This window comes from Corvus moneduloides, chromosome 4, assembly GCF_009650955.1.
Source record: "Corvus moneduloides isolate bCorMon1 chromosome 4, bCorMon1.pri, whole genome shotgun sequence".
In the NCBI taxonomy this organism is placed as follows: Eukaryota; Metazoa; Chordata; class Aves; order Passeriformes; family Corvidae; genus Corvus; species Corvus moneduloides.
Genome location: NC_045479.1, coordinates 39,256,052 through 39,400,230, shown reverse-complemented (window position 1 = coordinate 39,400,230; position 144,179 = coordinate 39,256,052). Strand labels below are relative to the sequence as shown.

Below are 144,179 nucleotides of genomic sequence, written 5' to 3'. Positions count from 1 at the left end.
ATGTTATGACTAATGTTGTAGCCTATATTCAATTATGGGTATTCTATGGCAGGTTTTACTAGACTGTATATTCAAGTTAGTCTCTGTAGCTTGATTGAATGGCACCAGTGAGAAACCTGACTGATGCAACACAAGCTAACCACTTGCTCCCCTGTAAATACTCGAGAACTGGCTTTTTCATGAGTGCTTGCAGGAGCCAATCCAAATAAATTCTTCTGGCAGAGGTTGCTGAAGGACATGGAAAATTTTCCTCTGCAGTAACTGCATTTGACTGCAGAAATACTGAAGTAACAAGTGATTGTTTGGGAAAATGTGTCAATTCTTTTCCTTCTTTTTTTCTTTTCTCATCGTTTTCTGTTGCTTGCTCTTTTCCCCATCAGTCTCTTTAAAGAGGGAGCTGTCCCAGCTACATCAAAATAATTTTCTTTTAAGGGTGCGTGTTTTTCTTTTGTTGATCAAAAGCAATTAGAGCGAGAAGAGCTGACAGTTTCACTGAACTGTCAATGAAAATACCATAATGAACAGTTCATTTTGAAATAACCAATTCTCCCATTAAATTATCTATAGCCCTGGAGGGAAAAGAACTGTGTGAGGACAAGAAGCATTGTTTGTTGCAGCATTGTGTTGATCTTTTGATATTTTCTAGGAACACAGTGGTATCAGTATTTTGAAAAGAACACTGGGAAGAGAGAAAGAGGCTGCAGTGTACCAGGATCTGACCTCACGCTGGTGACCACAAGAAGTTTCCTTCTCATCTCAGGAACATTTGGGTGTTTTCCCTGTGTCAGAGCTTTGCTAGAAACACAGAGCTCTGTGAACCTCTATTGAAAATGGGAGAAGGATGCCAAGCCTAGCTTACTGGTCTTAACTAATGTTATCTCTTAATTGCTTCATAATCCCAACTATATGAGTGATTAATTAACCTTTTTTTTAATATGAGCATAAATGGTTTGAAGTGCTGTCCTCTTACCCTGGGAAGGGTTTTGTAGGACACATCTCCTCGACGTGGGCTGTTGGGTATGGATTATACATATCTTTACCTCATTTCATAAGCAATTGCATCCAAATAGCATCAGCAGCTGTTAATGCAGCACATCTCTGCACCAGGCATGGCCCACCTGGAAGACCCCAATGGCTCTAGGTGGTCACAGTCTCATGTGAGCTTTGCCTGCCCTGCCCAGAAGAGAAATGGACAGACCAAGGAGCTGCTCATGAGGAGACGTAGGCACAAAACCAGATGCTAGAAAGGTATTACATCCTTGGTGGAGTATCAGAGGAGATTGCTCACCTCATGCAATGTGCTCAACATGTTTTAGATATACCTTGCTTAACCTGAAATCCCTTAAAGAAGATGTACCTGTTGGTAATAGACTGTACTAGCAATAAAACTTGTTTTGTTCTCTTAAATGCTCCTTCTCCCTGAACTTCCCCAGGACCACTCACGCCCAGACTTTTCCTACTTTCTCCTGTCCTTTTCATGACTTTCTATATTTTATACATCTATGGCTTTCCCCCTATTCCTAGAAAGGTTCATCTCTGGTCCTCTCAGCCCCATTCCCTTTCTCCTGTTATTCTTTCCCCAGACAGCCTCTCCCCAGGTTGAGCCTGATGCTTGGGTTTTTGAAAGCATGAGGGAGGAGAGTCTCCTCTGCTCTTTGCTGTCTGATGCTTTGTTGTGCTTGACCTATTTCCAGGCCAGGAGCCACACAGCTGAGCGGCTGCTACCCCTGTCTGCAGCTCACAGACATAACCTGTACTGCACTGCTTTACAACCACAGCAAAAGGAGACAGACCAACCACTTGCCTCTGGATCTGCTGATGTCTTGTCTACCTCCCTAACAAAGCAGGGAGAGGATCTTATGCCTGGCATTGCCGGTCCTCTCTAGAAAGGGAACTTTCTCAAAACACATCTGAAGCTAGCCTGTCTCAGAAATGGTAGAGCTCATAGTTTTCCATAAGTGTTCTCTCCTTAGCCTGGAATTTGAAGGACTTCTCCACTTTGCTCCTAGGCCAGGGACAGGGATGTGCTTATCATGACCTTCTAGCAGTGGATCAAATGTCGAATGGCTTCTCCCTGATATAGACTACTGAAGCACTCAGTCTCTGTGGCACACTCAGGATGGCACCACTTATTCAGGACACATTTTCTTCCACAGGGTCACACAAAAGGTATCACACTGCTCAGCTTTACATACCTGGTGTGACCACCCACTCTCCCTTCTTTGTGTCTCTGAAGCCAAGGTAGGTGTGCTGAAACCCCAGAGGAACATGTGATCTGCAGCTGGTATGTGCAGAGCTTGGGCAGCTGGCATGAGTGAAAAGCTTGGCAGTCTGAAGCTTTTCCCTGGAAGGTCTCATTTCCATGTCTGTTTGTTACTCATTAGACCAAATTTATGTCTTGTGGCACAAATACCAGAACTGGCCTGTACACTGAAACGACTGACTGGCATCCATCACACAGAAGTCAGGCCAAACAGTTGGTAATCCCATTATGACCCTCTTTCCTGATCCTTGCTGGCCTCTTGGCACTGCTTTTATAAATATATGTCACGGCTGCAGCTCAGTCACTGATGATCTAATTCAGTTAGGCATCTGCTTGAACTACCAGTAGTTCCGAAAGTATGGAAGAAAAACTGCCTTCCTCAAGTATCTTGTGGTCTAGTGTATGATAGCCAGTGCTTAAACACCTGGCTGTATTTTACAATGGGCTTTTTTAAAGGTATAATAACACAGCCAATGTCATGAGCAGGAGTTCAGAAATAGCATTGAATGCAATAAAAAAATGAATGATCAAATTGCTGTCTTGTCTCCCAATGATCTGGAAAAGGGAACTTTTTCTTTCCTACCAGACTAGCCAAATTCCCCAGATATCACGGCAGCCTTCAGACTACTGCTTCACATTCCCATTCCATAGTGTTCAGCTGAGAATTCAGAACTCATTACATATTTTTCTGGTTATGCCTATTTTCTTAGAACAATTTCTTTTGTGTACCCTTCAGGATGTGGATTTTATATTAATTCCTATGGTAACAAGAATCTGTGAAAAGTCTTTTCAGGAGGGCAAATTGGATCTGAAATTATTATCTCTGCTTAGTTATTTCTTCTTTTCCCAATTATGGTTTCCAAGTAAAACTTGTCAGTTCATGCCTTCGGACCCAGATGTAATTATAGCTTGGCTGTCCAATAAGAGATGGTTTAGTGCCAGCAACTGGGAAGCCTCCTCTGTAGAGACATAAGGAGACTGTTACTTGCAGCTTCTCTTACAGGGTTTGGGTCCTATTTAAATAATGAGAAAACAGCTGTCTGTCTCCAGGAGAACACTACGAATGGCTGCCTAACATGGTTTTGGGTGGAATAGACTTAATTTTCCTTCTAGTAACTGGTAGAGTGCTGTGTTTAGGATATAAGAATAATGTTGATAACACACGGATGTTTCTAGTTGTTGCCAAGCAGTGCTTATATGACACCAAGGACTTTTCAGCTTCTCATGCCCTGCCTGTGAGAAGGCTGGAGAGGCACAAAGAAAGTAGGAGGAGACACAGCTAGGACAGCTGACCCAGACTGGCCAAAGGGATATTCCAGACCATGAGACATCATGCTTAGTATATAAACTGCAGGTAAAGTGGGCTGGGGGCCACTGCGTGGGGACTGGCTGGGCATCAGTTGGCATGGGATGAGCAATTGTTTCATATACCCTAATAATTTTTTTATTATTATTACAATTATTTATTTTCTTCCTTTTCTGTCCTGTTAAACTCTCTTATCTCAGCCAATGAGTTTTCTTACTTTTACTCTTCGCTCTGCCATTCCACTGGAGGGGATTGAGTGAGGGCTGGGTGATGCTTGGTTGGCAACTGACAAACCATGGCACACCCTTTGAGTGAAATGTTTGGTGCTGGTTTTATGCTTTTTTTGCAGCACCATGCTGCAAAAGTACAGTCTGATACAACCTCTGATGTATCCAAGCTGGAGATGAGAAACATCAAACATAACAATTTTATTGGGCTGTTTGTTAGGATTTTCTGTGGAGTTTTCCAGTGCTCAGCAAGGTCCCAACTCTGAGATGCAGGAGTGACTTCCCGCCACTCTCTCTGAGGCTGGAGCTTCTCACCTGCTAGAAGTCATGCCAGACAAAGTTTCCAGGTGTCTGCTGATGCTAGAGCCGTGCCAAGCCTTATTTCTCCATGTTGAGCACTATCGGAAAGATGGTGCAGGGTAGAGTAGAAAAATATCACCTGAAGAGCCATGGGTTGTGTGCAAGCTTGCAAAAAGTGAAAGGGCTGTCACTCCATCAATTCCACTACCTGCTGTATGGGATGGTCTCCCTGACTGGCTTTGCTTGGTGGCACAAAGCTTGTTGGTGTTATCTCTGCCTCTGGGTTGCAGCAGCAATCCTGAGTTTAGTGTGTATGACATACCTGTGCCTTCCACTTCCCAGACAGTGGTAGTAACATTAACACTTACTAGTAATCTTTATTAGTAGTCTCTGTGGTTAAAGCAAACAATGCTCAAAAATCGTAATTTTCCATGCAGCTTTTATACCACTTCAGGGGCTGGGCTCTCCACTGCCCTCTCCATGTGAAGGTAAGGTATTGGCAGTCATGGAAGCAGTGCTGAGTTTGGCACATTGGGCACTCTGTGTAACACGTTCTGGAGTGATCAGCACTATATACATAAGAAATAGCCTTGGGCTACCAGTATTGATGCAACCTGTCAAAAAGAAGTACCTCCCAAAGCAATACAGTGCTGGGCAAGCACACAGGTTGGACACTCTCACTCAAAGGCTGCGGCATCCCACCCACCTTTCCCAGGGATCCCTTCTTCTCCAGGACACATCCTGTCCACCCTGGCTATCTCCTTGCCCCGGCCCAGCTGCACATCAGTGTGCATGTCCTCCTGCTGTTGAGCAAACCAGATGCACTGCCTGCATGGCCTCTGTGTGCTGGGGCCACAATGCACCCTGGAACCACCACAGCCTCTGTGCTGATCCCCTGCCCTGGGCAGAGCAAGCTGCCAGGTCTCTACTCTGACTGCTTTGGGCTTACAGGGAAGGCTGTGATGAATGGATGCTGGGGCATGAGAGATGCATCTGGAAAGAATGCATCTGGAAAGAATGCATCCAGGAAAGAATGCATCCAGGAATGACCTCATGCTGCAGCCACCTGGTCAAGTAGCTTTGCTAAGCTGGGCCTGTGTTCCCGGCTGTGCTGCAAAGCTCACAGCAGTGCACTGGCAGGCAGTGTTGTACAAAATATCACAGCCTACAACAGTTCAGCACAATCAAGTAATTAGCAGCTCATAAAGGACTGTGTAAACCCATAAAACTGTTGGACTAATAGCAGAGACACTTGTGGCCTAGAGGAACCAAGTGATGGTAAATGAGGTACCAAGGTATTATGCTCCAGTCTATTGTTACCCCAGTTTGTAAACTTGCAGGCATCAAGCCTGATACTGATGGAAATGGAGTTGCCCGTATTTGAGAGGCTGGGCTTTAATTTTCAGCAGAGGTACAAAACCCACAAATGCAGCAAAACCAATCAGCAATTAGGAACATTTTTCTGAACATTTAGATTTACTCACAGCAGTACAAAATTAAGTGCCCATCATTGTGATTTTGGCACTCAGCACTGGATCAGTGCCTGATGCTAAGGAGCAAAGATATTTTATAGCACCACAGTTCCATCTTCTACAACAGGTTAGTGAAATTACCCCAAGCTATAAAAGGTGCCTTTGCAAAGCAGAAGGTTGAGAGAAGGAGGTTGAGAGCACTGCAGGAGCTCCTGCTTGCAAAGTCATAGAATGTGTGTGAACTGAAGATCATGCCTCTTCCATATATAACCTTAATATGCGAATAATAGAATAAAGAAAGTATTAACCCTCAGGTTATGGTTTTCTTGATAAATTAATCTTGCTAAAACTGCCCATTTGCTGGGTAGTGGCTGCTGATGAATATTCACATGCCAGAGATTCAGTTGCCGCTAATATAATTGTTTTGTGTCACTGGAGTTTTGTTTCACAGCAGGTATATCTGCCTTGATGTCACAGGGACCTGATTATGTGGACACAGGAGAGTGGCTTCTAGTGCTGAATTTTTTGTCAATACATTTGATGTCATTAGTTGTCATTCATGTAAATTTGCTTTCTTTTTTCTGCTGTGATGAAAACTACAACCCCCCAGATCTTGCCCTGGGCATCTGAGTGATGCTGGGTGGGAGGTGCTCAGCACACAGTCCTAGACCACTGCCTCACCTGCTTTTTTGTCTTCCCTGATTACTGGGATATCTCTGCATGAGCCATCCTTTGCAGCCACCACCCTGACCTCCAGCTTGGATTGCATTAAGAGGATCACCTCTAGATGACTTTTCTTAGTCTGCTCCTAGGTTGTCCCCTGTGTTAGGTATCTTCTTGTGTTTTTAGTCTTGATGTCTGGAGAAACTCCTTGCAGATGGGATTCTGATGACCTGCTAAGAAAGGTGCTATTAATCCCTGCCACTCTTCTGCCATTTCTCCTGGACTATCCCATCTATTCTCCATTCAGACTTACCATTTCTGTCACAAATATGAATAAATTGCAATTAAGCCATCTCTGCAAAGATGTCTGGAGATATTTAAGAACTGGCAGAAGTGATTTAAGAAGCATGGAATCCAGACATCAGAGCAAAGGGTCAGCTACATGATCCTCAATATCTCTTTCAGCCCTAGCTCTATGGTCCACATTTATATTACTCTATCCAGGTTTCTTCCTGATAGCACAAAAAGCCCTAAAAACCTGAGCTGAGATTAACCAAAACCTTCAAAGTAGAATGTAACCAATTAATTTTGTCAATAATGAAATCAATTCTAACAGAGCGTCCTGATATTTTTATGCCTAGCATGATTTTCTGAATTCTTAAAATTAGCAGTTTTAAGTATAGGTATGATATATAGGGTTCCACAACAAATAAATACAGGCTGGCATTTGCATCTAGAATCCCCTTTATGTCCATTCCACATCTGCACCCCTGAGGGCATGAAGGCAGCTCCTGTTTGTTCCATTTTTTTCTTAACATTTAACAGCAACCAAAGCTAATGCAGCTCAATATTACAGTGGGATCTGAAGCCATAACTGAGGTTTTGTGTTAGACCCTTTTGTGAGGAATCCTTTGGCAGATGGTCATTGGTCTCAACAAACCTAGCAAGAGTCTTCCTGCAGTGATGCTCTCCTCCCTGAAGAAATCAGGGTGAAAAGCTTAAGTCAGTGGTATTTTTGCCTGAATGCAGCAGTCAGATCCACACAACCAGCTTCACACTGCAGACGTGGTAGATGAGTAGATTCCATGCAAATCCAAGCACAACTTGTCCACACTGGTAACCTCTGCTGAAGTCACACCTTTGCTCACCACTTCACCAAATAGCCTGTATATTGCAGAGGAAACCCAAGTAATCTGTCTTAACTTAGCACTATGAGCTCCTTTACTGTAAGTGAAGAGAAAGGGGCCCAAGGAAATGCAAGGAGAGGTGTTATGTCTTACAGCCATTCAGTCTTCTTCCTCCTTGGGCCAACAATTACTGGCCTGTAATGCCAATTGCTTCCAAGATCTGTTCCCCAGTGGGTATTTTAAGGCTTAACCTTTTATAGCAAAAGGTGTTTTTTAATGCAGAAGGTCCAGGAAGTTTCCTGAAGTTACTCTGGGAATTAATCCAAAGAACAGGACAAATCCTGGCAAAAGGCCAGCCCTCCCTTTGAGCCACCTGGTTTGGGGCTGTTCTCAGGCAAGCGCTCTTAGCAAAGGTTTTCTCCTCAAATGGTGCTTTGCCTGCATGTAGCTATTTCAGGGTATGGTCAAAGCTAAGTTGGAAAGTTATGCTCTGAGAAACTTGGCTCCACTCTAATTACATATTTAGTTACACTGTTATTGGAATATTAGAAATATGTTTAAAAGTGGAACAACAGCCTGCACTTTATGTGCAGTTTGGTAGCTCCTCCCTTGGCCAATGTTTACCTCTGTGAGCACATGAAATACTTCTGAAGCCCAGAGGAAGATTCTCCCAGAGAAACGCAGCAAGAAGTGAAGTCCTTTACCCTAATTCTTGCTGAAGAAGTGCAGCAACTTGGCTGCCAGTGGGCATAAGAATTTGGGTCACTGCAACACAGGTGACTGAGCAACCCATTTATGGTGACCTTTCCCGTGAATATGCCAGAAGGCTTGAAAATGGGTAGAAAAATATCCCTGTGAACTGGAGGATGGCTTCACGAGTTTCTCTATGTATAACAGTAAACCTACCTGAGCTTTTGCACAGTTTTTTTCCTGATGACTGCAGCTGGATGGAAATAGAAAACAAAAGAAGCTTCAGTCTTTTTGTCCTGAGAGTGGATTTTTTTTTAGTAGAGTCTATTCCAGCTACCATGATGATATGGTTACTGGTTTTCTGTAAAATAGATGTAGACTGTCAGTTACAGGCTAATGGGAAGCAGATGTCCAAAATTCCAGGTTGCCAGTGTGCAACACTGCGCTTCCTGCTGCTGTGCCAGGACTGCCACATCTGCATGGAGCAGGGCACCCTCAGTCACAGGGCAGGAAAGAAAGGGTTCTATGTTATCTTATCTTTTACTGATTTGAGAATTTTTGAGACCAGGCACTTACACACCTTGATCAAAGATGTTTTACTTCATGTACATGAGAGCATTTTCAGAGCAGACAGCAGGGTCACAGCTAGAAACATCACATACTGGCTCAGATTCTGACCTTGAACTGCAGGTCTCCAGGGCCCTCCATTCCCTTCATCAACCTCCACAGCTGAGTGGGTTCAGCTGGGAAACTAAAAAGCTTTACTTGCATTAAATACATCGCGACTTTGTGCGCAACAAACATTTTTCTCAAAAACAAAAATGAATAGATTGTGGCACAATCTTTGGCTACAGGTCCCTGATGGATGGAAGCTACTGTGACCAGTGTAAGGAAACGTGGGGATTTTTTCTCTCTAGCAAACTACAGTCAGGCTCTTGCAGTGCACCAGGTGCCCCTGTCTCCTCATGAGGACAGGGTGGAGGCTACACCCAACACTCAAAGCAAACGGTTTTTATTAGCAAAATATGATATGTTTCTTTTCTATGCACCTACTGATTTGCTGATGGTAGATTAAAAATGCCTCAGTGTATTTAGGTGTATTATCCCTTGCTGAGACATCCTGCCCAGCGTGTGCTGCTGGTCTGTGCTCTGTACTGATAGTGCATGCTGTTTTGAAGCACCCTCTGACAGCTGACACACAGGAACCCTGAAAAAGGTGGGAGGTTCACTTTATGAGACAACCTCTGGTGCAGAATAAAACCATAGCAATGTATTTCTTTTCTTACTTTTGTAATAAGTAGCGGGATGTCTGCACAGCAGAACCTTGCTTTATTTCTGTAACTCAATGGGGTCTCCATAGATTGGCAGGGAAATTGTTTAGCCACTGTAATCTTGCATCATAATGGCATCACCAGGAGGTCCTTCTGTGCATATGCAAGGTCCATTACCCAAACACCCACCTCCTTCTGCTACGGCAGTTCTACCTAATAATGACTTTTTAATGAGTTTTTCCAGAGCTAAGGGTTTTTCTTTTAAATACAACTTTTAAATGACCTTTTTTTACGGCATAATCAAAGGGTCTCCTCTGACTGTTCGACTGTTTGTAGTATTACAGTGCCTAATTGTGAATCTCAGTAGCAGACAATAAGTGCTTTACCTCTTTAGGTACCTGGCTGTAGCACTTAGAAACCCCATGAAAGGCAAAGGCAGGGGTGTGCAAGGGAGAGCTCAAAAAATAAGGCAATACCCTGCCCAGTGAAGAGGACTTCACCTCTGTAGCAGACAGAATCCCTGCAAATGAGGGTAGGCAGGCAACAAAGATCTCTGCACAGTCATCTAGCCTGTGGCTCTGAGTGCAGCATCAAGGCCAGGGTGCCCAGGCAGACATCTCCATTACACAGGAAAATTTTGAGCGGATGAACTGACAGACTGTCCTAAGCTGTCACCAGCTGCCACTATCTTGTTTTATAACTTACTTAATTTCCCTTTATTCCCCCCTCAAAATTGCTTTCCCTCCCTTTTAGAGTGAGGATTAGCAAGTTGTCCCTTTTCCCATTTATGAATGTGATTTTAATCACAACCCTTTTTATATGAATGACAAATGCTTCTGCAGATAGGGAGAACTGGTTTTAAATCCTTGTTTCTTACAACATTCTGTGCAAAATGAATATTTGCCAGTTTTTCTTCAACTCATCTGTCCCACCACATCTACCCAAATCCCTCTGTACAGAGGGAGACCTCAGGTCCCATTTTTGGTACTGTTTGCAGACATTGCAGGCTACTGGTGCCTTGCTGTGGTAGCCCAGATTTGCAGGGGAATGCTTTGAGAGGCTGAGCTGCCAGACTGACGCTCTGGATGTTGGTGGGACAGACAAATGCTTAGAAACAACATCTTCCTGTGGGCCCCCCTCTCTCAGCCCTATGCTGGCAGTCTGGCCCTGGGCAGCCCTGTCTGTGCTGCTGGGTGCAGGGCACCTGCTGACAGCACTCCTGTTCACCTCCGCCTCTTATGCCCATCGAGAAGACCTCGATGTTGCAGGTGAACGTGCAACAAATCTTTCAGTTCCAGCCCCTGGCTCTTCTTTATGTATCACTAGCATTGCCTTTCTGGGTTTAATTTTCCTCTTTCCTAAGTCTGATTTGTTTCTTTAACACAAGGCTTTGTGGCTGGCTCAGCACAGAAAACATTCAGGGTTTTGCTGTGAATTTGCTGGTCCAGTTATTTTATCTGCTGTTGGATCTCCATCTGCTGCTTCCTTTGCTCAGTAGCCCACCCCTTGGCTGCTCTCTGCCCAGGTTAAACAGGAGCTCTGCCACCTCCAGCCCTGTGCAACAGCATTTGAAACCCTCTCTGAGCAGAGATTAACATTCATTTGTTTGATGTGATGGTTCATAGCTCTGACAGGCTCTTCGCACAGCCACAGCACTCTGGCCTGGGGCACGTATGACACAACCTTTACAGGTCTCAGAGACTTTCTCCCCCAGAGAGCCATGCAGAGGATGTGCAGCACAGCACACACTCATACATCCCTGCTCCCTGGCTGGGGCTGTTGCAGGCTCAGCACTGAGTATTTGCAGCTAAGGGTGGCTCTGTGGTGGTGCCTTTGCAGTGGCTGCTCCCTCCCGACAGGATGGCTCCTCTTTACACATGGGGATGCCTGTGCCCCTTCCTTTCTGGTATTTATTTTCTCTCATGCCGCAGTGCTCTGGTCATGCTCCCAAAAGGGACTGAATCTGTGTCTCTCTACCAGTTTCCTCCAGGCACTGTGTGCACCAGGCTGTGGCAGGGACAGGGATATCTGCTGGGGACACTGGAGGGCTGAGCTGGGGAAGGCTTTTTTTTCCAGACAGTGCCTTTTTTGTCCATGGGCTGTGCCATTGGGCGTAAGCACCCCAAATTTTTTTCACGGGGGGAAAAAAGCTTCAGTGGGGTAAATGGTGAGAGCAGGAGAGCTTTCTGGTAGCAGACAAGGTGCTGTGGACTTCAGCTGAGAAGATCAGGGTTTGGGGTTAAGGTGCCACATTCCCCTTCAGGCACCAGGATCTCCTTTAGTATCTGTCCCAACATTCCGGAATGGGTTTGGCCCTTCACATTTGTGACTTCTTCGAAACTGAAGTGCAGCTTTCCCTGGTGTTTCAGTGCTGGTCTTATTTTCTTTACTAAGGCCAAATTGAACCACTCTTTATAAACTCAATTCCCATTCTTGATAAATACACAAAGATAAGATATTTGCTTTGGGTCACTGTGTCTGAAAGCTCTCACAGTTCACCTTAGCAAAACGAGGATTGTTTGGGTTAGAACTGCCCAAAATGTGCTTTTCCAGCTCTATTGAAGAGAATGCTTTTAATAAAGCCTTTCTTTTGTCTTGACATCTGCTCAACTCCCAGCCTTAACCATAAGTGAGGAGTCCTCATGAAAGAAAAGTACAAAAAAAAAGCAGACCTTCATTTTTAAACCGATCTTCAGACAGGTTTTGGCATTGCAGCCAGCTGGTCCCTTTGGAAGGGAGGACAGTTTTAGTGCAGTGAGGCCATCAAGTGATGGTGGCTTTTCAGGCTGAGTCGAGTGAACCGTGTGTCATCTGTGGGTTGTCCTCACCACAGGAACAGGATCACAGGCTATATACAGCAGTTAATCCCTGTCTTTTCACATCCCTCATCCTGCTCATCTCTTTTCTCCTTCCAGTTGTGTACAAAAGGGTGTTTTCTGTGCTCTGACCCCCTGTCCAAAACCCCTTTTCTCCCATTTGCCCCCTTGTCCTTCAGTCACTGGCTGCCAGTGCCTTCACCCCCTTGTTTCCTCCCCACAGTACTTCCCACACCCCACTGCCCCTCCTGGCTCCCCCTGCAGCCCCTGTGCTCCCTGGAGAATGCAGCTGAGTATGTCATGGTTTTGAGGAGAATCATTTCAGCACAGGAATCCGCAGCAACGACAGCACCTTTTGTTTCTCCCATGTGCGCATTAACTTTATCAGCCGTTAGACCTTGAAATTGCATTCTACCCTTAAATATACTGTTGGGAAATGAATTCAGCTGAGTAAACTGCAGCTCTCTTCAAATGTATACAGGCTTGGGCCAGCTGGTATTTAAATTTCTTCTTAGCGTACACTTTCTTATGGGCCACAGAGCGTGTGTGTGCAGATCAGAATGAAAAAATAAGAAGGACTCTGCTGCAAGGAGATAATTTGCAAATATTGAGTGAGTGCATATGAATTTTGCAGTGTAATTAGTATGATGAAGCTGGTGTTTACACAGGGAAGTTCATTTGGCAAACGTGTGTTTGAGAGATGTGTCTGTAGGAATTGTATTGAAAGACCTGGGTTACGTCTGTCTTCTGAAATGAATCCTCTGCTTCATCCCTCCTGATGGACAACCCTGAGGTGCAGAACTCCTTACAGTACAAAGTAATTAATTTTTTAATATTAACTTCCTGGGTGCATATATTCAAACCCTATAACCCGTGACACAAGTGTGTAGTAAAATCCACCAAGACCGTGCTCTTCAAAGAAGATAAATCTGAAAGACTTGGCATAAACGTCAGACACAGAAAGCACAAAAGAAATAAGGGGACACAGCTTAAACATCAGAAAGAGAGGACAGCATCTTTTCCCTGAAAGTGCAACGTTTTCCTTCTCACACATGTCCTCCCATTTAAAACACTGATGTAAATCAGCATTAGAGAATTAGAAATACAGTTGCACGTAGACCTGCATGTCCATGCAGATAATAACTTAGGGTCCCACGCTGAGCAGACCTTAGATTCACACCCTCCTGCTGTGCCTGTTACATGAACTGAGGAACTTGGATTCTAAATAATTTGATTAGTAAAAATCAGGGCAAATTTTAAGAAACTCATTAAAAGAATTTAAACAGATTTTTATATTAGGTAATATATATGTAACCGAAGTCAGGTTTGTAGCTGATTAAATATAGCAGGTGGGAATATAAGGAAAAAAGTGGTATATTCATATGTTGGTTTCTGGGCTGGGTCTGTGGAAAACACTGTAAGCATTTTTGGATATCAATGAAGTGTACAGCAGAAGCGAACATCATTAATTACATTAATGCTGATTAAATGCTTGTAAAAGCTCATTAAACAGCAATAGAAACTACTGCACTGAGTATACAAACAGAATATACGTGTGTATATTTATAAAGTCTTTGGAATGCTTTCTTCAATACTGTTTCTGATATCAAGAACAAACCTAACTTAGAAAAGATTCAACAAAGAATAACAAAATTAGAGATTTGGTGAGACTTATATTTTAAAAAAAGGATAAAAAACCAGGGAATGGTTATCCTGAGGAGAAAGACAATGTAGTGAGAACTTGATTGATTATGATGGGTATAGCACAGATCAATCAGTCCTCTTAATTGTATTTTTTAATTATGGAATAGAATGATGCATACATGAAAGGACAGTAAAATTGTAAGCAATAAAGAGACTCCCACAGGAAGTTTATGGTGGACAGTGCTGGAAGGGGTCATCAGAGCAGGCATCAGGGAAGGATTTGAACAAATGTGCAACACATAGAAGGAACAGGTGATGTCTTCTCAGACAGCACTATGGGGACACTCACTCTCCCAGAAGGTGCAGAAATAAGGAAAGAGGAGCAAAACCCAACCCTGGAATGGCCTTTGAGGGCTGTCATGCCCATGGCATCATAAATTGAAAAAAAGTGTAAACATATGCCAGAATGAGAGGCCAGAGGAAACACTGTGGTCACAGAACCAGATTTGTTGAAAGTGAATTCCTCCACTCTACATCCACACAGGATTTAGCTGCGTGATGCCTTTCATTTGAAACCATTGAAGTCAATAGCAATTCTAGCTATATCATATACACAACAGTTTAAGATTACTGAAAATACATGAGGTGCCCACTGAATGTTATGTCGGTGTGTATTCATAGCCTGCTTGTAATTATGCCCTCCTTTCTTATCACTTAAATTCTCTGCTCACGTGAAGTTGCTATGTCTGTATGTAGTTGCTGGTTTACACTGACACTAACTTAACAGAATACTTGCGACATAATTACTCTAATTAATGACCTTAATAAACAGTCAAAGCTCTTCCACAGTTATTTTTAGAATGTTGGTTTTGGGTAGATGTGTTGTTGTTATTATTGTAGCAAATTTCTTAATTATCAGGCAACATGCTAATTTAAACAAGGCTCTGCTTGTCTCTGGGAATAAGGTTCTTAATATATAATTAACTAAAACAACATTTTATTTAGCTGTGGTTTTCAGGCCCATATTGTATTTTTAAATATGCTTTCAGCAGGATGGTGTTATCTTTTCATTTTTCCTGGCAGTGTCAGCTCCATTCATTCCCTGTCTCCAGTGGCTGCCAGTGCCCCCTTTTTTACTGCTTGATCTGAGGGCACAAGTAAACCTCATTTCCAGCTATGGTCCTAGGTTTGTCCCCACCCAGCCGCTGGAAGATACGGTCACTGCAGCTCTTTCTGGCAAAACCTGAAGCTGTGTTTCTTCCTATTTTACCCTGGTTCCTGCTTCTGCCCTTGACTTGCTCCAGCACCTGGTCCAGCGTGAGTATCTTGTCTTCTCAACCATGTATCAATGCCTGACCATACTCTTGACCTGTCTTCTGGTCTGGTGTGCTCGCTGTTTCTCTTGTCCAGTGCCCAGCCTGGACTTCCTGCCCATACCTGGATTCGCTGCAGCTTTTGCAGTGATTTTGGTTGTGCCACTGGAGCACAGTGTCCCAGATCTCAGGCATGAGCCCAGCCTTGCTATAAGGACTGAGACACGGCAGAAAACTAAACATCCACAGCAGGCTGGGGATCTCAGCCTAGTATGTGTTTTCCCAGCCCCAGACTGTGATCCCTCCCAGCTCTCAGCTCCCTCTCCCCTGGAGATGATGATGCAGTGGTTTTATGCAGTGGTCCTTGCTCTCTCCATCCCCTGGTACCTGTCTTCAATGAGGACTTCTGCAGTCCCCAGGGAGACAGTGCCTGCTCCTGCTTCCATCTCTCAAATGTCCTCCAAAGATGAACACTGGATTAGCTGACAGCATCTTGGGCTAGCTACTGAGGAGTGGCAGCCTCATTAAAGAGGGGTCATTTATACCCATGCAGCAGATGTGCAGCCATTTGCAGCAGTTTTAACATGCCAGTACTATTCTGTCAGTGAGGAAAGAGAAGAAGTACCCATCGTTACAGCTGCACCTGTGGAAGGTACCAATATTGCATCTGCAGTTCCATCTTTAGGCTGATTAATTCTGTACAAAAAAGCTTGTGGAAAGCAGAGAATCATATCAGATCAATGCACAAAAATCAAGATATTTAGCAATCCCTCTATCCTCAACTAATCCGTAGCTTATACCAGGTCTAGGAGCCCTTTGACAGCTGTAATGGTGTTCTCTGAAGGTAAGGAAGACAACTGTGTGGGCTGAATGCTCCATAAAGTTTCTCTGTCAGGAGGCAATTAGTTAAGCTATTTAGATGTCTAGCTCTTAGATATCTAATTCCTATTGGGACAGATGCAAACTGAGTGCTTAAGTAGCTTATTATGTCAATTGTTTTCAACAGGTTTCGGGAAAAGTAATAAAAAAATATACCCCCCCCCCCCTTTTTCTTTTCTGAAACCTACCCAAATCCATACTTGTTAATGAAACCATTTAATTTTCAAGTGATAAAAACCAGAAAAATTTCCAAAAGAGAAAATTATCTGCAAAAATGTGTTTGTGTGAGAAAATCTTTTTTTCTAAGATAGTTCTAATGCCCTTTTCCCCCTGAAAGTATGATCCTTTCTGTGCTAATTTCTGAAATAAAATAAATCCTAAATTGAGAATCCAATGCATGGTGATTTGACAAAGGGAAAAGGGATATGCTAATGCAAAATAAATAGATGTAGTTAAATTTATGCAAGTCTTTGCAGTGCTAAGGAAAGAAAGCAGAAAGTTCTTGTATTGGAACAATGCTAGAAAGAGTTTTGTAAAATGTTGGCTCTCTAGTTTTTATCCCTTTGGAGCAATAAAACTCAAAAGAAAGTCCAGAATTTGAAAAAGTGAAACAAACCCCCAAGGACACAAGCAGGCAATCTGATAAATCCAATGAGATTGTTTCTGCAGGACCTTCCTTTGCCTCCTACAAATGCTGTTCGTGGAGTTGTCCTCTCTCTGCATGCTGCACTTTCTCTAGCATCATGTGCTCAAGTTTCTAAATCATCTCTGCTCTCTCCACATTACGTCTCCAGTTGTATCCAAACTCTGAGCCAAGCAGGGCAGGAGACCCAGGGATGCCCTCCAGCCTCAAGGCAAGCGCTCAGCACTGGACGCAGCTCAGGGACCGCAGGTATGTCCCTGGCCCTGGACAGCAGCTCCAGCGAGTCCCTTGCCTCCCACGCTCCAGCTGCCTGCCTGGAAATCATACCTAAGTGGAAAGGAGACTGAGAAGGACAAAGCATTGGGCTGAGGTCCAGGATACCCATTTGTGGAGCTGTTGCCACATTAACCTCTCTCTGAAGCCAGGAGTTTACTTCCTTTTGTTTTACCCAAAATAATTCATGAGGCTCTTAAAATGTATCCTGCATGTACTAAACAGGGAAGCCCATAGAGCACACCTGAAAGATGGCATGAGGAACTAGGCTATCTGAGGAGGTGCTAACAGTTTTATTGGGTCGTAATGACAGGGGGAAAATTTTAAAGCTGCTGGAAGACAGAGATTTCTTTTTCCCTAAATGTAACAACATGCTCCTCCCAGGCACAGCATGGAGGTGCGCAGCCCTTGGCTGGTCTGCATGCAAAAATGATGCTGAAAACCCTCCAGCAGGGCCATGCAGATGAAGCTCAGGCAGCAGTTTGGTGTGCTCCTACTGTCCCATGTGCAGCAGCCCGTGTGACACCATCCACGCCCACTTGGCTGTGCACGGCCTCAGTACAAGTGAAGCACCCCAGCAGAGGTACTGCAGGCTCCTCCTAATTGCCTGCAGACTGGCTGCCTTCTGGGAATTCTTGTTTCACAAGTTTAAAAAAGACCAAACCCTCCACCAAACCAGCTCTCTGGAGAGTCTGGCATGCTGTCAATCCTGAAATGTCTGCAGGCTTTTAGTCCTGTCTGAGAGCACGTGTGTGTGTGTGTGTGTAGATGATTATTCTGTATTTCAGGTCTACAAGCATGCACATGCCTCTCCCTTGACACGTAAGTTACTCACATCAGTTCTCCTCCCATGTAGAAGCACAAATACTCAGAGCCAACACCTCTATCTGCAAAACCCAGGTTTTATAATATTACACATGATATACAGGCACACGTAGGCATACACACACAAAGTGGACCATCTATTGCTTTTCATCATTCCTAACTAACTCATATTTTTCCAGAGAGACATCTGACCTGCACATGACATAACCATCAATGCGTCCTTAGTACAGCAAGCCCAACAGATATAGTTACCCTGAAGCCCAATAATGAAAGGCTTGAAATACAACAAAAATGCCATTGCCTCAGCAAGTAAAACATGCTCTATATAGCATATGCCAGCTTGTGCCATGGCCCTTGGTCAGGCACAGACACAGCTGTCACTGATTCTGCACCTTGTGCATTAACAAACTGAACACCGACCTTCCAGCTGCTAAGGAGAATGAAATGTTACACTGTGAAGGAAACCCAGAGGCTTCTCAGGGCAGGACATATGAAGGCAAATAGTTCCAAGGACAGTACAAAGAACTTCTTTTTTTCCCCCCTTCTGGTTACAGTAGCCCCTGTAAACGTGCTTGTTAAAAAGGTTATTTCTTCTAATATGCAGTTAATGGTCCTCTGCTTGGCATGCTCTTGCACGGTCTTGTGATTTATGAACCATTTCCATTTTAGGCAATGAAATTCTGACATGTGACATGGGATGTATGGAGCTACTCTCAGCTGCCCTTGGGGCTAATTTTAAGCAAATCAGTATGGAGTCTGGCTGTTGCCAAAAGCTTCAAATGCTTCCTTGGCAATCCCTTTCATGCTACGTGATCTCTTTATGGGCATTAGCTGCTTGGGATGCATAAACTTCTGTTTATTATTTTCAGTAGCAACTGATATTTTCAAAGATGCTAAGAACTAGATCATTAGTTCTGAAGTAGTGGTATGAGTGACTGACGTGCAAATCAGCCCTTAACATGGTTCAGCTGCCTCTCTGAAGATATCTCCAGCATCAGGAAGCCCCCAGTGGACATGCAGCTACTGCATCTGCCCCCACAGCCTGGGGACTGGCATTTTGGCAATCACTCCAAGGTGGCAGCCCTCAGCACTGCTGGAACTGCCCCCAGGGTTGGCAACGTAATTTATGGCAACCATCAAGTTTCTTCATTTGCAGCTAAGATATGGCCAGCACTGCTCTGCAGCAGCAGGGAGTGGCACAGGCAGCCATGAACCACTTCACCTCCTGTCACTCACCATCTGTGCCCCTGGGGTCTGTTGTGGTGCCCACAGGATCAGGAGAGGGTGTAGCCAGTGTAAAACTTCAGAAATAGCCTAGTATGCTCTGACAAATGAGAAAATGGTACAGCTTCACCTCATCCGCCAAGCCACCTCCGTCCTTCAGAAACGCAGCTTATTTTGCTACTGCCTTTTGAAGCCTGGTGGGCTTCTTGAGCCTGACTGGTGACCCTGGATGGGCTGATCATGAAGGATTTACACAGCTGGCCTGATTTTCCAAATTAGTGAAAATTAACATTAGCATCTGCAGCAGTGGCAGCTTATGGATGTGAGATCACTTGTTTACCCACAGAGATATAGAAACCATCTTCTGGTTTCTGGATGTTTCTCTGAGCACCTGGAACTTATTTATTACCTGATAAATGATTTGCAAACTGTTTGTTAAATTCAGTCAGTGCCAGCAGAGAAGTCTCCCTCAAACACATTTTTTGGCTCTCTCAATGTACAATCCAGGTTTGGGGCCATGTGTGTCACTTAATAGTGTGAAATAGTCTGAACTGCTGATGAACTTAATAAATGTAAGATTTTCTCATTGCATTTCTTAAAGCAAATATTTCATGGTTGGTGTTGTCATTACAGAATATTCCAACAGTTCCACTTTTCAGTAGGGATCACATTAAAAACAAGGAACTCAAATGAGAAATCATATTGTCCTGGGCTCCTGTACTTGAAGACCTTCAGAAGTCACGCAGAAGGAAGATGCCTTAGAAAGTGTGCAGGTAAAGATTTTGCATGGGAATACCAGCATAGAACAGATGATGGGTGAAAATTTCTTTCTGATGGTAAGGCTCCTTGTTCACAGGGTTTTCTTGAGATAATTAGAGGCTTGTTTTTGTTTTAACTTCAAAGAACTTTACAAGCTGAAGGAAGGGCTCAGGAGATCTGGAAACTTTCACATACATTCATTTCATGACATATAATCATATGTATCTGCTCCATGTGAGAAGCTAGCAGTTCTGTGAGTAAAACAAAATGAGTTTTGAACAACTCAGCTCTTCAAGAGTGGCTGGCGTGACACTTTGTAAAGTATTTCAAAGCATAACTCAGATGTGCAGGCAGTTCTCCATTTTAGTGAGTTTTCCTAATTTTGGTACTATATAAAACCTACTCTCTGCCCCGGGACCATCTGAGAAAGGGCAGAGGAAGAGAGTCAGTGGGTGAAGCTGCAGAACTGCTGGACATAAGCTCTGGTGGGACTCATTGGACCCCATGCATCAGAGGCAGGACACTTTCAGAGGGGCTTTTGTAAACAAGAAGCCTCAAAGAGGACTTGTCTTACAATGGCAGCATTTCCACAGCGTCTGTTTGGAGAGCTTGGGGTGTCATTTAAAAAACCTTTCCATGCTCATTTGCTTGTTGTTTGAGGTCTGTTGCTGAGGGAACACAGCAAGGAAAATGAGGTGAATAAACTAAGCTTCATTAAAAACAGATGATCCCCATTATCTGTAGAAAATAATAAGACCAAGTTGTTTAGCTGATGCAGTAGGTGCTGTTTAAATCACTCCTATAAGCAGTAAGGTTTAGAAAAGTGCAAGTAGTGCAAGTTATTCCACATTTTAATAGTGTATCTTTTTGTGTAATTGGAAACTGGAAGACAAAGAGCACAGCAGAAACCCAATTTTTGTAGGGTGAGCAGTAATGAAACAAAACCAATTTCTTCTGTGTTCACGATATAAAAACTACCAAAATGAGATTTCCCAGTCTACCAGAAATAGTAAGAAATGAAGAAGTGGGGGAGGGAAATTATCTAACTTTAAAAGGAAAGGAAAGGAAACAAATGGAGAAATAGCCTCATGCTGTGGTAGAACCTGGTTTTGCACTGAGAAAGAGGCTTATTTCCTTTTGACTTTTGCAGGAGCCAAACCTCAGTTCTTGTCAGAGCTGCCTATGCTGAGCCCGTGAAAATGTATCTTCTTAACCACATAGCTCATGCTCGGATTAATATCCTGCTTGAGAGCAGCCAGATTTGGGATTTCTTTTAACAGAGGGAGAGAGAGAGGGAGAGACAGCATACGTAGCCTAACCCATGTCCCATCATCACATGAGAAGGCTTGAAGTTCCAACGAAGCAGTAAAACTTCATCTTGCACCTTCACAAAGCCCCAGACGTCAGCCACCATCCCTCCTGTGTTAAAAGTATAGATGGCAGCCTTGGCAATCTAGACTTCCAAACCACATTAAATTTATGTTTCACAGGCAGTAAATCCATAATTATATCATGAGCACATGGTGCTAGGGAAAGCTGAGAAAGATGCAGCTCAGTCTGAGAGGACTGGTCTGTATGACAAGGGTGATGTGTGTCAATGACTCAGCTGTTGGTGCTGGGGAATGAACCTGCCCTCTGGATAAGGACTGACAGAGAAGTTGTAGATTTTTCCCCCATACATTATTTATGAAGATGGATACACGGAAAATGCCGCAATATTGGAAAGCAAGGGTAAGATAACATGAGAAGAGAATGGTTGAAAGTGCAATGTCTGGAGGGGAAAGGACTTGGGAAGAGTAAAGAAGGGGAAAATAAAGGCCAAAATCAATGCAGTAAAGTTGTTATAGTGAAGGGGTTTTAGTTTTCTGAAATATTAATAGTGACCATTTTCATAATAGTTTTTTATGTTTATCAAATAGATGAATGAAAGGAGTGACCAACAAGCAGGCCAACAAAGTAAATGGTTAAGGAGAACATTTACAAATATATTTTTCCATATACTTACTTAAGTAACTAGAGATACAGCAGCCAAACTTAGTGACAAGGCACAGAGATTGCATGATGTGATTATGTTCTCTCTCTGCAATTAGACAAACACTACCATCCTAAGCCCAGCTTGGTTTCCTGACAACTGCATTGTTATTTTCACTACATGATGTGATACCTGGCTGTTACCAAAGTGTCTTTTTCCTCTGGAAGGACAATACTGATGAGATACAATTCTTTTGCCTTTTTACAATCAACAGGTTTGTATTTTTACAGGGTGTGTTTTCTAAATCCCTGATTCTACAAATTGACTTAGACTAATGTAACCAAATAATAATCCAATAGCTATGAATACAGAAACATTGTGTATTTCTTACCTTTTCTTAACTAATGTCTTTTTTTCGTTGCTTATGACTAATTGTTGTTGTGTCAAAAGCAGTAGACAGGAAAATTGGTGTTTCTTCCAAACATATCATTACAGTCACTAAAGTAATGAGAAATACATCAGATATTTTTAGGTCATAATTTTTTTGTCAGGGAAAATAGCGACCTTTTTGAATAAACTGAAAATCATTATTGCTTCCACTGGGATTCACAGTGAATACACTAATTATGGTGAATTTATTTGGTACAAAGTTATAACAAAGTAATTTCCTCCATGATATATTGCAGGGGCCCAAGTTGTCCCTGGGCCAGAAACTTCTCTTTTGTCTCTGCCAAGCAGTCTGTCCACTGATGGGGTGCCAGAGGGAGAACAAACTGGGTGGAGAGGGTGCAAATCCCAGTTCCCAGCAATCCTCTGGGATTGCCCTCCTAACTCCTGCACCCATGGGGCCAACGCAGGAGAAGAATGGACACCCTGGGGCTGGGGGAGAGGCTGGAGCAGCCCTTGCCCTGCAGCAGGGCTTTGGGGCATCTTTGGGAGCAGTATGCACACACGAGTGCTCAGGGGTTCCCTTTGCAGAGTAACTTCATGTATAGATAACATCCTCAGGAAATTAATCCGCATTAACTAGAGGTAAGTGTGTAAAACACCTCATTAAACCACAGCAGGCTGCAGTGCACAGATGTTCACTAGATTTCCAATGAACCAGAGTAAAGCTATCTTGCTTTCAGCCAGGAGAGTCTCAGTGCAGTCTGAGAAATGTGGATATCAAGCACAGTGTTTGATTCTTCCTTCACATTCCTCAGCCACACTGTCAGCTTCAGGCTCTCCTTCCCCAACACGTCCTGGTGACAAGCTGCCACTGCTGTTTGTGGGGCTGAGCAATGAGTCCTACCAGGGCACTGCTCTAGGTGGAAAACAAAGCCTTCCCTCTTTTCATGCAGGCTTGCTTTTATTGTGAATCAATTATGTGATACCATTTTATATGGGGCTCTAAAAACAGCTGGGGAGGCATAGCTGAGAAAGTGATGGGGAGCAGGAGTGGGAGGCTGAAGTCTGATGGAAATGTTTGAGCCAGTATTAGCATGGGAATAAAACTGTGGTACATGAATTTCACTTGCCTGTTAGCATCTTTTCCCTTAGAGTACCCTTGTGATCCTCTGGGCTTGAAGATGCCAAAATGCTCAGGTAGTGTCCTAGTACAGACACCAGACCTAACTTGAGAAGTGAAAAACATCCACAGAAGCAACAGCTTGGATTCCTTCTCATAACTGTGGCTTACAGAGCCACCAGAAAATACTTCCTTCTGTTTTTTAAATCTTGAAATTCAAGGGAAGGGGAGGGCAGGTCCCTTCCTAACAGCACCTCCACTTTCCTTGGTTGTTGAGAGGATCATCTGCACAAACACAGCTGATTTGCCAGGAATAGCGATACCACCGCCATCACTTCCCTACTTGAGCCCCCCTCATCACTATTTTTTGATTTGTGCTGAAATCTGTTTGTTTTGTACAGTTTTCCATAAAGGCAGTTCTGCTCCTCACAACACTCCAAAGTGACTACTGTGTGAAACATCCCAGGTGGGACTGAGCAATGTTGCCAGTCACAAGCAGCTTAATGTTCAGAACTAGGAATATTTAATTTTATATATAATTTCCAAAGATAGTCAGAGAGAATGAACATTTTCTGTTATTCTTCATTAATTAAGCTATTTTTTAAGCTTTTTACTGATTAGTTTTACATTCTAAACTAGAAACTACTTGTCTGAACTAGAGCAATAGGGTGGTGTGGCTTTTTGTCTGTTTGTTTAGTTTTTTTAAGAAGAAAGCATGAAAAATATAAATCAATTTGGCTCATTATTTATTCAGAATAAATATCTTGGCATTGACTGCAAACAATCTCTCAAATGGTTTTTTTAATTCATATCACAACCTTACATTTTATTACTTTCAAAGCCTTATGGGCTGAAGTGAGGTTAACAAGTATTGCTAAACTTTGTCCATTAACTAATCGGCAATTCTGTAACAAAAAAAAAGCTGGAAGACATGTTAAAAAATCCTGCAAGGTCTCTGCTAAAAGAAAAAAGAAATAAAGAAAAAGAAGAGACAAAAAAGAACAAATTGAGCTGTAATAAAGAGGAAAATGTCTCCAGAGTCACCTAAAAATCTACATGCCTAAGTCATTCTATAGGTGCAAACCACTAGCATGAATATATATATCATCCTGTTTCTCAAATGTATCACAGATCAAAACTCAGTGTTATTTTTCTGAAGGCATTGGGTTTCTAAATGAGATGGTCATAACCAAAGTATTTATGTTTACTTACTTTTTTTTGATCAAAGATACGCCTCACAGAGTGGCTAAGGGTAGGGGAGTGATCAGAAAATGAGGATGGATTTCACTACAGTAGGCAGAATTAAACAGAGATACTGATTCAGCTTAACTTAGCAGAAAGGTAATTAATGTTTTAAATAATGAAATGTATTGCAAATTGATTAATGATCACTTCTATGAAGCCCTCTTTCTTTTATCTCTGTTCAGTATTTGGAAGCTCAGGACTCAATTTTTCTTTCTCTTCCATCAAAGGTCCATATTAAAAATTTCCTTTTGTGGTCACTTTTGTGTCTTGCAAACTCATCTCCTCTGCTGCATTAGACACAACACCTCCATGACCATTGGGGACCAGCGGAGCTTTCTCATCACCTGATCCAGCATAAAACCTCTACATTCTTCAGTCAGCATTGAGCTTTGGGAGCCCTGTTGACTTGTTTCTGTGGGCACACTGGGATGCACAGGGGATTCTGCAGATACAGGATCTGGATATGGCAGAACACTTTGAAAGGCAACCTCGCAAATTTTTTTTTTGGTTTGGTTTTATACAAAACCGTCTGTGTTTTTATATATATAGGTCAGAAAAGCAAGCCTATCCTCACCAGCCAGCACTCAGATTCCAGAAGCATTGCTAAAGGATCAGTATCAGCCTATGAGAGGCATATATCAGCTCAGGCACCTTTAAATACATGAATAGTCTCAACTTCAACATTCCTTTGATGCACTAAACTCTGGCAGCTAATTGGGAAAAACCTCTGTCCAATGTTTGGAGGTGTTTCAAGACTTCCAGGAGTGAAACCTAAGGAGACTTAGAGTCTTAAAATGACATTGTGACTTCTGAAAGTGTCACAGTCATACTGGGAAATAACAGTACAAATTTAGTGGAAAAGATAGCTCCACATCACTTTCTGTGGTGTACAAAAACTGCCCTCAGAACCTTGTACCTGCACACCACCAATTCTTGCCATTTGCTGAACCTGTCATTCAGATATGGGTCTGTGCTGCTCCAGTGGGGATCAGGTTTTTGGTCTTCTGTCCACAGGTACATACAGCTTGAAAGACAACCATGGAATGCAAATCTACTGCCAACAGGCTGAAAAACACTGTGCAAGGATTAGCATCTCAGCTGGAGGTCATCAGCATGTACTTTGCTACCTATAATCAAGTGCCTTCATAGCTTCACAAAGGCATTGTATTGGAGAAAATCTGGATGAAACCTTGGCTCTGCTAAAGTCAACGAGAGCTTTAACTGTGATTTTCTAGGTCTTTATCCGCAGTACTGCTTCATTTTTTGAAGGTCATCTGAAAGGGCTGGGTAGTTTTATGCTTACATGGTAACATGAAAAGAATGTCAAGGCTGAAAAGCTTAATGATGGTTTATTTAGAGGCACTATTAAAGCTGAATAAAAGTCGGTATTTAGAGATATAAGAGGATGAATTAATTTCTTGAAAATGATAGCATTACTGTAGTATCAGAAAAAGTGTATTTTGTAATAGTTTTTTCAGAAAATGTCTGTTCTGGGACAGAAAGAAAATTTATTTGTTCTTAAGCTTTCACATATTTTATATTATAAAACTGCTCTCCATATTAATTTTCTTGCAATTACATTTAGCAGCTCCTCTTTTTTTTGAATCATTCACAATAAACCCTGTCAATATTCTTCATATTTTCACTGAACATAAGGACACAGTTAAAGCCTTTTTGCTGTCTGTGGCTGAGTAAATCGTATTTTTAATGCCCCTTTCTTGGTGACTGTTGTCCTATTATACAAAAGGATTGTGAGCTAAGATTTATCATCCCAGGCATTGTCTTTGCAGAGCAAATGGAAATTACTGAGTTTCCTGACATTCAGGAGGGACTGCAGAGATATGTATGCATGTATGACCTACTTCTGTATGTACAACCCGCATTTAAGGAGAGGAGACATACAAGTTGCCAGATCTGGTGAAGCTGTGGAAAGGGTACAGCCAGAGTCAGACTGGAAGTCCTGAGTCCTCAGACTTTTTGTAACAGCTAGAATATAACCTGTCCCATTGCCATGGGACTGTATGTCTCTGGATAGATGTAACAATTTAAAATAATTACATAAAGTGTCTAAAGACCGTGTTCACCTCAAGTTAAGCACAGACAATTGGAGACTCCCTTTGGTGGGAGAACTCTGCGTCTGTGCCATTGGAGGGTACTGCCCCCACGGCATTGCACATTTTGCTGAAATACAGCTCCTGAGTTGATTTAGCTGAGTGTTGTATATAAAAAGACACGTGATTTTGGCTTAGCTTGCTAGCTGCAAGAACAGTGTCACCAACCATAACAAATGAACAGTCTCACCCAGCTTAAAGATGCCATTGTATTTTCTCTCCGTTGCTGTTGAGGACAGAAGGAAAATAGGAAGGCCTGAAGTCCGGAAGGGCACAGAGGCTGCATGAAGAATAAGTCTCTAGAGGTAAATGAGCAGTGTAAATTACACCTTTTCAGTTTATTAAGTACTAATTAAGGGTTGCAAGCCTGGCATTCTTTTACCAGACGTATGGTGCCAGGAAAGCAGCCACCCGTGTGTTCAGAGGTCGACTGCTATCCTGTGATTATAGAGAATCCAAGCGTGGCTTTTTCTTTTTTGGGTACTGCTGCCATTTGACTAATATATCCCCAGCATGCCTGGCTGCAGCGATCCATTATTCACAGGCAGTTATTGTCCAAGAGGGCTGTGTGACTGCTTCAGGGAGCTCATGTGATGCCCAGGCAGCCTGCCCATGCACTGGGAGCCTCCTGAAGGTCTGACTGACCTCAGGAGATGGATAAAGGTTCCCTGACCATCCCCCAGAAGCAGTGAGAATAAGCTGATGCCTGGTATATTTAGGCAGGATATTCCTAACTCTGAATGGAGCCATCACTACTGAATGTACTATAAATATTCATGTAGCTCCAGGTAAAAAATACATGTTCCCCGAAACCCTCCTCTGTGAGGAATGTTTCATTTGCAGCAGGTTTGTTCTGGTTTTCTTTTACAGAGAGGCAACAAACTACAGAACTTTTGCAACATGGCTAACATCAAGCCTGCTATTGCTATCAAAGCCAGGCAGAGGGTGAAGGAAGGGACCATAAAAGGATGACAAGGTAGCTCTGGAGGTGGTTACAGGGAGCATCCTGCAAGCAGGAAAATGCACATGAAGGACCTGGTTTGAAAATTAGTGACAAAGGTTAAGATGAAACAGAATCCCCTTCCGATACATAAGGAGAAAAGAAAGTTTGTCAAGGGATGGGAACAGTAGAGATAGGGAAGTGGAATAAACACTGGGGAGCTGCACCAGTGAGGACAAGCATCCTGTGCTGCAGAAGAGGGAGGAAAGGGAGGTGCTGTTGAGGAGGCCAGCAAGAAGAGCAAACCCTGCAGCCCTGCTCTGCCAAGGCCAAACAGAAGCATGCTATGAAACCTTCGTTTTGAGATAATGAGAACCCAAACAGGACTTTTGTCTAAGAGTCCAGCTTAGCTGTCTGGAGCTAATTTAATCATGCACTAAAGTGTTTTTTCTCCCACATTCCAGCCAGAAGCAAACAACAGTAACTTAGCCAAAGACTGAGTGGCAGTGAAGCCAATGTGAAATCAAGGGTGGCTAGTTGGGTCATGCACCATATGATCTGCAATCTTCAAAGAAGAAGCTGACTTACTCTTGGCTGTTCTCACCATGCCTTTCTTTGTGCAGTCACTTTGTGTTGCTCTACAAAGGCAGCTTGTCTAAGCTGTATTTTACCCATACTCTGTGAATGTTTACAATGAGCATCTCCCAGACAGGAAAAGAAGCATGAGGGATGTTCCTGCTAAATCTCATACCAGCTAAACCCCAGATATCTGAACATCTTCAGCATAATTCCAAATAATCCACTTGACTGAACTACAGATAAATAGAAGAAAGGTTAGGCAAGATTACCGGTTATCTTTCAATGTTTTAAATGTTTTGCTTTCCCTCCTTCAAGTTACATTAACAAATGCTAAAATTATTCCTTCTTTCACGACTTAAGGCAGCTGTGGTATGACAGGTTTTTCAGTTTACTGACAAAACCGTTCAAATGAGTACAGGCACCCCCCCCCCCCCCCCCCCCCCCCCGTTCATTTTAAAGATGTTTCAAACTGTTTTTCCTTTCTTACAAAGCTGAAAGCATTGGGGAAAAAAGTTTGAGGACAGATGAAATTGGGTTTTAGTTTTATGCTTGTGTAGTAATAAGAGAAGAATGGTTAGGCTAAAAAGCTTAACAACAAATAATTATTTAGGATAATTATTTAGCCAAAATATAAGATAGTGTTTAGAGATAAAAGAAGATAGAAGTTTTCAGAAAACGTATGTTCTGGGAAAGTAAGACTGGGAAATGCAAAACCTCAGTGTGTACTTCCCTCAACAGTTGAACAGCAAAAATACATCTCAGGACATTGCAGACCCCAAGGTAGCACATGCATACCCCTATTTGGCTTCATAATTAACCAGGTGTTAGTGGTAGATACCAGCATAAAGCTGTTCTTTGGGTTGACTACATGTAAGCTGTTGTGTGTAAACAGTATTGTGTGGCACAAACAGGAGAAAGTGTAATTTCAGAGCAATCCCTCCCCAGGTGGCATTCCTTGATATTGCAACCACTTTGCTTAATTATGCAAATGCTACTGAGAGTATTAAAGGAAAAAGCTGGAATCTCTAATTGTGTGCATAGACATCCTTGTCTATATCCTGGATATATGGAACTGTTAAACTGTAATGCTTTTAAGACTATTTGTTGTAGCAATTATTTTGTGCTAACTGTATTCTGCACAAAGGAGTTATTGAGTCTTTCTATTTTGGAAGAGACTCCTCCATTTTTGGCAAACGCAGTTTGAACTATAAAATAATTAGTCAATAGATATGTGTTTTACTCTAATCAGGCAACGATTTCTGCTAAAATGTGTAGAAACAAGATTTCTGCTAAAATGTGTAGAAACAAGATTTCAAATTTTGACTTAAAAATAGTAGAAATTAAATAAAGATGTGGACCAAATACATTATTTTTTTCATAGATTCCCACCTCACTTTACAAAAAAGCAACCAAATAAATAATGCCAAGGTAACAAATTCCTAATCCTACATTATTGCTAGGATAGCAATAAAAAAGTATAAAGAACCCTAAATATTGTAAAAATTGTCTTTGCATCTCACCTGTGGGGTAGATGGCTTACCTGGAATACAACAACACATAAGCAACATCAGTTTAAGTCTGAATTATTTTAAGGTGTTCAGGAGAAGGGTTTGATCCAAACCCACCTTCTGTCATTATACGTGACTGAATGTAAGAAAGATTTACTCATCTGAATGAAAACAGGGAGAAAGTCACATACTTTGATCTCTCACTCCATAAGTCTTTAAAGGCTTCTCTAGTAATGTGTCTGCATTGTTCGTATTTTTGTCTAATGTATCAACATACCAGGGGATACAGAAACAAATGACATCATCTCTAATGGATTTTTTCAACTGGATGATTATAGATTTACCTTGTTCAATAGATTTACCTCTGGGATAGCATTTGAATCTCTACTGCCACTTTTGAACCTTGCATCAGGAGGAGAGAAAGAAGAGTGTGATCAGGAGAAAGCCCCAGCAAAGCTGCTGAGGGCAGCAAAAGTGGCTGGAGAAACTTGAGTTAAATTCCAGTGAATCAGTCCCTCAGCAAGAAAGGGGATTAATTACTGTGCACATGTATGCAGTCAGTAATGGCAGATAGTTTGGAATGAAGATTAATTGTTTCCCTAATAAGTTATGTTTCTGGCCAGACTCTGCTTGCCCACTCCCACAGCCTTGTGGGAGCCCTGCCAAACAGTCTCTTAAGACCATGTGAAAAAAATGAGGGATTATCCCTTCACGTGCCCTTTATAGTGACTTCCAAATATTTCAGTTTAGACTGTGCTCATGTCACTGCATCAAGCGAAGATTGCCCCTGAGGCTGACTCATGCTATGAAGCTCTCCATTTCCCCAGGCAGAAAGCTTTCGGATTGGAGTAGCCTGGGAAAATGGAAAAGCTGGCAAAGAAATAAGAAATACAATGTCTAGAGAAGACCAGTATTCATTCTGTAAGGATCAATTTTCTTTAAGGAGACTGGCATTTAGTGAAGCTGCCATTCTGAAACACCTGTCTTCAGTTCAGCAGGGTCCTGACCTGAGCCTGCTGGATGATGTGTGGCATCAGGGAGGCAACTTCCAGGCTCACATTTGTCACAATTAACACTAAAAATTACTCATCTGCAGTGCTTTGGTTTCTGTGCTTACTTGCATAAGTCCTGCACTCACAGCTTTCTTCTAATTCCAGAGAAGCTACTTACCGTCTATATGGTGATCCTAGAGGAAAAGAGAACGAGGTCATCTGTCTATCCTATAAAAACATCGTCATCCTGGAGCCAGTGGCACCTGTTATGGCAGAAATTGTCATTACTGTACTAGAAGCTGACTTTTAAACAATGAAGATTCTTCTCAAAGGTGTATCAGAGCCTGGAGCATTGATGAGACACATCACTGATGATAGTTTGTACTAAAAGTACAGCAGCAAGGAAGTTGAAATTCCACAAGCTTAAGCACTTGGATGCTATTCATTATTATATGAACAGAGTTCCTCACAGTCTGGATGTCTTGGGGATCTCAGATATTTACAGACTCATTCATCTCTCTGCAGGCAATTGACCGAAATTCACCCAGGTCTTTATTAATTGATGCTTGCAAGTGACTCTTGTCCTGGCAGCATAACTCCCCAGGAACATTTGGATGCATCACAGAAATTACCAAGAACTGCATCCTTGCCTGTAATCCCAATTATAGGACTAAGTAGTAAGTGGATGTGTAGCCTGGATTATCCCTTTCCTTTTGGAGGTGGTTCTTGGAGTTAAGGAACAGCTTGGAGGAAGAGGACTTGAACTCTGTTGAATCTACATTTGTTCCTGCCACTTATTTGCTTGCAATAAGCACTGCATTATTTTTCACAGCACAAGAGTTGAAATCCTACTCTTGCACTGAAAATGTAAATACCAAAGAAAAATAAAAAGCAGCAGTGGAGATGGTCTTAAAAGGATGGATCTTCATAAACACTAGTATTGCTTTATATGCCCTTGGTAAGCCAGTTGCTTGTTTCACTGGACTACAGAAATGTATGAAGAATTACTAAATTATGCACAACATCCATGAAAATAGGAATTTTTATGAATGTCATGTATTAATCCCTCTGATCTAGTAGCGCTGTTGCAGCATATAATTAGCAGCTCTATCAGCAGGAGTCAACATTTATCGAATTACCATTACATTAAAACTGGCTTTACGTGCGCATCTTGTGTCATCACAGAAGCCAAGTTCTTGCATATTGTCAAACAACAAATCCAGCCTTCCTGTAGAGTGATCCAACTGACTTCTTTATGTGCTCCAAGAGCTAAGGGTGACATAGAGAACCTGGTTAAGGTTATATAAGCATCTGGCCCCAAGCACTCTGCAGTGCTCTCAGTTGCCTAGATAAGGTGGAAGAGAGTGAAAGCACATGGATGTGATACTGATGTAAAGCCCTTAGCCCAAATTATTATGGGTCTCCTCACAAGAGCTATGAGAGAAAAATATAAGGGTAAGGAGACTAGAATGAGAAAATAGGCATGTGTCAGTGGAGAGGTAAGTCATCTGTAGTTCTTAGAGTTTATTCAGGTACATAAAATATTTTAATTTCAAGCAAGGACTAGACAGATTGTTGATAAGGACTGGTTGTAATTACGACTTCCTGCGAATTAGGACTTTTAAATTGGAGCTTCTAACTGTGCTACTTGCAGAGCTGTTTGGTCTGTATCCAAACGTACTGCTGCTGCAGCAAGACATGGCCTTTCACTGCAGTGAGTGGTCTGATAGCTTCCCTAAGTTTAATGTTGCAACAAAAATTCACTGCTTTTTAGTCTCATTTGTTACTCGTGATTATTAATGAAACCTATATTAGTAAGGCTGTCTATACTTAGCAGTCCTCATAGAACGACATTATAAACCTTTCCCTTGTAGAGATATGTGACTTCGACATTATTTTAATTAGCATTTTAAGTACTCTGATGTTTCCTGCTGAATGAATTTGGACGCTTTTCATACGGTTTGATACCATACCCGTGCAGTGCCAAATTCTGCTCTCGTGCGTCTAACTGCAAGCTCACTGGTGCAAACTGCATCTTGTTGAAATGAGACATTTAATGAAGTGAAGCATGTATTCACCTTGATTTCCTTACCAGCCGATGGAGAAATTTCAGTGGACTAATAAGACAACGGGAAGATGCCTATGTCCCTTATTGATGATTGAGCATGTCCAGACACTGAAACAGGTGAGATGAATCTGAGCCACTGAACTAAGATATGCTTAATATTTTGAACTGTTCACTTGCAGAATATGCATATACTCAACAAATTAGTTCACAGAATTGTCAAAAAGCCAGTATTTTTCTTGAGAAAAAAGGCCCACAACAATCAGTCAAAGTTAGGATTTATTCTTTCTCATGTTGCTCTCCACACTGGTGGTGTTGAAGTATACAGATACATCTTTCTTCTTTTTACTTACTTCTTATAAATTTAAATTAAAAGTTAAAATAATTTGTGGAGTTTTTAAAGCTCATTTGGGGAGAATGCACACTATTTTATCTCAGAAAGCAATGTCAGGAACTAGATCTTAATATAAAAAATTTGAGTGTGGTCCTTCAAGGCCACACCACATCAAAGGTCACTTAATAGTGCATCTAAAAGTAATATTTTAGATAGAAGCCTGATGGAAAGGAAAATCAATAAACTTAGCTTGTGTTGGAATCTTTCATCAAAAGCAAGCACCATGTAAAGGATGATATTGCAGGCAAAAAAACTTAATCTTTAACTGATTGGCAAACAGGACTTACACACTGTATGGATGTAGTACTCTGTTGCTCTCTGCTTCTTGTCCTATCTTGTGATTGACAGGATGTCAATTAATATATCATGAGGTTGGTGTGTTCCGTGGTGGAGGCTTGGCAAAGAGCTAGAGTGAAGTTGCCAGCAGAAACTTCCAGTCACCATTTTTCAAGTGTCTTCTTCCATTTTGTCTCTGAGGGGATGCTATGTTTGGTAGTCCAAGAGTGAACAGAATTACACTAGCCTAAAATCTCTAAATAAACTAGTCTGAGGTTTTGAGTGAAGTTGATTCGTATGGCTGAGCCCGTGTTAAGAATTTCCTAACTTGCAGTGTTTCATTGCAAAGCCCTCAAAAGCTTCTGAGTATTGTGTGCAATATTTCTTTCACTTACTCCTTAAAGTGTAAGTGAAATTTAAAAAATTTAACAGTGTCATTTGCAGAGGTCACCTCCCTCTTCCCCTCCCCACAAAAGAAATATCATATACATGAAAATCTCCAAATACGAAAATCAGTGAAAATAGCACCAACAAAACTTGTATCCCAAAACCTCTTGGTAAATTCAAAGAAGAAAAGCAGACTTTACTATAAGCTATATTTTAAAAGCCACTATTTGATTTTCAAAATTACACTAAAGAAAGAAGTGCATTTCTGTGGGTATACAGAAAATGCATTCACTAAACATTTCTTATTTTCAAGAAGTCTCCTAACAGCATTGAGTAACATGTGAGAAAAATCTTTATCTTTGTTTTTAATTTCATATTGCTGTTGGTATATACTTTTTTATCCCCATCCCAAATAATTTCGAAGGTGTTTTACAAACAGATAACAAAAATAAAGTGTTGGGAAAATGTTTCAAGAGTTGGAAGAAATATATATGTACAGATCAAAAGCTAATATTTTTTCTTTCCATGGTCTTTGGCTATCCAGCTACAATGAAAATATTGTCATGTGTATCCACTTTTACTAGAGAATGAAGAGAATGAAAAATTTAAGTTACTGGAGATGGCAGAAGGAAATAGAAGTTTCCTGGTTAAAATACCAATTTGGACCTGGACCATTCTCATGTTTTTGTCTTTAATCAAAAGTATTCTCTTTCCTTCTGACCATAATAATGGTACGCGTGGATCTGTTACATTTACAAAAAAAACCCGAAACCATCTATATTTTTGCCTGGATGCATACACATTTTCATGAATATTAATACAACAGTCTGCTATATGGAAATATACTGATTGCTGTCAATGTGAGCTACATTTATAGATCCCACAAAATGTAACATCTTCACCTTCAGATATCTGAAAGCAAGGCTCACTTCCTTTACCAAAATTGAGAGACCGGAGCATTGTCTCGGACAAATGAATCAGAACCCCACAATGGACTGACTTATAAATGGATAAGAAAATAAAAAAAATTTGTCTTAGAAGAAAGACACATAAACACAGCTGATGCAGAAGGACAGAGCAATACTTCTCCTAATATGGATTTCCAGCATCTGGCAATATCTGCATTATTCTTGGAGCTGCTCCACACGATGACGTATCGGGTTACTTGCAGCAGCTGGAACCAACTAGTATAGGATGGCATGTTAACCAGCATACAAAATGCCATATATGTTGGCCAGTGTTATGAAAGAAGTTTTACAGCAGGAACTACTGCATTCTTTTCCTGTTGTATTAAATTTCTATTTCAGTCGCCGGCAGCATGAAGGCGATCAGACAGCGTCTTTGTATAGGCTGGACTTTGATCCTGGGAACTCCCTGCAACAACATAGCATTCCAAGGAGATAAATTGGTGTACATGAATCAGAACATAGAAACTATTCTATTTATTAATGGTGCCAGGAAATTTTCAATTATAATAATAAACCTCTAGAGATAAACTTGAAAAATAATTCTGTATGGGAATTTCCTCTCCTTTTTCAAAGGGAGACTTGTGAGGAAAAATTCCCAGGAGATGAGGTAGTTTCTTCCAATAGGAAAAATCAACATAGAGCATTTCAGAGATTAAAACTCTGAAATGCAAAGCTTATATTTGTTTTTGATTGACCATATTGATGCAAAGAAGTAGAACTGTTGGACATATGTGATCTGTACATTGCCTGGGCTGGTCTAGGATAGGCTTTATCTTATCCATTTTAAAGTTTGCAACAAGATGCTGGAAACCATAACTTTCTTTAACCTCCAGCTGTTCCTGTAGCTCTGCTCCCTGATCTTCCCCCTGCACCCCCTGCATCCAGCTTCCTACCAGTGCATTCGCCCTGCTCTGGGCAGGTCTCACAATCCTTGTGCCACAATGTCTCCATTGCAGGCTCACCATGAAGTGCATGGAAACTTCCACACCTCCTCCTTAAGGCAAATGGCAGTATAAATGGGCTTTGGGCAGACTGCCAGGGCAGCAGCTCTGCCCTCCTCACACAGGGTTTATTGATGGGCAAAGCTGGTTGTCAGTACCTCAAACTACTCACAAGAACAAAATGTCATTTGGAAAAGTATGTGTGTTTAACCAATTGCTTACAGAGACAACCTCTCAGAGTTGAAGACAACTCTTTCACTAGTGCTTAGTCCTTTAGGCTGGCCTGCAGAAGTGATCCTGGCATCTTTTATTCATTAATAGTAAATTAATGCTGAAGCCTGGAGAAGCACAACTTCAGTCTTGCCCAGGCTTGTCTGCAGGCTGGAGGTAAGTTAACCCATCCACATGACAGAAAGTTCGTGTTTCCAGCCCAGCTGTGGGAACAGAGGCATTACCTAATCTGATAGAAACTAAAAGTAGCAAAGAGAGACAATACACCCTCAGATATAAGCACTGTTGATGCAAAGTCTAATCATTAATACTTTTGGAGCAAAGTTGAATTATGAGTGTGTAACACGGGATACATACTGTTGCCCAGTGTGGTTTTGATCCAGCTCCAGGAACCTGACCAATACCCTTACTGCATGGTCCAGCCAGGGCCTGAGGTTTGCTTGCAAAGGTTGCACATCCCACTTCCCAAAGACCTGTCAGGCAGCTCAGAAGGGGAGAGCAGCCAAAGTTGAGGAACACTGAATAATCTCAGAAATGGTCACACTTCAAATCTGCTTTATGTTCCTGCTGTCAGTTATACAAATGTAGCAGAATTAGTGTTGTGGGACAGGCTATTTTAAGACAGACCAAGAGAGTCAGATTTCAACATTTATTTAGATTCTTAGTTTTGCCATTGCATATGTCAGTTCTTCTTCTCTCTTTTTTTTTTCTTCTTATTTTTTTTTTCTTTTTTTTTCTTTTTTGCCAAAATGGCTCAATTAGACCTAATGTCTAGCACATATTCCCTGGGGAGGGCTGCCAGGCTGAACTGTGACATACACATATTATTTGAGGCTTTTCCACTGTTATTTGGGGTGATTTTGGTTACACCAGTGCTGCTCATGCTCTTCCAAATCAAATTAATCAGATGGAGTCTGTGGTCCTCCACAATTTTTAAGAGCCATGCTGCAGAGATGTGAAACTGGGTAAAGGAAACTGCGATCACCTGTTGAAAGACTTTTCAGCTGTTCAGTGTATTTAAGATCCCTCTCTGGTAAAAGTGGGGAACCTAGGAGAAAACTTTTGGTAAAGCAAGTTCAAGTCCATGGACAAATGTACCAGAGAACAATGTCTAGGTGTTGTAAGACTTAGCTCTCAATGAAGAATTTTCTTCCTTCCTGGTGAGATTGCTGTGCCATCCCACCTAGATGGGCATCATTATTTTTCTCTCCAGTACTTTCTTGCATTTGACATGATTTTACTATTTTTGAGAGTAGAAAAGACTTCACAGTGACCGCTTTACAAGGATATTAATAATTTAAACTCCCTGAGAATGAAACTCCTTTTGTCACTTAGCCTCACATAGAGGACTTTCTTAGGATATGCAATTTGATCTCCCATTAGTCTCTTCTTGTGGCCTGAATTTCCTCTTTCATGTCCTCTCTTGCATTTTAACACTGTGGAGATTGTTTGAAGCCAGCAGCAAGCTACAGAAGTTTTTCACTGCTAGCATTTCTTTTTCAAAGAAGCCTTGCTATGGCCACTCCAGCCTCTATTAGCAGAGAAGGGCTTTGAAATGCACAAGGCTCCACAGCATGGTCATAGTAATGATGAGCATAGACACACAGACACACAGACACACACACAAAAAAAAACAACCCAAAAAAACCAAAACCAAACCAAACCAAAAACACACACACAGAGAAGGAGTTGTTTGTTTAAACTGTTGGTAGCCACCATATAATTAAAATGATGAGAAGGTCTGGAGTCTGTTTGTCTTTTAGAGGAAGGTTACTCACGCAGTGGTTTCTGCTTTACTACAGGTTGGGTCAACTATAGCCCTGCGACTCATGCTGTGACTGCCTTGTTATTTATTGTTTCTCAGATGGATTTGGCTCTTGCATCTTGTCGCAGCCTCAGTGTTTCCCTGCTAACAGTGACTATCTGCTGCACAGTAAATGTGAGGTTACCCATGCAGTGCAATACCTCCCAGAGCAACCGCAGGACGTCTGGGCTGGGAGGCTGCCCACTGACCTTAGGGTCCAACAGAGACAGGACAGACTCAGAGGTGGTTTGGCCCTGCCCCAAGGGGGTTTCCATCATTCAGCAAAGCAGGTACAAGCTAAAAATACCTCCCTGGGTGCTCAGAAGCCATGTGATGGGCCCAGAGTGGGGAGGGGAAGGGCCCCAATGTCTGGGCAAGGTCCTGGAGAAGTGCTTCACTTCTTGGCCCGGTGTCCTTCCAGTGGCCACCCCACTCTGTGCAGGAGCAGGCAGGTGCTGGCAGCAAGGGACTGTGGCTGGAGATGTAGTTAGAACATATTTTGTTTGTTTTGATGAGCCTTCAGCTACTGGACCCGACCAACAAACCCCTCCAAGTGGTGAGACCTCACTGCAGCCTCAAGCCAACAGTGAGGACTGTAGGGGTAAATCCAGGGAGAAATAATTTCCAACAAAGTAATGCAAAGAGAGCAAAGAAAAGAGTCAATCTGTTTCATCCTATCTGTAAGCACACAAAAGTACTCAGTTACTCTGTCAGGCAATCCTGGCCTGGATAGAATTAAGTTTGTTAGTCCCTTTAGTAAAGCAGCATTAGCTAAAATGAGAGTGCATTATATTCAATCTATCAAGCTAATCTGCTGTGCTAATGAGATAATCTTGGAAAGACACTTTGTGGGAGATCTCTAGAAAGCTGGGGGTTACTTTTGTTTTTCTTTTTGCCATTTTTGTGAGAGTTCTAGGCTAAATATATGAAACATCCAGCTACTGAGAAGGTATTGGAATTAAAAAGGATTAGTAGAAAATAATATAGTTCCATCCATGGAATGACAAATAACTTCATCATTGCAAAATAAGCGTCTTGTTACCATTGTGGCAATGCTTTCTTATAGTCCATTTCAGAATGTAGCCATGAAAGATTAGACAAAAAGGAGAGCAAAATACGAGATTTTACATGAGTGTAGAAGAAAAAAAGCAATGTGGATTAAACACCCTCTTGCTTGCTCACACAGATTAGCCTCTCCACAGCATCTTCTCTGCCCTGCCATACCTGTGAACCTCAACAATAAAGATGGCAAAGCTCGCATTTGGAGGTGTCAAGCTTTTTGACCTCATGGAGTTTGGATCAGGCCTGGAGGATCACAGGGCACAAAATGATCTTAACAGAACACTAAGGCATTCTCGAGTTTAGTGATATCACTTCCATGACAAAATGAACCATGACGATTGTGGGTGCCTCACTGATCAGTCTTTGTCACAGACAGGTAAATACTGTGATTTTCTTGGCAAACTCAAGGTCTTATCAATTTCCTCTCATGACCAGGTGACCTGTAGCCAACACCCACAACAGTGTCACCCATGTTAGCCTGCCCCTTAATTCTTACCCATAAACTCTTGACTCATTCTTCATCCACCCCTAGGCAGTGCTCCATTCCACACATTCCAATTGCTCTCTCACATAAGGAGTAGCTCCACTATTTTGTCTTGCTGTCCTGTCTTACCTAAAAAGTCCGTAGACATCTGTGACAGCGCTCCCATCCCATGAACTATGCCACCATGTCCCTGTAATTGCAATGAGGTCATGGCGCTGTGACCGCACACAGATCTCTAATTATTCCTGTTTATTCCCTGTGCTGCATGTGTTGGAGTACAGGCATTGCAGAGAGGTAATCAAACATCCAGACTTCCCAGGAGGGATGCAAGAGGATCCACCACAACTATATACACCCTTGAGGTGGTTTACCTTCTGGTTCTCATCTAGGAAGGTAGCTAAGGAATATTTGTTGCTGCTCTGGTTGGCCTGGTTTACTCCCCAAAAAGCCACTTTGGATTATTCCCCAAAAATTCCTCAAAGCCATTTTGGTAATGTTGTGCTTCTGTCAGACCACTCAAGCTAATGTATCCCTATTCAAAGGGATGTCTCCAATATAATGTGCTGGGCATTGTATGTAAGGGGCTGGAAAACCTGTCTGTGCTGTCACCTTCAATTCAATGATACTATAGCTGCAAGTGCTCTATACATGTAGCCTATAGCTTTCATGAATCCGACTAGATGGATATGTGAAAATACTTGTACTTTATTTACCAGTGGTATCTGGAACTTGTTGAAATTTTTATTTTCATTAAACATGCAAGAACACTATGTACTGCGGTGTGATTTGAATGTATAATTTAGAGGGAAAATTATTTCTTCATATTTTATGAGGGTTGTTTGCTGCCATTTCTGCCTAGAATTTATTAAATCAGATTTTTTTTTGTAAAACCAGTTACATATAAGGTAATGGAGGATGTGGCACTGCATTTACAGATTCTTTTGTCAAAAGCAATACTAACCATCTACTTACAAAACTTTAAAAAATATTTTTGTCAGTCTTTATGAACCAGCTGAAATCTATGTTTTTTAACAAAAAGAATCTACGGAGCATGAAATGTTGACAAGTAATTCCCTGTATAATGCATTCATCAGGTCAGTGTAATTATATAAATACAGATTGTCTGCCCAGACTTCTGCAGAGGAAATCTCTGAGTCACTTCTATCTTTTCAACTGCAAAGGTTATTTGGTTGGATCACACACTTTTAGTCTCCCCATTTATCTGAACTTCATAATAGTTCCATTGCTTTCTTCTACAATGAAATCCAGCAGAAAATCTCCTAGGCCTAGGTATTGGTTTTGATATGATCCCATCAGGTGCACTCAATCACATACTGCTCCAGACACTCTAAAAAGCCTATTCTCCTGTACATGAATTTTGTCAGGCCACTTATTAGTAAAGTTTACTTTAAGATGAACATGTTCACCATGGAGAGAACAGATTATGAATATTAATATCACGTTATATAATTGCAGTGTTTAGTGTGAAACTCAAAATGCAGATACAGATACGCACCATAAAGCTCTTGCTTCCATAAAGTCCACTGAAGGAGAAAATCATTTTGAGGCTAAGCAAGGCATGATCAAATAAAATCCCTTGACTGATACTCCAGATTTTTAAACTTGCTTAAGTTTTATGTGCCTTAGTCAAGTAATTTTCTACAGTTTACAAAATACTAACAACAACACAGATGAAAAATGAGATCTGGTATTTTAAAAGTCTTTCAAATTTTCAGGAAAATATATCACTATGTCATACCTGTTACAATGCATTAACATTGGTGACTATTTTGTTTTGCTTGTGGGATGAACTACTTTAAACTACATTACAGCAGCAGAATTGCTACTCTCCTCATGAAGAATTTCAAAAACATTACAGTGTTGGTTAAATTTTGATCACAAAAATTTTCACTAGAAAAGAAAAGGACTTAAATTGGAGAGGAGGGGAAAAATACCCCTCTATTTTCTTTCAAATTCCACTTTAAAAAGATAGAAAAAGACAGAATAAAGTGAAAATATTGGGAAGGCAAATAGCTTAGCTATATATATATATATTTGCTGCAAATGCTGTGTGTATTACCATGAAGTACTTGTAGTGTTCACTTTTACAAACCTTAACAGGGAAAAAAGTTTCTCTGGTTGGTGTGCAGATCTAGAGAGGCAATGTAGAGTTTGACTTCATCTGTGCCATGCAAGTGCCTAACCGTGGATGTTTTTTTCTCTTTGAGGACCAGAGAGGATATCCTGGGCCAGATGGGGATAGACAATTGTGGGATATGCCCAGCCCCTGCCCTGGAGGGATCTCTGCTGAGATAAGAGAGTTTGCAATCACCCAGCAGGACTCCCTGGAAAGGCAACCACTTCGTGGTCACGGCGAGGAAAGACAGACCTACAATCCTTTAGGAGACACTATGCAGATCCTTCGTGACCCATTGGTCTGTTCCCATCCCAGATCCTCTGTAACCCATTGGTCCTTACCGATCCCCTGTATCCCTATAAAAGCAAGCCCAATGGGCCCCTGTGGGGGAGAGGGTTCTCGTCCCTGGCTCTCCCCTTCACCGGAGGGGACCCACAATAAAGCTACCTCTGTGCGGAACCAGCCACACGGGCCTCTCGTCTCTCTCTCTGGTCTGGCTTGGCCTGGAGGCTGCCCTGCAGAGCTGAGCTGGAATCATGAGCTGATAATCACTAAAGAGCTGACAGTCTCTGCAGGGGCCCTCCTGCCAGCAGCTGAGGGAAGACACCAGGCCTCGGGAAGGCGATTCCTTTCGGGACCATCTCCCCGGACTGGTCACCTCTTCCTGGGTCAGAGCCGCTGACCCCATCCCCAGCTGTAATAGACAATTTGTCTCAGGACTAAGCATGGCATGGTGCCTTCCGCTCAGCACAAGCACCTGGATCTAGTGGCATCAGGCAGCAGGAAGCAGGGAAGGCAGTGTCCACGAATTCTCACTGGTGTCCTCCCAGGATGTCACACTACTGCTCAGTCAGCCACACTCCAAGTTCTCATTTGGCAAATAGACTCTTAATCTGACATGACAGATGACATTTTCCATTTTCATACTTTTAAGCTCTGCTTTGTCTTTGCTGAACCTTCACTGATGTCCTGAACGTGGGTTCGTTAAAGGTTTTCTGTGATATCACCAAGGTGTTGCCACCAAGTTCTGGTGCCTATCTATTGTGCCAGGAACAGCCAAATTTAGCTATGTTTTTCAAGTGATGCATGATGAGGTGTGTGTATCTGTCATTCCCATGCTTTAACATGTGCTGTCACAGCATTAGCAGAACGAGGATTTATTTTGTAGTGGTAACTTTCATGAGGAAAGAAGAAGAGATCCGTGTGATGGGATGCAAAGTGCTGTTAAGAGCTGGCAGGATGCCTGAAATTATCTCACTAATACTTCCACTATAACGTGGTAATCACAGAGGACCAGAATTATTTATAGACTACTGGGTAGGGAGTCTCAGAAATTATTTTACACACATGGGGAAAAGTATTCAGGCTATTTCTGGTTTCAAGATGGCCAAGAAACATGAAAAAGAGCTAATCATTTGGCCAGAAATGATTAAAGACAGACAAATGTGTCGTTTTGAGGCAGTTGACATGATTCAGCAGCTAGAGGCAGTGGCCATGTGATCTCAAACTTAGAGCTAAGCTGGAAAGCCCAAGAGCCACCCCTGGTTTTCTCTTGTACTTCCAGCCTCATCTCCTGCTATCACCAATGTGTGTCCCTCCTACCTTCCTCCTGGGAGGGAAAGCAGTGTGAAAGGAGACAGTGAAGCCCCCTGAATGCCTGCTCAGCATGGATGTCCACCATAATTTGAAGAAGAACATGCCCTTAGCTACTGAAAGGCCTGGAAACCCACAGAGGGCAGCGGCAGCTGCAATGGGACACAGCAGCATCCCTCTCTGTGCACTGTCAGGCTGTTAGGAGGGATGTTAAGAGAAGCATGAGGAGCACCTTGCTCCCTGTACTTGTACCATGTAACAAGAAGGAAGCAGATTTGGTTTCCCTGGCCCAGTTTACTGCGAGAAGCCCATCTCAGCACAGGGGTGGCCTCTCTGGTGGCCAGTGAAATACCGAGAGGGCCACTAGAGGGCTCAGACACTGCTACTGCGGGGACGCTCAAATCAGTACAATTGCCATGCACTGCAACTCAGTCATCGCTGCAGCACATACCTGTGTGATTTACTGTGGTGTTTACTTCAGTGACCACTACCAGGAATAAATGGCATCTGCAAAACATCTTCTTGTGGGTTTGGCACATCAGTCGATTTACTCAGTGATGCATCTCAGCATCATCGAGTCCTATTTGCAAGTGCAGGGCATTAATTGTTACTGAAACTGAGTCTCCAGAAGTTGAAAGCAATTACTTAAGGAGTGAATGAATTCCAAATTGCCACCTACAGGGGATTTCCCATTTTGGAAAATTTTTTACTTTCATCTTACTGAAAAAAAGGAGGTAATAGTATACTGAATACTTCAAAGGTAATACAGTAGGGAATCATGTCACAGTTTCAGGTTATATTGTGTGCAGCTTATCTGTGTTTCTCAAATACTGAATAAAAAGGCAAGCTGTTGCTTATGTTGAAATAACTGATTTCTGCAATATTTTTTTACACAGCCTGTGAAAGCTGTTCAAAAGCATTTTGGCTGAACTGTGTTCTGTCATTAAAATATAAATATTTTGTAGGAGTGTTCCAATTAAAACATATAAGAGATGAAATAAAAGTCTGACATAAGATTTCATCATGTCAAATTTTAATTTTTTTTAATGTTGATTACTAGCTCAGTGACTGTAGCAGAACATCTCCACTGAATAGCTAAAACTCTCTGCTTTTTTCTGTGATTCTTCCTGGGCCCTAATCCTCTGAGTCCAGATACATAATAATGTAAAAAGCAAAAAAACCCTTCCACATAAGGAAACTGCACAACCTGAAGTACTCCTATTTATTTTCACTATTTAAGTTGTAAGTTTAAAGTACAGAGCTCATAGTTCATGTTCTCATTATCACCTATCTACCTACAAAACAAAGCATTGTCTAAGCATCATCAAATTCCTGCTTGATTCTGCAGATAGGGTGCTCGTGTTTATTTTCATTTTAAATATAGTACAGGGAATTTTATCATGAAGACATCATGACATAGTTAAGAATACCAAGAAATCCAAGTTTACCAGTGTAAGTAATGTGATCTTATTTTATTGCCCTTAAAATAAAGTAAACAATGAGATGTGTGATGGCTTCCATTTCACTTCTTACTATGAAGTGTGTAGGTAGGCATAACACATTAATTAAATTAGCTGACACAGCTGAATTAAATGAACATACTGTCAGAAAAACACTTCTTATCTCAGTCTAACAACATTACATCAGAAGAACATATTTCTAGCCTTGGGCTTTTGACCCTTTTTTGCCTGATGGAGATACTGTGTGGTCAAAAGTTTCTTCTAGTTTTTGCAGATGGTTTAACAAAAATATCCCCTCTTTCTACGAGCACTTGCTTGTAGTGGATTTTGGAACATCATGCTTAAAACACTACTATGACAGGTATTTACTAAAAAACTGATTCTTTGTTACCTGACAAAATTTGCTTTTAATATCAGTTTAAGATAAATTTTTTTGTGCATCATTGATTATTTTTGCTTCACTACCAGTAAATATCCATTTCAGTGCTTATATCATCAAAGAAGTGTACTGCGGAATTTTATTTTCTTAGACCTGGGAAGATTCTTCTTGTGTATAGAGGTCTGAGTTACAGCCCCTTTTTGTTCGTACCAGTGAATTACACTGTCCTTCCCATTATTAAATATTTCACTGAAGTAGCTCTGTCTAAAAATCTATGACATAATATAACTAAATGTCAGAGGTTCAATACTGAAAAAACTCAGAGCAAAATTCAGCAGATGCCAGGATTTAATCCTGGTAGAAGGTGCCTACTGCATAACCCCAAGTTACTGCACAATGGGTGTTGCCTACAAGACTCTGCTGTGAACTGCCAACACCAGGGACCTACAGGGACCTAAGCATGGTGCAGAGAATAAAGACAGTCTGTTCTGAGAGGGGTGCTCCTGTTAGAGAAAAATTTTGCAATTCCCCTCTGTTTTCTCTCCTGGCCAGCCAGTGAGTGCTGAAGAACCTCACTGTCAACAAGTTACTTTTTGTTGGTTTCAGGAGACAGAGACAGCCCCTGTTGATGCCTCTCAGCATCCTGACAGGGCATTGATTCTACAGTGACTCAAAAGGAAATGTGTCACACAATGAGTCACCAGCATCGCTACTCCCAACCCCTCTGCTCTAGCAATTTAGGCATCCTATATAAGCTGACAGTGACCTCGTCTTACCTGTGGTTCCTAGGGACAGTGAAAGCAAGAGATATCATCACTATGAGGCAAAAATATCATGGAGACTGCTCAGCTGTTACTCTGGAGTTTGACATCTGAAGTACTTTGTACTCTTCTTCCTTTTTTTTTTTTTTTGTTTTTTGTTTTTTGTTTTTTTAATAAGGATGAGCACCTGCTCAGGTTTTCAAGAAATGAAAAGCCAGGACAGAATTTTCAGTACACTGTGGCCACTATCAGGATAAGGATCAATCATACTCACGTACACTTTATACTATGGATATCTAACTATGGTCCACAGCTGGACAAATATTGGAAAATGTGTCCTTTTCTTTTTGCTTTTTTTTTTTTTTTTTTTTTTGGTTTGGGGTTTGTTTTTTTTTAAATTTTAATCTATTAAAAACATTATTACAAGGAAGAATCAGTTCCCTTACAAAGTAAACATGCCCCAAAGAAACTACTCCTAAATAATATCAACTCTTTCTGGGGAGGACGTAATGCAGCAAACAATCCCTCAGTTTCCATTTAGATACAGGTTTTGAGTTTTACTTTTTAATTTTTTGTTTATTTTACTTTTACATTTAGTATTTAATTTAATTTTTTAAAAAATTAAATAATTTTTAATTTAAGTGGGTGTTTTGTTTCCTGTGCTGAAGTTTTTAACAATTGCCCCTCCCTCTCTAGTCTGGCTACTCAGAAAACACCAGAAGATACAGTAGCACACTGTTAAGGGAAAGATGCTTCTCTAAAAGCTGGTATTTCTAGTAGTAAAATACCATAAAATGTTTTTGCTTCTGAATCTCTTACCAGAAGTGGATCACATTCCCCTGAAGATCTTAAATCTTTTTGTTTGAAAAGGCACCAAACCCATTAAGGGCACCTGAAAAATGAGAGCCTGCCATAAGGTGCCACATGACCTTTGCTTTGTCACTCCAAACCCCATCCTGGGTGCCACGGAGCAATGACCACTGATGTCTAAAAGATGGCTGGAGTCAAAGAGCATGAGAGAAGTGCTGCTGTGCTGGCATCAGGCATCCTTGCAGAATTTATTCTCATGATTAAAAACACCTTGCATAAACAATGAGTTGCACTGTATGAGACAGAATTTCTGAAACATCAGCAGTTTAGCGATGCACTTTTATGAGACCTGTCATCAACCAATATGCATATAAAGGCTTTTGATTTTCTAATCAAAAGGATGAATTCATCTTGATTTCCCATATGCTAAGTGAGATTGGTTAGTGAAAGACATAAGGTATTAAAACTTTAGCTGATTAAGACTAAATTATTCATAAATTATCTGACAAGTTGGCCATTATCCTGTCTCTGAACCAATCAAAAACCAATCTAACATTCTCAATCTGTATTTTGCAAGTTATTTCTAAGTATTGACAACACAGGACAAAAACATTTCAGAAGACAAACATGGGCACTTACCTTGATTGCCCATCAATGTAAGATGGGTAAGTCTGGATAAATTGGACTGCTCTTAAAAGTTTTACTGAATGCCTGAAAAAATATACAGATAAATGTTATGCATCTTCCAGTACAACACTCTTACATATGAATGTTCTGTATCTTGCTAGAAGATATTTAGTTGTTAAGGAACTTGTTTTCTGTTAGAGGAGGGGCACGCTGAGGCATTTGCTACTATATTTTTATGTTTCTGAAGAGGTGGGCCTGAACAACTGCAGGATGCAAAATGGTAGGCAAGACCTTATGGCCTTTTTCAGGTTTTTCATGTAGTGCAAGGCTACAATAACCCCTTTCTCTTATATAAAACCAACTTTACACACAGTAATAGTGTTTTTTCTACCTATACCATCTCAAAGATTCCTGCTGCTTTCAAAGGATCAATCCAGCAAATGCTTTCTGTATTTCACACTGACAGGTTCCTAAGGAAGCAGCATAACACACCAGCTTGCCAGGTTGCCCTGTGGTGGCAACGGGCCCTGGCATACCAGTGGGATATGGCCCTGACTCCACTGCCCACCACCTGCAGAGCTGGCACCAGTGCCCTCCCAACAGCTGTCCAGCTGCCCCCAGCTTCCTTCAAGGCTCAGTAGCCACTAGCTAGGTAACACTGCAGGAAGAAATCCAGGGGAGTGAGCAAAGGCTTTTGTAACCCCAAAAGCTGCTATTTGTTGTGGGGTACCTGGTAACCTGCAATGCCTGTGTGCTCAAACAGCCCCATGACCCGGCTGCCTGGATGCAGCAGTGCCTGCGATGGAGCTATCTATGCCCACATCACGGCACTGGCTGGTGGCTAAGTCTGGCACAAGCCCTTGCCAGTGGGCTGGATGCCACATGAGCAGATGAAAAGCAACACAGCCATGCCAGGGATCTGGCTGACTTCATCCCAGGAGCAGCAGCACCAGGGTCAGCAGCATCACACCTGTGAGCTCTTGGTGCCAATGTGCTTGGCTAAAGATTTTAGACTGAGGTTATTAACGGGTGGGCTACATGGACAGAGGAGCATGTTTGTGTCACTCCAGGCCAGAAGTAGACTATCCTGAAAATTTTAAGCAAGAGTTTAATGGCTGCATGTGAGAAACTGTTGGATTGAGTTTTTAAATGAACAAAGAGGAAACGATTATTTGCAAGGAAGGTTTGGGCAGGGGTTTTATCTGTTGGAGGGTTTTCAGGCTGTCAGATTTTTTGCATTTCAGAGTCATCAGATTAGAAATCCTGTTTGAATTCTTCACACTAGAAGATGACTAGCATGATTGGCATCTGAATTTTGATCAGGTTTTTGAACATTTTTCTTCTTTCAAACCAAAATATCTACGTAAATGCATCTTTCAAGGAAAAATGTCACCCAGTTTGTTCATAATTAGAAGGATGTTTCAGGAAAGCAAAAGCTTTTATCTACCTTTTAAACATGAATGCTGTATTTCCATCTGACTAGGAGGGTCACTAGGGTTTAAAGCTGAGGTGCATAAAGTGCATTTCCAGGAAAAAAATGCTATGTTATTGAGCAAGGCTGCAGTTATTTAGACTCAATCCTCCTGTCACAGTTCTTTCAGACAGAAAGAAGATGTAAGCAGCAAAATGTAAAGGAGCTAACTACTGTGGATTCTGTCTTTATTATTCTTTTCCCAGTCTCCTTTTGCAAGAGGAGTGGCTAAAGAGGGGCATAATTTACAGAGAATTGTGCTCCTTTAAGTACTGCACATCCTGGGTTGCCAGACTCACATGTGTGTGGCTACTAATAGCAATGCCAGACTTTTTTTCTAATCCAAGCACTTCTTTAGCTGCAATCCTTCTCACATCTATGATGCAACTCCATATGTGACACCAAAGCATGACTGTAAGCAAGGCCAAGGCTGGGGAGAGCCAGAGCATATGACAGGCAGCATCCTGGTGGGCCTGAAGCTGCACTCCAGCCATCCACAGTGAGAGATTTCATGATGAGTAGTCATGGTCGCTACATCCTTGGCTTTAAAGGTGATCCTCCATGATGTGTTGTTGTTGGAAAGAAGCAGTTGCTTTCAAGGTGGGGTTCCCAGATGCAAAAGTTTGTCTTGGCATGGTGGGGGACCAGTACAATCCCTGATGTATCAGTGTGCTCTGATGGCACTGAAGAAATCTGTGTACAATACCTTGCCTCTGAGAGCAGCATCATAGCTAAAGGCTTATAAGAATCCTGTCATGCAAAAGAGTAAAGAGGAGCTAAAAAGGTCATTAAGACTTCTCACTGAAAAGAGGGGGGATGCTAAAGAAAGTGCTGGATGGAGGCAAGTGTAGAGTGCAGAACTATACCAAGCAGAGAACACAAAACAAAGGTCCAAGCAAGTATCCAGGCTAGCAAAGTGCTTGCCAAAATTTGAGACACTGAGAACAGTCTAAAAGACAGAGGTTTATGGGCAAGAATGCCCTTTTCCAGTGATGAGCCAAATGGAGCTGAAGAAATTGTCAAAGGCCAGAGGGAGAGAGAAAGAAAGAGTCCCTGATGAGATGAAGAGAAACCTAGAAGTGAATCCCGGAAGAAAGGGGAGGAGGTATGATGAATGGTGTCATGAACAATAAAAATTTACTGACCTAAATCCCAAAGAACACTAAAATGCAGTAGGGAAATCAAGCAGAGATTTATATGCTATATTTCTTATGCTGCTTAAAGTGAAATTCACTTGAACATATTTAATTCAGAATTAGAGTTTCCACAGGATTTGGATTCTGGGACAACACAAACTAAACTAATGGGGTGTGTTCAGTGGTCGTCACCAAGTGATGTTCACCACAGTTCTATGGTAGCATCCCACATATAGTTGGTAGATCATGACATAGAGATCTATATATGACAGACCTTTGTTATCTACACTAACACAGGGATCCAGAGAGTGGCCTGAAGGGACCAATGGCAGAGGCAATGCTGTGGGTTACCCAGCCCAGGAGAGGCTGGCAACTACACAGGTCAGTGCAGGCACACAGCACTTAGACATGCAGTGGATGGCCAGCATGGAATTTTGTCTTAGCTTATGACACTCTCCAGGCATTTTATGCAAGATCAGAATTTCATTGTGAAAGGTGGACTTAAAATAATTCAATGTTGAATATACGATTTAGAGAGTACAAATGGTTGAAAAATGTTTCTCTTATAAGATGTGAAAAGAAAATCACTGCAGGTCACTCCTTTGAGAAGGTAAACAGGAAAATATTTTTATAGGTAAGGTATAAACAAAACAGCAGTCTATCTACAGCAGAACTGATGTAGGCAGGTGAGTATCTCAGACATTTTTGTTGTGTTATGGCATTTTGGTTCCTTCTGTATGTGAAGTGAATTTCATTTCTCTGGCAATTTTGATTTGATGTAGAAGTAGTGTTTCAATACTTCCACCACTGACATACAATAATCAGGGTATATCCCCTCTGGAAAGTTCACAGTCTAAAATAAACAAGAACTTGGATTTGAGAAGTATGTCTGTTGGCCAATGAGTGCAAATGCCAGCTACATCTTGCAGACAAGAGAAATCAGAATGCATTTTTAAAACTTTTTTATTTAAGTAATTTTTCCAGTTAATTGTTATACCAGAATTTCAGGGAGGGAATGTTTGTGTGAAAATTATAACCAATCATCTCTTTTTTCAAGAAACCCAAAAGGAAAAGAAAGTCATGCGATATGCAGCAGCAGTGAGCTTTTATTTCCATCCCAGGAGATGGGTTTAGAAAGTAGAATCCACAAATTCTCTGTTTTTCTCCAGAGAACTGTAACAGTACAGTATTGACACACATGACACACATGCATGTGACACAGCCCTTAAAACACAATTCTTAGTTATTTTCCTTGCTGTGGGTGGGTAAAGCCTCAATGCTCTTATAAAGAAGTGAAAGACTGTTTGTCCAGTTTGGAGAATACAGATGAGGAATTATTCTAAACTAATTCAATGGCTTTTCTTTTCCCCAAACTGCCATAAAATGTAAAATATTTGATAACATTGTAAACAAAAACATCATTGTTTGCACTTTTCCAGATTAATTTGTACAAATTATTCCTATATTATATCACAGGGATTTTAATTATGTGTTACAAATGATAAATTCTTTAATGCATTAGATGTGATTAAATGTATGAAAATGCTCAGTGGTGGTAAAAAACATACAAAGATACATTTTTATGACTAGAGTTAATTCCTTCCTCCAACTTAATTTTTATCTGTAGCATCAGGAACATCTTCTACAGAAACTATTGTGAGGCCAAGACACAGAAGTCACTTGACACTAGACTTAAGATATTTATTTCCTGATAACTACTGAAAATTTCATAGAATCATGCATTTCTCTATTTACAACAGCAACAGATAATGGATGGAAAAGTTGAGGATGAACACTTGCAACAGAGCAACAATCTGGAGAAACACAGAGAAGACAGGCTGCTTCTGGGGGCAGGGCTCAAGTGATCTGCCCCAGGCTCTGCTGAAAACTGATAACCCTGGCTCCACAGCAGCTGGTTACTGTTCAGGGAACCTTTCAGGGCAGGTCCTGACCTAGCAGACTGCAACCTGGGCTCAGTGAAACACAAATCTTCAACAGGTAATTAGCAACTACAACAATGATAATACCAATAATAATACCAATAATAATGTTGAATCTTGTCTCCCCCAATCCTGCTTATAAAGGCCTATTGGAATTGCAAGGGTGTCTATAAAACTCCATAGGTAAATGTGAATTCACTCATGAAAAGAGAAGCCAGCAGAGGCTAATGCCTAGCAGTCGGTGTTTCAGTTTCAGCTCAGACCCAGAAGATTTTGGCAATGAGTGTCCTACACTGCACTCCCCTTCATTGCTTTGTTGGTTCAACAACTAGAAGGGATGGCTACGGACACTGCTTCAATGGTTGGTGGGACAGTGAAACCCCCATCTGCACCAGAGGAAAGAGCAATGCCATCTCAAGTACCCCAAAGGCTGTGATCGTGGCTGACTCACGCACTTCACGCAAGAAAAGGGGGAAGAAGCACAAAGGCCAAACTTCCTAGTGCTTCCCTACACAGCAGAGCAACGCACAGGCAGTGCTCTCAGGGTAGGTCCAGTTGATGTTTTGCAGACAGATGTGAGGCCTCTCCCACAGCTCATCCTCCCTGAAAACAACACAACTCTGTTAGCTGAGCACAGAGATCTAATTATTAGAGTTCCTGGGCTAAGCAGCTTTTTGTCAGTTTGCAATATAACAAGCTGCAGAAAAAAAGCCCAACCCAAGATATGGCTCTCTACACTCAGGCTGTGATGTCATGATGGCTCATACTGGATCTCCACACTGCTGGATCACTGCACTCTCTGGTCCTCCCCAGAATGGGCTTGCTGACCCACACAGAGCTAGTTCAAAGCTTTTCCTGGTTTTATGTTTACTGCTGAAGGATGGACAGTACATGGTCTGGCATGAAGCTGGGCTCTTGATTTGGCACAAAGTCTGCTGCCACAAAATTATTCCATTTACATTTTTCTAAGCAAATATGAACCAATAGAAGAAAGGCCACAGTCTTTGGGAAACAATATTGGGACTTACAGAGTCAGATTTATTTTCTGACCAAACCTCAATTGGTTTCAGGGCTCAGAGCACCAACCATCTTTTTACTGGTTGAGCATGAGAAATACCTGCAAATGTCCTCAATAAAGCAACACTGGAGGCTGAGTGGGGAAGTTGGCACAGGGCTAGAGTATATTCGGTCCACTGAAGGTATCTCAATTATCTCATATTTGTACACTTTAAAAAAACCACAAACATACTCATCAGCCGTTGGCTACTAGTTTACTTGGGTGCTAGTACAGATTGCTAGCAAGGAACTATTAATCACAAAATCTTTTGCCATTCTAAAAATACTAAAAATAATAAAATTCTTGCTCATGATATTCCATGTTAGAATATAACTATGATTTGTCATACTGTTTTTCTCCCAAGGGAACACTTGAACTGGAAAGGCCAAGCTAACTGTAGGGTAATCTAGTCCATCTGAAGTCCCAGTCAGCAGTTTTACGCCCTCACTGGAGCTTGGCAGAGCATCCTGTTACATGACTTTTACCAAGCCACTTCAGTTCTTTTTCATCATCCTCTCCATTTCTGTCTTGTCTGTTTTGACAGTAAGCACTCAGGAAAGATTTGTCCAGCTATGTATTTATAACACTAGAATCTTGATCTCTGGAGCTTGTAATTTAAAATAAATATGCCTTCATACTAAAAAACCAGACATAACTTAATCAATATGAAAACAGAGGATGTTAGAGTTGATGCCTACATTTTAAGAAGTTAATACCAATTTCATGTTAAGAAAATGTTTTTCTGCAGTTGATTTTTCCAGCCCTAAAAAAGATAGGGTCCTTTGGAAAATTTTTTAGGAATATACATTAGGATTACACTATTTTATATCTAGGATCTTTCTACTAAATTAAATCTTGCAATCAAGAGAATATTTCTGATTTTCTTATGACAACATAATATTTCACCATATATTTTACCATACAGTGTACAAAAAAGAGATGTTTGTGCGTACTTTCCAAACACAGGCCCTGAGCAGCAGATCTTTGTATTTCTGCACAAACTTATTTTTTAGGAAACCCCTCCTGAATATGCAGAACAAATAATATTTAGCTTTTCATTTGAGAAAACAGACTGTACAATTTCTCCCAGCTAGCACCAGCCACCCAAGTGCCACACATCCCACCTATGCCAGACCCTAGCAGGGACACCCACCCTCAGGAGGCAGCAGAACGAATAAAAATTTCCCTATCTCCCCACTGACTTGCAGGAAGACTGGATTAATCGCTTGGATCAGGCACCTCCTTCTCAGACAGCTAAAGGTGGTGAGATGAATCATATCCCTAGCTTTCAAATTCATCTGACTTGACATCAAAAGAAAATATAAAAAATAAAACATATTTGTGTATATGAGATACATGACTCCTGCCAATACAGTGATACCATAGCCTTTCAGTTACCAGTGGGAACCAGTGTTACTCCATTGCTTAGATGGGAAAGCACGTGTACCTGTCCCTGTGCCCAGGCATGCACCACCTGCCACAGCTTCTGCCTGAGGAAATACTCCATAAATGAGGCTTTAATGTTTCCATTTCTAGCTATCACAATCCATAATGAAATAGGAAACATCCTGGATGCAGATATCATAATCGGAAGTTTTGCACAATAGGAGCTGTGTGTTTCAGGCCTGTACCGAAATCTGTAAGGGTCCTCAACAGGTAGAGCAGTTTATTTGCACAGGAGCCACAGCTGGAGTGAGGTTAGTCTCTTGTACTAGAAGGATTTGTTGCTTACTGCAAGAATATTTATATCACTGCACGTGTGATCTCACAAAAGACAGCAAGATGAGAGGAAGAGATAAGTTGAGAGACAGAGAGAGAAAGAGAAGGAGAGGAGGAGAGACAGAGCAGGAAAGAGGAAAAAAATATTATCTTAATTTTCTTCTCTGAAGATGCTGCCACTTTCTTCAGTGCCAATCCAAGCAAGAAGCAGAGCTAGGCAAGGAGCATAGCTGCGATAGGAACCCTGGGCTCTGCTGGAGATGATGCGAGCATGGCAAGCCACTGAATCTAAAATTCTGCTTATTTCTGCTGAGATACGTCTGACTGAGGAAGGAGCAAACTGCCTTGGTCAGTTGATCTCCATGTGCAGAGCAACTCTGTTGCTCTCAGATGTGAGCAGTTCTTCCACTAAGAGTACTGAAAATGAAGAGCAGGATTGGAGTGGGAAGAAGAGACAGGTTCAAATATTTGTGAAAGCAATATTTACAGCTGAATTTCTGCATCATGAGACTTCACAAATAGCTTGCTTCGTGGTAAACAAAAGTCTGAACTCATGGTCCTGTATGGGACAGGAATAGGGAACCATGATGGTAACCAAGGTGTCTGGGACAGTTTTGTAATAAACCAGCACCCGATCAGCTGCAGCAAAACTCAGACCAAGGAAACTTTTGGAGGGTTCTGAGATGGGATGTGCATATATTTACATATCTTCTTGGGCAGTGTAACGAAGGTGAATGAGTGTTCAAAAGTAGCTGTTGTTGCTCCATTAGAAAACACTATAATCCAAGATACAGTGGTGTTGCTCAGCTGGAAAGGCTCAGTCGCAGCCCTGCGATGGTAACGGCTACTGGAGTTTCCCAGAAATGCCAGGGTTTGGGTTTATATAAGCCAGAATAGAAAGTAATACAATTCAGCGTGCTGGCTGCAGACAGAGATCAGCTTTGATGCAGGAAGTTCCCTCTCTCATTGGCCTAGCAACATGTTGCTGCTTGAACTGGCTAAGGAAGTAAGCAACAGCTCTGGACTTACGACCTGGGTTTCAGCCTTCACTGAGATGAACACAGATACCACACTCTGCTGATGTTCAGAGTCATCCAATGTGATGATCAGCATCCCAGCAAAGCTTTCAAAGTAGCTTAACAGCTGACTCTCCTTTTCAAGGAAGCGCAAAGCCCAGACAAATACTTCTGCAGAGAAGTACCCTGGGTCTGTCTGCATGTGAAACTATCTGCAGGCTGCGGAGCCAGAATGAGACACGGGTAGTTAAGAGCACCACTGGGGAGCTCAGGAACTCTTCCCCAAGTACGACCAATCTTCTAATAAAGAAATGGGTTGGCTAACCTGGGCTGCCCAGGCAGCAGTCTTGGGGTCTTCTGTAGCTTCATGCTGACAATGTGCTTGAACAGGGTAGGGGCCATGGTCTCATCATGCTACGCAGTGGGACACTGATACTGGTGTCCTCTGGCTTCTGGTGGGATGGCAGACTATCGTCAGCTGGCGTAGCTAGAGTTCATTTGTTGTGCTCATTAACACTTACTTAGGGGAGAGCACATTTTTGGAAATAGGCCTGACTGTCAATCTTGAAAAAATGTCAAAAAGCAAGAACTAGAATTCAGCACTTTCCAGCCCCCCAGGCTGTTCCCTTCCCCAGATGAGACCTGTCATAAGGGAAACGAATCACCCTCTTGCCTTAGGTACTGTGATGGATTTCCTCAGGCTGTTGGTTTTATATTTGCCCATCATTTTTGAAAAAACTGTTGCAATAACTCTTTATTCCCAGCTTAACTTATAATTATGACCATCTTAAACACTTAAGTTTATATTTTTATCAATAGACATTGCAGCTTAATGGAGAGAATGTCCTATGTGGTTCATAGTCATTGTATCTACATCAGTTAGACACATGGAAAAGTCATGCCAAGGAGACCCCAACACCTGAAATAAAACATTGTCTGTCTTTCAACCTAATCACAAGTGACGTTCCCTAGGGCTCAGTATCGGGGCCAGTTCTGTTTAACATCTTTATTAATGGTCTGAAGGTGGGAACTGAATGCACTTTCAGTAAGTTTAGAGATGACACTAAGTTGGGTGGAAGTGTTGATCTGCATGAGGGTAGAAAGGCACTGCAGAGAGATCTGGACAGGCTGGATCAGTGGGCCAAGGCCAATTTTATGAGGTTCAACAAGGCAAAGTGCCGGGTCCCACACCTGGGTCACAAAAACCCCATGCAATGCTACAGCCTGGGGGCAGAGTGGCTGGAAAGCTGGTCATCAGAAAAGGTCCTGGATCAACAGCTGGCTGAACATGAGCCAGTGTGTGCCCAGGTGGCCAAGAAGGTCAATGGCATCCTGCCTGTATCAGCAATAGCATGGCCAGCAGGACCAGGGCAGTGACTGTCTCCTTTTACTTGGCACTAGTGAAGACACACCTTGAATCCTGTGTTCAGTTCTAGGCCCCTCACTACAAGAAGGACTTTGAGGCTCAGGAGTGTGTCTAGAGAAGGGCAACAGAGCCAGTGAAGGGTCTGGAGCACAAGATTGATGGGAGGCAGCTGAGGGAGCTGGGGTTGTTTAGCCTGGATGAAAGGAGGCTTAAGGGAGACCTCACTCCTCTCTACAACTGCCTGGAAAGAGTTTGTAGCCAGGTGGGGATTGGTCTCTTCTCCCAAGTAACATGCACCAGGATAAGAGGAAATGGCCTTGAGTTGCAACTCAAGGAGAAGTTTAGGTTGGGAGTTTGGAAATAATTCTTCTCTTAAAGTGTGGTCAGGCATTGGAACGGGCTGCCCAGGGAAATGAGGGCATTATCGTCCTTGGAAATGTTCAAAGAATGTGTGGATGTGGCACTTGGGGACACAGGTTAGTGACGAACCTGGCAGTACTGGGTTAACAATTAGTTAACAATTCTGATCTTCAAGGTCTTTTCCAACCTAAGCAATTCTATGATTCCATGATTCAATGGTTTCAAAAGAGAAATAGCACTTCTGACCAGGTGGCTCTCCAATGAACACCAGCTGATGGCAATCTTGAGAACTAAGGTAAGAAGAGATTCTCTTTCACCTGTAACTCCCATCTCCTTGGGGATAATGTTTGGGAATGTCAGTCAGCACCTACTCTGGCACTTGCTTGTGTCTCTAATGCTTCTCTCCTCCGGAAAACATATTTTCATCTGCATCATTATTCTTCTCTTTGTCTGAAGGAACACTTGAAACTGCTATCTCTAATTCTTGATTTATCCTCTCATTTCCTAGCACTCTGGCAGACCTCTTAGTTGCTATACAGCAGTGCGAAGCATCTTATTTTGGGAAAATGCTACATTTTATCTCCTCTTTGGGGTCATATTATTTTCCAGAATTGGAAGACTTCTTTTTAAACTTGGTATTTTTTTCCCCCTGATACTCTGTTATAATTAGCACTAAATCAGACACTGAAGGCACTAGAGCAGAAGGCTGAGAAAGGGTTTCCTGGTAGTAAAAATATGAAAGACTGAGATAAAGATACTTCTGCTCCCAATATTCCCTCCTGGAAACTACAAATCCAGCAGATGAGAAGCCATCTGTGTGGATACCTTGTGATGCATTTTAACGCTAAAATAGTAATTGAGCTGCACTTCTAGGGCTTCCCTTGCCAGCAGCCATCCCTGGAAATCCCCTGTAGGAGTGAAAGGATAGATAAGGATAGTGCCATGGAAACAGCTGATCCTTCCCTTACCTTTCCTAAGTACACTAGCAACTGGAGACTAACTTGTAAAAGTCAAAATAACTAACCAAATCTGCACAAATCTAAATATTTTGTGTTCATTTAAGGGTAATAATTAAGAACTATGAGAAAATACAGGAAGAAAATGTGGGGTCTTAGTGCTTTTATTCTTAATTTAAAAAAGTGTTGTCGACACCTCTTCGGGGTGACATCTCTAGTATTAGATTTGGTGTACACTTTGACACACCTTTACCATTGTGTTTTATAAATATTTAAAAAAATCAAATAGACTATACTAACCTAAAAAATATGCTACGTTCTTCTAGGGCAACAATTAATACAGAGCAGTGCTGTAACCCTTCAACCTTCCAAAGAAACCAACGGAGAGACCTTTGAACATCATTCAGTAAGGAAGATGGCAGGGAGAAGCCGCAGCTCCAAATTCATGAGTCTCACACTCACAGTTTTAAGTCCAGCAGAAATTAGAAACCTCTGCCTTCTGCCAGAGTGGTATTTCACTGTTTTAGCTGATCAAATGCTCCTTGCAATCAAAGGGCAGTGTCTTCTGATTCAAGCTGTTTCTTCCAAGGGACTTAATCCCTAATCTGAGAAAGAAAAATACAACCTGTTTCACCCCTGCTGAAAAGTGCCAACTCTTGCTCTAGGTGATTGCACTGTATTTGTTTTTCCTGAAGAATACTGTGACAATTCGTAGGTGGGAGAAGGAAAGACCCCTGCTGCATTCCAATTAACTATTTAGTTCTATTTAAAAATTACTTATAAGGTTGCTTATTTACCATGTTTTCTGCCTGCACTCATAACTGAGGATGGTGGTTTTACTATGATTAATTTAATTCCATGTTTTGGTGAAGTGAACAGCCTAACCGTGCCCTACACATACTCTGGGCAATTTCTCCCACTTCTGCAACTGCATTGCCCACATCTATAGGTGATACTTTGAGTCACCGAGCCACAAACTCTCCGGAGCTAAGCTTCAGAAAAACTGCAGAGAATTCCCAATGAACATTGAAACCCATAAAGCATTTGGGGATTCTAACCACACCTGACTCTCTCGAGGATCTCTTCCCAAATTTTCCAGCAAAGTGCTGTAGGCTTTTAGCCCTCTGTAGGTATTAGCAGAATCATTAGCCAGTGAAGCCCAAATGGCTGGTAGACAAGTGTCGTGACTGCTTCAGGACATGCACATTCAGGGCCCAGCTCTCAGGAACGTTAGGTAGAAGGCTCTGTCAACGGCACCACATGGATTGTTGACTGCAGGGGTGTGCACACACAATCACATGCAGGACAGGTTTTCTATAATCATGTTTTATAGTTCCTTCACCTGTGCTGCTATAGACAAAGTTTTCAGATTGACTCCTACAGGCATTGTTACACTGATTTAAGATGGATGTGTATCAGCCTAGCCTGTGAAATAAATCAAGAGACCATTGATTAAATGAGATTAAAAAGAACAGATGCATATCTGTTTGTAGACAAACAAGGAGGTAAAACTGTACCATACATGGTTCAAAATGGATTAGGAGTGTCCACACAAATTAGGAGTCCTTATGTTAAATGAGCTCAGGGCACTTTTTTAATTAAGCAGGTGCAACTATGGGAAACAGGCCTTACCTTTGTAGCAAAAGGTATTGATTCAAGACTAGAAGTAGCAAATGGATGAACACATACTTGACAATACACCTTCTTTAGTGGCTTCGGAGGTTTTAACACATTAAAACACTAACTGCTTTCACTTTCTTTAAGAAAACAAATGCGGAAGTAGAATACACAGCTACTCCAGCTTGAGTAATGAGCTTCCTCAACTAAACACAGTTTTAGGCAGAAGGACAGGTTAGATGTTTTCAATTAACAGAATTTAAATCACAATTTACACACAATGTGAGTGCTAGTTAGGTTGTTTATACTAAGCTAACCAGTCTAAGACATGGTAACACACTTTTTTCCCCATTACCTAGCTCTGTTGAGTTATTCAGGCTTCTTGTTCTATAAATGTTAATTGATTTGCATGTAAACTGTAATTTTGTAAAGGACAGAGAGAGTGGTCCATGTAGATGCAATGACAATATCAGGTTCTTAGTTTACTTGCATCATATTGTTGGGTATTGTCTTAAATTACTTCTCTTTGGGAAAATGGAACAAAAATTAGCTTTTGAAAAAGAAACTCAGACCATTAGAGTGTGAAACATAATGAAGCAAAATGTTTATAAATGGGTATAAAAGAATCAGACTATCCAAACACTTATATAATAACACTAATAACATTGATCATATTTTTCAGTCTTAAAGTACTGCTTTTATATTTGATTTGTGGTAAGAAGAAATGTTTGATTTTTCAGATTCAACAACAAAAGTAGTCCAGAAGTTCATACTCTAAACAGCATGCCACTTTTGGTGCTTTTTAATGGTTTGATTTTAGCAAATGCATGAATATTTGAGTCACAAATGAAAGGTTTATTATTAGAATAATAAAACGCAGTGCTTTCCTGGATGGTGTATGTAGACATTCATTTCAGTGACATGGCAGCCATGCTCATCACACAACTATACTGTACAAAAGGTGGTAGCATTAAGAAACTGGTCTCCTGGCTTAGATGAAAGACTGTTCTTTTATCTTCAAAACATATTTATGTTGACAGACGTTACTGTAGTACCAGTGCTTCTATAAAATATCAGTATTGTGTAACCTACTGAATTCTTCAGTAATTCTAAATTCAGTTTGGAGGTTCAAAGTCAAACCTGAGGAAAAAGCACACATGAAACTATTGAAAGAAACCTGCTATTTCTGACAAAGTATTATACGCTCATATTTTTGCTTGAAATTTTAAACTTTACTATGATTTTACAACAAAACTAAGGTGTCAGTGACATTGTTTTTCTTGATGGAGCAGAGCAGCCAAGTCACAAAAATGTGGGCCTTCATCCTGTAAACACTTGTGCACAGGCTTAGGTCTTACACCATTGACAGTCTCATTGAACTCAAGGGGATTATTTGCATGAGTGTTTTGTACATCAGCACTTGCTGTATTCCAGCCACTGCTGCAACATACATTTTGAGGGCCGATAAATTAAAAGTCCGGATCTTGGAAATACTTTTCCACTTTATTAACATACAAAGCGGATAGTGTGATCTGTCTCTCCACTGCTACCACACTGCAGAGAAAATAGTAACTTTCACACAATTTACCACATCGCCGGGTCGTTCCTGACCTAAATCGCCCGCAGGGTAACACAAAACCTGCGGCGAGGCCAGGCCGTTCCTTCTGCACTCTGCAACCCAAAGCGAGTTGACAGACCGGCGCCATGGGGGATGGGACACCCCCTCTGGAAGCTGGGGCGCTTCCCTGGGGAGCGCGTCCACCTGGGGTAGGTCTCCACAGGCCCCCGGCAGCCCTGGGGGTGCAGGGGTGAGGGGAGGATCGGGGAGCCCTGCTGCGCCCTGACCCTGCTCACCCCCGCGCCCCGGTCTGGCCCGGCGCTCCAGGCCTGCGCGCCGCCCTCTCCCCTCACAGAACGGGATCTGAGCCGGGCGCGTCCCAGGCCAGCAGCGTCTCAGTGGAGCCGCCGGAGCGCGGTGAGATCCGGCAGCCCCGCGGCCTGCGGGCCCTGCCCCCAGCACTGGGCCGCGTCTCCCGCGGGAGGCGGAGGGAGCGCAGCCGAGGGAGCCTCGCTGCTCCTTCCTCCTCCCCTTCCTCCCCGTCCCCCTCAGCCCCTCCGCAGGGCTGGGCCGTTGAGGGCGGTGCGGCGGCGCTGCCCCCGCCCCTCGGCGCTGGCGGCCGGGCCGAGCGGCGGCGGGGTCACGGCGGCGGCCGGGTCAGAGGGTAAAGGTTGCTCCCCCAGCATCCTCCGTGCTGGATACTCAGCCATCTTGGATTCGCGGGACAAGAAAATTCATGCGGTGAGTCCGGCCCCGGCCGCCCCTCCCCGGCCCCGCCGCCGACCCGGGCCTCGCCGCCGTCCCGGCCGCGGCCCGATGTGGGAGGCCCGGGCGGTGGCGCGGCCCTCGGCGGGGCTCGGCGGGCCTAGGGCCGCCCCGCCGGGTTTCCGTTTGCTTTTGTCTCCGAGGGGGAGCGGGGGGGACGCGCGGCGCCCGAGCCGGGGGCGCAGCCGCAGGCCCGGCCCGGCCCGCCACCCCACGCCCTGCTCCGCGGCCGCGGGCGGCGGCAGCCCCCGGGCGCCGCGCCCGGGCCAGGCGAGGCCGCGGCCCGGCGGTGCCCGGGCCCCGCATCCCTGCGGCCGCCGTTGGCAGCTCGCCCTGCGGCCCGCTCGGCCCGCCCGGCCCGCCCGAACGGCTCCTTCCCGCCGCCGCCCCGCCGGCTGTTCCCGGGCCTCCCCCGTCCCTCCGAACCCGGCCCCGCGGGGCCGCCCGGCCCCCGCCCGCCGCGTTCCCCGGGCCCGGCGCCGGGGCAGCGGAACCTGCCGCCCACGGCCGGGGCTGCGCCGGCCCCGCGCCTCGCCGAGCAGCCGTGCGGCCTGCGCCGCGGGCCCCGGGCGGAGAAAGGGGGTGAGACGGGGGTGCTGCTGGCTGGCTTTCGGTTGAAATTTTTTTTTTTTTTTGCTCGCGCCTGTTTCACTCTCCTCCTGGCGGCAGTTAAGGCGGTGTGTAAACAGGTTCTCGCTTTCTTTCGGACGTGTGTGTAAAACAAACTTGAAAGGGACCGAGCGCGGTCGCCGGAATAAGGAGCCAGCCTTCCCCGGCCAGTTTGGGCGGCGATGACAAGCTCTGGCGTGAACCTGACCCGTGCTGGGAGAGGAGGTGACACAGGGTGACAGGTTAGGGATAAGAGGGGGACAGTAGGGCGGTGGGGAAAGATGCAAGGGTCAGTGTTAGCAGTCTAGTTGGTGTATGTGTGCTCCTGGTGAAAACAAGGTACCAACTAATGGGAATTCTCGGTTTTAGGGTGGGTTTTTCTTGGTGAAATTACAAGTAACTTTATTTTGAAGGCTCTGTAATGTGAGAAAATGAAAATATGTTTGTGTAAGGTGTTAGTTGTATTCTGCTGCTTATTCACATCTAAGACAAGCATATTTTCATTGCTGCTGTCTTTTTTTTATCAGGGAAAAAGTTGTTTCCAACTTTGCGCTGTTTTATCCCCAGGCGAGGATAAGAACTTTCTGTGTATCTTTCATGAATGTATATATGTGTGTGTGCGTGTGACTTGAGTGTGTGAAGGAGACACTCCTGTGTGCCTGCACAGCAGCAACATCTTGTGCTGGTGACTGGCTGCTAGTTTTAACTCTTCAGCTGGGGAAAGATTAAGATGATCAAACCTGCTGTCATATCTGTTACTGGAAAACTTTATGTTTTGGGAGGCTTGGATTTGTTTCAGACTGATAAGACTTGTGATGACCTGTAAGAGCAAAATAATTGTTGAAGTTTATATTGCAAAGGCATCTTTCTTTCAGCCTAGAAGAATTGTTGTGTATGTGTTGATGTACTTTAAGTTCTCTTATAGTAACATATTAATAGAATACAACTCACAGGATCAGGTTTTGTGATCGTAAACACGATGTATCTGTCCCATGCCTTTTTTTCTCTTCTTTTTGCCCCCAACTTCCACTGTTGTTTATGTTGAGTATTCAGCTGGTATGCTAAACCTCAAGGCGTTGACTGCTTCTCATTTTAGAAAGGGATTTGAATACTCACTTATCAAGAGCTGACTGACTTGTCTTGCAAGTGTATTTCCCGTTTCATTTTCAGGAAGCTGTTGATAAAGCTAAGAGTGTAGTAGTAGATAAACCTTGTCTACACATCTCTTCTAGACACTTAATATTGCTGTCAAAGTAGTCATTGTTATTGCAACCCGTTTGTGTGTCAGTTCTATCAACAAATGAAAGAAAAGCCCTTGGCTAAAAAGTGAAAATAAAGAAACCCCAGAAATTTATACTAAAAAAATTGATTTGAATTCTCTGTAACAGGATCTAATTTTAGATAATTGTTATTTAGTGGAGAAAATAGGGTAGTTAGTGTGTCCTGAAGTTTGATGCTAAAAAATTGTCCCATAAATGGCTGTTTTCACCTGAAAATCTTGGTCTTTACCTCAGTCACTTCATATGAAAATTCTGTGTGCCCGCAGCAGACTGGTAGATCTCAGAAACTATTTCTGTTATATTTTTTTATATTTCTAAATGCATTTCTGTCTAGATAGAGATTAGCTTTGAAATCAGGAACATTATTGCTTTTTTAGCCTGTGCTGTAGCTTTCTTAAAAATTACCCTAATATTAGTTTTGATGCAAAGTCTGTTGTGTAGTAATTGCTAAGTTGTAACCTCATTATGGCTTTAAAGGGGCCTTGTATCATAACTCCGTTTATTCAAAAATATCTTCCACCTCCTTCTTTTTATGGATTCAAGAAGTGAATAGAACTTAAAAATACACCCTAGTTGAATTAAAATAGAGGTTTCTATCACCTGGCTTTCTGACTTTGTCTGGAAACTGAAGAGAAATATTGAATGGCGTGTTTTCCTATGAGGTAGGATAGAAAGTGCCCTAAGTACAGAATTTTGTTCTAATGGAAGTAGACCCCTGTATCTAACTTTTTAAAATTATGTCTTCTTAAAAGCTCTAATGTGCTTGAATACAGATTTAAAAGGCACCTGAAAAAAATGTGTTCTTAAAATAGAAGAAAAATTATTAAATTCTTGGCAGAATATTTGCCACATTTGTTATGTGTGTTTATAAATGTTAGCTTAAATAAAAAGCCCTGTACCAGTTTCTATAGGAATACAGTACCTTAGGAAGTCAAACCAATATTTTTTACGACATATTTAAATGATTGCTCTGTAAATTATACAATTTTTCTCATTTTAAAAATTACTGTAAGTACAGTGTGTACGTAAATTTCAAGGACTGACAGAAGCATAGAAGTTGAAGTTAGGTTTACTTTGCTTTATTTGAGCTTTTGAGACATAAATAAGTAAAAAAATGTATGTGAGCATTCTGCTATACAACAGAAATCTGTTAAATTTCAAGCAAATACATTATGTCCCACATGCACTATACTGAACAATTCAATACAACTTGTTTTAATTATCTTTCCTGAATAGAATTGGCCTTCCTCCCCCCCGCCCCTTTTTTCCCAGGTCTGCAGTAGCACATTAGATGCAGTGTTTGTGTGCGTTTCGTTGGTCTCCTGACCCAGGTTCCTGGAAAAGCATATGAGCACCTGAAAGTTTGTGTGCAGTCTCATTGGCTTAAAAGCACCTGCTCACGTGTTGATGGTTAACTTTGTGCATGAGAGTTTTCAGCATGGATAGCGTATTTTGACAGTTAACTGTGCTTTTATTGAGCATTACAATAGCGTAGGAAGAATTGTGTCAAATGAAAATACTGCACAGTGGGATATTTTAAATTGTCCTTGTGGAATTATTTTGGTTTTGGAGCAGATGTGTGTATACCAGCCGTGGTCTGTGCTAATCAGCAAGAGATTCTTACATAGGATTGAAAATATTTTTGTTTGTATATGCAAAAATGAAAAAAAAAACCAACCCAGGAGACCAAAAATCCAACCATAAAATGTTCATATTGCTTATAATTTATATTTTATCTTTCATTTTTAATACTCTCATAAAATAGAATTTTTTTTGTTGTGGTGGTGTGCACTAGCTCATCTTCTGGTCTGGTTGTATTATAGGCCCTAAGTCAAGGTGTGAGTGGCTCTTGCCCAAAGGGGTTACTGAGAACCCCTAATCTGTCTTGCTGTAGCATTGGTTATCAGTAGCATTACAGAAAAGTGTGCATTTATTTTTCCCCCTGATTTGGTTACTCTGCCATCTGATTGCTTTTTGCAGTGCTAGTATGTATAATTTCACAACTCTACATTTCCTAGGAGGATTCCTTTCAGATTATGCTGGTAGGTTAAAATTTGATTGTAATGAAGACTTTTTTCAGACACATCCTTCTCTTGTTAAATTGCAATGCAAGAATTGTTAATCAAAAATTCAGTAGTAAGTAAAACCATTGTTTCTTCCTGTTCTCCTTTTGATTTGGGATAATTTGTGGGAGGATATTTTTAACTATTATTTTTTTACCCCATGTCACTTGGGATTTTTTTCCTGGGCTTTTTTGCTTTATTGAGCTTCAGAAGCATTTTTAAATCCTGCTTCCAGATTTTTTTTATGTGCTTGAGATCGATCAGTGATGTTTGAATGTAGCTCGCTGAGGTCAAGTTGTTTGTCAAAAGGTGTAGTTTATTTAAACTGAAAACTGGTATAAATGCTGCTGTATTTGTGGTACATAAAATGGAAACTCTTACTTTGCGTTGCTCTCGCTGAGCAGACAGTAATCCAATGGATTGAGTTGGACCATGCTTTCTATCTGAGTTACCTACTGAAGTGATGGGTTACTCTGGGTAAGTCATTTAACCAACTTATAGCCACGTTCTAGTCTGTGGTAAGAGGATAATTGTTTTCTGTGTTTTACTTGCCTGGTTCAAGACTTCTGTGGAACCACATACCAGTAGCAGTTAATACATACAGTTAGCAAAAACAATGTTAACGCCCCCCAAAATGGCCCTGTACCAAGTTTGGTAGGTGGCAGTTGTATTGTTTATCCTTACGTGTTTCAGAATGGCACGTCCACAATATTGTCATTACAATCTAAATATGTGTGCATTTGGAAACAATAGCAGGGAGTTTTCAGGCATCAAAAAGAGGCAGCCGGACTCATTACAGCCAACTATTTTGAATTATAAAATGTTAACATTTAGATTTGTAGGCAATAGCTTGGCAAACAAGTTCTTCTAAGGGTGTCTTTGTAACACAGACAATGATAATGTAATATCATATATTATCTTTTCTGTCAAAGGGTTGTAGGAAGATGCCTGTCTTGGTGTAAAGTGAGCAGCTAATGCTTGTGTCAGTGGACTGTGTGTTTGTTTTGCAGTCTGTATGACTGTGTGAGTTTTTGCTTTGAGCTTCAATGGAATAGTATTTTTCCCCTTCCAACTTACAAAAACCTTGCATTGTTTGGGGCAGAATGACTATTCCTTGTAAGGATTCTTAATGCATTTTTTATTCGAATTATGAAAACTATTCTTGCAAAGGAAATGTTGCCAGAGAATTATGATGATGGAAAAAATGTCTGCCAACCTTGCTTCTGTTGCTCTGCTGTGTAGGGGACTTGTTTGGGTATGTGCTTCAAGTCTTTTACCATTCAGTAGTGATGAGGTTTGTGAGAAAGTACTTGTTGCATATAAATACTTACTTTTTGAAAAAGTTAAAATACAGGAAAATAGCTGTGAAGCAGGTATTTTATGTAATGACCAAGTAGGCTAAAAAAATGTATAGAAGAAGGTCATCTCTTGAATGTTTGTAACATGTGATGTGGAGAAGTGGAAATCTGAAAGGTTTTCAAAGAAATCAGCTGTAAGCTATGTCAGCTTTTGAAAGACTGACAAGATAATGAGCAATTCTGAATGTTAAAGTACCTTGCGATACCGTGTCCACCTGTAAAACTGCTGGATGCAAAAAATATTTTCAATGACATGTTTGATTATTTATTGCAATGTTGGTACTGGTCTTGATACTTTGCTGCATGATGTACCTTTTCTAACATGTCAAAAGCACCATTGTAAAGTAGAAAGGTACCTTATGTTGAAATCTTAATTTGTTGGCTTATTTTCTAGATGTGGATGCACATTTCTAGTAAGTTGATCAAGATCATATTGATTAAGTTCAGCATTACACATGAGAGTAAGTCAGTATCACTTTTTATTTTGTGGTGGAAGTTGAAGTAAATTCAGGTCCCTTTGCTACTGTGGTATGGATTTAATTTTTTTTTTAAATTTTTGGGGTTTTTTTTAGGAAACTTTGACATTTTCAGGATGATATGTTTTGGACAATAAATCCATGTGTTGTTTCCCCCAGTTTCCCAGAAGTTTAGTTAGGCAAGAACATAAATATTGTGAGACATCTGTGTTGGGACAGGGAATATCCAAATTTCTTGCAGGGATAAAATTTAGTTTTCAGGAGTTCGGTGCTCTTTTGAGCTTGCCTTAGGTCAGTGTATGTTGTGAATAGCAGCAGTATATGGTTGATGGCAAGTAGTATTTTCAATGGCATTAGCATTTTAATTAGTGTTTTGCGAACTCTTAATATTAGCTGTGATCCTAATCTTTTATTGTCTCTGAAAGATATGTAACTAGTTTAAATGATTTTTTTTTTTTAATGCAGCTGGCAGTTCTTTCAAGGTCCACAGGGTAGGTTCAGTTTCACACTAGTCTGAATTAGGTTTTATAGCAAGAGTTCAGCAAGTCTTGAAAACTGGGATGGCCAAGTGTAGGTCTGGTTGGTAACCAGGGGTGACTCACTAAGAGCAGGCATCTTTAACTCCCACTTAACAAAGTATTCCAGTGTACAGCTGCTGGCCTTTTCTATACTAACGAATACCTGCATCTGCCAAGTCCAATCATTAAAACAAAACCATTTTGAGCAGTGTATTTTAAAACTTAGTAGACTAAAGGTGCTTCACAGGTCCTGGTGTTGATGTACTTAAGAGAGAGCCTGGAGAGGAGTAACAGAGGCTGCAAATGAATAAATGGTGGTAGTAAAATCTGTTGATAGTAGAATGTACTTCATGGATTATTTTATGTTTGTAACTGCAAGAAACATGAGCATTTAAAATATATCAAGTATATATAGGTAACCCAATTTGTGAGTTAACTCAAAAGTTAAGTATTTAACTGAATTTATATTTTATATAAATATGCTTCTACATGGAAACCTAAATCAGAAGGAGAAGTTAAGTTTGGAATTATGGTCCTACAGACCTCATAAAATTGCATCAGGTGAAAGAAGAAATTTCAAATTAGTGCACCCTCTTGGAAAAGAAATAGATGTGATCTGGTATGTATTCGGTAGGATGGCAGCTGGTCAGGCATCCTGTAAGCACATGCAGACTTTCAGAGTGTGTGCACCACAACACTTTTCCCTGAAGTGGGGGGGAAAGTCACAAAGAGATGTGGAAAAGGAGGTTGAGGGTTATCATGGTTTAAGTGTTAAGAAACAGAACAAATCTAAGAAACTAATTTTTTATTAATTCTGCTGCTCATGACAAAGGTCTTTATGATTAGTAGGTTTTTTGTGGTTTGGTTTGTTTTTTCTTTATCTGCTGAATGTAAATTAAATTTTATAGTCTCAGATGGTTCAGTATTTTTTGGGACTGTCAGGAGAGAACTTCAGTCTGAATCGAATCTAATATTCTGCTCCAACTGAGCAATTGTTCTTTGTGCATATTGATGTAACTGTCCATGGCTCTGCAACAGATTCCAGTGCAGTACTTAATTTTGTAATGTGCTTCTAAAAATAAGTGCATAGTCTTATGTAACACATCTTGTATTGTTAACACCTAGAGGCTTCATCTCCACTGGTATGAAGTGGAACACATCCTACATAATTTTTGATTGTGGGTATTTACATCTGAAATATTTTCTCTGTCAGTGTCTATGGGCAAAGAGTAGCTGTGTTTTAGGAATGAGTAGTAGTTTTAGGAATATCAGGTGTCTCATTTGCATGGTGAAGTATGTTAATCCTCTGCATATCTGAGCAAAACAACAGTTGGAAAGGTACTATATAGTTCAGTAGACATTTGTTTCCCTGAAGAAGCTTCGTGGATTCCTGCTCACAGGTATGTGCACTTTCTAAGAGAGCTCTCCCTTAATTTGGCTCTGCACTGCAACTGTAAGATTTCTAAAAGTCTGTGGATGCTTCAGACATGAAAACAAGATGTTAATCATATTAATGCAGCTTTGAGGGCAAACTCAAAATCTTCTTGAAAAGAAGGGTGACATTTATGATCAAATTACACTGTTCTGTTAGTTCTTGTACACTTCTTGCTTTAGTCTTAGCAATGTTTTGATCTCTTTAATGTGGCTTTTCTTGTGCTTGTTGAATTCAGGCTGCAAATAACATGTCAAATTAGATGATAAAATGCATCATGTCTTGCTGATAGGATGACACCTGTACAGAACAAACTTGTCATATGTAAATAATTTAAGGGACAGAAATCAAATTTATCAAGAATTACAGCTTTATCTGAGTAACTTGGTTCTCATTTTTCACCACTTCTTGAAGTAGGTGCTATACTTTTATGTTAGGGGCACAGCTGGAATTTCAGAGTAGAGGATTGGAAGTTCATCTCGAAGTCTGAGGCCAAAACAGAGGCAAGCATTCTTTATTCTATTGGTGGCATTCTAAAAGTGAATTTTCTATAGTGTTGTTTACTGACACCCCAAATGCTTCACTTTACAAGGTCCTTCTCTTTCCCTGACAGTTCTGGTGCTTCAGTGAAGAATTTATTCAAAGGGATCTGAAGAAATAGATACTTGTAAAACTAAACAAACAGGTTGTCTCTTGATTAGGTTGCATCTTTAACAATAAGTGAGATTTTTGTAGATGCTTTTAATGATTGTTTTATTTGAACAATTCAAATTATTTAATTTTCTAGCAATGTCTAGGTCAGGTATCCATAACTTTGTGGCAGGGGAAGCACTGTCAGCCCTCAGACTTTCTTGTCAGCTGTGGAGGTAATCTGGAAAGATTGAAAATGTAAAGCTTGGTATTATGGCACCAGAAGCCCAAGCTTCAGTGTTAGGGTTACCCTTGGCAAAGTATGGGTTACCTTTGTCCTTCCTGGGGCCAAACAGCACATATACATGTTTGGGTAGTTAGATACGTGCCATTTCTACATGTATAGGTTTTGTTCTTTGCATAGAGAGTCTCGAGACTGTGCCCTAGCCCTAGTGGCGCAGGCATGCATCTCTGATAGGCAAGGCACAGAGAAGGTGGGCAAGGGGGGAGAAGCATCCCAGAGGGGAAGAGCCTGTGCACACTCTGCCATGTTGTTCTGATCCTCGTGTGTCAGCCCAGACCTAGCCTGTCACTTAATACTGTGCTCGTAGAGAAGAAATGCAATATTCTTATAGCAAATATGTTCTTCTGTTCTGTCTGCTATTATTTCCTCTTTTTCTTGAGTAAGAGTCCAGGGAGCGAAATGCAAGAATAATGCATTGCTTGTGTATTTCAGCATTTTTGTGCCCAGTCTTTTTTTTTTAAGAGCGTATCCCAGAGTTTGCTCACTTTAGCTGTCTGTCATGTGTTCGTTCACTGGTAAGAGAAGACTGCTAATGTGAAGTAGGTCCTGCAGTTGGTATTTTATCACCTTCTTGGCCTGGTTTGAGCAGGGCTGTGTCAGGAAAATGTTGGTATCACCAGGTTCATGGGGGGTTGTTAGATGAGGGGAATTTAGTGAAAATAATGTACCTTTTATTTTTGTGTGGAGAATCGGTAGACACTTCTTACTTTAAACACTTAATTGTCCTGTTAATACAATTCATCTTTATGAAGTTAGTGTGTTTATCCCGCACTCGTCATATAACTTGCTATTTATGAAAAGCTTTAGAGTTTTGTGGAAGATGGCACAACCTCCTTTTCCTGTCTAATTAAGCAAAACTTTGAAGTTTTATGTGAGGTTTATTCAATGTCTACCTTTTTGACTTGCAGCTTATAGAATGAATGAGTAGTAGTCTATTTTATTGATTAACACAGGGTCAGAATGAGCTCACATCCCTCTAGTTGCCCTTGCCATGGCATGCTATAAAATTGTGTGGATATGTTTTAATCCTTCTGAGATATGGACATTTTGGAGGCAAACATGTTTTCTGTGAAAACTTCTAGTCACTAGTAATTGTAGTGACACTCTAAAGTATCTGTTACTGTTTTTACTGGAAAAGCAAAAAGTGTGTAAGACTACAAGAGAATGACAGATTTTGCTTAGAAGGTAAGTTTCTGAAATAGTTATGCATGATGTTATTCAAAATAATCCAGTTGTCAGTGTTAAACTAACACTGAAACAGGAAAAAAAGTGAAAATGGTCTTGCTTAATCAGTTGCCCTCATGCTTTGTAGTGTCAAACCCGGAAGACATACCAAATTTTGCTTCATTTGCAAAAGAAAGTTCCCTTTGGTGGTGTGTTTCTTCCGTATGACTGCAACTGCCATGGTTCTGCCCACATTATACTTCTTTCTTTTCTTTTTTTTTTCCTCTCTCCTCTTTATTTTCCTCTCGGAGATGAGAGTCCGGTGGTGGTGAGGGTAAGGGTGCTATCTTGGAACAAGACAGACAGCTGCTAATAGAATGGGTTCCACAGCAAGGCCTTGTTATTTGTGGGAAATGTCACCAGGTCCTGCTCCTGTCAGCTGTCTGACTTCTGTGGAAACTGCCAAACTGGCAAAGTAAAATCGGCAAAAAATCAGAATTATGAATTGCAAGATTAGTAATGAAAACGTGTCCCTTGAGTAAGAATGGGACTCCTGGTGGTAACTTGTAATTACACATCTGTTATGAGTATCTAATCTAAATTTGAGGTTGATGTTTGAAGTGATAGAAATCTGTGCCACACTGCTGAAATGGTCATATTCTTCACGTATTTGTACTTTAATATCAAATATGCTTTAAAATCTTAGCTATTAGAAGTTAAATTTTTTTTTCCACTTAGTGTGAGAAGCTTTGAGTTGGGTTAGTACATAAACCTGGGGAGGAGCAGCTGTGTTCCATCAAGTGATGAAGGCTTTTCAGTGTTAATATAGGCACATGATGCTGAGAACGAAAGCTTTGTCTGAAGACAGAGGTCTTCATTCAGAGCCAGAAGCCTGTCTTTTTCTACCTTACATATTCTTATGATTTGTTGGTTTGTTTTGGGGTTGTTTTGTGCTTTTCTAACTCTTTCATCACTTCTTTTCACTGAGGTTCATTTCTTCCCCAACAATTTAAGAATGAAAAGTGAAGTTTTGGATCACCTCATTGTTCTTCCTGATGCTTTATATTGCAGTGTCAGACTTTTCTCATTTTCAGTTCATAAACCAAGAGGCATTTAGGTCACTGTTTAAATGAGCGTTTGAAGTTTTCTTGCAAACAAACCCCTCCATCAGTACATAAAACCCTGCTTCAGTGGCTATTAAAATTGCAAACTCAGGGGAATCTGAACTCAAGGAATGCTGGAATGAAGGTTTTCTTTCCCATCTTAAGTCAGGTTCCATCTGCATGTCACTGTTACACAGGGGTTTTTTTTGATCAAATAGTGTTTTCCCCGGAGCACTCTGGTCTCATTGGTTAGAGAGGACTCATGGTGTTCTCATACTGAGGTTTTTCTTTTTTAATCCCGTTGTTCAGATCATGCTATCCAAAAGTATAGGTAAATACAGGATTAATATTTTCTCTCCAATTTCTTCATTACAGATTCATGGAAATGCTTTATAATATGTTTTTGAAAAGTTATATTTTTATATTGCCTCACTGAAGTGACAGCCATGCATTACAAATACAGAAACTGAGACACTGGCTTAGTATTTCATAACAGAAATACCTTCATTTAATTTGCAGCTGTGAATAGTTAATGCTTCTCCATAAACTAATGAAATATTTCAAGCAGAAGGCACTTGTGAAAATCTTTGTGTGGCTCCCTCAGCATTACTAAAAAAAAAAAAAAAAATACAAACCTTAATAGACAGGCCTAAAATCAGTTTAGATATGTAGCATTTAAATATCTTAGCTAGACACATTTTCTTTCTATAGTCTCTGTGTCGTTAATTAGAAGAGGATAGAAGTACATCTTGACAGTGGTCCCTAGTCCATTGGCCAAAAGAATGAGAAAATCCAGAAAGGGTGGGTCCAGGATCTGAAGCTCTGCATTCTGTAGTGTTGGGGTATTTGGGACTCTGCTTTCCCATCAGTATCTTACTCATCTGTCTCTTTCTTTCTGCAATTTCTTTTTCTGTTCCTGTTCTGAACTCTTAATTCCTCTTCTGGTTTCCTCCTCCCTTGTGTTCTAGCTATTCTCCTGATAGTACCCAACTGGTATTTAAGACAAAGACAAGTATTTCTCAGTCCTAGGATGATGGGTCCTTAGCTATCTCATGGCTAAGCTTACATCCATGGCATTGCACAGTGCTCGTGTACAAGAAGATGAAACATGTTGTAGATCAGCAGAGAGCTTGCACGATGCCAGCACAGCATGTGAGCAGGGTGGTGCAGAGCCTTTCAGCTGAAGCAGATTTGAGCGGGTCTTCATTGTGATGGTACACAGTGGCTTCCTAAGACAAGAACATACTGTACTTGTCACTGTTGCACAGCATTCAAGTACCAGAGCATCCCAACAGACTAGATTTTAAAATGTGTTCAGCTGGGGGAGGGTATTTTTCTGTTGAAAAACATCAAACTGTCTTAGCTGGTCTAAAAAAGAATAAATTTGATCAGTTTGGCCTGAAAGATGGTTAAGGGTTGTGTTTGGTCCTAATAGGCTTGTGCATTCTGTAATTTGGCCAAGTGAATGAATATGGGGTCTTAATGACTAAAATGATACAACACAGTATTACTTGCCTGTGCTTTCTGTAACAATTTAAGTTGGTCTTAATTTAGTAAAACTGAATCAGTATGTTTTCATAGCTTTTTCTTCTTCCAAAGTAGTGCATTTGAAGGCAGTTTTAAGCAAGGCCCAGATTAAAGTGCACTGCATGTGCATGCAATTTATTGTGCTGTTCTGAACATAAAGTATAAGAAGAGCTGTAGAAAATTTCTTGAAAATCCTTAGTTTAGAAGTGTTGGATAAAATTCAAATTACAGGATTTTATTCAGAATTCCCAACTTTAAAATACAATACAGTTTTCAAAGGGAGCTATCTGCCCAAGATTTCTTTTGAAAATGGCTCTGGAATTACATGCTTAGAAAAAGTATTTTTGTGCTCTTGTTTTTAATTTTATTTCTGAATGGGAGTGTCACTTAAAGAGATAAGTTGTATCCGTAGGAAGATTATTGATGTTTTTAGAAATGGATTGGAAAGTGGCTAGCTGTAACTTCATTGTTAAAGAATGACTACCATTGTTTGTGTTGTTAATGAAGATACTTTACAAGTAAGGGTATAGGAGGATTGTCATCAGAAAAAGGGTGAACCAATTAAAAGTGAAAGTGTTACAAGAGGAGTGAATGTTCTCAGGTGAGATGAAGGTTTTAGTTTTATTTGCTGTGTTCACCTGCATTAAAACTACTGTGAAAATAGTAAAGATGTTTATTTAAAGAATAAATGACTCATTTTCTCCACTTCTTTGTGTTTTACAAGTGAGGCTTAATACCCAGGCTCAGCTGTAAGTCTTTGGGTGTCAGCTGTAAGATCCAGATTTATCCCACATATCTTTCTCAACTTAGTTTTATTGCTTGAAATGAAATGGCTGTTTTCTGACTTCAGCTGGCTAAGAGGTAGGCATGTAGGCCTCTGGAAGTCCAGGTAAAGAAAGGCAAGACTTAGGTGTCCCTGAAAACGCATGCATACAGCAGAAATGAGCGTTTGCTCTCTGAATGAACAAGCGTAACTGAGAGAGTACGTGTGTTATGGCAATGTGTATAACAGGTCACAGAGACGTTGTAAATGTTGCTGTACCCATGTCCTCCTTTTCAGACTGGGCTTATGGCAAAACACGTATAGCCAGTCTTTATGTTGTGCAGATATACTGCAAGTAATAATCAGAGGTTTTCACTAGGATGGACTTAAATGTGGGAATTGCTGACATTGTCAGTTGCTGAACTAAAACTTCCCCTCTTTATGCTTTGATTTTCAGATAGGGATATTTTTTCTTATTATGCAGGTCTTTTTTTCTGTGTGTAACCTGAGGTTTTGGTAAAAATTTTCCAATGTAAGTAGGCAGTAGAGCTGCTAGACCTGTGTTAAAGCATAAGAACCCTAATAAACCTGTTATCATTATGGCAATTACAGTATAATAATGATTGAGAAACCTTTGAATAATCTTAAAAATCCCCCACAAAAACCCAAAACCAAACCCCGTGCGATCTATAGTCAGTAGGATCCCTGTGGGATTGTGCATTTTTTTGAAGACTGCCTCTATGTGCCTGTGTGAGTAGTGATTATCGAGATCTCAAATGGGAATATGGTTAGCATATTTTCCTGTTAGGGATCAGTTCTGGACTCATATTTTCTTCTCCCTCGCTCTGTCCTCCCTGTGTTATGGTGCTTGCCCTTCTTGGTGAAGGGCCTGTATTGAATTATGGTTTGTTTACTGGCTCTTCACGAGCTGCTTACTGCCTGCTTTTTAGGCACAGTGCCTCTGGGATCTTTCCTCTTCAACCTTCTTTGTCTGGCAAAGCCAGAATTTGTAGTTCATAAAGCTTACTTTGATTCTTTCGATTGAGAGATGTGATAATTTTTTAATGTATAATTTTACAAGGATGGGTAGTGTTGCTTTTGCAGTCTCAATGCGTGCTTCCCCTTTCAGATGCATAGTTACCAGTTCTGACTAAAAAATGTGTTTGAGTTAGTTTCATGCCTTGGTTTTTTTTTTTTTTTTTCCTTTTTTTTTTTTTTCAGTGAATCAGAACAGTATAAATTGGATTAGGAGTAGAACATTCAGAATAAAAAGTTTGCAAACTGTAATTTTTACTCAGTCAATGACTCAGTGTCCTCTCTAGTTGTGCATGTCTCTTGAGATCTATTGTGAGAAAGTTCCTACTGGGCCAGTAAGCTGACAGTATGAAGTTAACCCAAGGTACAGACTTGGCTTGCAAAAACCTCCTTAAAATATGAGCCGTAGTTCCTGTCACCAGTTTGTGTCCTAACAAAGTTCAAAATCAGGCTACATTTCTTTCCAGTTTTTTCAATTTTTTTAATTGAATTTTTTTTTTCTCAAGTATGTAACATACTCAAGAATCTCTGAGTTTTACCAGTGTTAAAATTTGTCTTTCTGGTGTTTTTGTTGTTTAAAATGTCTATTAGGCTTTGTAACTGTAGAAATGTGCTTGATGCTGATGGGCTTATGTAAACTGGTGGACTTGCTTATAAACAGTTACTTGAATTTTTCTTTAAAAAAAGAAAGAGTTCTGGATAATTAAGAAATGTAATGGAAAGAAATCAGATTTTCTGAAAAGAGGGCAGCAGACATACATTACTCCCATATACATCACGTAACTGACACGTTAATCATGGTGTGCTTCAAAAGAGTAAACTACTGAAACAATTTCTTTCATTTAGGCCTTTATCTAACTAAGCCAATTAGAAAAGATCGTGACACTCTTTCATACTTTATTTAAAACTTTTAACTTATGTTTCAAGTGTTTTGAAGATTCTTGAAGGATCAATTCTTTTAAAAGGTGAAATTTCTGTTGTATTACTTGTCAGCTTTGCTGGACTTATTTTTTCAGAAACCAATAGTTTCTCAATATTGCAATTAATAAATTTAATGGTGAAGGTTCCTTTTGTGTGTGTGTGTATGTGTCTTCATCCTCTTACAGAGAAGTGTTGAGATTTCAGGGTTTATTTTTTTTTATTTTTGCTAATTCTTTAGTGAAGAGTATGTGTTTACTCTTAATTTGCAAGCATGAGTTGCAATCTTCAAACTGATATGCCATCAGGTATATATTCTAGAATTGGACAGTTGGGTTTTTTTACCTATAGATTTGTTTTGAGGGATGATATAACTTGAGATTGTGGATATGGCACATTTTTCTTTTTTCCAGAATTAAGTAAGCAATTCTCAAGTGAATGTCTTCCTTATAGAGCCTTCCTATGGGAAATACACCGAAATGAAAAGCATGATATCCATTTAAAAATATTGTTAGCTTGTGTCCAGATAGGAGACAGAGAGTACTGTCTTCTATTTGTTTCAGAGAACACCTTTGTTAAGCGAACACTTCGGATTATTGGGATGCTTAAAATAACCTGGTGGACTTTCTAAGTAAGGTCTTGTCTTTGATGTCTCTATTAACCCTTTAAGTAAATAAGGTCTCTGTTAAGGGGTTAACACACACATTACTTAGGCATAAAGTCTAGCTTTCCTCAGTTAACTCCAAGGAACTTGCCATAGGGTTGTTGTGAAAAGTAAATGTCCAGATCCAGGGATTCCACTGCTGCAGCTAAATTAGGAGTGGGAGAACAGATTCTGCATCTCCTGTTTTGGCTTTCAGTGTCCTGGAAGGTACTAGTAGTTGATAAACAGATTAAAGACTGGAAGGAGGGTGTCCCCTGAAAGCTGTTTAAGGGTTTATAAAGTGGAAGTTATTATTATTAAGCTGTTCTTCATTTATGTGATTTCTCTGATTCCTTGTAGCTGGTCTTGTAGCTCACCACCAGGCAGAAAGGAGTAAGCTCTGTCTCTTAGAATTATTTTTACTTACCTGTCATTTCTTGAGAATGCTGGTGTTACCGTTTACAGCCTGCAAAGGTGTTTTCTATAGGACGTTGCAGTGGGTTTGGCTGAGATGAATTCATTTTCCCACAGCAGCCCTCGCAGTGCTGTGCTTTGCATCAGTGGCCAGAAAAGGATTGATAACACAACAGTGTTTTGGCTACAGCTGAGCAGCACTGGCACAGCATCAGCGCTGTATCTCCTGACATTTCCCCCACGTCAGTAGGCTGGGGGTGGGCCAAATCCTGGAAGGGGACACAACTAGGCCAGCTGACCCAAAATAACCAAAGGGATATTCTTCATATGAAGTCAGCTCAGATGTAAAAGCTAAAACAAAGGGGAGGAAGGGGGGGGTCATTTGTTATTCTACAGAGTTTGCCTTCTGCAGCAATTGTTACACATGCTGAAGCCTGCTTCCTGGGAAGTGGCTTGCTGATGGGAAGTGGAGAATAAACTTTTTTTTTCCCTGTTTACTTCTGCACATGCTGACTTTTGGTTTTGCTTTAATAAACTGACCTAACTCTAGAGTCATTTTCCCTTTTATTTTCTCTCCCCTGTGCACGTGGGAAGGGAGAGTGATAGAGCAGCTTGGTGGGCACCTGGTGTGCAGCCAAGGTCAAACCATCACAGAAGTAAAAAGCATTAGATGAAGAGATTTTAGAAAAATTGTGGGAATTAAGGTTTTGAACAGTGTGGACTGTTCAGAACAGTGTCATGTTTTTGTCTTTTGGAAGCAAGACACAGAAACCATCTATGCAAGGTGCCATGTCTGAGCAAGCTATTTATGATTATTACCACCACAAAAAGATTTGTGCTTCCTTTTTTCCCTGCCTTCATAAATGCTTCCTGGCAAGCAATGGTCTGCCAGCACAGGTACCTGTGTGACAGGGAAGTGAGCAACTAAACAAACCCAGGAGATCCTGCCAGACAAAAAACTGGCTGGAAAGTTGCTGTGAGAACCAATGGAGAAGTTGGTTGGCAGAGTCTGCTCTGATAAATGAGGAAAGTAATTTTTAAAACTGTTCCTTGCTAGACAGGCTTGCAAGCCCTGCCTAAGGCTCTAACAATTATCTCTGATTTCCGGCAAGGCAGCTGAATTAAAGAGAACTGCTACATCAGGAAAAGAGGAACAAGTTTCTAAAGAGATATTTCAGGTAGTTTGCTGTGTTTTTCTCCAGTTTAAGCATGATCTAGGAGGCTATTGCTGTTCTTGGTTTTGGATTAGGTTTTGGAGATCATAGGTGGGAGTATTTCATAGATGGAGCAAGATCTTGGCTTGGCAATTAATTTAAACGTGTCATTGAACTGAGATGTTTTTGGTCTGTTCGTGGTGTCACTGATGTGATATTTCAGAGTATCCAATGGAAATTGGCTGAGTCGAGGTGAAGTCCAAGATTCTATATAGGATGCCTTTTTCTGTAACTGTCTGTAGCAGGTATACTTCTTTTATACAACATTTCCAGAATAAGTTCAGCTTTTTACAAACATCACTTAGTAAGCTACTAACCCAAAATAGAACAGTTCAGTTGGGATGAATTTGCAAAATGAGTTATGGTAAAATTAGGCTTTATGGCGGAAAATCTTCAAATCTGCCATCTTACATGCCTCTCAGTGGTTTTTTCGGTTTGGTTTGTTCAGTTTTTATCTGTATGCATGTCTTATCCAAAGGTGATTTTCTGATAGTTATCGTAACAGTCAGATTCATTTTTAAGTGTGTCTGTTTCCAGGAGCCAGACCCACCCTTGTCTGTAGTGGCAAATCCTAAGTCTAGCACTTGGCTGCTGTAGGCTGAGTATCCATCATAATAGACTTACAGAATTTATTTTGCTAAGAGTAGCAGATTTTATAGTAAGTTCTGTTTGTCTCACTTCTCAAACTTTAAATGGAGACAGAAGCTGCATTCTTTGCATGCTATCCATAGTGAGGAAATGAAGGAGGGAACTCATGCCTTTCAGTAAAGGGTATAAACGTGGGGTTTGCTCTTCTGCGTAGTTGCAAAATATGCAACTATGTAACTTTTGTTTGTGCTACGACTCTCAGCTGTTTAAGATCTGTCCAGTACTAAAAAAAAAATCAGTGCAAGATTTCAGCTTTAGAAACTCTTTGATAACATACAAAGGAAGAAAAAATAACTCCTATCATGTTAATTCTCATTGCCAGTGTTAGGGACATTGGGGCTCTCAGTATTACCAATCTGCTGCTTTTGGTGTTTAAATGGTACCATCTGAGGCCTTCGGGGTTTTTTCCCTGGTCTCAGTTGCTTTTTATGCTCTTGCCAGAAGTGAGCAAAGATGAATATAGGCATGTTCAATTCGGCTAAAAGCAAACTCTAAAAGAGACCTATTATTTAATCATATTCTTAACTAAACATGAACTGTTATGTTAAACGTTTTTCAAATCTTTTGATTTGTTCTGTTATGCTTTTTTGTTTTAAGAGTGTGTTGAACTTTCAAAAAACGTTTTGCGTATTGATATTGTAATTTAAAACATACTCAGAGTCCAGATATGTATAAGAACAGAGATTATAACAGCATTATGTTTTAACTGATTTGCCATGGAAGGTTTTTGAGTACTTGTTTTGTTATCGTATTGTTACAGGAGCTATTTTTAAGGGACAAAAGGCTGACAGGTAGCAAGAAGTACTGGAATACAAGGTAGCCGGGGATGAAACTGTTGGGAAAACTTAATAAAAATACTATATATTTTATGTTTAAATCTACATAAATATCATGATCTGAAGCCTTGTCTTTGGAGCATTTTTTGAATGCTTTTGGATGATAAATATCTTTTAATCTTAATTACATATAGTCAGTCAGGATAATCTCTGGGTGCTCATTTCTAGTGCTTAATTAAATATTGCAGGAGAAGGATTTAGCATACATAGTAACACTTGTAATAAAGAAATTTGACTTAGTCTTAAGTGTTCTAGTGTATCTTCCGTTAAAAGAATGGTTCTTAATATATTGTAAAATAATCAAAGCAGTGCTCAGTAGAGTGCCTGTGTAATGACACAGTTTTAATTACAAGGTCATTGTGCTTTCAGATGTGCTTACATTAGAAAGTTTTTTTCTCTTTAGCTGCCATCTGATTACTAGTACCTTATGAACTGGTGAGTGGAATTACTGTTCTGGTTCATCAAGAATTAGAGTGTGGGATAGCATAGACAATACTGAAGCAATAATTTGACCCAAAGAGTTCTTGTATTGTCACCTGCAATACATCAAAAGAAAAGTTTGCCATTTAGCTATTCCAATTTAAAGAGCAAAAGGCTGAATGGTTCACTGACTTGAGAAGGTTTGAGAGATGAAGTGAATAAACTTCATGTTGTTTCTAGGTACTTTGGATTTGCCAGTCAGGAATAAAAAGGTGTTTCCTAATCAAAGGCAAAATAACCTGGACACTGATCAGCTGGAACAGATGTGCAGTTTGATTAATTGTCAGTACTACCTTGCTCCTTCTTATTAAATGAGTTGTTTGTTGCTCTTGTACACTGGTTGGTCTGGGCAGGTGGGAGTGCCACGAAGGGCCTGTAAGAGTGAAACCGGTGATCTGCAAAGTGCTCTCGAACCAAACAAGCAAAGAGAGTAATGATATTTTGAATTAAGTTTCCTCAATGATTTGGCATTTGTTTGCTAGCAGAGCTGACAAGAGCATAAACCACTGTTTCATGGTTTAATTAAGTCCACAAGAGGTGTTTAGTGAAGTCAGTGTGCTTTTGATTCTCTACAGAGTATGTGTATATTAAGGGTGAAGGCATATCTCTCTACCTTTGTATTACAGAGTCCTACTTATGTAGCTGTTTATAATGAATTGCACTTTTATTTTGCTCTGTTATTGTTGCTGCATTACTGTAAAATTGCTCTGCTGACAAATAAAGGCATTTTGGAGTTATCTAATATACACTTAAACATCAGTAAATAAAATTCCTGAAACATGCATGGGATAACGTACTGTGGTGTTGAGTTAAATGGAGTGATTGGGGGGAAAAAAAAAAATACGTCCATGTCTGGGCTGTGTTGTTTGAATAACTTAAACAAAACAGATCTGCATCAGTGCCTGATTGGGCTAGACTAGCACAGGTGTGTGCTTATAGCTCTACATAAATATATGAAATATAAATAATGCTTGAAGAATTAAGCTGAAGAAAACTTGGAGAAGTCAGAATCTATTAGATGTAATGGAACAAAATTCAGTGTGTGTATTCATTTAGCTGCAATGGTGTATACTGATCAACTTTAAACAAAAAAGCAGGAATATTGCAGATGTGCTCAGATGAGTGGCGTTGATGCGTGCTGAACTGCCATTGTCCAGAGGCTGGGTTGTTGCTATTGGGACTGTCTGCATGTGCTCTACAGCTGGACCTTGAATCCTGCATAGAACAGTTGGACAAATACTTAGTTAACCTGTTCACTTATTTGCTCAATCTAATTGAATGTAATACTCCTTTAACTATACTAAACAAACAAACAAAGCCATTATTTTTTCAGGTTTTTAACAGATGTGAAGGTTGCTTTACCTTTGAGGCATGAGTTACATAGGTGTTCACACAGAGATCCGTGTATGCTCACAGCTGTTTCAGTTAGAGACCTCTTCTACTTGTAAGTGGTATTTAGCTGGAGTATTCTTGGTGCCCTCCCCTGTTTGGTGACAACACTTGGCTATTTTTGGTTTTTCCCGAGCTGTGCAGTTTTTTACTTGGAGTTTCTGGCCTTTAAATCTACTTGCCCTACTTGTCATTGGCATCTGTGATAGTGGCTTTGTGGTCTCTTCAAGGTGTGTGTATCGTAGGGCAGGGCCAAAAGATGGTGGCTAGGTGCAAAACAGCATATGAGATTGATGTTTGTTTATTTAACCTGTGCAGGCATGTGCTTCAGGCTACGGATTTGTGGGGTACGTTAATGAGTCTCTGTCTTCTTCACATCATTTGGGAATGAAATAACTTCATAAACAATACAGGTCTGCAGCCATCTTTGTCCATCAGAGAGAGCACCATCCCCAGGTGTTAGTAAGGCCCTTAGGTTTGTTTTCATAATGGCTTTCTCCTTACAATGTAAAGTTTAATTAGGATTAGTTTTACTTAATCCAGGATGGGATGCACAGGTCATACACTTTAGAGTTGTTCATCCCAGAGAAAATGAAATGTCACATCGTCTTTGTGTAGCTGGTCAGTGAAGTGAAGGGACTGAGAGGTCGCTGTCTTTGCGTGACAATGATTGTGTATATCACTACAGTATAGCAATATTGAAGAAAATGGTGTAAAGTCACATGATGTTCACCAAGACAAAATAATTTAAAATATTAGGGATTGAGTTTGCCTTTTAGTTGTTCTCTGGGTGTTGTGAGCACCTTAGCAAAAGTCTCAGTCACTTCATGCCTTGGATCCTGAGTGGGAGATTTGGACCTGTGAGGTAGACATCTACAGATAGATATGTCATCTCTATTATGCATTCAGAGAATAATTCTTGAAGTAGCAGTTTGGTTTATGCTTGTGTTGAAGTGGTGTATGTTGTGATTTGAACACCTTAGCACACCAGGTTCAAAATTTCCCTCAGACCAATGAGAAAGTTTGTTGCTCTTGTAATATCCATGCTCCTTGTTTAGACTTGCTTCTGCTTATTGTTGGAAGCCTGAAGATACTTTCCATTTTCCTTTTTCCGGCAGTAATGTCTTCCAGTTTTTAGGATAATATTAATCCAATATTTCTTGAATTAAAATAGTGATCACCTACAATAGATATTTTGGAATATCCTTATTGAGAAGAAAAACATTGTAAAACAGCTTAATGGTTTGGGTAGCTGTAATTTCCAAGTAACAGAAGAGATATGAGACGATAAAAGCAGGTAGTATCAACATGAAATTGTGTAGTTTCACTGACATTGTAAACAGTTACTTACACTGGCCCAAATCAGATTACTGCTACCAAACCAGTTACTGCTTTTTTTTGGACCATATACGCATGTGAAGTTGCTTTCATCTGCATGTTTATTCTCATTTTGGGTTATTTCAGCACTGGAAATGACTCAATATTACAGTGATGTCAATTTAGCCACTTTTCACACTTTTCCCTGTTTAGCATGTTAAGATTTTTTTGCTAGCTTCTTGTCTAAAAAGACTACTGGTATTCATTCTTACCATCCCTCCTTGTAGGGAACCTCTGTTACATCTGTGCAATGTGGACCGAGTCAGTGTCTTTGGAATTCTGTATTTTTATGTGTTTTTGTGGTGACATTTACTTGCCCCTTTTTATCCATTTAGCAATCTGAAATCTAATTAAATGAACGTTTTGTAATTTTTAGTTATCTTTATTAAAAATAAGTAGTCTTTCCATTGGAAATTCAGTCCCCCGATGAAATCTTCGGTGTATATGCTCTCCCAGATACTGAGAAAGACATGAGTTTGTGCACAGATAACTGAAATCAACATCTCTTATCTTGTCAGAGGTGCAATATGTGGAGGAATTAAAAGTGAAAGATGAGAAGGAGTTGTCAAGTTATACAGGCTAATGAAGAATTTTGAAAGAAGCAGTTGAGAAATGCAGTTGAATGTGAATATGGTTAGCCAGAAACTGAATATTGTCTTAGGTTTTAGGGGTTTGAATACTCTTCCATTGCTCTTTGTGATCTTTTCAGGGCAGGAGGGATAAAAGAAAGCTTGCATTATAAGGGTTTCGTATTAACAAATTAAAAAAAAAAAAATCCTACCAGTTGGTAAAGCTTTTGAAATCTGTAGTCTGTAGGGAGACCTTTTTATTGAGATCTGCATGAACACACATTCATGTGTTTGTGTGTATGTTTTATATCTTTATATCTTGATCTGTGGATTGTTATACCCCTGTCCCCTAAGTTTGGTGAAATGAGAATCTTTGTTCTGCTGGGATTGTTTAGGTTGTCTGTGTGAACAAGAATGTGGTTGTAAGGCTGGTGCCTGGCGTAGATAGGTTTATTTTTGTTTACAAGTATACTTGACAGAAAAGTATACAGAAATGTGAGTTTTAGGATTATCTCTCTGTTAATTTATTAAAGCTAGTAGTTCATAATCCTGCATTATTTTTCTTCATAATTATCAGATGGTGACTTTCTGAATGGAAACTGTTATTTTAATTTGGATTTATGTATGCAAAAAAAGACGATGGTGATTTTATTTCATGAAGTGGTTAAAGGGGAAACTTACACTAAAACAAGCTCCAAGTATTCCTTTTTCCCTACTTAATTTTACCTGGATAGTTAGAAGATTAACTTTGATATTTCTGTGCATCTGTACTCACTAAATGTGACACTCAAGTCTTGAAGGTGAGCTTGTCTGCAAAGCAGTGGTGATTCTGCTTTGAGAGCTGTCTCCCACTCAAATTAATAGTGGTAGTATCTGTAGTAAAAGATGATTCAAGATTACTGGTCTTTTGTGCATAATGTTTGTTTTCTGTTAACTGTCTTTTGTGTAGTTGTTCTGTGCTCTTGCCAAAGCTCTGCATGTTTGGGCAGTTTATAAATAATTTTGATTCTCCTAAGTGCGGTTCATTGGTGCCTGTTCTACTTTAGGTTTTAAGTGCTGTGTCCTGAGATACTAATGTCAATGTAGAGCTGTCTTAGGCTAGTGTAAGATGCAGTTGAAATAGAATATGTGAGAGAATGAGTAAATGAGCTGCAGATAAATACAGTAAGTGGTAAACTTTGTTTTAGTTTGTGGTTGTTTAGTTATTAATTTTAGATGCTGGTTGCATATCTGTGTGACAAATAAAATGATCATATTCTCTTTAGCATGAGCCATTAGAATTCTGGTGTGACAAATTTAGGATTATTGGCTTTGTTCCAAGATCAGAAGAAATGTGAAGTATGCTCAGTTAGATGCAGTGATTTGGTCTGCCTCACTTATATTTAAGTACTACTAACAGTTTGAAATCTGATTCACCTGCCTCTTCAGACATCTCTTTTATAGGCAGTGGCTTGAGATCACTCCAGAAGCGATTCCTTCCCTGACACTTCTCTTGTCTGTTGTAAGGCAAGCCTAAGTGTTGCTTTTGAAAACAGGATTCTTAATGCAGCTGTTTCTGAGTTCTTCAATTACTGGCAAAAAACCTGTACTGCAGAATTGGTTGGTTTGGTGGAGCATACAAAAGGGCCTCATTACCTAGAGAAACTTTTTTTTTTTTTTCAATTTATGCATTAGTGCGCACAGGAGAACAGTGCTATTTCTCTGTAAGGGGAAAAAAAAAGTTGTCTGGACAGTTTGTTCCTGAAAATGACCTGAGGTGATTTGGATTAGGATCACTGATCAGATGGAAGTTTTTCAGGTGTGTGAAATCAAAGCAGTATTAGAATATTTGAATTTAAAGAACAATGCTGGAATAAAATTAATACTCAACTATGACAAATGCAAATCAAAATTAAAAATAATGAAATTGTCCATCAGTCAAGACTATAGAGTCTGAGGGTACAGAAAAAAGGTCTTTCAAAGTAATTCTTCTACAGGGAAAAATGCAGGCAGTATTCAAAATGCAAGTATTAAACTAATATATCACAAATAGAAGCAGACTATAAAAAGCTGTATCTGAGTTTAGCGTCAAGGAAATTTTGCAAAATTACATGCATATTTTAATGTGCTTCAGTATAAACAGTTTTGACTGTAACTTTTACTGGAATTCGAAAATTAAATAATGAAATCTTTCCAATAGTAAAATACTTCCTGTTGTGTTTGCTCTATGTGGCCTGAGGTTTCAATGTCAGAAGCATCTTTGTTTTAGCCTTGCATTAATCTGTATTAAAGATTGGAATTATTGAAGAAATATTTTTCAGTTTTTCTGGCCCTTATAATGTATCTTTTGGGGTTTTTTTAACTAGGATTTCTTTGTATGGAGACAGTTGTCCAAGCTGTATGGTCTGAAATTCAAAGTGGGACTTGTCAGTGTGAATACTGCATAGTTTTTCTGAAAATCAGAGGGAGGAGGGAGGAAAAGAAGCTGTTGTTTGAGAAAATATAGATATTTTTATTCTGTCAAAACTAATATTAATAGCCCTTTTTTTAAAAAAAAAAAAAAATTTTTCTGTGACCTCTGCTCTTACTTTCTTCTAAAATAAGATAGTTCTTAGTGTATGTTGTGCTTTTTTTGTTGGTTTTTTTTTTTTGTTTCTTTGTTTCTTCTTATAATGTTATTGTTAAGATTTTTAAACACCTAGCAATGTTTTTTCTCAGTTCCTTAGAACGGAGGGTGAGTCTCTTGGTTAGGGCTTGTAAAGCTGAAGCCTAAACTTAGGTTGCAGATGGAGTCTGATTGGGTGTTATTCTTCAAGCTTATTTTGAAAGGTTTTATGCAAAACCAAACTGTGCTGAAACAATTGTGTTCTCCAGTGGTGAAGCAGAATGTTTTGAGTAGAGAAGGAGGAGTAGATCCTGTATATTTCAACAAGAGCTTTTGGCACACACTGGTGTGGTCTATATAACTTAGTTAAGGAGGTGTGTCATAGGCTAAAGTTTCTCTAAGTGGTCTGGAAAACTAGTATGTGTATTTCACTGTGAAGTTGTAGGGGAAATTACAGGTTTCATATGCATTTTCTTGAGCCTAGTACTTGTCAATACTTTCCTGAATTATTGGCTGAGAGAACAGAAAGTAAATATATGCACTTTGCATAAAAAAGCAAGTACAGAAATGCCAAACAGTACAAATCTGTGATGAGGAGTACTGCTCAATTAGCAGGGAAGGAGGTAGTCCTTGTAGTGAACAGTAAGACATTCAAACCTGCAGTATGTTGTTGAGGGAAAGAGGGAAGCTGACACTGTTCTGGGATGTATTCATAGGACTGCATGTGTCCAAACACTAGGGAAATACAGTGGCTGCGTTCAACGATGTTAGGACCTCACCTGGAACACTGTACTTACAGAAGTCTATTAACTGTTATGAGGACTGAAAAGGAATAGTTCTAGCAATTTGGACCAGAAAAGCAGAGGGGAAGAACTGGAGCTGTTCTCTGCTGGGAACAAGTACAATACTTAGCCTCACAAGTGCAAAAGGAAAGTGAGTGGAAAAGGGAAGGGACAAGATTGTTACGATGCTTTGTATGAAAGGGTTTTCAGGAGGCTGGAGAGAATTTGGGTTAAGTGTGATCAGATGCTGGGGATAGGTTCCTCAGGGAGATTGTATAAGGGCTCTCATGGGTTCATGAGCCATTTAACGGTGTTGCCCAGTAGATACTGGCTTCTACCTTCTGGAGAACTGAAAGCTCAGGAGCCAGAAACTACCATGCAGAATATGACAGCAACTGCTCCTCTTGAGTATGAGGTATCTGTTTGCTAGGGAGAATCTGATGTTTCCTGCAAAATTTTTGATAAGTTAACATCTGATTGGGAAAAAAAGAACACAGTTTGGTGCACAGCCTTTTGGCTGAAGAATTCTAATTTCCCATAAAACATGGAAAATGAGCCCTGTAATAATAAAGTGATTTTTATGAGAATAGCGTTTGTGTTTGTATGGGTGAACTAGACTAATATTTGGATTAGCATGTTATCTTAATATAACGTTATATACATATGTAACAAAATAATGAAGATTGGCGTTTTCTCATTCAAAATGTATTTATTTACTCTTTGGTTTGGCTATAGTCTTCTCAAGTCTTAAATATTTTGTACTTGAGTAGGGTCCCACTCATGTTTTATCAATTGCTGTCCTAGGGATTATGGGACTGGAGTCTTGTGGAATTTCAGCAATAGTGTTTTAATTGGTCTGGTGAAGTTCGCATTGTAATGGTGTGAAATGCCTTTCTTCCATTGGAACTGAACAAAAGGCTGCTTTGGTGTAGTTGGTTGATGCTGTAAAGAGAGGAGAGGGAGGAGCTGAGTGAAACCCAGCTCTTTCTGCAACACTGCCTAGAGAGGCTTTGCAACCCAAGCCCTTTCCCTTCCTGCAAGGCAAAGGAGCAGTCTAGTTCTGTGTTGAAATTGTGAAACTTTAGTCATTATACCCTAATACCAGTTGCTTATGCTGTGATTAAGTTTGTTCAGGTAAAGCATATAACCCTTTCTCTCCAATTTCTCTTATGACTTTATTATTATTTGCATGCCAGCTATGATGCATGCTTCCATCAATAGGTATATAAGACTCGTTGACAAGAGCCATTCCATGTGTAGCAAGTTTGAACTTACATAATAAAATAAATCTAATACAGTTTTAATGATTACAGTGTTAGAAGAAATACTTAATATTGTCAAGTATAGGGATGCTAGAATTGAAATTGTAACATTTTAAGGCAAGTAAAGAAAGCAGCATTAGTGAGTGTGAGGTAAATTCAGAATCTATCCAGAAGGGAGTTGTGGAAGCTGAAAAGTTTTATGTCCTACATGTTGTAGCTCCTGAAGGATCCAGTCCCTTTCCAGACAGAAGGATTGTTCCTGTAAGACTTAGGTGGTATGATTCATATTTTTCTACAGGTTATGAAGTCATTATAGAAATCTCTTCCTCAAAAAAAGAAACCTATGGGTTTGCTGCAGTATTTGATACCACCTTCCTTTTGTCAGATGGAGAGCCAGCTGTCAGACACATCCTTGTATCCAACAGTGCCAAGTCCTACTTGCTTTGGGCAGCAGTACTGCTCTGTGCTGGTGAAGGAAAAGTGTCTGGATTATCTGGTTACCTAACTTGAGAGGCCAGGTTTGTTGACAGAACCAGGGACATCTGAAACTTCCTGTTGGCTTTTTGGTGGTGTATGTTGACTTTGTAAGTGGAAGGAGGAAGACATTTGCCTGCTGTCTTACCGTTTCTTTGCTGGATGTGATGGGGCTGGGTGTGCTGTACAGTTGTGTAGCAGCATTGGAGACAGCAGCCTGTCCTGCTTTTCTTCCTCCCATTGCCTCACCATTGCCAGACTGGGTTGTGTTGCATGGTACGCTGAACCTGAGGCTGCACTTGAATTGCTCAGGGACCATAGGACTAACTGCTGTGGACTTGGGCAACTTGGTTGCTTTCTTCAGGCTTTCTTTTAGGCTGTGTTTGGTGGTAGCCTCCTTGAATAGGTCCTCTAAAGTGTCAGTGCTTCAGGAATAATTTCACTGAAGTGTTTCGGTTGAATGGCTTAAAATTTTTTTACGGAATAAGCATATCCAAATTAGTTAGCAAATCTACTTTGAAATGTTGCCACTTTTCTGAGGTAAGGAACCCTAGGAAAGCATTGTGAGAAGGGCTGATGCAAAACGCTTGGTGTAGTTCAACCATGCAACTGCAGGACCCCACAGCTGGTTGTATGATGCCTCTTCTGGGCATCACTCTTACAATGTGGATGTGCTCTTTGGCTTTTTGGTGAAAAAAAAATTACAACTTTGTGATTGTGTGCAACAGCAGGTTCCTTTTCGAGACTCTGAAAGGTCACCATCTGCTTTCCCAATTGCTTTTTGGTGTTCTTTTTGTTTTGGGTTTTTTTTGTTTGTTTTTAATTATTTTTTTATTTTTCGTTCCATTATTTTCTCAGTAAACTAAGTTTTCTGTTGGGAGTGGTTTATCTTTTCCCTCTTCTCCTTTGGATTTGGAAATAGGGATTCTGTGCTTTCAGCTTCTGGTTTTGTCCTTCCAGTCATCTCTGAAAACTGTTGGTTCATGAATTTGAAGTTATTCTTTTGTTGTCCCAAGCACTGGGTTTGGAAGCATTTCTGTCTTCTTTGTAAGGTGGAAAAGTTCCCTATAAGGTGGGTAACAGAAAGAGTTGTCAGTATTCAAGTTCTGTTGGGGTTAGCAGAGAATAAATTATACACAGTTAAAAATAACTTTGGGGGCATTTGTGATTTCTTATGTGGTTTTCTTATGAGGCAAATCTGTATTACTAGAATAACTCGTCTTTACAGGATCAAGGCATCTATGGCTTTCTGTTTGGAGAAAGGATCTCTAGATGCTGTAGCTCTAGATCTCTACAGCCTTTAATTTTTTTTTCTGGAAAAAAAGACCCCAGCACTTAACTTGCTGATCCATCTTTTTCCTAAATCTTCAAGCAAGTAATAATTTTGTTTTTAAAATGAAATTTCTCTAGTAAATGACTCCTGCTTTAGTTTGAGTGTGATAATTGTTTTTTACTGCATTTAGGTTTTGCTTTAAAACTACTCAGAACCTTTTTATTATAAGTTCGTTTTCATTTTATTTTCAGTATGGATTTTTTCCTGTTTATGGAACAGTAGGAATTGTAAGAAGGTTGGAAGATAACAATATATTTTACTAATAATGGTTTATCGATCCACTTCATTTATGGGAAGTGGTCATCAGTCAAAATTTGCTTACCTGAGCAGAGACAAAAAATTAATGAACAAAAGTACAGTGTGTAGGTAGGTTGTGATTTTCAGTGAGCTTAAGGTTCTTTGAGGACAACCTTATTCTAAGGGAGGGGGATTAGCTCTCAGAATGTTAAGATTTTGTTCTTTAAAATATTTAGGTAGTATATTCCACAATGAGGTGTTGAAGGAACTGGCTTTGAAGTATATTAATGTGCCCCCTACCTTTTTGACTTTTTATTAAAAAGTGGCGTGGAATGATGCATACGTGCATTTGAGTGGTCGAGAGAAATTAAAACAAGTCTGTTTATTTTTACGTGTGCTTTAAATTTCTTTGCAAATACTTTTCTTTAAGATTTGTAAACACAGCGTTCCCAAAAGTGGTAGTCTTCCCAAATTTGAGCATAACTATATAAAGCGGTTTGGCACAGGCATCTTTATCTGTGTTTTACTGCATTCAGTGCATTGAAACATGGTGCGATAATTGTTACACTTCAGTATCATTTACTGCAGTCTGTAATCATAACGAAAGTTAGTCAAGGTTCTGTGATTGTAAATTTGCAGCAGCTGTATCATACAGTGAGTGGATGAGTTTTGCATTTTGGAATATGGATAAGAAACATGTTTTGTTTATCCCCTTAAAAAAAGAAATAAATACTTCGTATTAACAGTCTGCTTTACACATAAACATTCTTTGGAATCCCTAGTGTTCCTTCGGCTGAAATGACAAAGGCTAAAAAGATCCACAAAAAAACCCCTTGGTTTTTCTTGTACAGATATGTGTGTTGTTAATAATTATATGAAATACTTTGGGATAGCATTGCATTTAATTCAATAAAATCATCTTTGAAGATGAAAGTTTCAATTTCAGGACTGTTTTGGTTTTTATTTTAACATCAATAAGTAGAAATTCCGTGGCTTTGTTTTTTATTGCAAGTCTCAAACTGTGGTGCTATGCAGTGTAGCCAGTTTTCGTATTTATGGCCTGAACATAGAGTAGAAAGGAGGTGACACTTCTAAATGGGTATTATGGCACTTCAAATGTAAAATTTGTTACGTACTTGTGAATTAGGGAGGAATTTGAGTGGACTGCAGTTTGTGGGTTAGGAAAAGCCAACAAATTATTGGGAAAAAAAGTGAATATGATAAAGCATGAAGTTAAAAACAGATGAATTAGCTTTGGGGTTTTGCCAAACCCCAAAATACTGGATTTGAAAGTAGCATGGTCACGTTCCCAGGAACATGTCTTGACATGCTTAGGATTCATTAAGTTAAGATGAGCAGAAGAGTCAGTAAACCTCAAGAATAGCTTGCTTTTGTGATTACTCTGTTTTACATTTTGGCAATATGTGTTTGAATTTAATGATACACTGTGGAAAGTCCCAGAAGTAATTTTGAAGAGTTTTTCCTTTCTGTTGTCATGTATTGTTTGTTATGCTCAGTTAGAATTCAGTTTGAGGATTTAAATGCGAATGTGAACTTTCTCCTATGGGCTCCTAGCTCATGTCCCAGAATCCCAAATGACTGGGTAAAAGTTACGCTTGGCACAGTTTGGTTTCTTGTTCCTCAGGGTAATTTATCAGTGTTGCTTTTGCATCCCAGATAGTCTCCAGATTGTTTTGGCCTTCCTAGAGCAAGGCTGGGTAGGTAGTTTGCCACTAGAGACTGTGGCTTTCACCAGTAGTTTCTGAAAATTACTTTTGTGGCAAAGTGTGTTTCTCTTCAATCTCCCATGTAGTGCTTAAAAGAAGCTGAGACTGGAGAAGCCTGTGGTATGGAATTGCAGTTTCCTGTGCAGGTGAGAGCCAGTGTTTAAAGTACAGCAGTGGAGCATGCAGACTGGTAACCAGGATTTTGAGAAGTTGTAGTTCCAGATACCCTTGGTATCAGGACAACAAAAGTTGTCCTGATTTAATTGCAGTGATCAGGAAGGCAGATGAGTGTTCTCATTCATGAATTTATGTATTCTAAACCAGGCAATAGGATCCCTTTCTAAAACCAGTAATGCTTGAGACATGTGCAGGTACCAGGGTAGGAGGAATAAGGACTGGTAGAGCTTGAGAGCCCCATGGGATGTGATTCAGCTAATTTAAATTTGGACTAGATCTGATACTTCATAAAGCAGTACCAGACAGACCTGTTTTGAAAAACGGGATCCACACATGAAAAGTCATTCATTTATTGAGAGTAATCTTCAGCTTTGTTCTTTTTGAAGTATTAAAATAGGTTTGCCTTGTAAAAGAAACCTTCTTTGGTTGTGCACTTCTATATCTATGTTGTCTCTCATTTCCAGTTTAGCACTTTTTGTAGCAAGAAATTTTACAGAAGCCTTTCATGCAAGACTGTATGTTTTGCTTCCTTTAAAAGTAGGTATTTTAGAACAGGACTTAGAACTGAGGGAGGCTTTTGTAAGAATGTCTTCAGATGCAGATTTTTGTTTGTATTAAATCCTTGCAAACAGATTTGTTGATTTGAACAAGAATGAGAAAGTTGTATTTCAGAGCCCCTGATTCAGAAGATACATCTGTCCCTACGAACATATATGGGAAGAGGAAGCAAATGATAAAGTTCCAATTTATATTAAAGTGCAAGGCCAATTATAGAATTTAGTGATCTTTACGGAAGGGGACTGGAAAATTGCTATAGAGAACTGCATGCATACTTTGCTCTTGATGAGAAGACATTCAGAAACATCAATCCGGAGTAGAAGATCAGGTAAGTATTGGAAGTCACAAAGTTCCCAGAGGGGCTCCTGTCCTTCTCCTAACTAAGCTAAGTCACAGCTTTCTTCCTTGTTTGTTGGATCACTGTATATAATTGATATTTGAAATAATTTTTCCTCTGAAATTTATCAGCGTTTTGAGAAAGAAGGCTGTTAAATTGGAGCCATGGTATACTGAAAGTCTTCATAGAATTAATTCTTCTGTAAATAACCTGAAATGTAGAAACTTGTAAGTCCTTTTTAAAAGAAAATTTACAGCCCCTTAATTTTATCTGCTTAATTAGGGCTATGCATTCCCAAACTAGCTATCTAAGCATTTAATCTAAAGTTTAGCAAATTTATTAACAAAAAAGGTGCTTCTTTTCTCTGTATGTTCTTCATGGCTTGCTGACAGATTATTTTTCTGTAGTGTTTTTGAATCATTAATTAACAGGCATCGGTCAATATTTTGTTCTTTTCAATTGAAATTTTAGACGGGGGGTTAATATTTGACATTACATGAGAAGCATGAAGCTAACAATGATTAAGATCTTTTAGTCCCTGTGGGTTTATTAGGGTTTTGTTGTCAATCTTCGCCAGTGAAAAGACAGTTGAGCAAATTAAGAAAACCGTACGACTGGCATCTGCGCAAGGGAAGTGGGGTGGTGCGTGTGGTTACTCTCCTTGGCTGTGCTCTTGCTCCTGTCCCAGAGGTGTCTGTACTTGCTGTAGGGATGGTTGGACAAGGTATTGTAGCAAATCCTGTATGAACTTCAGTATAACCTATCAGAAGTAAATTGGTGGTACCTCAGTTGCTGCTTGTGTTTGCAGCTTGTCAGCAGCCCCTGTGAATAGGCATGATGGAAAAACCTAGGATGGCAACTTCACTGGTCACCCCAGTTCAATTTTACCACCACAGGTGATCAGTTACTTACTATACTTGCTTAACAGTGTTTTCCATCATACAAGAATCCATCCTTTTGATAAAGTGAATATGGACAGTAGGGTGCTTGCCTTGATCTTCAGATACAGTTTCTTGGCTGTTAAGATACTGTAAAATGGGGCTGTGGCTATTACATTGTCCCACCTGCTATGGCACAGTGTAACCACAGCTGTAACCACACAGCACAGCTGGACCAAGAACCCAGCTGGCTGAAAACTTAAGGAGCCAGCCAGGAGCAGGACTGTGACAGTAGACTTCACTGCTGTGAAACATTATGCCTTGTGAAAATCCTGCTCAGTGATGATGCACACTGTAGTGACTCTTCCATGATAAAAAAAAATTAAAAAAAATCTTCCTATTCAAACCCTTAGTACATGAATTATATTCTTAATGTAAGAATTGTCTACTGAATGTGTAGAAGGTTTCTCTCTGTCACTTCAAAATCCAGAAAGCTTGCTTACCATTAAAATTTTCTAGCTGCAGCCTGTAGTGGATCATGGTTATGTGTTTGTATTCCACCTTCCCTGTAACTGATTTACTGTCATTTTAAAAATAATTTTAAAGTATCCTAAACAACCTTATTGTCAAAGAATGCTTTGAGACTTAAGTAAACTGCATTCTACCAGCTATCTGTTGTATATATGGTTTTCCTTGTTCTGCTTTCAAAGCTTTTGTTAGGTGTTTAATTTATTGAATCATCTGGGCCTTTCTTTAAAAGTTGTTTAAAAAAAATTCAGGTCAATACTTCAGAAGTAGTGGATCCTCCTTTCCAGGAATCTCCAGTATTAGAGGCAAATGGTTTGTGTGCAATAGAATTTGTTTGATAACTATTTAAGTTCAAATTATTTTTAAAAAATCATGTGATTGTGACTTTTTTTTCCCCTGCATTTCACTTAAATGTGGGTGATATAGTCTTGTCAAGGTTTTTTTTCTGTTAATAAGCAAAAAGCTTTTGATGTGTAGTATATATCCAGTCACTATATGAAATATATATTTTTGGCTCTTTTATACTTACCTGTATACATTAATAGTATTACTGTTTCTGAACTAGTGTGAAGATAAATGCTGGTCAGAGCTAGGAAAACATCTTTTTTTTGTGGGTGGCTAGGTTTTGGGAGTTAGAAATTGTGCACCATGCTTGCTCTGTAGGCTGTTCATGTATGCTGCCTCCGGGAACATTATTCTTCACAGCAATAAGCATTTGGGTAAGTTCCCTTCTAAAAAGGGGGAAAGGGTTAAAAAAAGCTGCAAGGGAAATATTTGTTTGCCAGAAAAAGCTTATGGCACCACAGAGATACATAAACGATATTTTAAAAAATGACAGTAGTGAAGATCAAACACGAAGAATACTTCAATATTTGTAAACGCTTTTGACATTTGCAGTTTTTGAGAGCTAGTTACTGTACACTTCAGTCACTTAAAGAGAGCTGCAGTATCTGAGCAGTATTTTGTTTAAGAATAACTATAAATTTATGCAACATGTAGCTGCCTCCAGTTATCCAGTATATAGGTCCATGATTAAATGTATCACCCTCCATATTCTTGCCAGCCTGATGCTAAGAGAAAGACATATTCGTGACTTCAGAATATTCATTTAGATTTTGAAAATATGGTAAAGAAATTAGTCTTTATCTTTCTTGAACAAGATTTAATTCTGGAACGATGTTTCTTTTTAAAAGCAAAACTTTTAAGATTCTGCTTCAAAATTGTGCAGGCCAGGGGTGGGCAGGAAAAGGATTTTATCACTCAAGAAGAAAGAACTTCTTTCTGGACTTGGCTGACCCTGAGAATACTTCAAAGAATAGTGGTAAAATGAATTGAAACTAAAATTCATTTTAGTGTTTTGCTATTGCAAGTTTAGATGAAAGCGAAGTAATGCTGCTGGTCAGGATGACCTCTGAATCTTGTGAAATCAGAAGCAGGAACTGTGAGCAAAGTGTGTACATTAGCTAAAGATTAAGTAGTCCCAATTTCAGTAAAAGTACTCTTTTTTTTTTTTTTTTTTTTAATATGAGACCAGAATAACAGGAAGCAATGCTCTGTTGCTTGTTTTACCAGGCTGTTGAGACATTAAACGTTGCTGTGCTGTTTTGGAACTCTAAATGCAACTGTTTTCTGAGAAACTGTGAGGAAGGTATGAGATGGAGGGGACCAGCCCATGTTTGGGGCTTGGGCCAGGTCTCGGCAACATTTGCAGTCTGAGCTTAGACTGCCAGTTTGAGGTAGCTCTGTTTTAAAATGTTGTGGCGTAAAGTCTGTCCCTTCCAAGAATTTAAAACTGCTGTATTATTTCAGTTTCTGATATTTGGGCAAAGTTTACAGTGTAAAGCCGAAGTTTTTACAATATGGGAGTCTGACTAAAGTCCATGTGCATAAATGAGAGGGTGCATAGCTAGTCTAATTCATTTTTTGACAACTTTAATGGACAACAGAGTGATTGGAGAGGTTTAAAATAAACGTGTGGAAGATTAGTACAGTAGAAGGGCATGATAGGTGCATTTACCACTTCCTTAATTTTACTTGTTGATTGCATTTGTGATAGTGTAGTAGAGAGCTCAGTCTATAATTTATCATTTTCCAGTGTGGAGTAGTATCATTTAACACTTAAATAATGAAAAATAATGAGGAATTGGGGTTCAGAAATTTAAAGTCTTAAATAATTCTGGTACTTTTCCATTATCTTTTTTTAAAAAATCAGCAAATTTTTTTTTTGAGACTGGTTTGGCCTTGTACTTCAGATACGATGTAAAAACATTCAAAGTTGTTTTGTCAAACTTTATTTTATGTCTGAGCCTGGTACAGCTGTAATCATAATGTAGCCTGGCTGTGTAATCAGAAGGTTACAAGAAACAGGCCCTGGAATATTTAAGAAACATCTTAAGAGTTTCACTTTAAAAAAAACCCCAGTAAATAAATAACTAAAGGGTAAAAGTCTATAATTTTGACTTGGAGCTTTGTATTTGCCCCAAAGAGTCACAGACTCATATGTATATTTTAGGAGGACGCTCTAAAAAGCCATAAGTGAATTTAACCTGTCTGTGCTCCTGGGAAATGTTTCTGCTTTTGCACACTTAGTCTGGAGAAGGAGAGTCACTGAGAGGCAGGTATGCTGCCAGGAGGTTGTGGCTGCTCGTAACTATTTCTTTTCCTTAAAGGATTCAATATATTAAACATACTTAATGTTTTGAATTTTCCCGTTGTATTTTAAGGTAAGACAAGATGTTTGATGTGCTGTGTGTGCAGAATAAATTTTTTGGCCAGAATAGTCTCAGCTGTTTCTATTTTTAGAATACCTCTGGGAGAAAAAAAAAAAAGCCCAAACCAAAGGGAAGCCTGTATTTCTTAAAATTCAACTTAAATTAAAAATACTGTTACTACCTCTTTCGTGAGGTGCTTCAAACAAATGGTTAGCAGCTTACATTAAATACTGTATGTGTGAATGTACTGATAGAAGATAAAAAGTAGCTGCTGTCTTACTCAGGTAAAAGATTTATCTACCTTGTGCTTCTGTACAAAAAGCCCCCCCCCAAAAAAACACCAACAACATACCTTCCCCCACCCCCCGCCCTGGCAGAAGCTGGAGTAGAAATGGGTCTAGTACTGATTTATTTAATATCAACTCCATCACAGTAATGAAAGAAAAAAATATTCTGTTGTTACACTATCAGTCATGCTGTGTATCTGACTGTACAGTGCTTAGCTGCAGGAAATGCTCGGGAAACCAGAGCTTATTTAAAATACAGTATTTTAGATTAACCAAACATGAAAGTTTTGACTCTATCCAGTAAGAAATAGGTAGGTAATGCAGCTGTCTTAAAAAGTCAGTGGAATTGGTGCTGTGCTTACAAAAAACCAAACCAAAACAAAAAAAACCAACCAACCAAAAAACCAAACAAACCCAAACAAACAAACAAACAAAAACCAACCTGCAGTATTCCTGGAAAGAAGAACCTGTTCAAAATCATCATGGAAATGTCCCTGCTGGAGCAATGGTTGCTGTTTTAGCTGAAGCACAGATGCAGAAATCTAGCTTCCTGGCTGAGAGTCTCAGCTGTAGGCAAATAAAAAGTCAAAGGAGCCCTATTCTTTAATTTTTAATCTTTTATTCTTCTCATACAATAAGAGATTTGACATGATGGAAACACCTAAATCGTGTGATTATGAACCAAAATTGAATTCACGCTTCAGAATTTGTTTTTTCCATTTGGTTTGCAAGCTTTTATCTGCCTGTCTGATATATAGTGCGAAAGACTTTAAACGGTAAATGAACCAACCAGGACTGTGTCCAGTGAACAGATGCAGACTACCTAATAGATATGGTGACATACATCATCTAATAAGCCTTAATATTTTACAGAAATACAGATCTTAAAAGCTTATCAATCGGCATTTTTGGTTTCAACTGATTTGGGTGTGTTGGAAGTATTAAATATTGCTTGAACAGTATGTAAGGTAATGACTCTACAGAGATAGCTGGAGGCACTTAGCAGATGAAACTGTGTCAGCTTGGCTTAGGTGTGATGTAAGGGACCACAATAAGATTAAGCGAAATGGGGAAAAAACCACTCCCAGCAATAGAGCAGGCCTGTGGTCATCTTACTTGCTTGCTGACAAGCATATCAACACTGTCCTTGCAACCATCTTTCCTTGCCTGTGAGGCCCAGCTGACCTTCATGTTTCCAAGTCATCTGCTTCCATCCCTGTGCTACCAGCTTCTGCCCTGACAGTGTCCTTGGTGCAGGCCATTTTCACTTTCGCACCCCCTGGAGGGATACAGCCTCCCTAAAATCTGAGAGCGTTGTTTCCTCTTTCCTCACCACCAGCTTATTCTTGTGAAAATTTCTGATTTGGCAGATTCTGATTTCAGTGTAAATGTTTGCATGTTACTCCAGGGGTTTTCTTCTGTTTGATAGCTTCTTAGAGGACTCATCAACATAAAGGTTTTTGAGATGCTCCTTATAATGAAACCTTTGTATCATTTCTTTGATACTGGGAGCAGTTATCTCTGCTTCAGAAGTCAGACTGTAGTGCTGACTTGGACTAGACGAGGCCCAGGTTTGTTTTTCAGTTTAAGCTGTGTTGGTCCATTTGTACATCATCTGAGTTGTCTGTTGTTTGTGGAAAAAATTGTCGAGCAGCTGGGAGCGATACCAAACATCAGAGGTGGCAAAGTATGTCATGCTGATATCGAAACTGATAGAGAAGAAATAATTTAGCACTGCAGCGCTCTTAATTGTGAAGCTGGAGTCCAAATTACTTAATCTTACTTAGTTAACGTCTGTTATAATTGCTATTAAAAATGTCTTTCTTTGAATATGTGATGACTGTTAAATACCAGTGATGAGTGAAAAGTCTTAGAAGCGTTTTTCTTCTCCCAGAACTGTTCTAAGCTTTTTAGCAAAAGTCATGCTGTATTTATTCATATTTTTTAACATATTTAACCTGTCTGGGGTTTCAAAGAGTTAAGATGCTAGAATTCCAAACCTGGCTTATGGCCTGTCTGATTATCGCTTAACCTGCTTAGCTCTCTTCATAGGAGTGCATTTATGTCCCTTAAGAATCTTTTCTCCGCTGCATGCTCATACACGTGTTGCGAAACATATATTAAACAGCTGCCCTGTTCTGGTGCATTCTGGCAGAGGGGCAGTACTACCTGAAGAAAGGACCAGTACTCTGAGGTCAGAATGGTATGTCCCTGTTAAAATCCCATTTTCTGTTGCCAGTACAAATGACAACAAATTTTTTCAGACTCAAGCTTCTTATTCCCTGTATCTGCTTTGCCTTGTCTTGGCACCCTTCTTTTGAGTTTTCAGCTGATTTTACTTATAACCAGTTCTATGACTTATTTCATGCAGAAATTAGTTTTTAGTGTAGGAAGTGCAAACTTCTTTGAACTGTTGGCTTTTTTTGGTCACCATTTCCTTTTTTGCTTCCATGAGAAATTTATAGAATCTGTCACATTTCTGAGAACTTCAGAACAATGTGCACGTGCTTAATGTGATTTTACTTTATGGGATCATTTCTCCAGTTACCTGATCCAGCTTTCAGACTGCACATTATGTGAGTTTGGCCATATGCACAGTTTGCTACACCAGAATTTTGCTGAACACGGAAGTTCCATTTTTATCAATTTGCTCTGAGGATTGCAGTGTTTAAGAAAATGTCAAGTTCCGACTTCTTTCTCTGGGGCTTGGAGGGAATGGTAGGATTTTGTTATTTCTGAAGAACGTAGTGTTACAGGGATTTTCTGATCTTTTAAAGCTGGGCTTTACAATTGTATATGCTCTATTAAGGAATTCTCCAGAGGGCATCTGATTAGATCTAGAATTTCCAATTGGTTAAAGTGTATTTTTATTTATTTTATTGAAAGAACATGCCACAAACCAACAGAAGAGGCATGAAACTGGAAATAAAATTCAAGTAGATGAAGTTGCTGAATAAGAGGTTATCTTATTCTAATTTGTTATAGAAGGGTAATTTCTGAAAAACAGTGAAACTTGTTGTGTCAACAGTGAAATACTCAAAAGTAGTAATGCAGTTCATATGGCAAACTGCAATGTTTTTCAATTACAAAATCAATTTTTAGTTTAAACTGCAAGTAGTTTTCAACCAGTATGGTCTGAATTACATAATGGGATGAGTCAAAGGTTATTAAGCAAAAGAAGGTAGGAAGTTGCCATTCTGATACGTTCCAATGGCAGTTTTTTATTATGGCTGAGGTGTAAAATACTGGTTGAGAGAAACTCGCAAAATAAATTTTTGAGGAGCCAGGAGAAGTGACACTGTACTAATAAGTTTATTATGAGAGTATTTGAAGACATTTCATTATCTTTCTGGAATGGAATTTTGAGTGTTTTTGTTTATTTATTTACAAACTTTACAGCTGAATTTCTCCTCTCTAAGACTGACTCATTCTTACATTAACCAAGTACCAGTTTTTATAGGGAAAGTTTATTTTTATAATAACATCAGACAAGTAGTCTTTGTTCCCAGTGGACAAAATTCCTAAACCACGTCCTTGACAGAAAATACAGCTGTGTGTTTTACACTGTGTGTGGGTGTGCAGATGTGTGCAGTAGTCAGGACTCGTGACTTCTTTGCCACATCTACAAAGGAGACACACTTCTCTTTGTCAGGTCATTCAGTGACTAAGGTGGAGTGCATGTCTCATCATCTTGATTTCTCCCCAAGCTGCTCTAGATAGAGCGCAAGTTAGTTTGCCCTTGTCACTTCTGCAAATCTCTTGCTGTCTTTCTTGTATTTGAAAAGTCTTCCTCACAGGTGTTCAGATTTCATTGAATGGTCTGTCAGAAGATTATTTTCCTAATGAGTATAACTCATTGATCAGACCCATAAAAGGCATCCAGCTTAACGAAAAGTCAAGTCCGCAACTACTGTTGGTTTCTAATATATTCCAAATGTTCTGCCTGTGATTAATAGGAGGAGAACCTGCAGGACTCTGCCCCAGGATGGGCATAGTGTCAACCATGTTATGAGACCAAATGGAGTGTCTTGTAATCACAATTTCAAGTTCAGCTTTAGCAATTTCAATGTTGGTTTTATTATTTTAATGTAGGATAGTTTTTCCTGCTCCTGCTATGGTGTTCTGTTTCAGGAGTGCTTTATAATGTTTATTTTGTAAGAGTTAAAGATGGTTAAAAACAGCATGCCGATCTTGTTCAGGAGAATTCCTGTGGCTTCTTTGATGTTAGGGACTGCATTGCTTGGATATAGTTTGCATATGGCATACATTCATGGTTTTAGTGTAGCTTTTGAAGGCATTATTATACTTCATAGAATACTTGTAAAACTTTACCCTGTAGATGACTGTTCTTGAGAATAGGAGTGGAGGGTAGTCTAAAATCATAACTATATGTCCTTTATTTCCTTGATGCTCAAAATTTTTGTGTGGCATTCCTGCATGTAGGTTGCAGTACATCTTGTTTGTCATAGTTACTTTTTGAAAGGAAAGACTATGCAGTGTTTCAAGGAGATCAGCTGCATCTTCAACTACTTGGAGACTTGATTTTTTTTTTTGTAATTGCTGTTATTTTCTACAATGCTGTGTGAATTTGGAAAATAATCAATTTATGTATCATAAAACACAAGTACTGGAGTTTATTCTAAAGGCTATCCAACTTAAAAATTTTTTGACAGATTTGTCTCTCATGGTTTGGTGGTGTTTTAGTCTTCCATGTTTCTGAGATTGAAACTTAAAGACTTATGTAACTTAAAAGAATATGAAGCCAGTTGTTAAAGATCACAGAATCATTAGGGTTGGAAGGAACTTCTGGAAATCATCTAGTCCAACCCCCTGCCAAGGCAGGGTCACCTAGAGCAGGTCACACAGAAACAAAAGATGAACAAAATACCTATTATACTATTGTATTCTTACAATGGGTGCAAAACTGTGCCAGTATTAAGCTAATCAAGGACAAAAACCTTTTAACAAAAAGAGAAATATAGTGAAAGATTCCATTTGCTGTGATGATGTTCTTTTGGTACTACAAAGTTGTTGTTTGAGGGACTATTGTAGCATAATCATACAGTGCTAGTGGAGGTTATCATTCACCTTGGAGAAGTGGACAGACTGTGATTGTGAAGTGAAATGGGAGAACAAAGGATCTCAACCTCTAGTTTTGTTTTGTCTTTCGTGTAGAAAATTAAATGTATCTATTCGTACCAGTGTACTTTTTTTTTTTTTAATAGCTTTAATTTATCAGTGAGGGTTTGGGATTTGAAATATTTTTTGCATTTAGCAACTTGGTAATATATATATTCTATTGTATATCAGTTCCACTTTGGGCTAAATAGGAATTATCTTTGATGCTGAGAAATAGGACCATAAACAGTAGTACTTTTTACTATTAATTGAATTTATGCTAGCTAACCAACTGATGGAATTCCAAATTCTGTATTTTGACTTAAATTGCAGGCTGATTTGGTGGTTCACATGATTTTTGACAGGCATTTTGAGAGACACTTATTTCTCACTGAAAGGCTCTTTAAGGGTCACTTTTGCTGATACTTCAGATGTGCAAGTATATTATCTTATGTGAAAACAGTGATTTGTGACAGAAAAGAAATAGAGTAAATTATTGCCTTTGCTTATTAAGACCTAGGCAGCAAGATCAGAAGCAATAGTATATAAATGGGTAGAAGCTCTGTAACATCAGACTGAGATTACAACTTTTAATTGCTTCCATGTAATGAAAGCATGCATGTTGACAAACACCCTAGTCACTGGAGAGGCCGGAAAGGGAAGATATTGCTGGAATTCCTGAAATGGTGTGGTTTTTTTTTTTTAACTTGTATTACTATATATAGTTTTCAGCTCTCATGAAGATGAGTTCAGTTGTAGTTCAACATTGCTTTTTCTTATTTTTTTCTCTATGGAAATTTGAAAGTGTTCATTCTCCTGTGAGATTTATCATCTTAGTTTAGATTTGGCTGTGTTAGTGGTGTGAGTGAGCTCTCTTTGGGCACTGCCTATAGTAATATGGCAAAACAAAAAATATAATTAGTTTTCATTTTTTAATAGTATAATTTGCTTCAGGCTGTTAAACTAACATATTAATATACAATCATAGTACCACTTTATAAGTAAATTTTGAAGATTTTCTTGCAGCTTAAGACAAAATTTTTAATAGTTTTTCCATACAAATTCAGTTTCACAAAGATATTTTCAGTTATTGGTGACAGATTTTTTTGTGCTGAAATACAGTATACTGCAGTGTTCCTCACAAATAAAAATATTTCTCTTTAAATCTTTTTAAAATAAGTGTTGTTTATTGTTTTGTGTTATGTTCTCAGCTGAAGGATAAAGGTCAATGACCACAGCAAACTGGTTATTAGATCCTTAAAGTTCGTAACATTTGTACAGCTCTTCTAGTTCTCCTGTAGTGGTTGTTGGGAAATGTTCCACAGAAGAATTTAAAGGTCTTATCAGGTTTCTGACTGCATTTTGCTTAATTAATGTTAGCTTGAAATTGTGAATTTTAAACATAGAATCATAGAGTGGTCTGGACTGGAAGGGACCTTAAAGATTATCTAGTTCCAAACCCCTGCCATGGCAGAGATACCTTCCACTAGACCAGGTTGCTCACAGCCCCATCCAACCTGAAAACTCTGGGGATGGGGCATCCACAACCTCTCTGGGCAGCCTATGCCAGTGCCTCATCACCCTCACAATAAGGAATTTCTTCCTAACATTAATTTAAACCTACTCGCTGTCAGTGTAAAGCTGTTCCCTCTTGTCCTGTCACTATATGATCCATATTTTGTCTATATATGATCCATATTTTGTCTAGGTTCCCTTCAGGTACTGGAAGGCCACAATTAAATCACCCCCAAACCTTTTCCAGGCTGAATAATCCCATTTCTCTCAGCCTTTCCTCATAGGAGAGGTGTTCTATCCCTGTAATCATCTTGGTGGCCTCCTGTGGATTCATTCCATTAAGGCAATGTCCTTCCCATGCTGGGGACCCCAGAGCTGGGTGCAGCTCTCCAGGTGGGGTCTCACCAGAGCAGAGCAGAGGGGCAGAATCCCCTCCCTCCTGGCCACGCTGCTTTGGATGCCCAAGATCCAGTTGGCTCTCTGGTCTATGAGTGCACATTGCTGGCAGGTGTCCAGCCTCTCATTCATCAACACACCCAAGTCCTTCTCTCAGCAGGGCTGCTCTCGAGCTGTTCACCTCCCAGCTTGTGTTGATACCAAGGCTTGCCCTGACCCAGGTGCAGCTCATGCTTTGAAAGAAGCACACTTGATCAGAAGTGGATGTGGTTTGTGGCCACGTGGCTGGTTAGTTCTCTTAACATCTAGTTCCTTCCCTTTCTTTCCTGTGTCACCATGAATATTTTCTAATAATATTTTGCATGGGTCTACCAGTGGGAGTTGCAAGTACTTACGCAATATTATGCTAAAGGATGAACTGACCTAAATGCACCGTTTTTACATTTTTAATGAATGGTTACACTGCCAGTGTGTCTTGTGCAACAGAGAGCTGAGTTCCCACAGTAGAATAGGAAGAGTAGTTAGAGGATTAGGAGAGAGATCTGTGTGACATTAGTCTGAGAGGCAAGAATTCTTCGCTTAATAAAATTGCCACGCAGTTACCATACCATTTCTGTCAGATTGTGTTGGCCTCTGTGTGTGTGTGCATGTATATGTATGAATGAGGAACTTATATAAGAGCTGATTTCTACCTTTCTTCACCTCACCAGTATAGACCCTGTACCTGAAGGTCCAAAACCTCAGGTCACTGTTACTTTCCAAAGGGTTTAAAATTTATTTGTAAGTGCTTCATGAACTTTGCTGTATTTACTTTCATAGCTGATTGGGCAGTGATCTATCAGTCTGTGAAAAGGGAACTGTGTGAGGTTTCCTGGTGCATTCTTGTCCTAGGAAATAAGCAGCTAAGTTCCATCTGCAGATCTGCCTGCATTTGGTGCCGACCCAGTTATTCTCACACCTTCTTACAAAGAGTACCACAGCAGTGTTTTTCCAATATCTGTGCATATGCTTGTAGCATGAATGACTAATGAGTATGTTCATGAATACCGGAACAAGTTGACGTGGATTGGAAGGTGCCTGCTGCTAACCTGGCATCAATATGACACTGTCATTGCATAAACCTGCTGTAATATAAAAGTCTGCATGGGGATAAGTGCTCTGATTCAGAAGTCTGCCAGCCATTTACTGTCACCAGTGACTATTGGGAAGTAGATAAATTGTCTGCTGGTTTCAGCTTCAGAATGAGCACAAAGTAAGCAACCTGGCTACAGCAGCTGCAGCTGAAGTCTCTAATCCCAGTTCCTCCTCTTCCTGTTACTGGTTTTTAGCAGCTCACCTCATGTTATTCTGCTGTTAGTTTTGTGACAGGGCTGGATAGCAGTGTGAATTGTGCCACCGCATTTCTCTGTTGTGATCTGTGCTGTGGTTCACCCTAAGAACAGGTGACAACTCTTTCTAGTGGAGTGGAATCCTGTTAGGGGTGTAGGCAGTTGCCAGAATGCCTTCCAGTGCCTGTACCACTTCCCTCAGTGGGAGTTTGGATAGCTTGAACATTGCATGCGACTGCTTCACTTGGCAGAGTTGAACAACACAAAATCACTTATAATAATGCTGCTGTGAGGAAGCGTCAGTCTTGGCAAAAAGTTTTTGGCAGTCTTCAGGGTAGTTGGGTGCAGTGATGCAGCTGGGTAGTAGACAAGAGCACTGCAGGCTCCTCAGCCTTCCTCTCTTCCCCTACAGCTGCAGCCTGCTCTGTTCTCTGGAGTTCATCAGCACAGTTCTGTTAGGTGTCTTGTAGAAATACGGATTTCCAATAAAAATATCAATATTTATCTAATTATTAAGTTTTCTTCATTTCTTTCTTAATAACCATGCTCTTGTCAGACTCCATATTAATACCATTGTACTTCATCTGTCTTCAGGGTATAGCCTTGATTAGTTTTTTAGGCCACTGTCATATATGATTATCAGTATAGAAAATAATCTTTTGGAAAGTTTGAATTTAGTAGAGAATTTAAAATATCTGTCAGCTTTTCAGTAGAAAGACTTTATATTTGGACATACGAACTTTCTTGCAGCAGCTATCGACATATATTTTGAGAGCTCTGACCTGCTGACTCAGAAGTCTTTACAGTACATATGTAGCCAGCCACGTGTAGACCTTTGCAGAAATAAGATCAAAATCTGCAGGGTCAAAGACAGAATAGTTTTTTCCCCTTATATAGCTCCTGTATTGTAGCTCAGGGTTAGGTATTACATTAGTACAGTACCGTGTGTGTCAGTGTCACTGACTTGCTTTCTATCACGAATCAGTTGTTACTCTGATGACGTATCACAAGAAAAGGTTATGTGGCAAAAGAATAATCCTTTTCTTATCCCAGGTATTGTTAAAGGAGCACCAAAGAATTCTTTGGGACTTGTGAGAAGCTGCTTTTCTGCTTCTCAGGAGCAGTAGTTGGATGAGACTCCACCTTCTCTTCATTGCTGAAGATAGCTTTCCCAAGGCATTTCACTATCCTTTTTACTGCAGTTAAAGGCAACTGCTCATCTCTCTGCGCTTTACTCAGGCAGAGCAAAGGACAAGATAATCCCTTAGCCTGTTAAATGCTCCATCCCATCTGGTAGGTGATAATTGCATTGTAAGGGGATTGACACAGTGGGATATGCTTACAGTGTAATGAAAGCTTCACTGTAAGTGTGAAAGTCAGCTGATCACATTCTAGCACTGTGGGACCTTATATTTGCACATCTTTTGTAAAAAACATAAAATACAAGTTCCATCTGGGGAGGGTATACAGTACCTTTACATGCCATCCTTCACCTATTTGTAACACATTTTACGTTTGTTCTGGACTATCAGTAGACTGAATATCTGAAATCCTCTTGTAGGAGTAGTGCAATAGACTTGTGTTTAGCCAAATGTTTTGAGACTATTCAGTGAGTATAGCTGTATTAAATGCATCCCAGGTGTTGACTGCTTTTACTAAAAAGTACTATGACTTTGAAATCATGGGGTTTAGTCCTTACCAGTATAGGAACAACCGTGTTATTTAAACACTGCCTAGAAATCTTCATCAGTAAAGGTGAAATTTGAATAAGCCACATGATGAGGAATATCACAGTACTTTTGTGTCAGCAGGGATTTCTGTCAAGAGGATTTCTGGCTGAAAGTAACTCTTCTTGCAGCCAACCAAAAGAAATATCTTGAAATTTCAGTTTCAAGCATGAGCCTAAGGTAGTGCAAACTGACTTAAAAAAAAAATGTTTAAAATCATGTTTTTTTAAATTTATCTAATGCTGTAGTGAAGATAGTAAATCTTAAGGTTCAGAACATTTCATAAGTTAACTGTACCTTAGCTTCCTTAACTTTGAAGATGATAAGGAACCTTGTGAAGATAAATTACGTAGGGCAATAGCTCAGGGTTGATTGTCATCCTGTTGGTTGCACTCTCTCCAGTCTCCCCATATGGTACAAGAAACTGGGCAGGTTGCTCTGTGCTGACCTGCATGTGCTGCTTCACTGGTTTGAATGTTAACCTGTTTGGTTAAAACAGTGCTTGGTTAGTGCACACTGTGCTGGGCTGTAGCTTCATAGTCAGATGATTAAATGAGAGTCAGGTATATAAGTATGCACTGTGTGCAGTAGATGCTTTAGTGACATTGTATGACCTTGCTGCAGGATTAAATTTGCTAATGAATTAAGGTTCTGTGACCAGCTGTGTGGCTGCTGTTTCTTTAGTTTCCATTTCCTGACTTAGCAGCTCTGTGTGCGTGTGTGCTCCTGGGAATAAGGATAAAATAAAATCTAGTGGGCTTTTATGGGCTGTCTGCTGTAACTTTGCCAGTCTGTGATGAGGTTGTTGAGTGTGGTCAAGCTCAACCTTCCCTTACTTAATCATGGATCTGAGTGGGGTTAAGTAGAAAGCTGGTGTTCCAAGTTCAGGTGATGAGACATGGAAGATTTCACGGATTTTTTTTTTTTTTTTTTTTTTCCCTCTCTTTTATTTTTGTTATTTCTTTTAAGGTGGCTGAGCTCTAAAGAATATTCCTTAATTATTTCCTTTTAGGTTGAAAATGTGTACCTGAGGAGAGGAAAACTAGGGAAGTTTGCTCTTTGTTCTCTGACACATTGTAGTTTTAAATAAGCTTGGGTGTAAGGTCATGGAACTCAAAAAACAATAAACGTAACATCACTCTTCCAGAAAATGAAACGTGTCCCCTCTCCCCACCCCAGTTGTTTCTGGAATATGAGTTTATGTTAGATGAAAATCCCTCTTGAAAGAACCATTACATTGGCAATATATGGGAAAGTATTTTTAAGTGGAATTTCCAGATATTTAGAGACAGGGGTTTTTAACAATCCTTACATATATATATTTAAAACATATACCAAGGATGTAGCAAACCAAATCATGTATGGTATATAATAAGTTTTCTTCTTATTTAGGTGACAAACAGCATGTTTGGTGCTTCAAGGAAGAAGTTTGTAGAGGGAGTTGATGGTGACTACCATGATGAGAACATGTACTACAGCCAATCATCGATGTTCCCACATCGGTCAGAAAAAGATGTAAGTTGAATAAACTTATTTTTTCTTCTTTCAGTACTGGGGTGGTATCAAGTATGTGAAATGTACGTGAGGAGAGGCTTCATTTAGCTTTAAGCTGTACATGGCTGTTTCCAGTGGCAAGTGCTTTAATTTTAGTGAATTTATTCATGTGAACTTCAGCCGTATGCTTGCCAGTGGCTGGTTTTTTTTTCATCTTGAAGAATTGTATTTGTAATTTAAATTGAGTTATTGATTATATCTTGTGCTTACATGCTGTGTCTACAAAGTTTTTTTTGTTGTGGTTTTGCGTTTTACATCTTCAGCCATTTTTAGTTTCTGAAAACGCCTTATGCAATTTGTTTGCTGAAGTAGTCTAAGTTAGGTATTTCTCCTATTTGTAGAGCCACAAAGTTACGAACCTAGTAATTCCTAAACGTTTTTTCCTCTTTGTAATGACAAATTGTGTGTTTGAACTGCATTGGCATTACTGAAGCTCTGCTGCTTCTTACCAAAGCTAAATAAATTAGGCAGTAAAGTATTTCACTTTTATATGGAGTGGCGTGTAGAACTACATGGAGGACTTGAAAGTGTGGCTTGAAGTTCATGTCACTTGCAGCTCAGTAATACCATCTCATGGCAGGCTTGCATTTAATATGTGTAGGCAACATATTCTTTTTAATTTAAAAAAAAAATATATCTGTTCAAATTTTTGCAAAGGTGCAAATGCTTCAGGTATGCCTCCAAGACTGTCTAGAAATAAAGTTAATAGCAGTTGTGAACACAGTCTTGATAGACCTTGACCTGTATCAACATAAGCACTTCCTACAGATTCTTAGCTGAATTTTAATTTAGGTTTTCAAAGAGAAGAAAATAGGTTTAGAGAGTAGAAGGCCTTTTCAGACAAAATGGAACAAAAAGGCATGAATGCGGCCTTCCAATTCAGTTCCATAAATTGATAAGAAATTTCAGGTGAACTAGCAAAGGATTAAAATGTAGTATAGTGTAAAGAAAACTAAATGGGCTGTTCTTTTCTCTTTATATTGATTACATGTGTGCATGTACCACAGATGCACATAGGCACAATGGAGTATTTATGATGTTGAATATACATCCTTTCACCATGAGGTGCAGCTAGCACTCTTAAAACCAATAGACAGTATTTCTCCAAAGTGATTTTTGTACATTAAATCCCCACTTTTAGACTTCATGCACTGAAGGAAAAATCACTATGGTGTAGTAAGAAAGGTAAAGTGAGATAAATGTTATGCTGCACAGTGTACACAGTGAAAGCTGATGGCTTGGCACATTGTTGACACAGTGAATGTTTTAGTTGCCTACTTTTTCTGTAGGCACAGTTGCAGAAGTGGATCTTAGAATGGAACTTCAAGACAAGGAAGGTGGGTGTTCCAGACACCAGAAATGACAAATGAGAAATCATGAAAGCTTGTGGGAGAAGTGGCCAAAATGGGGCATAGAAGCCTACTGTAGTTGGCAGAAGAGTGATGTCATTCCAACAAGAAATAGAAGAGTGGATTTGCAAAAGCTTTTAAAAATTTTATTTCCAAATCATTTTTAAGGTTGCCTGAGCTCCTGTAGCTTCACTATTGACCATTACAACTTTCTGAGTTTATGCTTATGAAATTTTAAACTGTTACATGCTATTCTTATTATTATCTTAATAAGTTTTTATCAAAATAAATTTACGGTGATAATACTGACTGTACACCTTTGATCACTCGTGTAGCTAAACGTATATAGTGTATTACATGTTCCATTTGCTGTTTCATTTGGCTCACCATAGATAAGAAGGTAGACATTCTCTTAGTTTCCAACTTCTTTTGCGGCTTTGAAAACCTTTTCCTGTTGAAAATAACCATGTTTTCAAATAGTCTTTAATCTAGAATTCTGCTAAAAATGTTGTATATGAAAATAAATATATTGACTCTGTTGTTTCGATAACAGTATTGACAGGCTAAAGTAAAATTGCTCAGTTTTCTCCTAGTAAGCTAATAAAGACTAATCTTTGAAAGCTAGATCGAATTTTATGAACACCTGGGGGAAAAATTCCAGCACTCTAGATCTTGAAGCACTTTGAATCCTTCTGTCTTCACATCTACTGTGTGAATAAAATAAAAGTAGAAGAAATATTGGGGAAAGAAGTAAATCACTCTTATATTATCTAAACAAGGTACAGTTTTACTGCAATTTAAATTACTCCTCTTTTTTCATTTTGAGCTTCATTTATGTCTTTACTGAAAGCAGATAAAATTAATGTTGCAGGGTTTTGCAACTGACCTGTAAAAAAATTACTTAAATGTTAATTTTTTTTCTCTCCAGTGTATGATATGTACATATGAATGCAGAGTCCTTCATTTATGCTTCATTTATCTTCTAGAGTTCTTCAAACTGAAATAAAATGGTTTTGGTGGAGGCCTCTGTGAATGGCCTCCTTAAATTTTGTGCTTCAGGAAAGATTAAAGCTTGTTTAGTATTTACCCTTATACTGGATATAACTAGATGTTTCTGGTTTTCACTTTGTTGAAGTTGTACTTAGTCTGATCTTGAATGTTACTACTTTCCAAGGAACTGTTGTTGCTTGTGTGTGTATGTATACTCCAAATGGAGGAACATAGGGAATGGTGAAATCCTCCTGAGATTTGGAGTAAGGACTATTACTGCAAGCATATTTGTATAAACTTCAGAACTTACTTTTATAAAACTTATTTTTACAGTAAAGTCAAGCCAAGTCCTGTCTTAAACTTCAAAGGCTTTTGACGTGGGGAGAGAACTAGCAGCAAATAATTTTGGACATGTTACTTTTGTTTCAGCCTCAAGTGTAGCTAAGAGCTAGAAGTTTTCTTTTAAATTACCTGTTTTTTCGTTAGAGAAAGGAGTTCTAGATAAACAGGACTAATATGGTAATAGAAATGGAAAAGTTGCATGTTACTCACATGCACAAGTGCTTCCAAGATCATACGGATACTGATTGGATAAGTTATTTTAGGCCCGCAATTATGGTTCCTTAGATGAGATTACATTTTGCTCAAGCCATTTTATGCTTCTTTTTTACTAAGTAAGTTGCTTTGCCTTGAGTCATTACACGCTTGCTGAGCTAAGTAGGGAAGTGGAACAGAGTATATACATGAATGCTCTGTTTGTGAATTTTTCTGCACTTGGTCAGTGCATGATAACCAGGTCATAGTAATCCTTTAACAAAGAAATTAGGTGTTTTATAGTACTTTCAGAACACAGAACAGGTTAAGAAAATAGTTTACCTTTTGGCTGGAAACAAGTGGGGTCCTTGTAACACAAATTGACAAGATGATGCACTGTGTGCCCACAAAATAATTGCAGGGCTTACTTGTGGCTAATTTCACCAACTTAATTAAGCTGTCTGTGCACTCAGCAAAATAATTTTCAGGACATGAATACATGTATTTTTATTTGGATAGAGTGACAGTGGTAGAAATTAGTAACTCAAGGCCCTTCCTGTACTTTTGAAACTACAGTTTTTAAATGAACAAAACAAAAATGCAGATGAGCTTTGAGAAAAGATTGGAGCTATTCAGTCTGAACTTCTCTGATTTCTGATGTATGAGAATGTAAGAAGGGCTCCACAAGGTTTGACCAATCTAGCCTAATCTACTGAAAATGTGTACATGAGAGTGTAAGACCAGAGCATCTTCTGTTGCTCTGAACTGTCGTCATAAATCTGACAGTAGACAGACATGCATTTTAATGAAGGTCTGCCCAATCAGGAAAGTTAGGAGATTTTTTCAGTTAATGTTTTTTTCAAATCTTGGCCCAATGCTTTGCTGTTCATTTTCTTTCCCAGTTGCTCAACAGTTAGTAAAATGCTTGCTGTAAGGTAGTAGTAATACTTCTGATTTTTACCTTTAATTGTGGCAGGTGAGATCTAGCTTGAAGATTAGATTTGTCTCATTGCAATTGTTTATCTAGCTCCCTGGCACTAGGAAGTTCTCAGATTTGGATACTGAGTACAGAAAAATGGGTTGTTGATTCTGGAAGCCTGCTTTCCCGAAGTTTCTTCCATCCTGAGCTGAAGCATGTCTGTGCTGGATGAAATTCAGGAGTTCCTCTGTCACGAGACAGTTGCACGAAGGCAGATGTCAGTGGTGCTGGTACAATGAAAGGTGGTCAAAGGCCTTTTACTGTGATTCTATTAAACTGATTTATAGAACCTTTACTTTTACTGTGTTTTGAAATGCTTGGCCTTATAAGGAGTTGGTACTTCTACAAGAGAGAAAAACCTGAAGGCTTAGCTTGCCATTGTGATTGAGATCCAGAATCTTGCTAAGTTTTGGAAACTAAATGTTTAAGAGTTTAGTCAGTCTTCTGGAGACAACTTTGGCTTTAAGGTTGCTGAATCTCATTGTTTCAGATGAATTGCTGACTTTCTAATGCTATTATTTTAGGATTCTGAGGAAGTCTGATATCTTGTTTTCTAAGGTATCTTTCTTGCCTTAGTCATAATTTTACTTCAGATGCTTCATATGGAGTTGTATGTATTTAAGAATTCCCATGAAACCCCCTTGTGTCAGGAGCAGTTGTAGCATTCGCACCAGTGCTGGTTGGCTGAATGGAGATACTGTACATTAACCTAACTTGTAATTGTCTGAATAGTTTTGATCCATTTGTGGAGGGAGAAAAACCCCTGAAGTTTATTTTGAGAAATAAATAGATTAATGTCTTTAATTGTAAATGGCAAATTAATATTTTCACATGCATTACTTTGCACGTAAACATTCTTGTAGATTTGACTGAGTAGTGAGTTGGTTTGCCCTGCTTTCTTTGTGAAACACATGGTTTAGGCTTCACTCTTTGAAGTGTGAGTTACAAAGCAACAGTTACTTTTCGCCTTCCAGAAGAGTGATTAAACATTCCTTGCATGTATTTCTGAGTACACACAAGGGTTTTTTTTTAAGAAACTCAACCAACAAAAGAAAAAAAAACCCAAAAAACCACAAAGCAAAAACCCTGATGGAAACAAACAAACTTTAGGAGTATGAAAATTGCAATGCCATTGATGAAAATAGTTGGAAGGACTTGCAGGAAATGAGATTGGTAAAAATTCAAGGAACTTTGTGTTTCATTGCAGTTCCCTTTCAGAGCCTATCGTCTTTCTGCCTATAGTGTGCATTTTCATAAGAAAGATATACAGTATGCTGAAAGAACAAAAAAGTTTCAAATATAAAATGTGCCCTTTACTGTGTCACCTGTAAGTTTACCTAAATGGATTTATCGAATGAAACAATACATCATAAAGTCATTTTGCTTAGGGTCAAAAGTGGTTTTTTATACTATTTCACACAGTATGCAGGTATGTATCTGACAAATAAATATTTGAATGTAAGTTAGTTCACATCCCTTTACAATTTGGAATTATGTCACAAAGACATTAATTTTACTATTGATGACTGTAGTATAACTTTCACTATGACTGAGTTTGTATTTAGGCTTTTAATAGAATAATTAAATTACTATGGTAGGTGTTCTATACTTTTCTGTGCTCCATCTTCATCTAGAAGCTTTATTTTGCTGCATCTCCAATTCACAATGTATAGTAATTTTTATATGTCAGCTTTAGCTTTTGAAGTGGTGCCTTGAACTAGCTTAATTCCATGCATAAAATCATGTGCATTTTCTAGAATGGGAAGGTTATGGTTTCTTACCCAATAACTCAGTTCATTGAACATGCTGGTTTGTAATATTGATGGTTTATGAGCTCAGTGGTGGGCATTTTGTTTGGGTTTTTTTGTATGCAGCTAGTTATTTAGTTGGTATAAAATACTTGCTTTGTTGTCCTAGTTCTTAATTGCTTTGGCAGTTTTTATAGCATTTGTCAATGAGCTTTCAGTAGTCATTTGGCTCATTGATAAACTGTACTATCAAACAATGTCTCTACACAGGGAGAACTTGTTTTTAGAGCTTTACTTCGGTAGCCATCTTAACCTCACATAAATAATGTCACTGTCATTCAAAAGCAGCATCTTGTCTCTAAGATCTTGAGATATTGCTGGCATCAACAGTGTGGTCCTACCTCCTTGTACTTCCCAAGTGCTGCTAGAGGCAGAAGATCACAACTAACCAGAAGTGATGAAATATGAAAGATAGAATAAAATTTCATTTATTTTCCAGTATTGTACTTGGATTTATATTTCACAAATCATTTACATCAGTAGTAATTTTCACTGGCAGATAATAACCTGTATTTATATATGTATACAAGGTTTTCATTGATTTATGATACTGAGATTTGGAAATACTTTAATGTAAAATGGGAATTTTGTGAGTGCTGTATTAAAAGATGGTTTAAAGAGGAAGACTAATAACACTACTAAAAACTGTCAGTCTAGAAAAATACGTATTTTTATCTGTTATTTGTTGACTAGTTTTACTACTGTTTTTTACGTCAGTATAACGCTTTCTTCTTTTGAGGTTGTGGGTCAGACGTTGTTATTAAGTAGTGCAGCACAGATGGTAGATACCAGAAATAAAGTAGTGTAAATACAAAATTATGCTGATGTTTGCATCTGTGAGAAACCCATCATTTATCAGGCCTGATATTACTCACAAACTTGCTTATTCTAACATATTTTGCTTTTAGGGGTTGACTTTGTAGTGCTAGATCAATGTATTTTAGCTACAGCTTGCCTCATGTTTAAGAAGGTAGCTTTGGGCTATAACTACATAATGTAGCGGCCTTCACAGAATTGCTTTACTGAGTTTTCTTGGTGCCACCCTGCCAGTGTGTGCTACCACGGCAGTGATGGTGACAGGCAGCTGTCCCCACACTGAGTTGGGGCTTTGCTTGGAAGAGGCAGGATGCTGCGGTGCACGGGGAGGCAGGAGCCTGTTCAGCCAGCTCTGCCACTGGACCTCCCTCCTACCACCTCCCTCTGCTTTCAGGAGGGCTGCAGCCTATGTTCTCCACTCTGCTGAGAGGGTTGCAAAGTGCAGCAGTTTTTTCGCAGTTCTGGCAAATGTAAGCATTTCCTGGTGCTGGTTTTTCGAGATCTGTTGACACTCTCAAATGAACTTACTGCAGTAAACTGATCAAGAGTAATGAAAGCAGTTAAAGTAAAATCTTGTTCAGCACTAGGGATAGGAAATTGTCTGATAGCCCCTTACAGCTTATTGATTCTTGGTGTGGACCAGTCCAGAAAAATTGGGCCATCTACTTGGATCATCAGTTGGTTTGAGTTTAGATGCATAATCTTCCATGATCAAAATTGCCCTGTCACTGTTTGAGGCTCGTGAGTAAAATGATATCCATGTCTTAAGTTGACCGTCATCAACTTAGTCTTTCAGCCTGCCAGTACTGAGTGTTGGTCTTTCCAGTATGCTGGCAGAGTGCACCCTTCATGTTACACAACGTCGTTTTTGCTCACTTGTCGCCTTGTCCCATGGGAGAGGCGAGTCTTAGGCCTCCTCTGTCTCCTAATAACAACATAGGGAAAGCTAATTGAAAAAAAATCTGCCTAGTTTGGTGATACAAGGTTGGAAAAGAAGAAATCCCATGCTGGGTTTTGTGGTTGTTAACCACTAGCAAATTGATTTAGGTTGTTGCAACTATAATTCTGAGCATTTTTTCCCTAAGATTCTGACATAATTGTGTAAAACTTAGTAGGTCTTAACAACTGGAAGATGCTTTAGTCACCTTAAGTCTTAGCCTGCTTTGGTTTTTATTAAGGTTATGACCTTTGGCTGTTATAGACTAAAAAAAATTCAAGTGACTTCCAGTCACAGTTGCAAGCATGCTCATGGAGAGCTGTTTTATTTTCTGTGTCATGTAGCAAGTAGCCCAGTCAGATGAAATAATGATTGCAAAATGCCAGAAGGAATGTTTTTAGTAATACTAATGCCATTCATCTTGAATCTTCATTATCTTTGGTAGACCAAGTTTGAGTAGACTATCATAGTGGTGCGGAGGGTTTGAATGCAAATCAAGAAATTTTGGTAGAATAGGTTAAGGTTTTGCTGAATTTAATTTTTTTTTCTTGGTCTAAATTGTATGGAAATAATAGAAAAACAAGACAATTTTAAATTGTTCCTTACTTAGATATGACAGAAAAAGGTGTTTAATAAAGTAGAGATGGAATAAGTGAGATACCCATAAGACTGTATTTGTTCTCTATGAGATTTGAGAAACGCTGCATTTAATCTTCCTGTAACAGATCCACAGGATTTTTTATTAATTCCTTCTTGAGGCTTGTTGTCTTTGGTGTTCTAAGCATGTTATGACATGAAGTTATCAGACTTACTGAATTCAACGCTTGGCCTTTATTATGGTTTTCTATAAAGGTTTCTCTACAAGTCATTTTGCAATTAACTTTTCATGTAAAAGTAAGTGGCACAATAGATGTGACCTACTTTGCAATGTTTCAAAATAAGCAGTGTTCAATAAATATTATTTGCTACTGCTTTTAAATGAATTTTAAAAATCAAGTAGTATTCATTGTACAAGAGGTGGGATTCTTTTTTTTCCTCTCTTTAAAGTAATCTAGTGCCTCTTGGGGGTTTAATTATGGAGCTTTTTACTCCAAATTAACATTATAAATAAAAGATTTTTATGCTGAGGTCTGTACCATCTTCTGCTTATTACATCACATGCCATCACAGCAATTTTTGAATTCCCCGAGCAGCTGTGCTTCTGGGATGTTCTTTTTTGGCTTAACTGCTTTGCTTATCTGTCCCAAAGCTGGTAGTACTTTCTGACTGATGTTTCTATCTCAGTGTCTGGTTTGTTGGTTTTTATTTTCGAACTTGTGTGCCTTTATCATTGTCTGTGCCTTTATCATTGTCTTATAACTTTCTGCCTCTCATTTTTTCCCCATAGAATTACAGTTTTTCACACCTTGCAACATGTTCTAGGATTTTCCAATATATCAAATTTGAATGCCGTTTTTTTAGCTTCACCATTTTACTTTGTCTTTCCTTTCTTAAAAACTACTGTGTCAGCTTGTTTTATCAGTGTTTAATGAACATCAGTTGATTGGTTTGGGGGGGAAGTATGCTTTTGAAGTCTTGTCTCCCAAGTGTCCCCACTTCATCATGCATTGGTTCGTATTGCAGAGCAACATTAGTGTGAGTGAATTTTATTCCTTCTGAATAAAAACAGGTTGGAAGTGATGTTTCAGCAGTGCACCAGACATGTACTACTCACTAATTGGCTAGTCCACTCACTAGTCCATGGTTTTAGTTAGGAAACCATACAGTAGCTGTTACGCCCCCAGAGCCAACTTTTTTTTTTTACAAATGTTCTTCCCTCTGGCTGCATCACTTGCTGATGCAGCTATGGCCTGTGAACTTGGTTATACGAATGCTGAGCTGAAGCCATTGGTTGTTACTTGAAGTGGGTTTTTGTTCACAGTGAGTTCTTCACTAAGAAAGAAGATCTTGTCTTGCTGTTTCAAATCGCCTATGTACACTAGTGTGGATGTTTGTTCCTGTAGTTGCTTACTATCAAATATGTGCACTTTGTTCTTAATATGTGTGAGTATAATGTATGTTGAGGTAATATTACTGATTTATTTTCTGATGGTCTACAGTAATTGTCTGCTGTAATTTTTTTCGTGCCTTCTGTCTATATTCAAAAAATCATAAATACTTTGTGACTTACAGATGTGAATGCTACTTTTGGTACTTAGTGACTTACCCTGCATGTCTTCTTTCTCATTTCTACCATCTGGATTTGGCCCCAGTATAGACAACTAGCAGATTCAGTTTATAAGGTTTGTTTGAATTTTTCATCTGTCTAGATGATATCAACAAAGCAATTTGCCATTTATCACAGTAAAGTTATTTTGATTTGAATTCTTTACTCTCAAGTCAAAAAAGGTTGAAATTGCCTTATGTCTAAGAATCCAGACATTCCTTTCCATGAAACCATCCTAAAATTCAGTCCGAGTCCAGACTAATTCACTAAACAAGCAGCTATTTGCCCATGTGTTACTAAGCAGAAGTAGCATGTGCTGTTGTGGATGGAGGGATTAGGTCAGCTAATAACTCTTCTTGCTCCAGGGGGACAATCAGCTATACCTAGTGTTGGTGAACAGCTAATCAACAAAAAAAAGCATATGGGGATGGATGTTCCAATATTTAACTTCCCTCAAGATTGCAAAGGGGTTTTTTCCAAGTATTTAGACTGTTGTCTAAAAAGTTATTAATACTGTTTCTCAAATTAATTCATACTCTACATTTCTTCAGAAGCATGGAGAACAGTTTTTTCTTTTCCCCTTACAACAGAGGTTGGAAATCTGGTGTCATGTGCCTACATTAGTTGCCTTCTTTCTGGGGTATGCAAACCCAAATCTCCATCTTTCTTCGTAGATGGTGCTGGTGATTTTTAGTTAGATCTTACTCTTCCCAAGAGTCTCTAGAGTTTGTCACATTTCTGGTGTGGTGTCTGAAAGTTGATAAAGGGTTTAATGGAAATATTTAGTAATACATGATTTCTCTAAAGTGGGCATGGTAGAGCAAGAAATACTGCTTCTGACATTTGTGGGTCCTGTTCATATCTGTGTACAAGCATGAAGCTAGCTCTTAGGGCAGTGTATTATAATTTTAACAATGGAATCTTATCTGAAGTTCATATCTGTTCATATAGACCTGCTGCTACCTATCCACTTATATTGTAAAGGATAATACAAAATTTTCACTTGTTGAGCAGGAAGTGATCTGGTTGTATGAGACATGGTTTGCAGAGGAAGATGATCTCTGATTTAAGTAAAGCAGTATTTCTTTTTCTGTAATGATGGGTCTTCTAGCTGTAAGGAAACCTGAAAGCTTGTAGATCTTCGTGCTCTTTGTTGCAAGTAAAAGTCTGTGTTTATACAGGTGAAGTCATAAATTTTTATTGATGTGTAATACACTGCTACATGTGTTACTGTACAGATATTTTGGGGAGTTTCTGAAATTTTTCATGACTTTGAATGAGTTTTCAGTTGGTTTGGTTTTCATGGCATAACACAGTATTGTAAACTTCCAGATCAAGATAGCACAATATCTTTATGTCTTTAGTAACCTCTTAATCATCTTACATTTTAGATGCTGGCATCACCATCAACATCAGGTCAGCTGTCTCAGTTTGGGGCAAGTTTATACGGGCAACAAAGTAAGAATTCTTTTTATCAATAATATTTTTATTTTATGCTAAATATATTACAGTTTGACACTCTGGAACATGCAGATGGCTTTGTTTTCTGGTGATTGTAAAAATGAGAGTGTGTCTCTATATACAGTTATTTTAAGATACATTTTTGCTTTGCTTAATACGCATTTTTGCAGTGTTTAGTGTGCAAAATGTCATATATGTCACTTTATAACTGCTAAATGTCCAAATATAACCGTATTATTATCTGTGATTTAATTACCTGTGATTTAACAGACTCTCTGAAGGAAAAACCTAAAGAAAGAAAGCTGGGCCAAAATGAGCCTAGTTCAGAAAACTATGTAAGGAATAGAAGGAACATATACCTTAAATATAACTGGTATTTCATGCTCTACAGGAGCACAATAAATCTTGTGTACATGCTTGGCAACTTGGATTTGACAAAGAGACATGCCTTTAGGATTAGGATTATTGCTTTCTGCATCGCTGTTTTTTTTTCTTTCCGGTGCCTTGAAGATTTCATGTATCTGCCAGTCATATGGACACTGTTGCAATAGAAGACCTATAGAGCAACAGTCTCAGTGTAATGCTGACTTAAGGACCACCTAACTTAGGGCCAGCAGTGAGAACTAAACCTTCTGGTAACCGAGAGGTGCACTCAGGCAGTGGCTCAGAATATCTGAGTTAGATACAGTTCCACAAGTAAAACTGGTTGTGAATATCATCTCTCCTTTGTCACTGTATGCTTTTAAATGTTTTCTGCTGTCTCGCTAAGTGCATTTGACTCAGATTCCAAGAAGAAGTGTCTTCAGAGAACTTTAGAGAGTCTGGACTTTTTTATCTGGACAAACTAAAAGCTTTATTTGCTAGATGCATGGCCTTCCCGACTTCTTTCGGCTTTCTTGAAATAGTTTTAAAAATACAGTGGGGTTTTGGGGGTTTTTTTTGTTTCTTTTTTGGTGGCAGTGGTTTTTTGGAAGTTTTTTTCCTATCTCAGTGGCTGTTGATGAGTGACCCTGTAATATAAACTGCCATTTTAATGCTACTGAGATTTATATGAGCAGCTTCTAGCCAGTGTGAGAGTCACGTTTGGCTCTTGTCTTCAAGGTGCTCATTCTGGCACTGTTGAACCTTTCAGACTTAACTGTATACAGATACTGAAATAGTTTATTCATTCTGTTTATCACAGTTATTTGTTGTTTATTTTTTAAGGTAAACTTTTTTTATCAACTTGGTTGTTCATTCAGTTGGTTCCTGTGCCTAGGATGTAATCGCTGTAACATGGAGAAATGTATGCCTAAAACCTTGAAAATAAATATTATCAGCTTTCAGTTTCTACCTGATCTTGAGAAAAAGGGGCAAGAAACTTTTGTGTTAAAGTCATGGTTATGATTAAAATATACTTTAGGAAAAACAAAGCTGATAGCACCTATGCACTTTTAATGATTGGTAGCTGTCAGTCATTAAGCAAGGTGTCATGTTACAGCATTAATGTAACTTAAACTCGACAAGTAGGAAGGAAATCAGCCATTTCATTGGTCTGCCTCCAACACAGTCTATGTAGATCTCTTGTGTCCATTAGAAAAGTGGAAAGTGTAAGAAAAAAGGGTTTGGGATTTTTTTTTCTTCATATGGTGAATATTTCAACTGCCCCTCCTTGCCAGGAATATGGTTCTACTTCACTGTGACAACTTTAATAGTTAAAACTTCAAGTTTAAAGAAAGCCAACAAGAAGAAATAACCATCTAAAACTGGCTTTGCTAAAACAAATGCTTGCACAAAATTAAGTTGAATATCCTAATCGGGTTTTTTGGTGTGCTGTATCTAGTTCAAAAGTGTATGTAATTTTTTTTGTACCATTTTATTTTTAAAATCCCATGTAATTGTTAATCAAGGGGAAATATTATTTATAATATATATTTATGCTCATTGAAATTATTCTGATGCAGCAAATTGCCAAAATATTTACAGTGAACACTTTAATGTAATCAACTTTTAATGAAATGTTAGGATGCTTGTTATAGCAAGTCACACTACCTCTTAATCTGAACGTATAGAGATAAATCTGAATGTTTTAAACACTTGAGTTTTATTGCAAACTCCCTGGATTGCAAATTTTAGGGTATGACACAGACTGCAGTTCTTAAAGTGTAAAAGCTGGATGACTGGGAGATTTCTTCAGGCTTTGTCCATGATAATAATTTGAGCATATGCCATGTCTGTTCTTTGCATTCTTAGTATTTAACCATGTTATACACTGGCATATTCAGCTCTTCTGCAGGGGTGTTCTACCATGGGAGAGTGCTGATCCATCAGAATTTTCTTTTGTTTGGTCTGCAAGATAAGGTTTTGAGTTCTGTCAGTCTGCCTCAGTAGCCTTATGCCAAAGCAATAGGAGCTGTCACAGCCATTGTTTTTTATATGCTAAATTTGTTATTATTGCCGTGTTGCACTAAATAACTTTTTCTTGTCTTTGAACATAATTCTGGAACTTCTTAAACACAGAAAAGTGATGTGAGAATGGTGAAAAACTTCATAAAGTTTTTGGACATTTTGAAACACAGAGCAGTAACTGGCTATTTTCTGCTGTTCTCAATGAAAGTAATTGAATTTTTTACCTCTCTGAAGTGCTTGCTTTATTCTGTCACACACAATTGTTTGCGTAGAAAATACTTTTGATCACATTGTTAAAACTCTTCTGTATGCTTTTAAATGCTAATAGAGGGCCATTAAAATTTTGCTTGCTTTCTGTTCTTAAAAGGCCAAACTTGATCACAGACACTGAAGTACTGTTGCCATAAAGAAGCTACTTAAACTGTAAAGAGAAAATTGGCCTCAAATGTTGTTTTCGCTGTCCTAAAAACAACGTTATTGTTAATTAAATATCTATCACTTGCTTTTTTTTATCAAAGATTTGCTTAATTTTTAACAAGACAAATCAGTGTTCTAAGTACTCGTCAAATACATACTTATTTATTCAAAAGTAATTAGCATTTTTCTGAGTGAAGTTACCGATTTTCCTAAAATGCTGTCTTCTTTTGAAATAATTTGTAGATTTCCATGTCCTGATCAAAAACCTCAAAATTCAGCCCTTTACAGTATACGTCTCAGAGGAAACAAAATTTTGTTAGCGGCTTCAAATAGAAATTCCTTAAAGAGCCTTTCCAAAGTTAAACAGAAGTGGGGATAGATTTGATAATTGGGTTTCTACTATCCAAACAAGGACTTAGTTTTTACACTGTACTTTCCTTCAGTCTTTACACTTTTTTTGTACGTTGTCACCATAAATTGTTTCCATCTACACCTGATGGAAGAAGACCTTGTTCCTGATTGCTCTGTATCTCCACCCCTCTGAATTTTTTTTCAATAGGTGCACTAGGCCTTCCAATGAGGGGAATGAGCAACAATACCCCTCAGTTAAATCGCAGCTTATCACAAGGCACTCAGTTACCGAGCCACGTAACGCCAACAACAGGGGTACCAACAATGTCACTTCACACGCCTCCATCTCCGAGCAGGTATTTATCGATAGCCGATATTTCTGCGTGTCTTTCTGCAGAGCTCTTGTTAAATGTTCTGCATATTTTGTCTCATACTTTGCAGTTTGATAAATTAACAAAGAAGAGAAGTAGTTTCTAAGTTTCTATGGACCTCTGCCTGTGTTAGGGAAATAATACCATAAAAAAGTAAGGATTTACTGTAAGACAGTATTTTATTTTTGTATGTAAAGGACAAATTGCTGGCAAATTCTGCTTCAGAATGTAAGAGGTTGTTATTTGATTGTACAGTTAAAATTTTGGTGTGGTGTCATACACTGTGTAAGAATACAAAGATAGTAGGTCTGAAGTGCTCATTAGAAAAGAGCTGTAATGCCTTTTCATATGCATAATACTTAAGTATTTATCTAAACCTGATGAAGGACTTGATTACTATGTACTGGGTCATTTGGTATTTCTGAAGAAATACAGAACTGCATTAATTATAGAGTAATCCAAACACAGTGTTTGGTCGCTAAGCACAAATTAAGTTGCAACAGCTCGGAGTCTATCCTGCATTAGTAATCTAAATGAGTAGCCAAATACTGTTGTACAGATTCATCTCTGTGGATGGTTTTTCTCTTTCAGGGGGATATTGCCTATGAATCCTAGGAATATGATGAACCACTCCCAGGTTGGTCAGGGCATTGGAATTCCCAGCAGGACAAACAGCATGAGCAGTTCAGGGTTAGGCAGCCCCAACAGAAGCTCTCCAAGCATAATATGTATGCCAAAGCAGCAACCCTCTCGACAACCTTTTACTGTGAACAGGTAAGGCTCTTTAATTGGACCATCCCTGTACAGCCATAGACATGCTGCTCTGGAAATGTAATTTTTATCCATTAGAATAAATCTTTAAACCTGCTTCCTGTATTCATGTCTGGGCAATAAACTTTGAAGCTCCTTGTAGTATTCTCGTAAGGTCTTTGAGGGCTTTAAGCTAAGTTCTTTTTCTGACTACTGAATTTCTACTGCATCTGTTCTAAAGTATGTGATGTTTCTCAGATATTCCCAAGTTTATTTTTGAAACATACCTTGAATTTTCAGCATGTGCATCTGTTTTAAAACTGTTCATCTATGACTTTGGGAAGAAGGAAGGCAAAATTTAAAAACACAGTAGTTATTCTGCAAGAGTAGTAAACTGATTCAGACACAGTAAGGATCTAGTATTTTACTTCTTTAAATTCTGGAATGATACAGAGAAGAGTGGCTTGCCATTCATTTAGGGATTTAGTGCTCATTTGGATGCCAAAGGTTTCTCAGTTTCTTCTTTTCCTTTTCTAATTCTGGGCAGGATACTAACATCATAAATCATTATACTTTAACTGTTACAGTGCTGTGTTTATACTTCATTCATACTGATAAACTTGTAATACGTAGTCTCTTAGTTCTAATAATTAAATGTGTGTAGTCACAGCTTAGCATGGCCGACTGCTTTTCAGGCTTGGTTCCATTACTTCATGATCCCTGTGCTCCCAGTTAAGTTCTTTTTCTCCCTTCAGGCTGTTCCTTAGAGGAGTGCCTCTTATACAGAGCACAAACAAGCTCATCGCAGTCAGGTGCCACCTCTAACCCAGTCTAGTATTTTACAAAATAGATAAAGGAATGTAAAAACTAATGTCACAGTTAATCTGAATTTTAATCAGGTTGTTTAGTTTTGTAGTTTCACAATGAAACAGGCATACAGATGCTGTTCTCAATCACAGCAAATAGTGATCCGGTACTAGCAGTTTGTGGTCTTGGAGCGTGAAAAGACTTTGTCTCTTCCCTCTGTTTAAGCAGAGTTTGTCTTTTCCGTCCTGTATAGTGGCAAGTAGAGGTATCATTTTAAAAGATTGTATATTTTAAAGTATTTTTGAAATGTGAGATCACAAAAGGATGAAATAGTAATATACTTAAAAACTCTGTGTGTAAAGGACAATGATACTGGATATTGATACATGTGTACAAAGTTCTTGTTTAAATATCATTCAGCTGTAGGGTGGATAATGAAATCCCTGTGTGTAGGAATATTTGAATTAAAATGCTTATCCTTCGCTGTTAGCATTTCTCATGTTCAATAAGCTACAAGTCTTAAAAATGGAGAAGGAAATATCTCTGAAACAATGACTGGCTCTTATTCCACAGCTTATTAGCCTATGGAAGTATAGTAGTACATATCCAATGGATAATTGATAGTTTCAAAATTTTGTTAAACATATTTTGGGAAAAAGAATTTATGTCATTGGCCTGTAAGGTGCATGCATTATGTGACTTTCAAGAAGCATTTTCTGAATAGTTGCTTCCTTGGAGCAATGAAAGTTTTTAGGTTAAATTTTTGAACATGAAGCATTTGAAGGTATTTCAAACTAGAGTTAAATGCTTCGGATTTGTAACTGTGTAAAAAGTTTGAATTGGTAAAATTTCCACTAGGGAAGCATTTCATATTTTTATTTATGGAAATTTCCAAAGTATCAGCTTCTATCCTCTTACAGGGGAAAACTGGATATTGTGATTTCCACAGGGCAGACAGTCAAAATTTCACTCAGCTGGGGCCCTACCTTTGGGCTTCTTGAAATCTCCAGCTCTTGCGGGATGAAACGGATTGTTTGTGAAGGTGTCTGTGCAACCACAGTAGTCCAATGTGATATTTAGATGTTTTTAAATGTTTTTGCCTGACTATATGGAACTTGTAGCTCATCTCTTGACAGAGACCATCCCTCTGCTCACAGTAATGCCATGTGTACATGGTCGTGATTGCACATCGTAACTGTTTAGCTTATAAATGAGTCATGACAAGCTTGGTCATTTTCATGATCGAGCTTCCCACCTGCCAAATGATGGATTACAGCCTGATTTTTAACTACTGCATTTACTGCTGCTTCATTTTTGTATATGAAATATTGAGTAACGATCATGTTTGTCATAACTTGTTTGTTGACAGATGTCTTAATACACAATGGCTATTAAAAAACTAAGATATTTTGAAGTCATTCCAGTTGACCTGATTGAGCAGTGCGCCTGTTGCTGCTGCTCAGTGTTTTCAGAAAATAATTGAAAACTGAGTTTAGGTTAATATGGGTTGCTTAGGCTTGAAATAATTTCAGGGTTTTTTCCCCCCATAATATCTTCCACTGGAAATACAAAGTATGTATGTCCTTTTATCTGACTTCCTGGATTTTTTTCACAGTATGTCTGGATTTGGGATGAACAGAAATCAGGCATTTGGAATGAATAACTCCTTATCAAGTAACATTTTTAATGGAACGGGTGAGTTTACTCTATGTAATACTGATCTTAAACTACAGTAGAGATTTTTTTTAAGTCTAATTAAAAATACTTGGTTCTGTTGGAATGCAACTTTCTGATCATTTTCAGTTGTTCCATAAAAATGGTGCTCCAAGAGCAATACTAGATAACTGGGTAGTACTTCATTAGCAGTGGATTTTACTAGTTCTGAAGACAAAGTGAAAGTAGTTCTGTAGTATATTTGCTGTACGTCACATGGCTGTAGATTATACCTGTTCGGTTAGAAATACGAAATAGCTCTTGAACCTGAAAAGGATATCGGAGAAGAAAAGATTTATCCATTTCCTATGAAAGCATTAGGTATGTGAAAGCAGTCAGAAAGCATTTTATTTTTTTTTTTTAAATCTCAAACTCCTTTTGAGCAGCTGCTTTATCATATGATCCTTTCAGTCAGTTATTTAAGTTGTGATTTTTCTCTGGGAATTACTTCTTCACCTGAATTTAGTGAACTAGAGAGGGGAAAATATCTTTTTCCATAAATGATTTAGGTTCATTTGTGCTGATGCTTCTGTATGTGGCTGCATATATGAAGCAACCTGAGGTGCTGGTGACATCACAAGAGTAGAAGGGCTTGGGCATTCCCTAGGACATTGTGACATTTTTATGAGCTGCAGCTCTGGCCTCACCTATGTAGCATTTTCTGCTGCAAATCAAAAAGTGTTGCCATGTAACTTGCACTGCATTGGCTTTTCAGCTGCTTAAGCTTTATCTTACCTTATCTAAGGACAATAGAGCTGTTTGATGCTGCTGCTAATATGGGTTATTCTCTCAAATTTCTTCTTGATAGCTCTTCAAATTTAAAGCATATTTAAAAGAAATTTAAATACCTTTTCTAGAACTTAAATTTTGATAGTTTGCTTGTATTTTATGTGTACAGTCTAATTCAAGAGGAGATGACCTTACTAAATGCTATTGACTAGCTATTGTTTGAAGGCGAACTTCAAACATCCTGATGCTCTTTAGGCTAGTCTTGTAACACAAAAGCTGTAGTTACTTGTAATAATTATAGAATGAGAAAAAAGATCAACTTGAAAGAAAATATGTCCTACATTTATCTTGCTCATAATTAAGTCTTTGAAAAAAAATACATAAGGGATTTAAAAATACCTGTTTTTATTGTAGATGGAAGTGAAAATGTGACAGGACTGGACCTCTCAGATTTTCCAGCACTAGCAGACAGAAACAGAAGGGAAGGAAGTGGCAATCCAACTCCATTAATAAACCCTTTAGCTGGAAGGGCACCCTATGGTAAGACCATACTTCTGAAAGCTCTTTGAGTGAAATGAAATTTGCTTGATTCACCTCTTTCTGTTCATAAGACAATAGACAGTCTTTTCAAAAATGCCAGACATGTAAACTGCTAAGACTCATTTTAAAAAATGAGTAATCAGTATCTGTGGTTGGAGACTCCCTTTCATAAGTATTAGAACTAATCTGCTTTAGTTTCACTGCCAGTAGGGATTGTTGGGGATTTTTGGTATGTATGGTATGATTGCTCTGAGGCTGCTCACTCTTGAAATTTCTTAGGTGATAGGTTTTATTCAAATTGCGTGTATACAAGAGCTGTCGATGTCTGAGTAGCAAATTACAGGATTAGTATTAGATTAGTAGAGGTGTTACTGTGTAAAAAGTCATAAGCTGTAAACATATTGTAAACTTTTGCTGTTTATTGATAGTATTGGCTGCTGTACTGTTCACTGTCACCCTTATGATGAACATCAGATTTCAAAAAAATAACCTGTAAGCATCAATTATTATCAGTCAGATTCCAAGCATGTGTCATATAATTCTTGCTGTACAGGTTAAAAAATAATAAAAGGAAAAGCCTTTAGGTGGATACAAATCTTGTTATTTGGGTCTTGAAAAAATTCAGGTAAGCTAGTGTGAGGCACAAAACTTTCTTTTTGTTACTGCTTTAGTAGATTTTGTCACGCATGTTGCATCAGCTACTGTCAAAAGTTGCTTTTATAACCGTAAGTTATTTTTGTGACACTTGTCAATTTTGAACCAAAAATAACCTAGTGTTTTCTAACTATAAAAAGCTAGTGTTTTTCAGAGATAACTCCAACTTTAATTGGACATTATAGATACCACATTATCAAGAGCAAGTAGCCTCATGGATTTGGCATAACCAGGGCCCTCTGCATAAGATAGCTGTGAGAAAAAACTAAACAAGTTGAACTGAAATGTTAAACACAGGAAAAAAGTGACTTCCCCAGATGAAGACACTCAAAACTCACATCAAGCATGAGTGGAGACTTAATACAGCTAGAGGCTTATGTAAGATTTTGTCCATCATAGAATGGATTGGGTTGGAAGGAACCTTAAAGACCATCTAGTTCCAACTCTGAAAAAGAAGACAGTATGTGAAAAATTATTAGAAGATAGGAGGGAGATCCACACAGATGTACTTCAGCGTGAAGCTTGAGTTCAATATTAAACAGCACTGCAGCATAAAAAATATCTGTAATTGCTCTTGTGCTTACACCATTTCCCCATTTTGGTGCTAGCATAGCAGTTGGCATGACTGCATGGTGAACCACGAAACAAAGTTCTCTGAAGAGTTACCCTGAGCATCTGCTTAGTGCAGCAGATGAGTATGGAGGTGTAAACAATCAAAAAATGAAAATGTAAGATACACAGGATACTGTCTTCCAGCACAAAATGTGGAGAGCACTTTTGGTTGTGGACAAGAAAGAGAAGATTTGAAACAGAGCAGAGACCTACTTTCCTCATGCTTAGTTATTCAGGAAAATTATACTTCAAATAACTTTTAGATGGAATAAGAATATGCATTAAAGTTAATTCATTATCAGTTTTATTCATCCAGTGGAAGAAATTGTAATAACTCTGGATGAAAAGGCTGAACAGCAGAAACAAGATTAACTCAGTGTTGTTCTTTTTTCTTAAATAAAGGAACTTAGATCTCTAATTCCAGAATACTAAAGAAAGTCGTATGTTGTCATACTGAACCGTTTTACTCCTATCCATTTATTAAGAGTCTTTGAAGATTAGGACCTAGACTTCCTTCTGTCTTCTGTTCCTCTAGTGCAGTGTTCTTTGCAACCAAATCACTGTATTATTTCTCTGTGTCTCAGCAAAGTCTAGTCACTCTTGGGTGTGTGGTGTGGCTTGTTTGGTTTGGTTTGGTTTGAACTGGCATTAAAAAAAAAAAAAATTCCTGTTCAGTTGTCCATGTTCCAATGTGACTGGCCTGCTTTTTTTTAAATTAGGGTCAGAGCACTAAGAGTTGCAGGCTAAATGCTTTCAGTTTTCATACTGAAAGTAGGAGTCATTTTTATGTCATAGGCAAGTATTTCATTGTTGACGTGTTCTGCTGCAAGTTAGCTGGTTGTCCTTTGAGAATACGTGCTTCTGAAGAGATTATGCAAAAAAATTCTTCATGCAATTAGGGGACAGAGAAAAAACGTATCATACTTTTAAAAGCAGTGCATCCTTGATCAGTGGATTTACCTAAATACAGCTTTAATAATGCCTGAAAAGATTATTTGATTATTTAGATGTGTGAAACAGGTGCAGTGGATGTGTCGATGAATTTAACCCGGAGTGTTTCTCAGCTCACGCATAAATAAGAGGCTTTAGTCTAATATGTGTGGATGTTTTGAATGAATAGCTTTATTTTGCTTTACCTGGTTTTTTAAGTCATTGCTGTACAGCTTGCACGTAATGAAAATGGACATTAAGCAAGATCAGCAGAAGAGAAATTTTTTACTTAGCAGTCATTTAATGTTATTCCTGCTTTCATTTTGATGATAGTTGGAATGGTAACAAAACCAGCAAGTGAGCAGTCCCAGGACTTTTCAATACACAATGAAGATTTTCCAGCATTACCGGGCTCCAGCTACAAAGATCCAACATCGAGTAATGATGACAATAAATCCGTAAGCAAACCTTAAATCCTCTCTTATTTTCAGTGTTCATATTTCTTTTAATGATTATATTTTAAAATGGTCAGTGATGATATTTTTAGTAAGAGATTTTCAAATTTGCCCCTCTAAATTAATGAGAGATTTTGTAAAAGCAGCATTTGAAATGTAACTATGTAAATGGAATTTCTCAGGAAGTTTTTCGGTCCAAACAGTCACTCTTCTTGGAGATGTCAAAACTTATTTTTGAGAACTGATAATATTTTTTAAGTTCGCAATTTGTATTTTTTTTCTCTCAATTACAGCTCATTTTTTGCTACTAATGCCTCTCATCAGTATACAGTGTAATTTTTCTTCAAAGTTGTCAAATCCTTTAAAAGTTAGGTGGTACAATATTACTTTAAGGTAAAATTCTTAAGGGAGATGTGGAATCAGAGGGAACAAGCTCTTTTAATTGAGAGCATTGACAGCTATATTGTAGACTAGTGAGATACATTATATCTTAAGTATTGGTATAATTATTGTGCATTAGATATATATCTTAGATTATAAGGTTATGGGCTTTTCTTCATTGTTTACTCTGAAAGATTTGTAATAAAAAATGCTATTTTATGCAAATGAAAGGTGAATAAAATGTAGTTGACAGAGGACAGTTTCCTGCAGGATTTGACAAAATATTCTGGTTTCTGATTGCTTTATTACTCCTAATTGCAAAAAGTATGTTAATGACAGTGGCATAAATACTGGGGAATAAGTAGTAGACATGACAACAAACTCATGTAAGAACTAAAAAATGAACTGTTCAAACAAAGGGAGATTAGGAAGTCTAGCCCCAAATGTTGTGGGCAGTTTTATCATGAGGAAAATGTTCTGATACAGTTAGTACTGAGTATAGTAAGGAGAGAGAGATAGTAAATATGATTAATTGTATTACTGTAGAGTTGTAAATAATAATGAAGAGTAAGAAATTATACATATGGCAAATGTATTTTGTCAGTATACAGGTTCCTGGAGCATTGTCTGTTTACATAGTCTATTGCCAGACATAGTGCAGCATAGTTTTTATATCAGACATAGTGTTTACATGTCTTTCCTGGTAGCTTCAGATGGGCCAATTGTATATTGCTTGCACTTGAAATTGGCTTGAGTATTACGTGTTACTGTGTCATGGAGTGTTATACAGGAGCAAGACTATGCGGAACATCCATTATGTGGTGAGTCCGAAAGAACCGCTAGTCACAGGCACTTGGGATATCCACCGTGTATTCCAACTCAAGTGTAAAATAAGTTATTCTTTTAGACTGGAAACCTTTAGCCTATTAATAGTAATTACTGTATGACAGGTATACTTTGGAAAATGTTAAATAGTACATAAGGTTTGTCAACAGAATTCAGGAGCTTCAGCTTGATGCCATTTATTGGAGTAACTTGATGTACTGGCTTAGAGTGCTTGAATGAAAATATATGGTCAAAAGTATTTTCATTTTGGTTTGTTTTCCTCAATACCAACTCTGCAAATTATTTTTAATAGAATTTGAGTACATCAGGCAAAACATCATCCAGCACAGATGGGCCCAAGTTTCCTGGAGATAAAAGTTCAACTACGCAAAACAACAACCAGCAGAAAAAAGGGATCCAGGTGTTACCTGATGGTATGTGTCATTCCACTTTTTCTGTTTTAAAAGTTTTGACAGTTATTTAGATCGCCTTGTTGATTGCTCCACTACTTAAAAGGAGAAAATTAATTTGTTCTTCTTGCCTAGGTCGGGTTACCAACATTCCTCAAGGGATGGTGACGGACCAGTTTGGAATGATTGGCTTGTTAACATTCATCAGGGCAGCAGAGACAGATCCAGGAATGGTACACCTTGCACTAGGAAGTGATTTAACAACACTAGGTCTCAATCTCAACTCTCCTGAGTAAGTTTCTGTGTTTTAATCTTGTCTTCAGTTTTGGTTTTATTATGCCGTCATTCGTAGTACGTTCACTTAGCTCACTTGACTGTCAAACCCACAAGCTATTTTGCCAAATAAAATTTGAAAACGTAATGACAGGAAAATAAAATTTTCATAATGAAGCTTCATGGCAAGCTTTCAGTAAACCTAGTGGCTTTGCTTATTCTCCTAGCTTCTTTAGGACTTTCTTCAAGGAATTGATAGTATATTGTTTATAAGTGTAATGTGTACATTCCTTTTCAAATAGTAATATTTCTTGGGGATATCTACACTTAACTCTGGGCAATTTGGGGATAATTCAATTTATATTAGTGTAATGATGAACGGAACACCTGCAGTGTTAGGCTGCACTGGATCAGTTTAAATGAAAGTGTAGTTTTATAGTTAACTTCCAGTGATTCAGTTCACCTAAGTGAACTAGTTTAGTCATCCAAGTTTGCTGTAGAGGCAATGGGGAGAAAAGTAGTTAGTGACTGCACTAATGGTAGGAGAAGTGCTTCCAACAGGTGAGATGAATAACCAACCAATACAGGGTGCTGCCTCTCTTTTTCCACTAGTTACAGAAGGAACTCAGATCAGTATGGACAAAACTGGTATATTTTAAGTGACTGTAACTGTAAGAAAAAATTAATTTCTGGTGCTCTGATTTTTGGCTGAGAATCTCACACCATTTTGTTTCAGCACACATTTATATAGTGTTAGCATTATAGACAGAGTAGTATATGTATTGCAAAGTTTGCACTTACTGATTAAAAAAACAAAGACCAGACAGCATACACATATAGTTTCCATCTTTCATAAATTTACGTGGAGTTGCATGTAATCAGGGAAGCTTGATGAATATGGATATCAAGCACAGGAAAAATGGTTCCTTATTATTCTGCTTTTTCTTAGCAGCTATGCTGTAAATAACTGTATTTTTAGTATTTAATTACTATATATAGTGTATTTAGATTCTTGGATGGAGAGGATAGGGTTAACATTTAATTCAGACAGTTCCTATATTATAATGCTGGCTTTACTTTATGCTGCAGAAAAGCTTTGCAAACAAAACAGCCCGTGCAGACCTCAGTGTCTGGCCTGCGATCTTTCCTTGTGTTAAATGTTCTTTGCTTGCCCTCTGAATTGTTGTTTGAAAAACTAAAACTACGTCACATATGAAAAGGCAAATTTTTCTGCCCTCTGTGGTAGTTTGGTTGGTAAAAATACCTGTCTGACGTAAAAAATGAGCACAATAAATGTTCTTTAGAAACAAAATTGTAGAATTCTATATATATCGCTAGTGGTTTAAATTAACCCTTCTAACTCCTGTTTTGAAGAAGTGTAAAATCTTTACTGGTTAGTTTTAAAAAGCAACCTACCACTATAAATTTTTCTTTCCCTTTTAAATCATAGGCTAATAAATCAGAACCCACCAGGCTTGTGACAATTATTCCTAGTTAAATTGAAACCCTGGATAACATTGGATACCTGGAAAAGGTTGGGACCTCTGGCACCTAAGTTGAAGGAAAGATTTAAAAGGAAATCTTGACCCTGTCGTTTCCCATGGCAGTTTAAATGCAACCTTGCTGTGCATATTAAAAAGAAAATTAATAAATGTAGCTGCTTTAGGAAGGTTTCCTTCTTTCTTCTCACCCCAGCTAAGGATTTAGTTGTGAGATACAGCTTTTAAGTTTGCGACATTGGTGGTGGAGAACGATTGTTGGTTGGTTGGTTGGTTTGGGGGTTAATTTTTATAAATTTATGCTTTTCTCTTTTCTTCAGAAATCTTTATCCCAAATTTGCATCCCCGTGGGCATCATCACCTTGTCGACCTCAAGACATAGGTAAGAGAGAAGTAACTATTAAATTCAATATCAATATTTGCAAATTATATTCATTTACATGTCTTAATAGTTGCATCAATTCCGATTCTTTTTTAGACTTCCATGTTCCATCTGAATACTTAACTAACATTCACATTAGGGATAAGGTGAGTACGTGTGTGTGTGTGTGCATTTTTTGTTAATTTATTATCAGTAATTTTTGAAATTTTCTTTCAGATAGGTAAGGTTCAAAATCAATGCATTTTGTGCATGTCCTCAATCTTTATAGAAACGCTGGTGTGTTAACAGGCTGATTGGACGCATCAAGCACCCATTATGTCTTACAAAAAGAGAATGGGCATACAAAAGACTAGCTAAAAAGCACAGTATGTTTTTAAGAGTTTGCCCTTCACGTGAACATGAAGTTTTTTGTGATGCAATTCAAATGCCAAATTGAATGGAGGTATTTCTTCTTAAGATAAGCTCAGAATTGTGTTCTCATTTATCTGTTGTATTCCATATCTACATGAAAGGGGATTTTTTTGAGATATATTTTCTTTCAACTGTTTGTAGGCATCATTGAAAAACAGCATAAGAAATTTTAGTAATGTTACTTAATAGGGCGTGAAGGGAGCAAATACATGCAGAAGTTGTTTTGTTGGGTTTTTTCAAATCAAATAAGTTGATGAGGATACACAGATACAGGGAGAAAATTCTGTCTTGCTGATTTGTTACATCTGTATTTTTCCATTGTATGCTTTAACTTGGAAAGGTTAACTAAAAGTGAAGAAAAAACGATTGTTTTAATAACTATTACTCTTGTTGTATTAGAATATCATTTTCAACACACTTAAAATGGAAGGATGGAAGTTCTGAATGTATCCTTGTGTTATTTAAGTGGGGTAGTGTGTTTTAAAACATTTATCTGTTGTGATTTTTCATCCTCATTTTCTTCAATCTTTTGCAGCTGGCTGCAATAAAACTTGGCCGATATGGAGAAGATCTCCTGTTTTATCTCTATTACATGAATGGAGGAGATGTATTACAGCTATTAGCAGCAGTAGAGCTGTACGTTCAAACTATTTTGTCAGTCTTATATGAGTTAATCTATTGCAACAATAAAACAGCAGATGTTAAAAAAAAAACCAAACAGCAGAATACCCCAACAAGTTAGACATTGAAAGCAAGAAGCTTAGTCAATCTTGAACTGTAAATCTTCTTTTTAAATACCTCCTCCAACCTTGGTGTCATTTTGTACAGAGTTTTTTTACATTCATGTAGTGGAAGTCAAAAGCCCGTCTCACGTATTTTTCATTATGAAGCACTGTGGAAAACATGGCAGGTGCCAGTCGTTATTGAATGTGTAACTTACCTATCATCAACAATACAAGAACCAGTAAATAGTCATTAAAAGAGTTTGTTGTTTGAACATACCAGACTTGAAGATTCTCATGTGTTTTAGTTTGAGGTGTAGTAACTGTGTGGAAGAGGTATGAAATCACAGGTTTAACAATGTCATAGAAATTTTGTTTGGGATTTGAATGCATTGTACCGTTCTGATTGAAACCTTTAAAGTTAGTTTATTGAGTCAATTTCAGATAACTAACACTAAGAATTATTTTTCATTTCTGTTACAAATGGAAGATTTAACCGGGATTGGAGATACCACAAAGAGGAACGAGTATGGATCACCAGGGCACCCGGCATGGAGCCAACAATGAAAACCAATACGTACGAGAGGGGAACATACTACTTCTTTGACTGTCTTAACTGGAGGAAAGTAGCTAAGGTATCTCTTTTCCCTTGTGTAGCTGTTTTAAGTTCGTCAGCCATGTATTTTTACAAAGACAAAAGTAAAACACAAAAATCTTCTTCACAAAAATCTCAAACTTAACCTCCTGCTATTTCGGTTCATTACCTTAATTTCTGATGTCTGAGAGAATAAAGGTGGTCTGAAACACTGGCTTGCTTGCGGAAAATAAGGAGCTGTCTCTCTTATTTCCGGTTTTCTTTGGCAGATAGAAGGACATAAAACTTCTTTTAGGAGTTTTGTTAAAAGTGAAAGCTCTTCCCACAGTATACAGTTACGGAACGGAAGACATTATTTGGCATTTTAGAAGTTTTACTTCCAAACCTTTTATTACTTTGCTTTAGAAAACTAAATAGGATGCTACCACACCTCACTTTGGAATTTAAAATGGTTGTGGGATGGGTGCAGGGAATGCTTTTTTGGTTTTTGGGTACAGGCTCTCCTTACCCATACTTAGGAATTCCATGCTCTGTTGTTTGAAAGTCAGTGTTCTTTGAAATGAATAACTTCTTCTGAGCAGGAGGCATATTTCCATGATGCTTGTTTCTGTATTGTAGACCAAGAGGCATTAAAAAATCAGAAAGCTATAGCTTTTTCCCTTCCCAGCTGTCATAATCTCTGTCTCATTCTGTCCATTAATACTGTCAATAATATTCTATGTCCGACCATCTGTAGATACAGTATCACACTCTTCCTTTTCTCTAAAAAACACTTAGCAGATCAAATCAGATTAACCTTGAACTCAACAAATGTGATTCCAGCATGTTGGAACTATGTTTTGTGATTCTACATGCTTAGGTATTTCATAGAAAATTCTTTTCACCTGCAGCCCAATTTATGAATTATTTGCTGAAAAGGCATTTCATTTCTGTGGGCGGGTTGTATCTATATACTTGGAGATTGAGACATTGCATTAAATAGTTACGTCTGTTGTGTTTTTAAACATCAGCTTTAAAGACAATAAAGTTCAGTGTCCTCCTCTGTCTATACTGAAGTTTTGCCATCTAGACATTAACTAGATACAGGCTATTTTTATTTCCTCCCCCACTCCCTCCACCCAGTAATTTTGCATAGCTTCTGCAAGCTCCCGTCAGAAATTAACATTCCAGTTGCCCCGAAGGATATGGGAGGTTCTTTAGTCCAATTGCACGTGTGACTCCTTGACCCTCCTGCCGCAGGAAAATGCAAGGGTCTGTAACTGACAGTTTCAATGGCGAGCCCTGCTTGTATGGTTTTTCCTAAGTGCAAGGTGATGCCAAAACTTCTAAACAAAAGTATCACTCCTCAAAAAGAAAACCCAAATAAAAGGAAAGTTTTTGTTTCTACTTGAGTTATTCGTTTGCGTAGTATGCTTCCTTACATTCCCCCAGGGTGCTGTTTAAAGCTATTTTATTATTGCCGAAGGTCATCAGAGGGGAAGTAATTACCTTTTGAAAGGATAGATTTCTTTTCTGGAGTCAACTGAATGTGTTCCATTTGTTTATGAGTAATAAGAGCCTCATGTAGTTTCATATATCAATGGAATTGTGGTTTTAGCTTGTGTGGACACACAGCATTTCCTTTTACTAGGAGGAAGTGGTGCCCATTGTATAAGGAGAGTAACCTCTTCAATGTCTCTTTTTTCTACCTGTAGTAAATGTATGCAGCTGCTATTTGATGCTTTAGCATTACTTCTTAAGATAATATTGTCTCTATTTGGCATCCTGAGTGCTATTCTGAAGCTCAGCATCCAGTGCTTGAGTGATGCACACTGCATCCTCCTGTTAGGCACTCCTGAGGTGCTGGAAAGATAGGAGTCACTACTGTCCTCTGTATGGTTTTTCCCAAGATCTACATAGATTCGCTTCTTTTTATTTGCATGCTGAAAATAATTCCCCCAACATTAAGAAGCAATTGATAGCTAGTAAGGAGAGGGATAGTATTTTCTAAAGTTTTTCACTTGCAGTGGTATTTTCACCAGGAATGTGATTATTTTATTTATTCCTCCCCAATGTCCATAAGAAGCAATAATATCTTTTATTCTAGGCTTGTGTATTCCTTAATGTAAAAAATTGAACTGGACTGTTATTTTGAAATTTTTATTTAACTTTGAGCAGGCAAATTGAGCATTGATCACAGGAAGCTAGAGAAAGATTTTGGGGAAAACTGAGATTTTTGTTGCGTGGAAAAGGAATTGCATACTAGAAATAATTCTTTGACATTTGCACCTTTGATAAATAAGAACTTAGATGTATGTCATGTGTGATCTTAGCATTCTGTGGTAATGTTGTTACCTCTGGTATTAATTTCTGGAGTTGAGGTTTCCTCTGAGGAAGACTAATACATACTCACCCAAACAAGAAGCAGCAATATTTGATAAATCTGTGTTGCTTTGAATGCAAGGAAAAGTATGGCCAAGTAATTTTTTTCTAACAAATGCAGAAGTAATTAATAAATACTTCAGGAAATTAGACCTATAAGGAGCTGGAAAAAAAAGGAATTCTGATAAATTTCAGTCTCTTATTATAACTGCTACATTATTAGTGGATGTTGGGAATATCAGTTCCTTAGAAGGCCACAATAATAATTGCTGCTTAACAGTTTCACTAGTCCTTTTTGAAGCAGTCAGACAGGAATACTTGCTTGTAAATTGCTGTCTCTTATATGTGCATATTCAATTATTTTTCAAGGTGCTTTATAAATTTGGTTCTTGTTCTAGTGTAGATGCTCAAGTATAGGGCAGCGCATACTCTAAATGTGTTGTGCTTTGCAGATGTGTGTTTTGCATTATAAGCTTACATATTTATTGTCCCTATTTTAAATTACACTGCAGTGTGAAGTACTGCTGCAGTGAAATACAGCAGTTTACTTTAGATAACTAAGTTGTAAGACTTACGTTTGTAAAAACATAAACCAGTTGTGATTTAGTAGATTAGTGTTCTAGATCAGTTTTAACAAAAGTAAAGAAGGCTGAATAACTTCTTTCAAGAAAAATCAAATAATGTGGGACACAAAGGATTTATCAGCCTCTTGAGCATTTATTCCAGACACTTTGTTTACAGCTACCACTGCCAGTAGAGGCTTGCAACAACCGTAAGTTTGGAAAACCCTTTTTTAGGATACTGATACTGTCTGGTTTCTGATACTTAACTGTATCTTACCAGTTTATTTAGCAGTTTTCCATGGGTAATTTTGAAGGCATTTCAGAGCTTGTGGAAGTTCACTTAACTGATTGAAGCTGACCATAGATTAGATAGTATCTGCAGGTCCTTCCATGGTTATGTGCAAGATAGAAACCTTGACAGCCATGAAAGGCAGAGAAAGCTTGAGTGGTATCTTTTTATTATAAAATGACTGCAGAATTACTGGAGATCATGGAATCATAGAGTGGTTCAAGTGGGAAGAGACCATGAAGACCATCTAGTTCAACCACCATGCCATGGGCAAGAACACCTTCCACTAGACCAGTTTGCTCAAAGCCCCATCCAACCTGGTCTTGAACACTTCCAGGGATGGGGCATCCACAACTTCTCTGGGTAGCCTGTTCCAGTGCCTCACCACCCTCACTGTAAAGAATTTATTTCTAATATCCAATCTAAATCTTACTGTTCTTCAGCTTAAAGCCACTTCCCCTTGTCATATACTACATGCCCTTGCAAAAAGTCCCTCTCCACCCTTGCCATAGGTCCTCTAAGATCCACCCAACCTAATCCAGCCTTTGACACCAAAGTACGTGCATGGACTTGCAGCCCTTGATCTTACTTCTTACCCAAGGAAGGAGCAGTATTTCTTCAGTCTCAGCATCTGCACAAAAAGAGAACGTAGACCAACTGGCATGCAGTTTTTAGTAGGAATGCCAGAAGCAATTCACTTGTGTATATATGACCTAAACCTAAATAAATAAACAACCCCCAACAACCAACCAGACAAAAAAAAAACCCTAAAAAAGTCTTTGGTTGGAGTAGAGAGCCGGGAACTAGAAATGGAGCAGATGTGCAATGTTTCAGTGCAGATGGCTATAACCCCACATAGGTTTTGCTAGGGTTTTCCAGTTTTAGGGACAATATTCTTAGAGGAATACAGAATGCTTCACATTTTCCACTACTTTGTTTCCTTACTATGCTGAATGTTCTTTCTGTGCTAAATGGACTTTGTTTTGCCTTGAAAGAAGAGAGTTCTGAGAGTTGGATTCCCTAGATTTTATTTCTGTTCTTGCATGGATTTAGTCTTTAATTTAGTACAGATTTACGTGTACTGAATTTTACACTATTTAATCATTTCAGAGAGTGTTCTAAAATAGTCTCTTCATTACTCTATGTTTTCATGTCTGTGTGAAAATAGTGGGGTAAGTTTGCTTTGCAGACACAGATGATGTTCTGCTGAGGTTCACCAAGTTAGGCAAAATAAATTATCTGTGTATGTCCAAGGTTGTTGTTGTTGAATTACCAAGAACCACACTTAAAAAACAGTTCTGAAACTTCTGCTTACCCCGTTCCTTGAATGAAGATAAAATAGGGATGAGACACAGTTAAAAACTACTGAAAGGGTCTGAAAAATACAAACTTTCAGGTTTGGTGGGTCAGGGACTTAAATATGAGTATGAAATGTGGTGGAATATTTTGATAAATTTTGGCTTAAGTGGGCCTCAGTATTTTGTCTCTAGCATTTTAGGTAATGTTTCCAAAGGTGAAACCGGGACATTTTCACAGAATCATTTAGTTTAGAAAAGACCTCTAAGATCAAATCTAGCCTTTGATTGGTCACCACCATGTCAAATAGACCTTAGTGCTAAGTCCAGTTGTTTCTTGAACACCTCCCTGATGTCCAACCTGAGCCTCCCCTGGTGCATCTTGAAGCTATTTGGTCTGGTAGTATGACACAAAAATATTCCCAAACTTTAGTTCATCCAAAATAAGCCTCTCCTGACATGTTGAAAGACATGTTTTGTTTATAGTTCAGCTCATGCTGTGATTGTGTTTTTTGTGTACGTGCATATATCAAATTGTTTGAGATTATAACAAGGGTTCTGAGGGTCGTGTAACATTGAAAAGAATAGGAGAGCCTACGTGTCGTGGGTGTAATGGCTTAGGATTGTTTTAATTTACTCCTTTTTTCTCCTTAAAATATGGAATCCAAGATAGCAAAGTCATGTGGTTTTGCCTTAGGATAAGTTAGTACTTGATCTCCTCTGTATTTGTGCTTTTCCAATATGGCTGGTAGACCAGGTCTTGACAGGTTAATGATACATTGTTTTATTTGGTTTTGTCTTTTTTTTTTTTAACTGTAGGAGTTCCACCTGGAATATGACAAATTAGAAGAAAGGCCTCATCTGCCATCAACCTTCAACTACAACCCTGCTCAGCAAGCCTTCTAAAGACTTCCCTTTTCTTGGGGTATGGCTGTCTCAGCACAATACTCAACATAACTGCAGAACTGATGTGGCTCAGGCATCCTGGTTTTAATTCCTTGAGGATCTGGCAATTGGCTCATGTGAAGGGTCACCATTTGAGGTCCTGCCTTACTAATTATGTGCTGCCCAACAACTAAATTTGTAATTGTTTTTCTTTAGTTTGAGCAGGGTCTGAATTTTTGTTTCTGTTTTCTTTTTTGCCAGCAGACAAGCTTGGGTCTGTAAAGACAAGCGAGTACACTGACAAAAGTTTACCACTTAGTTTTCCAAAATGTAAAAACAAAAAAAAAGAAAAAAGACAAAAAATTAGACAACAAAATTTGCATTGTTCATTGTAGCACTATTGGTAATAAAAAATGTTTGTGCATTTTTATGTGAAGATCCTTCTCGTATTTCATTTGGAAAGATGAGCAAGGTTTGCTTCCTTCATTTTACTTCCCCTTCTGTTTTTGAAAGGCAGTTTTCGCCAAGCTTAATGCAAGAATATCTGACTGTTTAGAAGAAAGATATTGCCACAGTCTCTGGTTAGTTTCCAGAGTTGTGTATTACTGAGCTTCATCTTTCCAGAATGAGCAAAACACTGTCCAGTCTTTGTTACGATTTTGTAATAAATGTGTACATTTTTTTTAAATTTTTGGACATCACATGAATAAAGGTATGTATGTACGAATGTGTATATATTATATATATGACATCTATTTTGGAAAATGTTTGCCCTGCTGTACCTCATTTTTAGGAGGTGTGCATGGATGCAATATATGAAAACGGGACATTCTGGAACTGCTGGTCAGGGGACTACTTTGTCGCCCTGTGCACTAAAGGGCCAGATTTTCAGCAGCCAAGGACATCCATACCCAAGTGAATGTGATGGGACTTAAAGAAGTGAACTGAGACAATTCACTCTGGCTGTTTGAACAGCAGCGTTTCATAGGAAGAGAAAAAAAAAAGATCAATCTTGTATTTTCTGACCACATAAAGGCTTCTTCTCTTTGTAATAAAGTAGAAAAGCTCTCCTCACTGCAGTGTTGACTTTGATTTGAGATTGTGAAATTATTTCTTCAACAATGAAAAATGGAAAAAAAAATTGAAGTATTAAAACTATTGAGCTGTACAGTGGTTAAGACACTTGAAGAGTCTTTTTGCTGCTGACAAGTAAATTTATGAGAGTTTCATATTCTTTTCCACAGTAAAGTTTCCATGGCCAAAAAGTTTGGTTAACCTTGGTTTCAGATCCCCTCTCTTTAATAGCAAATAATTTTTAGAAGAATGGGTGGGTAAC

The 144,179-nt window shown here is 39.2% G+C and overlaps 1 protein-coding gene across 3 annotated transcripts; it reads left to right on the top strand.

Annotated features, from left to right (window-relative positions):
* The first annotated feature begins 61,258 nt into the window (after positions 1 to 61,258).
* CNOT2 (CCR4-NOT transcription complex subunit 2) lies at positions 61,259 to 143,922 on the top strand. Of its 3 annotated transcripts, none has more exons than XM_032106721.1 (15): positions 61,259 to 61,336; positions 109,994 to 110,116; positions 121,166 to 121,232; positions 124,600 to 124,747; positions 125,354 to 125,536; positions 127,935 to 128,014; positions 129,176 to 129,301; positions 131,831 to 131,955; positions 133,472 to 133,592; positions 133,704 to 133,860; positions 135,661 to 135,722; positions 135,819 to 135,868; positions 136,669 to 136,769; positions 137,346 to 137,490; positions 142,778 to 143,922. In XM_032106721.1, the coding sequence occupies exons 1-15, from the start codon at positions 61,274 to 61,276 to the stop codon at positions 142,862 to 142,864; spliced, it is 1,638 nt and encodes a 545-aa protein (XP_031962612.1). In that variant the 5' UTR covers positions 61,259 to 61,273; the 3' UTR covers positions 142,865 to 143,922. The 3 variants fall into 3 exon arrangements, with proteins under 3 accessions (XP_031962612.1, XP_031962614.1, XP_031962613.1); XM_032106723.1 differs by lacking the exon at positions 61,259 to 61,336 and adding an exon at positions 61,759 to 61,868 and having other exon boundaries at positions 142,778 to 143,917; XM_032106722.1 differs by lacking the exon at positions 61,259 to 61,336 and adding an exon at positions 62,534 to 62,743.
* Positions 143,923 to 144,179: the final 257 nt, after the last annotated feature.

What these genes read in the sequence shown, in the direction of transcription:
- CNOT2 (XM_032106721.1), top strand. Translation starts at nt 61,274, where the DNA reads ATGGGGGATGGGACACCCCCTCTGGAAGCTGGGGCGCTTCCCTGGGGA. An exon ending in AAGTTTATACGGGCAACAAA is followed by an intron (nt 121,233 to 124,599) that starts GTAAGAATTCTT and finishes TTTTTTCAATAG; the next exon opens with GTGCACTAGGCCTTCCAATG. An exon ending in CTCAATCTCAACTCTCCTGA is followed by an intron (nt 133,861 to 135,660) that starts GTAAGTTTCTGT and finishes TCTTTTCTTCAG; the next exon opens with AAATCTTTATCCCAAATTTG.